At 45.6% G+C, this 144,179-nt stretch overlaps 2 long non-coding RNA genes across 3 annotated transcripts; both read right to left on the reverse strand.

Moving 5' to 3' along the window:
• Positions 1 to 9,727: 9,727 nt before the first annotated feature.
• LOC125754392 (uncharacterized) lies at positions 9,728 to 22,228 on the reverse strand. Its single transcript, XR_007408451.1, has 3 exons — positions 20,606 to 22,228; positions 13,002 to 13,324; positions 9,728 to 12,536 (listed from the first exon to the last, which is right to left on the reverse strand). It is a non-coding gene; the product is annotated as an uncharacterized LOC125754392 (long non-coding RNA).
• A 27,734-nt stretch (positions 22,229 to 49,962) lies between these two features.
• LOC112658799 (uncharacterized) lies at positions 49,963 to 96,654 on the reverse strand. 2 transcript variants are annotated; one of them, XR_007408445.1, is made up of 6 exons: positions 96,549 to 96,654; positions 96,314 to 96,395; positions 95,684 to 95,738; positions 88,992 to 89,101; positions 51,006 to 51,559; positions 49,963 to 50,714 (listed from the first exon to the last, which is right to left on the reverse strand). It is a non-coding gene; the product is annotated as an uncharacterized LOC112658799 (long non-coding RNA). The 2 variants fall into 2 exon arrangements; XR_003135978.3 differs by lacking the exon at positions 49,963 to 50,714 and having other exon boundaries at positions 50,924 to 51,559.
• Positions 96,655 to 144,179: the final 47,525 nt, after the last annotated feature.

Below are 144,179 nucleotides of genomic sequence, written 5' to 3' on the forward strand. Positions count from 1 at the left end.
ATGAGGTATCTGGGCATGGCTTAGCCCGGTAACTCTGATACACGTCCCTCTCACACTGCTGTAAAGTGTCAGCGGTCATCACAAGGCTTCACTGGGGGGTATTTCACTTTCAAGCTCACTCACGTCAGAGAGGGTCGGCAGGCCTTGAGTCCCCGCTGGCTGTCAACCAGAAACATTAACTTCCTGCCACATGATTCTCTCCATAGGGCTAATCACATTTCAGCTTGCTCCCCTCAGAGCAAGAGCTCAGGAAATGGAGAAGAAGGGAGCAGAGAGACAGGGCAAGCAAGACAACTCATCGTCTTTTGTAACCAAATCTTGGAAGTGACATTCCATCACTTTGCCACTTTATATCGCTGGCTAGAAACAAGTCCCTAGGTCTGTCCTAGGCTTAAGTGGAAGGGATTACACAAGAGTGTGAATACCAGGAAGTGGGGATCATTGGGGGACAATCTTACGGGCTGCCAATCCCAGGGAGTGACCTCATATCTAAAGGGCATGCCTTCACAGGGCAACCATATCAGAATACAAGAAAAAAACTTCCACGGTCATATGGTACAGATGACTCACATCCAACAGCAGGAGGTCTATTCTCTTTTAATAGTAGTTTTCTTTCTTTTTAAGATTTTTAATTTTATTTTTTTTTAAGATTTTACTTATTTATTCATGAGAGACACACAGAGAGAGAGGCAGAGACACAGGCAGAGGGAGAAGCAGGGTCCATGCAGGGAGCCTGACGTGGGTCTCCAGGATCAAGCTGTGGGCCTAAGGCAGCGCTAAACTGCTGCACCACTGGGGCTGTCCTTAAGAGTAGTTTTCAGAGTGATTCCATGTTAGCATCGCTCAGGAAACACTACAAAATATCAATGAAGATCAGTGGGAATCAGAATCTCCAGGGATTGATTTTTTTTTTTTAATTTTAATTTCTCAGTTGGTTCCATCACAGAGCTGGGGTTGAGAATTACTGCCTCAGATGAACAATTTCAAATGCTATGATGCCAAGGCTGGGGTCAAGGTTACTGGATAAAAAGAAGTCATGGAGTCCCGTAGCTTAGAACTCTGCTGGCCTACCTGCTGGGGAATGGGATGACTGGCGAAGTGAGCCTGGATATCTAGGCCTTACGGAGGGCTGGGGCCATCTTAGAGGTAGATGTAAGACTGACAAGAGATAAATGACTTTCTACAACTGCTACCTTAACAAAACTCCCATCAAGTCATGAGGCTATCATGACACTTGCAAGAGTTAGGAAGAAAGGTCAGAGGGAGGGTGAGAGGGAAGTACGAAAAAGAAACCTATCTGTTTCTAGAACTTGTCCTCAACTCTACCTGATGGCTCCAAGGAATTGAACATGGACAACGAAGGAGGCCTACCCAATATAAGTGCCTCATAATCTTTTCTTCTATAGTCCACAGATGGACAAAAATTTGGAACTGGAAGGGTCCTGTAGATTACATCCCCACCTTCACTCATGAGTGAGGAAGCAGAGGCACAGAACGGTCATGTGAAAGATCATGGCATTGTTGGGATTTGAACTCACATCTTTGAACCTGAGCCCAGTGCTCAAATTGCAGGCTTCCCACAGACAGCACATCTCTCTGAATGGGATGGGTTTTATTCTTCCTCCTTCATACCAGTGTGAGAACAAATTCACTCAGGAATTGCCCAAGGGAAAAAAAACATGCATTCTCTTATGGGACTCCATGTCCTTGGACAGCATCTTTCACATAAAGGCTTCAACAAGGGTTAGCCCACAGTAGGTTAGTGGCACGTCATTGGAATGTAATCTACCCTATTTGATGAGAACGAGGCACTCTGTTGATTATAGTCTCCAAATCTCCCAAGATCTCAGCTTGAGCTACATCTGCTCATCAGAGGGAAGAAGTGTGCTTCTGAGATACAACACTGCCCTACCCAGGGGCTTTATCCACAATAATAAAATAGCTCCATTTTTCAGGCAAGTCCAACCTTTACCTCACCTCCCTATGCCTCTCCTTCCTGATCCATATCTCATCCTTATCCACTGCTCTCATTCTCAAGGACCGGGTCTCTCCTGTCCTGTTGCTATGGCCACAAGCCTCGCCCAAAGCATACCAGCACTGTGGTGTTCATACAGGTTGGCCAACATCCAGGCAGATGCAGAGCAGTTGGAGAAGAAAAACATTCTCCTCCGAAAGCTGGTCCAAGGCTGTTCCTGGGTCTCTCTCTCCACTGTGGGATGAGTCTTTCAGAGCTATCCATTGGCTGTCATGTGTGATCGAGAAGCAATTGTTCATGTCTGTGCCCTGCTCCAGCTCCTTGGGAGCCTCTAACCCAAATTTTAAGAGCTAAATAAGGCTGTTCCCAGAGCTCAGGACCCTGGCTGTTTACCAAATATTGAAAACTTTACCAGTTGCCACCAGTTCCAAATCTCTAAGCTCTTAAGACAGTCATGAGGAATGTTGCCCCAAGAGGTCCAGCTCTGCCCCTTTCTCTATGCTCTTGAGTATCCCATGCCCTGAACCGGCTGTCCCAGAATGAAAGAAATCTATGCTAGAGGAGGCAAAGAAGTATGAGGAGAATAGAGATATAATTTCTTTAAAAACAAAGGAAAACCTTGCTGTGTGTAATATGTCCTAAATGCAGAGCTACCCCTGGGTGATTTATGTTGGCCTAATGCTTGCATTCACTGTAGGGTTCTTGAGTGAACAGCAACACTACCAAGTAACATCTGTCTCTTAGAGGTGGACAACCTGCTTTATCCTGGTCAGGATTTTACCTGGAATTCTCCAGTGGGAAAAACGCATACAGGGCACTCTGAAGGTCAAAAAGCAGCACAAAAATGTAGAATGTTGTTTTCATTTTCCACTGCTCTATTCCTGCCCACAAAGCACAGAGGACAGGCTGGCCCCTGCCCCAGGATATGCGTCACTTTGTTAGAGAGCCCTGCCTGGGGGTGGGGGGTGCAGGGAGGTGCTAAACAGGTGTTCACCCAGTGAGAAGGGATGGGGTGGGGTGAGCAGAGGCCACTTCTGCCGGCCAAACCACAGTAATCACAACCACCTTCTGATGTCCAGGGCCACCAGGCCCCCTCCCAGATCTCATTTTTGGCATTAATCAGCCAACTTTGCCATCTTTGCTAAGGAGTCGCTAAAAAAAAAAATGGAATGTTCTGATAGAGCTGCCTTGGGAAGCGAGGTGCTTCATTCTTCTTTAGAAGTAATATAGAAAATTATCTCTTTCCAATGGAAGAGAATAGGGCCGTAAGTTAATAGCTAGTTGAAATTTAATAAGAAAGATGTCAAAAAATGCTACGGTTTTAATCTCATCTTCATAATTTCTGTGCTCACTTGGAATACTTTACTCAGCTTATTATCTAAGCTCAAACTTTTTCATAAAGATCTATAGTTTGATTTTTGAATTGAGGGACAGTGCATTTACCTCTACAGCTTGCGAAGCAAGCCTCAAGTACAAGCCTTAAAATTCAAGCCACATGGCCATGTCCAAGTCCCCGCCAAGTCATTGCCACCAACTTTTTACAGCATCCCGTAAGAACAGAGAAAAAGGACCCTTGGTATAGACTGAAAAGGCCAGTGTTTGGAGGGATGACAGCCGCCACGTTTCCTAGTAGAAATGACAACTCCATCCTCTCTGCAACAGCCCCTCCCCTCCCAGTAGCCAGTCATTTCAATGTATTCGAAATGACTCCTCGTCTCTGCAAAGAGTATCTGGACGAGCAGAGGCCCAGCAGAGTAGGGCAGGAGGAGACCTCAAACAGAACCAAACAAAGAGGGCCTGATGTATCTTCAGAAGTTGCTGGCACTCTATGGAGACACACTGTCTTTTGAAAGACAAGGACAGTTGGAAACTTCTTACACCACAAAGGTTGGCCCCCATCGTGAATGCAAGCACTTTCTCCCTCCTCAGCTCATGACTGTTCTCACCCCATCACTCACAGGCACAGTGCTCAGCCTCACCCGTGCCCAGATCCCCGAGGGACAGCTGCTCCGAGACCCACCCTGAAGCTGAGCAGCAGGATGAGCAATGTTTTCCACTGTGAGCAGGAGACGGGCTGAGCTGCATGTGAGTGAATCATGAAAGCCTGAGCAAGGAGACAGCTTAGGACTGGAAGGGAACTCCACTTAGTAAAGGCTGTGCCCACCCCCTCACCCCCCGCCCAGGAATAGGTCTGGAAAGAGGACCTCCCATTTACCAAATAGGTAAGGAAAAATTCAAGTTGTCATTGTTCTTTCTCTCTCTCTCTCTCTTTCTTTTTTTTTTTTTTTCTTTTTGCTGAGTTTCGAGTATCTGGAAGGCTCACATGCAACTGGCAGCTGTTGACTTCCTGAGCCTGTAAAAAAAAAAAAAAAAAAAAAAAAAAAAGCATCACACAAAGTATAAGGACATGATGGGGCCCAGCACCACAGATTTGGAGTTCAGTAGATGTCAGGTCACATGTGGCTCTCCCACTTCCTAGTCCTGCTGCCCCGGTCAGTCACCTAACCTGTCAGCTGCTTCGGCTGCCTTGTTGTGAGGCTTCAAGGAGAGAGTCCATGTGGCAGGCAGGGGTGGCACCAATGCCAAGTGGCTGGCACAGAAGAGGTGCCCAATAAATCTGCTCTGAGAGGGTGAATGTCTGTATTTTCAGTGTCTGGCGCACAGTAGTCACTTGGTAAATGTCCATTTTGTCCCTTTCCTCGTCCAGATGAGCTGCTACTGGTTCCAATAGCTCCGTCTCTCTATCAAGCCAAAAATACAGCTTGTGGGAGGGGCTGGCTCATCCCTGCGAGGTGCCAGGGGAGGGTCTGCCGTCCAGATTCTGGACCACAGGGTCCGTAGCCCTGCTTGCTGCTTTGCAGGGGACTCTTACAGTTTCCTCTTCCTTCCTTCTGAGCCTCCATGTTCTCCACATTTAAAAGGAGAGGGTTGGACCAGATTCATAGCTGAAAGCCATTTTGTACATCTCTTCATAAGAAACCTTACACAGAACCTCAGCTGAATGAAATAACTCAGGGGAGGGGGCAAAGGCCTAAGGCTGGAGTCTGCTCGGCTCCCCAGCTCATCTGCTAGGAGAAGTTGAATGGAAGGCACCCCCTTCAAAGCCCCTGGGGTTCCCGGGAGCACAGTTAGAGAAACATATTTACGTTCTAAATAAATCACATTTATATTCTAAATCTGACATTTTGTGATTGTTTACAGAGTAACTGAGGCACATTTCTGAGCCTGACAAAGTTAGATTAAGGCTGATATGCAGCACATATCAGAAAAAAATATAACCAAGACTCCCCTATCCCCCACTGCTCAGACCTGAGCTCTGGGAATAAGTCTCTTGGCAGGAAGTCCCTCTTAACTGGTTTCAGCTGGAGACTCCACAGCAGCAACTCTACAGCCCTGGGGGAGAGGAGAGAGGATAGGGAAGTAATGTGGAAAAAAGTATAATCTTATCCTGAAGAGAGCATCTCCTGTGAACATAAACCATTCGGAGGAAAGGGTAGAAATAGAGCCCGCAATAAATTAGCAAGCAATAAGAGAGGGGTGGGGTGCAGGGGAAAGAGCACTAAGCAGGAAATCAAAACACCCAATCCCAGGTAGGCATCAACCGCTGACCTTGAGCAAGTCACACCTGGGTCTCAATTGCCCCGACGACGGTAGGGCTAGACCAGGTAACCTCTATGGGACTTGTCCAGCCATAAACTCCTGCGAAGAATTGCAGGCACTTAAGTAAGTTGATAACAATGTTGTCATTGTTATAGCATTTTCCAGCTACTTGTGTTCATTATCTCTAGTCTTCAACTGTGACATTAGTAACCCATCTGAGGCCACCGTCATGACTCAGGATCTGCATGCAAAGAAAAGAAAAGGGGATGCCTTTGAGTCTGTGAGACCAAGCTGCACAACATCTCCTGGAGGCCTTTGTGCTATGAGTCAAGCAATTGTGGCATATGTGGGCACTTGCCACGTCTGGGAAGGGCAGATAAACCTACACAGGTTGGTAAAATTGTCTAATGATCCGCAAGGATTTAGTATGGCTCAGTTGCTTAGCTAAGGTCACACTCTGAGGGTCTCAGATTTACTATGTTTATAGTATTTATTACTTTTTTTTTTTTTTTAACCTCCTAAACCAAATGACCCTGAAGTTGGAAGCAGGAGGAAACACCACACAGAGGCAGGGAAACTCGATGCGTTGACTTCACCCTGGGTGTGACTGGACTAGGTTTCTTCAGGTCACAGGTGACTCTTACAAGATGATCATTTACCGAAAGGGGGCAGTGAATGAACATGCAGTGTCTTTAGGGACAGCACGCGTCTTGGGTAGGTAACTGTTTGGAATGGAATTCCATCTGGAATCAGATTGCCAGCTTGGTCCCTTTCGTTTTCTTCAGCTTTTCAGTTCCAAGTCTTATCAGGACTAGCCAGGTGGTCCCTGGTTTTATGTATCCAGCTTTGTCAACAGCGGGGAGTGGAGACACGCAGCCAGGTAAGAGGGGAGGTAGGGCAGGGCCGCACTCACCCCTTACGGACAGAATGCACCCCTGTGTACGTTAGAATATTTTCAACTGCAAGTAACAGAACACTCAGCTCAAACCAGCTTTAAAAACAAGGATATTTTTACCTTGATAAAAATATGATAAGAAGCCCAACAAGCTCCAAGGGGATTAAAATTGTGGCTTGGCCATGTCATCAGGAACCCAGTTCCTTCCAGCTTGTGTCTCTACTGTCCTCAAGGTGTTGGTGTTGGCCTCGGGAAGCTCGCCTCATGGTTCGAAGACACTTGAGCAGTCCTGGTTTCACATCCCAGGGCAGGGCCATCAATCTGTGCCACTGCCCAGGACCCTGTGCTCAGAGGGGCCCCACACTTGTGTTATGCTTTGCTGTCGCCATCTTGAAAATCTTACTAATTTGATCCCTGAACTCGGATTTTGTGGGTGAAGCTCTGTAGGGCAGTGGAGCATGCCGAAGAACAGAGGAGATAGACACAGTATGCATGTCCACCCTTGCCTGCTGCCCAATTCACGTGCAGTGTCTGTGATGCCCGTGAGCAGAAAATCCCAGTGGACTCACATGCATGGGTGTCCAGCGAGACCCAAAACCAGTGCCAGGTGAACATGATAAGCCTATGCTGAGTAAGTGAGGACACTAATGATCCCTGGAGGCCAGGCTTTCTGTGCAAACCAGAACTTGCTTTGAACACAGAAGGAAGACAGCAGAGTTCAAAGACAACATGAAAGACCAAGGAACTGTATGCAATCCCTTCTGATTTGTGTTACTTCCCTGGCCAACCACTTTTCAAAATGATGTCCTAGAAAAGAAGACAGAGTGATTGGCTAATATACCTTTGCAGGCTATCCTAGAAGAAAACCCAGTAAAACTCCAGCCTGTAACTCCAAAAGCCTCAATTTCTTGCCTTGTTCCTATCCTTCGACTCCCCCCTCCTCCCTTTCTTTTATCAACAAGGAGCAGGGCAACTACCTGAGTTGTGTGCAATAGTTTATTGCCCTATAAATGTCCGGAATAGAATATCCTCCTCCTAGAAGCAGTTCCATCCGGCCGCTGGCTAGCTGGCTGGTGCCTCTATTCTTTCCTAAAGCAACAGCTAGAGCAACTGCTCTCCAACATCATTAGTCCTCCAAAGATCAGAAAACAGGAGTCTCTACCCCAAAGCTGGGAGGAAGACTTATTTTTCACTGCATGTCCTTTGTGATATTTAAATGTCTTACCATGTGCCAGATTACCTATAAAAAGAATTCGATATGTATATTTTTTTAAAACCACCTCCTCTTACTTGCTTCTGAAAACAGGGCAAAAACACAAAGGCAAACCTTTCATAAAAATGAAAGGGAAATATTAGCTTCTGGAATTACCCTAATAAGAAATATCACAAGTGATCTTGAATTCATCCTGGGAAAAAATACACTCTTTTCTTTTTTCTTTTTTTCTGAGATTTATTTATGTATTTTTTAGAGAGAAAGATAGAGAGACCAAGCGTGAGTAGGAGGGGCAGAGAGAGAGAAAGAATCTCAAGCAGACTCCTGCACTGAGAGTGGAGCCTGACACAGGGCTCTTATCTCACAACCCTGAGATCATGACCTAAGCTGAAACCAAGAGTCAGACACTTAACGGACTGTGCCACCCTGGGGCCCTACAGCTCTTTTCAAAGAGTGACATTAAAATGTCCAAGTCTGGTCACCACTTGTCTGAGAGTTTCTTTGAGAATACTGGCAAGCAACCTGCCCCGCCTGGACTGCTGTGAACATAAGCACTGCAGAGTTCACTCTGTCCAGACCATTGTCACACGACCAGTCCCCAGGCCGGACCTCATGGCTGACTGGCCTTCCTGACTGCCTGACCCCCTCCTTTCTCAGCACAAGAGAGGAAGTGGGTCACACGGGGAGCACATGCTGGCAGTGGGGGGCAGTGCTGGAACAGTTTCTCCTTCCTTCTTCCATTGTACGTTGTTGTGCTTCAGCAACACTCCAAACCAGCTCGTGCATGAACTTGCTGGAGACCTAAGACTGGAACCAGAGGAGAGCTGAAGATGCGTTAGTTCCCCCCAGGACCGCGGCACACCCAGAGGCACAGAACAGGTGCACATAGGAGCCAAAGCTAGAGCCCGGGGAGCCATAACCATTGCCAAGTTCTCTTCCAACACGTTTCCTAACTTCTCAGAGTCGCCCTTCATGTACTTGCCCGAGACCAATTTTTGTCCAGAAACAAGAAGACAACTCTTCTGTTTCTATTTCCACACGGTGGTTCACATAACATTCAAGGACAGAACACAACTTTAAGAATCAACGTCCCTCATTAAAGCAAACTTTTTATTTCTTAGGTAAGATTGAAGATTGTCACAGAAGCAGTGTTGTCTCATCAGGGCTTCTCAACCTCAGCTCTGCTGACATTTTCAGCAGGATAATCCTTGGGTATGGGGACTGCCCTGTGCTCTGTAGGATGTGTAGCGGCTTCTCTGGTCACCACTCACTACATGCCAATAGCACTTTATCCCCTTAGCTTGTGACAACTAAAAAAGGGTCTCCCGTCATTGCCAGATGTCCCCTATGAGGCAGAGTTGCCTCTTATTAAGAACCACAGATCTCGGGACCTGGGTGGCTCAGCAGTTGAGCATCTGCCTTTGGCCCAGGGCCTGATCCTGGAATCCCAGGATCGAGCCCCACATCGGGCTCCCTGCATGGAGCCTGCTTCCCCCTCTGCCTGTGTCTCTGCCTCTCTCTCTGTGTGTCTCTCATGAATAAATAAATAAAATATTAAAAAAAAAGAACCACAGATCTAGAGGAAACTACATTATTGGTTATTATTGGAAAACACCAATAAAAAAGAATATTCACACTTACTCTGGCTTTGTAACCAAATATTATAAGAGACTGAGAGAGCCTGAAGCATTGTCCACTCTGGCTTAATGGTTTCACATGATCTGCCACATACGATCTGCTCACCACAGTGGCCAGAGCCCAGAAAAGCATGCAGGGTGACAGCTGGAACATGTGTTCCTTCAGCCTGGTGTCCTGTGCCTGGAGTTGATGGAGAAGCCACCATGAGCCTCCTTCACAGCCCAGCCCTTTTGCCCAGTGGCTCTTAGCTTCTGTCTCTATAGTCAAAACTGGGCTGAGATTCATGTGATTTGGGACAGGTGCCTTTATGTCTGTGTCTATGTGTATTTCTGTGTTTTTCTGTTTTATCATTTTTTCTAAAGCCAGCATAAAAACAATACATACATACTATTATAAAAACCAAACATTCAGAGTGAACATACATTTATTGTGAATGAAAAGCCTCCTCCCTCTTGCTCCTTTACTCTTGGGGGACATTCACTTATCATTTGTTGTGATTCTTTTGTTGTTGTTGTTGTTGTTGTTGTTGTTGTGATTCTTTGGACCCTTTTCCTTATATTTACATAGATAAGGAAGTAATTAAAATTCTGGGCTTTTAAGATGTAATTCTAGGCTTATTTTTGTATGACTTATTTTTGAAGTATTCCTTGTCAGTACATGTGACTCATTCTTTTTTGTTTTTAAACTTAAATCAATTTTTTTAAAGATTTATTTATTTGAGACAGAGAGAGAGAGTGCACTGCGAGTTAGTGTGCCTTGGGGGAAGGGCAGAGGGAGAGGGAGAGAGAATCACAAGGAGACTCTATGCTGAGCACAGAGTCTACCACCATGACCCTAAGATCATGGCCTGAGCCAAAACCAAGAACCAGAGACTCAACCGACTGTACCACTCAGGTGCTCCTAAATTTGTATCAACTTCACTGAAAATATCAACTCCACTGAAATATAATTAACGTACAACAAAATGCTCCTATGTGACAAATGTGTACCTGTGTAATTGCCCTCACGATCAAAGTAAAGGAGTTTTCAATCCCTCCAGAAATGTTCACTTAAGACCCCTTACCAGCCAATACTCTCCATACTTGGCTCCTGACCTGATTCCTGTCACTATAAATTAGATTTGTCTTTTCAAGAGTTTGTTATAAACAAAATCATGCCGTCTGTACTCTTTTTGTGCCTGGCTTCTTTCTCTTAATATAACATGTTTGCAATTCATCCCTAGTGGTTGCCTATATCAGTAGTACATTCCTTTTTATTGCAAATTAGTGACCCATTGTATGGCTATGTCCCAACTTGTTTATCCACTCACCTATTGATGGGCAACTGGGTTGTCTCCAGTGTGGTCCTACCATGCATAGTTCTATTACAAACACTAGTGGTCAAGTCTCTGTATGGACATGCTTTCACCTCTCTTGGAGAGAACAGATTCCTCAGAGAGCAAATGCTAGGGCTTATGGTAAGTGTATGTTTAACCTTATAGAAAATGCCAAACTATTTCCAAAGGTGGTTATATCAATTGATAGTCCCACTGGCGGTGTACAAATGGGAGTTCCATTTGCTCTATGGCCCAAAAGTTCCTGTTAACTTTCTGAGTTTCAGTATCCTTGTCCATAATAGGGAGATGGTTATGGTATCCTCTTCATCAGGATGGGGGGAAGGATCAAATAATATTGTGCTGAGCCCAGTACCTGGAAAATATTAAAGCTCAATATCTACTTCTGTGGATTACAGATGTCACCATGACATGTGTGTCTTATACACTTGCTGCTAGCTCTTCGATTACTTTTATATTTTCTTCATTTTTTTCACCATCAAACTTCTTGAAAAAGTTTTCAATACCTTCTGTCTTTTCCTGCTAATTCATCAACCCCTGGCCATACGACTGCTAACCCCACTGATGCTCTGAGAATTCTCTCAGTGTCCCCCAGAACTTCTCTATGGATGATTCCTAAACCTGCAACTTGGTTTCAAAAAAGCTCTCCTGAGTCCCGGCCCTGATTCTAGTGTCAGCTGAACATGAGCCTGTTCATGGCCTGCAACATCCCTTCTCCATCTCTGTTCAACAAAGGCTTTTCCAGACTTCCACATGATCCTCAAGTGCCACTTTCTTATAAGTCTTCCTCCATCTCTTAATTCCCAGCTTTGCAGAGCACTTTAGATTTCTATTACTAGTATGGCAAAACAAGTATATAAATATTTAATGTATAAAATTTGAGCCATAGCTCAGACTGTAAAGAAAGAATACTGCAATTGAATCTCAAATATGTCGTTTTCTTTCATGGGACACAAGGCAGGTTATTTGACTTTGCTTTCCTCCTCTGAAAAGTGGGGGAAAACAGAACTCCTGCCTCATAGAATTATTGTGAGGATTAAATGAGGTACTATGTATAGTCCTCAGAACCATGCCTGACCCATCCTGAGTGCTCCATAAAAGTTAATTTCTCATTGCAGTAGGGAGAGCACCCCAGATCCACAGACCAGAGTTTCTCAGCAGTGGTTTTGTCTCCATGTGTACAGGGAGGAACAGACAAGCCACAGGTGGGTCATTTCATACTGAGAATGGTTTTGTAATCAGGAGGAGTCTGTCATCAGCTGAACAAGAAATATCTATCTCTGCATCTACCTAATTTTGGAGGAGAAAGAGTTCAGTAATCATTTATAAAACAAAATGTAATTCGGAGGGCCTGTGTCTGGACTTGTCACAGGAAAACTAAGAGGTCATTCATGATTCTTGGGTGGGGGGGGGGCGGTGTCACAAGAACAAGTGAGCAGCTGGTCTTGTCTAAGTCATGGGGGAGGGCTGTTCTTTGCAATAAGCTGTTTCCCAGAACACAAAAGGGTAGGAGATTTTGGAGAACAAAAGTTTAGGGGATTAGCCTCCACTGTTTTCTGGAATCACCCTCAGGGCTCAGGTAAAGTTCAACATTGCCAGTGTCTCTTCTTCTTCAACACAATCATGAGATTGTGCTGGAACAAATATGTTTGGAAATGAGGCAATGAAGATGTCCAGATCTGCACCACTGTTAGTCCAGATTTGATCACCACGTGTAAAGTTGTCAGCTCAGATTTGGCCACTGTGCACAAATTCAGCTGGAGGCAGAGCTGTTCTCAGGGCTGCTGGATCATGATATACGGATCGAATCATTTGTTAAGTCAATGGCTGCAGAGTAGCATTTCCAGACATATCTCCAAGACATTGTGCGTTTGCCAGGCAGCTGAAATAAAGCAAGTATCTCAATAAAGTGAATATTGCAATAGAGAGAGTCAAATGAAATTTTCTTCTCCAGCACATCTAAAGGTTATGTTTATACTATACTGTAGCTATTAAGTATGCAATAGCATTATGTCTTAAAAAAGTCATATCTTAATTTTAAAAATACTTTGTTGCCAAAAAATGTTAACCATCAACTCAGCTTTTAAAGAGTCATAATCACTGGTCACAGATCACCATAATGAATATAATAATGGAAAAGTTTGAGCTATTGTGAGAATGACCAAATGTGACACAGAGATACAAAGTAAGCAAATGTGTTGAGGAAATGGCACCAATAGGCTTGATTGATGAAAGGTTGCCACTGACCTTCAATTTGTAAAAAAAAATTGCAATATCTGCAAACACAATAAAACAACCTGTGCAACTCTGGGCAGGATGCATGACCAACACTTGAGATGCCATTTACCTGTTCTGAGAGTCTTGTGAAAGCAGTCTCCTGTGTGGTGTCATCGGTTTCTGGGGACTTTGGTGGAACCTTGGTTTAAGGTCTCCCACTAGAAGGGATGTCCATTCAGAGTAAGGCTTATAAATGTTTTAATTGTGAAATATAAACCCAGGGTTGTACTCCATGTAGTTTTGCAGCAATATGGTGATTCAGAGAGCTATGTAAGGTCCGTCCCTCCTGGTCCAAGATTGGTGTTCAGTGGTATTTTTCTAGAAAACTAGGTCTCATATCTGAAGATCGGGTAAAAGTTGCCATGGAACTTGTGGGGGAAAAGCAGATGTAGCCTGTTGGTAATAAGTATGAGAGTATTTAATAAGACCTTGGCAGTATTTAAAGACATTGGGTTTTATCAGATTAGTATCTTCTAAGGTCCAGGAGGAGGACAGGATCTTCATTGGGCTGATAATTATTTCGGAAGGAGATAATTAATGTTAACTGGAGGGGGAAGAGGAAAGAATCATCAGGGCTAAAGACAAGACTTTGGCCCAAAGGGAAGGATAACTTCCTCAGTGAGCTTCACAAATTCAAGTTTTAGAGCACCATCAACCTATTCTACTTTCCAGAGGATTGAAGATGATAATGACAGTGCAATTTTTGGAGAAAGGAAATACTCATTGAATGTTCCACATAACCTCAGCAATGAAATGAGTTCCTCTATCACTGGAGAGGACCAAAGGCATCCCCCAAGTGACAAAAATTATTTGCAGTAGAAGCTATAATGGTAGCAGTAGCCTTTTGAAAAGAAAAATACAAAAAAAGAAAAAAGAAAAAAGAAAAGAAAGAAAAGAAAAGAAAAGAAAAAAAGAAAGAAAAGAAAAAAGAAAAGAAAAGAAAAAGAAAGAAAAGAAAAGAAAAGAAAAGAAAAGAAAAGAAAAGAAAAGAAAAGAAAAGAAAAGAAAAACCCACTTCTAATTATCTTAAAAACTTAAGGCTAAGGTTACAACACATTCATACTCACAAAACTTTGGGAATTAGATACAACTCATTTGTCAATGAAGACAGGAACATAGGAAACTGGCTCTTATCCTTGTCCTACATTTACATTTTCACCAGGATTGTGTTTCTAACCTATGGGGCAATTTGACATTATCTGCTCAATATGAAGGCTACAGAAGCAACCTCACCAATATGGAGGAGGCCTTTAAGATTACCTTTGCCATGATGTGCAATGTTATGGAGGTTGTGGACTAAAGTTCAGGTAAGGGATAGAGATGAGACCAAGAGACCACCTGGGCATCTCCAAAGCTCATCTGAGTGGATCAAATATCCAACATGTTCCCAATTCGTTTTATCAGACTGAGGTATTAGCAGTCAATGCGCCCTAAGCTCCTTAAGTAGAGTTTCCAATTCTAAAGAAGGTTTGAGCAATGGGAAGTATGCAGGTAATCAAGGAAGTTTTTCTTGGGATGCAGTTGTTATAATAAATTTGTCACACAAGGAGTTTCCTTTCATTTTGAGGATGTGGCTACTATTGTGAACTTCAATTTTGAGAATATTTAGTTCTTGGGTAAAGCTTCCAATAGGCCAGTGATTTGGGTCCCAGTTTTGGTAGGTGACCCACTTTATTTCCATAACATAATACAATCATGGTGTTATGCACCAAAAGCACATTGGCTATAAGCATACAGGGTGAAGATCCCAAAGCATGTTCCTCTTTTTTGTTTATAGAAGGGGAAAAGGACAATGAGTCCAAAACAGGGAATCCAAAAGTGGAAGGAGAAGACAGAGAGGATGTGAAGCTTTGAAATGCAGTTATGGAAGGAAAGTAACTAAAGGCTTTGGGAATGGTCTCCTTAGCCATGAACATAAGGGAAAAACTACAGTGGAAAAATTAGGGGTCCAGTTTCTGCAACAGTCAACTAATTCTGGAAACCCTTGGAGTCACCCTTTGGTCTTAGGGAGAAGGAAATTGAAAGTAGTATGCCCTAAAATAATGCACTTGAGGACTGCATTATTGCATTCTGTTTTTAGAGAGCTTACAGCCTTTTTGAGCAAAAGCTTGGAATAAATAATGGGTGGTGATAAGTGAGTTGTCAAAATCAGGTGAGCAGAAAAAAAAATGTCATCTACATACTGGATAAGGAAAGAACTGCACGGGAGGGTTAAATCTCTCAGGTCTGTATTTAGGGCCTTAGCTGAATAAGTAGGGACCTCAGTAACTCCTAAAACAGGATGGACCATGTGTATTGTTGACTTTTCTGTATGAAGTCAAAAGATATTATGCGTCAGGGTTGAAAAATATACTCGAAAAAGCAGAATATAAGCTGATAACTATGAAGCAAGTGGTGTTGGGTGGAGAGAGGCTAGAATGGCTGAGCTCTTTCAGAACAACAAGAAATCTGAGAGTGATTATTTTGCTGATTGGCCTCAAGCCTTGGACTAGATGGTATCCCATTTGGCTTCTTTGAAGGGAAGATGGAGGTATTACAGGAACTGGATGTAGGAACTACATCTTTCTTGTTAAGGAAGTCTGGAATTATAGGCTGGAGACCTTAAAGGATTCTTGTTTTGGAAGGTATTATGGTAGAGGGTATTATGCTGAGAGTGGTACAGAAAGTTCTTTTCTACTCGGAGAAACTTCCTAGATTTGGTCTATGTCAGTGGAGTGAGCAGCCCAAAGAAAGTCAAGTACCTGAGTTGGTACCTGAGGGTTTAAATGGGGTTCAGGATTTTGACAGAAGAAAGAAAAATCTGATGGTCAATGAGTCATGAAAAGGAAAAGGTATGAGCAGGGAGCTGGGGACCTCAACAGTGAGGTTGTCTCAGGAGCCCCGAATATTGATACTCCAGTTGGAAACCTTTGAAGAAGGTTTACTGAGTAGTGAGGCTAAGCAGAAAGCTGTGCTGGGTAGCAAGGAATCCTAGTGAGACAGGAAGAGGTTCAGAGAAAGGAAATCATGTGGATACTTATCAAGTCCCTCCACAGTATGGCTTTTGTAAAGGGAGGGTGGTGGGAAATACGAGGTGTTAATGGTAGGATGTGTTGTACTTGGACCCCTAGGAAGGGGGGTGGGGTGCCCATTCATAGGAATGACTGTCTCCTTTTGCATGTTAGTGTAGATACAAGGGGACGGTCTCTCAGAGAAAGTCTTCAGGGAGATGAAATTTGGATTCTTGTTCCCTTTTACATTTTAAAGCCAGGCAATCCCCAGTCCAATATCCTTCTTATTGGCGTTATCTACAAATATCTATGGGGAGTTTTGGAGGAAGCAGACTGCCCTGACTTGCTTCTCCTAATTAGTTAAGTTGTAAGGGCTTCGGTTTGCACTGTGTCAATCTGACCTTCTCCGCAATGGTCTCTCCATGGTGTTGTGTGAGTGTACATTTTCAGAGAGAGGAGTATTTTGTTTATTTACAGTGCGCTTTTGGATACTATCTCTAATTTCTGGTTGTAAGCCATTTACAAAATTAGTAACAGAGAGTGGTTAGTTGTCAAGAGCAAGAATGAAGTAGTTCTTCCCAGCATTTTCAAATCTATGTCTGTAGAGGTGGGTTCATCTCTTTGTCTTCTGCAGTCTTGGATTTTTGGCAGACTTTGAGAAAAAACAGTCGGAATGGATTCTAGAGTTCCTCCCCAGTGGGTTTGACCTATAAACCTGGAGGGTGTTCTGACTCTTTCTGAAAGTCCTCATGAAGACTATTTGGCTTTTACAAATCATATAATGGCATCTTTAGGACCACCAGCAGCTGCACAAGTTGTTATAAATCAGGAATCACACGTGAATATCCGCTGGGGACCAGTCTGAATTGATTGTAAACTCTTCCCTACTCTTGTTGTCTAGAAATTCTTTACCAGTAGCATGTAAATCTGAGTAAGTCCTTATTCAGTCTCGAGCTTTCCATCACAGGTAGGAAGCAACAATAGTACAAGTTATGATGGGGAGTTGGGAAGCAGGGAAGACTAGTGGGGCAAGGAGGGATGAAGGGGAGGACTATAGGCCAAAGGAGGAAAAGGGAATCTGCAGACTAAAGGGCAATAGTGGGTGCAGGGAGGCACAAGAGTGGGGCATGTGGAGGGTGCTGGGTGAGGAAAACATTGTGAGGTTTTATGAGGAAAAAGGTGGAGCAGAGAGAGACATTGAGCTGCTCATGAGAGAGACATTGAGAGAGACATTCTTAAGAACAGTATGAGATAGACTGGAGACATTGGCTCATTTATCAGCCTCTTTGTAAAGCAAAATGAGCTGACCATGGTGGACGAGAGATCTTGAAGCCTGAGGTTTGAGGATGCCTCTTAGACAGACAAGTTTTGGGGAGAGTCTAGGGGCCCCAAAGGGACCATTGCAGTTCTAAGTTGTTCTCAGTAAAACCCTGCCACTTTTTGAGATAGGAACGGGATTGTTGCCATAGTGGTAAAGCATATAATCAGAGGGGATTTTCAGAAATGGCTGAGAAGTAGATTCAGAGTTTCCATACTACTTCTGTTGAACAGAAGCCAGCAAATGGACAAAACCAAAAGAGTAGTCCAACTGAGAATCAAACTTAAATCTTTACCATGCTACCACAGATGAATGCCTGGAGCAGAGGACCAGGAGCTGGGATCATGTGGGATCCCTGGAAGGCTAGGTGAGAGAGGAACATGACAGGCTGGAGGGACTTCAGCAACTGGGTGGAGAAGCCCAGGTCCAGATGGGCTTCCAGCCCCATCCAATCACAGTACCAAATTGTCAAAGACAAAACACAAGCAGGTAAGGGCACTGATTTTATTCAGGCTGTTTCAGTAGGGAAATCACCCCAGATCCAAAGACCAGAGTGTCTCACCAGTGGTTTTGTCTAGACATTCTAGGGAGGAGTAGATAAGCCACAGGTGGGTCATTTTACAGTGGGGTGATTTTGTAATCAGAGTCTGTCAGCTGAACGATATGTCTACCTCTGTGTCTAGCAAGTTGTGGGGGACAAACAAGTCAGCTAATCAGTTGTGAAATGAAGACAGGAATTTGGAGGGTCTGAGTCTGGCCTTGTCACAGGCAAACAAGGGAGTCATCCATGAGTCTTGTGGGGTCACAGGAAAGATTGGACAGCGGGTGTCTTAGTCTGCTAGGGCTGCCATGACAGATACCGCAGGCTAGGTGTCTCAAATGACAGAAATTAATGATCTCACAGTTCTGGAGGCTGAAAGTCTGAGATCAAGGTGTTGTCAAAGTTAGTTCCTTCTGAGGCCTCTCTCCTTGGCATGTAGATGACTACCTTCTCCCCGTTCCTCTCATGATTGCCACTCTGTTTATGTCTGTGTCCTGGCCTGTTCTTATAAGGACACCAGTCGTAGTAGATTAGGGCCCCATTCATATGACCTCATTTTAAATTAATCACCTCTTTGGGATGCCTGGGTGGCTCAGTGATTGAGCATCTGCCTTCAGTTCAAGGTGTGATCCCAGAGTCCCGGGATCGAGTCCCACATCAGTCTTCTTACAGGGAATCTGCTTCTCCTCCCTCTGCCTGTGTCTCTGCCTCTCTCTGTGTGTCTCTCATGGATAAATAAATAAAATCTTAAAAAAAAATTACTCACCTTTTTAAAACCCTATCTCCAAATGCAGTCACTCTCTAAGGGACTGAAGATTAGGAACTCAAGACTTCAACATATGAATTTCAAGGGGATACATTCAATTCACAACAGTGGGTCTTAACTAGATCGTTTCCCAGAACACAGAAGGGTGGGAGATTTCAGTCACAAAGTTTGGGGAGGTTAAGCTTCTCTGTTCTTCAAGGAGTGCAAGACTCAGGTGACATTCAACTCTATCAGGAAGGAGCCCCTTCCTTTGCTCTGCCCCCCTAAAGCATCCACGGGCTGGCAGAGGAAGTGGGTGTAGAAATGGGGAGAGGCAGCCAACAGAATTCAGAGAAGGGAAACTGCATCAGTGGGGCTGGTAGTGGGGGACAATGTGATACAAGGTTGACAAAGGCGGGAAATGAGACAGCCGAGCAGAGCAGCGGGAGGGTTGACTCTAAGAGAGAAGATTTTCAGTCATCATCATGAGATGTGGAACCTGGGAGAGCAAGGGGATTTTTTTCCCCCATAAGTCTTCACTGTGATGTTCTATGTAATACCCAATCCTTCACTGCTTCAGAGCCCCCTCAAGAATTTTTTAGTAAATGTATTTATTACTCTTCAACAGCAATAGAGCCCGATCTGTGTTCCTTTGTGTTTATCCCCTGCTGAGAAAGGTCTAGAAGGGGAAGGTAGCAGGAAGGCTCTTCTCATTGTGTGTGTGGGTGGGGATCTCTCACCTACTGGCTATGTGGGCAGGTGTCTCATCTCCTTTCTAGACTGCGAACATTTTAATTATTTATTTTTTTAAATTTTTTAATTTTTATTTATTTATGATAGTCACAGAGAGAGAGAGAGAGAGAGGCAGAGGGAGAAGCAGGCTCCATGCACCGGGAGCCCGACGTGGGATTCGATCCCGGGTCTCCAGGATTGCGCCCTGGGCCAAAGGCAGGCGCTAAACCGCTGCGCCACCCAGGGATCCCGACTGCGAACATTTTAAACGCAAGGACATTTGCTTCATCCTTTTGTAAAAGCAGAGGTGATCGTTAGTTCCCTTTGAAAATTCTAGAAATTGGTCGCTTATGAGTCAATTTAAACCTTTTTCTGCAATTAATTATGATTTCAATCTGTACCACCCTTTGGGGGCATGGACGTTCTAATTTGTCCATTCTCCACAGTGTCCTATGCCTGACGATCTGAACTCTTCTGGATTTCTGACCAGTGGCACTGGGAAGGAGAAAGGCAAAGGCTTGCTTTCCCCTCTTCTGGAGATGGGGAAGTAATGGAGAGGGGAGAGGCGAGAAGGGGAGGCACTCTCTGGTGCATCTCAGGCCCTGGCCGGAGCAGGGAAGGGCGTCACCCTAGGAGATCAGCAGGATGAGGCTCCAGATCCTGGGCCCAACCTCCTTAGCATAGGCCTTCCCAAAGCAATGCTCTTGGATGATCTGAATGTAGCCCCATGTTTGGAAATATGTTCAGAAATAAGACGAGTACCAAGAAGAGAGACCTGGGGGGTGACAAAGCCATCTTCCCACACTGGCTTCCTCCTTCAGACGCCCACTGGTGATTAGCCCTCTGGGTACCCCACTTCCTGCTGCCTCCCCACACTCTAGGGGCCAATGGACATGACAGCAAAGCAGAGGCCTGGAAACCACAAGAGAGAAAGGCCAGACCCAGCATCTGAGTGTGTTTTCTTTTCGGGAGATGCTGCGAAAGTGAGCGGTAATGACTTGCAGTAACCTCTGCCAGCCCCAGGATTCAACAAACGCCCTTCCAAAGGGGGGCCGCTGGCGGCTGCGGCGTGAGGCAGAGCTGCTGGACTGCACAGAGCAGTTTTTATAGCTCTGTTTGGCCTGACAGTTCTCCAACATAGACAAGCTAGGGGACGGATGGTTTTAAGATCCATTTGTGTACCATTAAATCAAACTGCCTGTCTTTCTAAGGGTTTCTGAATTTCCAAACTTTTTAAGCCATAATAGAAAAAAAATCCCAGAAAAATAAATGCAGTTAGAACATAAGGTTTTTCTTGTGCCAATGTCCTCATATCCTCCCCCTGAAAATGACTCCCCTGGGTACTCACCCTCCACCAAAACATCGTGTTGTCTTATAAAATAAAAATGCAGCCAGCAGAGCAAGCAGATGGAGCAGAAAAAGTGAAATGCGGCATTTCTTTGACACTGGCCACTCCACGGCCACCGGAGGAAATATCGTGTCCCACTGAGAACCTAGGTCAACGGGTGCTCCGAAATCACTCCAACGAAAGCACCTATGGCACTCGCTCCTGTCCAAAACTGTTTTCATTCAGAGTCAGCTAACGTGATGTGCTGGGTCAGCAAAGATGACCGTGAAACCAGGACCTGGTTGCAAAACACACTTTCTCCTGTTCGTTTCAGTGTTTGCAGCGTGGCGTTTACACCGGCCCTGGCATCGCTCTGCAGCGCAGAACCATGCTCCGTAAAGCGTGCAACGCAGTCCAGCTGCAGAAGTCGCCTGCATGGGGAGGTGGTTTGCAGGCAGCTACCCAGCATCAGGGAAGCATCCTGTCTGCCACTTCCTGCCCTAGCCCAGCTGCCCCAGAGATGCCGAGGCATCTCTGAATAGCCACCCCCGCCACAAGCAGGGCCCGCGCTCCCGCTGATGAGAGCCGGGGACACGGTCAAGACGGTCAAGACGTGGCCCAGTTCCTGAGAGTGGTGGGGTGAAATCCACCGTGCTTGCAACAGATCCCTGGATTCTGGGCTTCATCTCATTTAAGAAAGACATTGTGTATATTGTTCAAAGTAAATAAAATAATGAGATGAGAAAGAGGAAGAGTCATGGTTTAATTCTCTGAAGAGAGCGGCTCCCTGTGTCTGGAAAGGGCTTAGTTTGTACTTGCTCAGCAGACAGAAGAGTCCCTTCTCTGCCGATGGCCCAGCCACGTGAACCCGCTGGCAGCTGCACAGAACCAGAAGCCGGGCGGCGGCGGCGCCCTTGAAACCAGCCCACTCTGTGTGACCGGGGATTTGTCCCCGCAGACTGATCCATATCCAAGAAAAACCTCTCCCCCTGGTCAGAGACAAGCTTCTCGTTCTCAGCACGAGGCGTCACATTTTCCACGTCCCAGAGCTGGACCTGTTGTCCTAAGGACCCCACACCCAGCACACCCAGTGGAGTTAGGGACCTCTCCATCTCCTGCTGATGGCACGAGGGAAAAACGGACCATGGAGGGAGAAGGGCCGGGACACAACCTTGGGTCAGAAGGCCGGGGATTCCCCTGTGCTATTCTGCCCCTTGACGTCTACGCATCTGGGGGTCAGCCTGTGATGAAACAGCCCGGGCTGGGAGGGAGCCACATGTGACCGCCACACGTGTCTCTGGCGATCTCATTTTCAAACCACTGCGTGCTCCTTTCTAACCACGAAATGGCTGGAGCCAGTCTGGATGCTGTTTATTCATCCTCTACTAAGGTGATGAGCAGCAAAAGGCAGAAAGGTGGGCAAAACCCAACAAGAGTCTTGGAAGAAGATGTGAACCACTGGAACAGACGGCTGCCTAGGGCCTGTCAAGCAGCAGTCTATCCGCAGGCCCCAAGATGCTGTGCTGTAGGCTCAGGGGCTCCTGGGGGTTAGAATCCGGCAGTAAGAGTGCCTTCTCCCCGCCGAGTGTGCACAGGCTCCAGGAGGGCCCAGAGGCCCTGGTGCAGGAAGCAAGGTCTGACTGTCTCCAGGAGCATAGGGCATTGGGAAAGGGCACTTCTTACGGGCCCCCTAACCAGGCCCAGGGGCATCTCCCGTCCCACGTCACTTCCCAATGTGGAATTGGGCCAGCCACAAACAAACGTGGGAGCGCAGGGCATGGCTGGGCACACACAGAAGGCCAGGAGCCGCAACACTGGCCAAGGGCCGGGAGAGAAGCACCATAAAAGGTTAACATTACTTAACAGGTTACTTAACATTGACAAACAGGGAGAAAGGTTCGTTTAGATCCAAAGCTGTTCTCTGCAGCTCATTCACTCCCTCACCCATTCTCCTATGGGTTTCTACAAGTTTCATACCTGTGCACCTGCACACGGCTAGGGCCCCCAAAGAGACAAAAGGAAACACGCCCAGTCGTTTCCCTTCCAGGCTGTGGCTTCCAGTCACTGAAGAGTACTTTGTGTTGCCTGATGAGACTAAACATTCACATGGACGTTCAGAACACGGTCCTCTTGCAGAGAAGTAAGAAACCCGGTCTTATTGGAAGATGCTCCCCTCTGACACCCATGCTTCCAGGGCCTCATCCAGAGCTGGCCCCATGGCAGCTGCGGAATTCTTGCCGAGCTCGGTGTTTCCTTTGTCTCTTCTAGTCTTCAGGTTCTGACAAGTGTATACATTTTCCCCAAATTTTCATGGAAAACTTTGTGCTGTGGAACTTGGTGGGGGGTTTGGTTTCTTGCCTGTAGCTTGTGACCTGCCACTTTGTATTCATCTCCTGAGCTGCGCTGAGAAAAGGGTTCGAGACACCTACTGCCATCCCATGTCTAGAGGAGGCCACAGGGGATGTAGGGGAATGCCCCAGGGGTTGAACTCGAGAGACCTGAGTGTCAGCACCTGTCCCGCCACCCCCTGGCTCTTCGCGCCTCATTTTCACTGCTGTGGGAAAAAAGCCGGGAGTGGGGTTGGTTCAGACTAGGGTTTCTTGGCCTTGGCAGTATTGATTGATGTCTTGGGACAGATCATTCTTGGCTGTGGGGACTGTCCTGCGCATTGTAGGGTGTCTGGCAACATCCTTGGTCTCTACCCAGTAGGTACCAGTAGCACTCGCTCCAGCCACAACAATCAAATGTATCCGCAGTCATCGATAAGTGGCCCCTGAGAAGGAGGATTATCCCCAGTTGAGAACCACTGGTATAGACCAACTCTGTCTAGGTCAGAAGCCGGACGTGATCACTGAGCGTGTGAAATGTGGTTAGTTCAACCTGAGATGCATTCTAAGTATAAAACGCATAGAATGGGATACAAACATTCTAATGAAGAACAACAACAACAACAAAAAAGTAAAATATTCCATAAACATTTTTATATTAATATATTTTTATATTTTTTATTCAGTCCATGTTGCAATGGGAATACTTTTAATACACTGAGTTACGTAAGATAAAAATCATAAGTGTGAATTTTACTTTTTTTTTTTTTTTTTTTTTTTTTACTTTTTATACAGTGGCTACTAAAAAAAAACTGAAAATAATGGCTTGATCTGTGGGTCCTTGGATTTCCGTTGTTGAACACAAGCCTAGATGCTGCTGGCTAATCAGTAGCCCAAGTTCCCTGCAGATGACTTACTACCGCAGGAGCAAAGCAATCCTTTTCCAGCACTGTCTGCTGTCATGATGGACCAGATAGTTGAGGCATGACAGAGGATGGACACAAAAGCCCGTCAGCAAATCTCTGATGCTTGGCCTGAGATGCATTTGGGTCTCTCTCTCTCTTCCTTGATAAACTAAGCAAAATCTGCAACGTCAGCATTTAGAGGCAACGCCCTGCTTCATCCCACAAAGGAAGCAGCCCCAACTGTCAACATCCTGCTCTGGTCTGCTGATGGATGCAACAGACCCTGAACACCCACGCAGAAGCCCAGGGAAGCCTGCCTCCCCATGGTGATTTTCCACTTCCACCAACCCATAGAGCAGCCTGGGACCAGGAGAGCTGGATCCTAAAGGACCTGGTAGAGAGCTTAATTATTCTATAAGTCACCTCTTTTAGTTCCCACAATACTTAAGTTAGCTAGACTTTAGGATGTTTCCATTTTATGCATACCTGGCCAATAGGAATTTCTCTCCAGAAACGAAAAGTTGTAAGAAAAGTTAATCTCTTCGTTTCTATTATATCAAACAAATCCAACTTTAGCTTTTTCTTACTATCCCTTCTCATCCCCGTTCCTGCAGTGGTTCAAAAGGCAGAGAAGGGACATGCAGGGTGGCTCAGTGGTTGAGCGTCTGCCTTTGGCTCAGGTCTTGATCCCGGGATCCCGGGATCGAATCCTATATCAGGCTCCCTGTGGGAAGCCTGCTTCTCCCCCTGCCTGTGTCTCTGCCTCTCTCTGTGTCTCTCAAGGATAAATAAATAAAATCTTTTTTTTAAAGGAGGGGGCAGAGAAGTTTCCAGGGTCACAAGCAAAGGAGAACATTCAAGGTGGGGCCCCTCTAGTTTTCTGTCCCTGTCGTGACCCCACTGGCTGCCTTGGAGAGGTCTGCATGCTGCCTGTAGGGAGCCAAGCAGCCATTCCCTTCCCAGTTCTGGCCACCTTCCTGGGAGCAAGACTGGGACAGCTCAGGACTCAAATTCTTGGGGCTCCTTCTAGAATCCCCAACCCATCAACTCTTTCCTAGCTACTGGAAACCACTCTCTCTGCTCTGCAGTATTCTCCTCTCCCTGAAAAACAAACCAAAGAATGCCAGCCTCCATTCCCTCCACTGCCTGCCCCATGCCCTGCGCACACACCCCATCTTCTGGGCTCGAGCTAGCATTATCTGCTACGTGACTCCAAGCTTTCAAAATAAAACCTCAGAGGGGTGGGTTTGGATTCAGAAATACCCTACTTTCAGTACTATACCACAAAACTCCCAGCAGGATCAGGACCTCAAAGATCTGACCCTATGGGAATGGAGGCCTTAAGAAAAAGACAACAGACACAGTGCAATTAAAATCTATAAATTATGTCATTCCACAAGTGGAGAAAGCAAGGTTCGGCGAGGTCAAGGGACTTGCTCCATATCACGTTTCTGGTAGGTGTCAGAGGAGGGACTCAAACCCAGGACCCCTGACTCCACCTAAATATATCATATACCCTCCTCCCTCCTCCATGCTTTATCCCCAACATCCCAGGGAGCATGGAAGGAGATCTGCTAGCTCTTTGTAATCATATGTTGATGACCCTCTAGAAGAGCAGCTGGACCTCCAGGTCCCCATCTCTATTCCTAGAAGCACTGTCCTCTAAGGACATTCTTACAATTATGTGGTTACCACACTCCAGCTGACCAAATTAGCACACACACTTCCCTTACTCCCCTTATCATAGCTGGAATTCTCTGGAACACTTAAACCAGACTTTGTTAAGAGCTGATGGGGCGCCCAGCTGGCTCAGTCAGTGGAGCATGCAGCTCTTGATCTCGGGGTCGTGAGTTCAAGCCCCATGTTGGGTGTAGAGTTTATTTAAAATAAATAAATAAATAAAGGCAGATTTAACAAAAAAAGGTTGAGGTTAACACATAACTAATTAGATCATCTGATGTACAAGATTCTTCTCCCAGCTCTCTACAGAAATGATTTAAAAAAAAAAAAAAGGAAAGTATTCCATGAAACCCTTAGGATCTTCACGAGTTCTACAAATATGTGATTCCAACTGCAGTTTGTTTGTTTGTTTGTTTTAATTGGGTCATTGTGGATGGAAAGGTTCATTAGAAAAGCCAGTTTAGAGGAAGTGTGGAAGTGCAGAGCTGTATTATCTCATGCAGTGGTTATCAGCCACAGTAATTGAATGGCCGATCAAAGTTCTCCACCATAAAATTACAGAATCAATCTTAAAATTGGAAAGGATGTTTGCCATGTGTGTACGCCCAACTCGCGGCTTGTGTAGGAATATTCACTTGGACATCTGCCTCTCCAGGCTGTGAAGTCTATTAAGGCAGCAAAAATAGAGAGTGGTGGTTCATGTCCCCACAAGGGACCAGACTCACAGAACCTAACACAACTTCTATAAGAGGGCTCAGCAAAGGTTTCTATTGAATTTTAAGGAAGAAATGTACTACTTCACTCAATTCTCTTACAAAATGCTGCATAAATAAAACAACTGAGAATCTACTATTAAAAAAAAACATAGCTTAAAATATGAGAGAATCTGCGACACAAACAAATAAAAATCAAGTACACTGTCACTCCTTGCAACGCTGGGTGCCTGTTAAAAATTTTACCAGTAAAAAATTGACTTTCACAAACACAAGGTTGAATGAATAAAAAGCCAGACAAAAGAGTGCATATTGAATGATCCCATGTGTATAAAGTTAAAAACAGGCAAAACTAGCTGTGGAAAACAGTTGGGAGGTTCCCAACAAATTAGAAATGGAATCATCACATGACCCAGCAATCCCACTTTGGGATATGTATTCAAAAAATTGAAAGCAGGGTCCCGAGGAGGTACTTGTACACTCTGCTTGGTGCAGCACTATTCACAATACTCAAAAGGTGGCAGCCACCTAAGTGTTCACCCATGTGGTCAATGCATACAGTTCAATATCGTTCAGCCTTAAAAAAGGAAGGAAGCGGGATGCCTGAGTGGCTCAGCGGTTGAGCATCTGCCTTTGGCTCAAGACATGATCCCAGGGTCCTGGGATCGAGTCCCACGTTGGGCTCCCTGCATGGATCCTGCTTCTCCCTCTGCCTGTGTCTCTGCCTCTCTCTCTCTCTGTGTGTCTCTCATGAATAAATAAATAAAACCTTTAAAAAAAAAAAAAAAAAGGAAGGAAGCTCTGACCCAGGCCACAACATGGGTGCCCTTTGAGGAGATTATGCTGAGTGAAATAAGCCAGTCACAAAAGAACAAATACTGTATGATTCCACTCATATGAAGTTCCTAGAGTGGTCAAAATTATAGAGACCAAAAGTGGAAGGGCACTACCAGGGGCCAGGGGCAGGGAGGAGGGAAGGGGAATCAGAGTCTCATGGGTGCAGAGTTTCAATGTCACAAGATGAAGACAGTTCTGGAGATGGATGGTGGTAATGGTTGCACAACATGAATGGTCTTAATGCCACTGACCTGTACCCTTAGACAAGGTTAAGATGATAAATTTTATGTCTTGTGCCTTTTACCACAATTAACAATATTTTTTTAAGGGGAAAAAAAAAAAAAACACAGGCAAAACTAAACCGTGGTGTGGAGATGAGGGCTTGTGCTGGAAAAAGGACGCAGGGCAGGCCCCTGGATGCTGGTCCTGCTCTGTTTCCTTTTTTTTTTTTTTTTTTTTTTTTATAAATTTATTTTTTATTGGAGTTCAATTTGCCAACATATAGAATAACACCCAGTGCTCATCCTGTCAAGTGCCCACCTCAGTACCCATCACCCGGTCACCCCCACCCCCCGCCCACCTCCCCTCCTGCTCTGTTTCTTGATCTAAGTGCTGGTCATATGAGCATTTTCAGTTTGTAAACTTTTAGCAAATGATACATTTAGGCTTTTTGGAATTTCTCTTAACCTTTCTTTGAACTTGTTACACGTAAGTTAAAAATTAAAAAAAATTATATTAACAAAATTATATTAATAAAAACCCAACTAGACAGGAAAGGCCACAAAATGCAAGGTAGTCCAACGTCTGTAATAATGTATGATGGGCTGACTATTAGCTTTTGCTCATGTTTTGTTCCATAGTAGCTTCTGGAGCTCCCAAGTTTATGAAGCAGCTTCTCTTTTTGTTCTCATTGCCACTTCTGTTAATGGCCAAGACCGTCCAATGAAAGTCAGATCTTTTTTTTTTTTTTTTTTTTTTTTTAACTTTCTTTCAGGAGTCCCTACCCTCAAAGGCTGCTGGGCAAAACCCAGGCTTAGTCAAGCAGTCAGAGTGAAAAATGACGAGGGTGTGTGGAGAGCTCGTGGTGTGAGCTTTGTAGGGATTAGGTAAATCACAGGTGCACCCTTACCTGAACCAGCCAGCAGCTTACTCATTAATCAGCTGCTTACCAGGCGGGCGCTCCAAGTTCCCCTCTCAGCCTGGCAGGCTGGTGGCTTTGGATGGGTTCCCAGTTTGGGGCTCCCTTGCCACATCCCCTTTGCTACTTCAGCCAGAACTTCTTCCTGCAGGTAACCAGACCATAAACCCAGAGTACTGTCAGATTCTATTCACCACTAGATTCCCCAGACAGAGTTGACTTCTCAGGTTTCTCCTCCCTGGTTTGGTGGTGTTGTTTTTTTTTTTTTTTTTTTTTTTTTGACACTTTCTCTACTCCACCCTCCCTTTCCCCCCACACTGTTCTCACGGCTCAGGTTGTGATCCGAACTGGTTTCTCCATAAGAAGGCCCAGATCTCCTCTCTCTACTTCCTCGTCTTTCTCTCAAAGCTTTTATTCCTACTCTTATCCCAAATTCCTTCACTTAAACTAAACAGAAGTCCAGATAAGGCATAGAGGGCTCACAGAGAACCAGTTCTACATTTCATTTCCTTTTGGTCCTTTTAATCCTGTCTTTTAAAAAATAATAATGATGATGATGTTTTTCAATATGCTAAGCACCAAACTTGAAATAATGCTTGCGACATCTTCATTCATCCAGGAGGATGCTGGGGCTTGAAAAAGTCATTTGCCTCTGATCCTACAGAGCGACAAAGCCAAGAGGCAAGCTCTGCCTGGAGTTGGCTCTGCGACGCAATTACGTCGTGTGTCCTTGGAGCCTGGCCTACACTCTGATGAGTCGAGGCCCTCCTGTTGAGTGCTTGAGCCACCTTTCCCCAGGTGCCAAGACGTTTGGAGCGTGCCAGCTCTCCCCAAACACTGTTAGAGCATCAGCAGGGCACGGTGGGATGTCAGGGAGAGCTCTTAGAGGTCTTCCGGTCACACCCTTTTGTTTTAAACATCATCTATAAGCCTGGGGCCCTCTGTTGACCTTTGATTTTTACCCAAATAAAATCAGAAAGCAGATGTGTGCAGCTCAGCGGGAACCCAGCTTGGGGGAAACGCTTCTCCGGAGTTGGAACTGGCCTTGTAGAAGATGTTCTGAAAGCGGAAAGTGAGGAGCTGCTGAACAAGGCAGAGAAACATCTCCCCAGCCACACCAGGCCATCTTTGCAGGGGTGACGGTGGCAATTAAAAAAAATCAAATTTTGAGGTAGAAAAGCTTGAAGTTATCTCAGATGCAGCTCATTCCCCCAAGGAAGCCAGCAGCGAGAGCTAGCTTTACCCTTCACATTGCAGGCCCTACAGCTCTGGAGCAGGACCTGCTGTCTCTGTCCGGCTGGCATCGGATCACACGGGGGCTCTTCTACCTTTAGAAAGCTCCTGTCAATGTCCGGGGCCGAGTCAGCACCATCGGGCACCCGAAGACAGAAAAGGCCAGAATGTCAGGTCACTGCTTTCAAACGAGCGGAAACTTTATTTTCACGTTTCAGAATTTGCTCCAGATTTTCAGAAAGGAGAAGATATTCCATTCTTTAAAGTCGGGTGGGAGAAAGATTGGTTTCCGAATGACAGACATATCTTATTCTATTGTATTTTTTGCAATCAGAGTGCCAGATAAAATTAAAAAGGTTTTAAGTGCTTCTGTTCCATTTCTTCAAGAGGTGACCATGTTATACCTGCCTAATGCTTCCCATGAAAACCGTGTCCGGGAACTACCAACTCAATCCCGCATCCTCCACTCTCTGGTCTCCTGGCCCCAAGACCGGGCAGGAGAGAGCCAGGGCTGGCCGCCCACTAGACAGCTGCGGTTGCCCAGGACCTGGTGCTTGATCTTTGTGACAACCGCCCCAGATTAAGAAAAGCCAAAGACAGTGTTGCACTGTCTTTCACACTAAGTCTTTTTCCCCAAGAAGCTCCACGGAAGAAACCATTCTGAACTTGTGAACACCAGCTTTTGCACTGCTTCCTGCCCAGCAGCGGAGCTCATAGCATGATGCTTCACTCTGGCCAGATTTGGGCCTGTTGGAAGGAAATAACGAGTTCCTCTTTTAGCTGCTTTCCATCACTTCTGGAGACTAGCTTCCCAGCTACCAAAACAAAATGTTTCCCAGCTCTTTCCTCCCACATCTATGAACTTTGTTCCTTGATTAAGTCCCAGATTCCCCTTAAAACAGAACTGGATGAGGTCCAACCAAGTTCTTTAGGTTCTTCAAACATTAACTCCACAGATGTTATTTCAAGAGGCTTGTGTGTTCTCCCTCCCTCTATTTCTGGTTTTGAGTTGGTTCTTGAGGCTCCAGTTGGGAAGTCTGAGGAGCATATCAGCAGCATTTAGCCCGAACTCACCAGAAAAGCAGGAGAAGGAAGCTCCTTGGTGTATAAAGGCACTGGGCTCTCCTCTCTGGACACACTGGGGAGCGAGCTGCAAGGAAGCAGGTGGAAAGGACGGGCAATCCTCTCCAAAGCGAGTAGGTTAGGTCTGTCGGGGGAACACTCCTGGACTAGAAGAGTCCAGTTATTCCACATCTGACAGCGAAACGTTGGACCATTCACTCCCAGCCAGACACACTGAAGCTGCCTGACTTTTGACATTCCCACCATTCCCAACTCCAGCCAAGAGCAAAGGCTGGTTCTCTGAGTTGTCTGTGGGGAAGGAGCCAGCTTCCCTGGAGGGAGATTTGCTGGGGACCCTCCACGAAGGCCTGGGGCATCTGTTCCCCCATCCAGCCTGAAGACTTAAGAGGCTGGAGCCGTTAGGGGGCGGCATGAGCTAACTCATAACTCAGCGCAGCTCCTCTGCAATTACAGGGTGCCTCAAAGAGCACAAGCACTAGGGTTCTGGTGTCAGCAGAAAAACAAGTTAGAAAGACACGAGGGGAGGGGCAGGGTGGGGGACAGAGAAACATCCCTCTAAAGCCCAAAGCTGTGCCAGTGAAACATTGCTCTTGAAAGAGCCAGGCTGCATGTCCTGGCACATGCTGGGAATATAAAACCACAGAGATACAGGCTTCTGAGAGAAGCCGACGACTCCTGCCCCATTAGACCGCACTGGATGGGCTCCTAGGGCCTGGGGCAGAGAAGCCAGGGGCAGTGCCCAGAGCTGAGGACAGAGCAGGGTGTGGGGGGACTCGGCGACATGCCCCCTGTGCCACTTCGCTCTTCAGCCTTCTGGAATGAGAGGACAAAGGAGCGCCTTGATGCTGGCAGGCACTGGGGGTGCGGCTGGGTTTTACAAGGAAGGATGAAATCCGATCTCCCCAATCGGGATATATCATCTCTGCCTGTCTATGAGGTGACCCAGTTCTGCGACCAGCGCTTGGCTCTCAGCGACGTGTATCACGCTCCCAGCTCACAAGCCGCCGGCCTTGCCAGAGAGGTGAAAACGTGGCATCCTTCCACGAGGCAAACTCGAGCTGGCACCTGGGCCGACGCCTCCTGTAAGAGCAGCTCTACATCTCAAAGGGCTCCGGGCAACAAGGATTGGCCTTTGTCCCTCCTCCCACTGCACACCTTTCTGATTCACCAACGGTCCCCACCCAAGGGGAGAGCTCAGGCATGCCGGAAAGGAAAAATCTAGAGCCGTGGAGTGGACCTTGCCTCAGTCTAGGTCGCCAGGGGCAGAGGAGCCAAGGAGGGGTCTGGGGAGGTCTCCCCCATTTCTTCCCACTAGCTCCTCAGGACAGTCTTGATTCGTGATGGCTCTGAATGACTGTGCCCCCAAAGGAGGGCAGATTGGACTGTCAAGCTGAAGGGGACAGATGACCAACCCCCCAGCACTGAGCTCTCACTACATGCACAGGCCCCAGCGTCCTCACGCCCTTCTCCTCGCTACATCCCTCCACCCCACCCCCAGCATACTCCCTTTCATTTCCTCTCCCCACTGAGATCCATCCACCTTGGCCACAGAACACAACAGGTGTGTCCCCCATTAGTCTCTGCTCTGCCTGGCTCTGTAGTACCATCTGATGCTATGCTTGACATTTCCCTATAGAGTGATTACTGTTTACTGAGCATCACTCACAAATATTTTGTTCTCAAATCCTGCCCACCAAAAGCCAGGCTCAGGACCAGAGCAGGTAGGCTAGCAAGACTGACAGCACCAGGACCTCCGAGCTCCCCCAATTCTGCATGTTTGGCCACTGGGGTCTACCTCTGGGCCTCCTTCCTCCCTCCTCATTCCATCCAGTGGTTTCAAGTGAAAAGGACTAGGGCGCCTCTAAACTGGGGACATGCTAATTATAGAAGTAACACTCAGAATCTAGAATAGAATGCACTTGGAACTGAATGGGGAACTTCACGTTGCTGGGAGGGCTTCCAATTTCCAACAGTGTCAGGCTAGGCATTCAGACTAACTTCCCCACTAAAAACAACGTTAATAGCTGGACAAAGGAGAAAAGAACTCCAAGTCTCTCTGTTTTGTTTCTTCAATATTGAGAAGTAGAATATTGGCTGTTGGTGCAGGCAATGGTGACTGTCAACCATTCCTCTCTTATCATCTCAGAATCAGAAACAAACTTACCGGTGGTCTAATTCCAAAATTAAACAGGCACTTGTAGTTTCATGAAATTGCTTCTACAGTCTGTCAAAAAAAAAAAAAAAAAAAAAAAAACCAGTAAGCCAGACAAAAATTATGTTGTTTGAATACTGGTGTTATTTGTTTGTTTGAGACTAATTGCACCTACCTAAAGAAGACAGCGCTGTCCTGTTCCTCCAGGGCTCCTCTTGTCCACCTCACCACTTACCGTTCCTGTACAGGGACTACTACAGAAACCACCTGCCCTTATTTGCAACCAATGGAGAAAACCATTCAACTCCACCCAATCCCCATCCCATGTCTGTATTAAACTAGTGTTAGATATTCTCTTGACCTTAAGTATTAGATTTTTAGTCCCACTTGCCAATGAAGCCTTATTCTAAACTGTCTAGATTTGGGACACATTCTTCACCTCCCTGAGCCTGTTTCCTTCTCTAAAATGGTAGTAATAATAGTACATCCCTCATACTGCTGTAAGGATTAAATAAGATAATGCAGATAGCTAATTGGGCACCATATACCCAGTCAATTAGAGTTAGTTATTACTATTGTTGTTAGTATTCGTATCAACCATAAAAGGTTATCACTGGCATGTTGTTCAACCAAACATCCAGTGTCTGAATCTCTCCTGAAACAGTCCACCAAGCACTCAAACTATTCCAAGGAGAGGGACTTACCTCCCCATGAAGAGATCCAGTCCATCTTTGGACCTGATCCAAAGTTCCTTCCTCATATGTTGAAAATGAAGTCTGACTCCAGGGACTTAGTCCTCCTCCTTGGAACCAAAGTCTAATCTCTCTTCCTCAATATTTGAAAACAATTATCACATCTTTTATTTACCTCCCTATCCTTCTCTAGCTCTTTCAACTTTTCTGGCATAGTGTAGTCTCATGTCCCTCACCATCCCAGTTGCGCTTAGCAAATGTAGATGGTGGCTATTTCCCTCTGAAGTGTGATGCTTGACCAGCACGGTTCACTCCAGACCCTGATCTTCCCTGATGCAACCTGACACCCAATAAGCATTGGTGAGGGAGGGATCACACCTACCAGCAGCTCCTTCTTGGCTAAAACCCTTCTAATTCTTCTTCACTGCTCCAGCCACATCTTCCCATCCTGGTCTAAGACCATTCATCTTCTCACCCAAGTGAAAAAAGTGACATATCTTCTTCTTAGATTCAGCCCATCGCCTTCCAAGACATGTCTAGATCTTGTTGAGCAGCCAATGAATTTGGTAAAGTGATCTTCATGACATATGATGAAAGTGTTGGACAAGATGCAGCTGGGGAGCCCTCTCTTCTGGGCAGCTCTGATTTTGCAAACCTTCTCCCATTAGTTATCTTCCCCAGGCCATTGTCCCCTACCTTCTGTCTCTGAACCATCTTCTGCCCTTTCTAGGCCTTCTAAGTGAGTGGTAAGGAGGACATCAAAAGCCTTTGGGAGAAGGAGGAGGGAACCATTCACAAGAGGAAGGAAGGAAAAGGATAAAAACGAAGCATGAAAGTGTAGTAGAACAACAACAAAAGAGTGAGCAAAACAGGGACAATAAAGGAAGAAAAAGCAAAGTAAGACAAATAATTGGCTCAGTTAAAAAGAGAAGAGGGAGAAAATGTTGGGGGAAGTAGATTTAGACTAATAAAGAATTTTAAGTGCAGCCACTATGGAAAACAATATGAAGCTTCCTTAAAAAATTAAAAATAGAACTAACATATGACCCAGCAATCCCACTTCTGGGTATATACCCAAAGGAAATAAATCGGGTTCACGAAGAGTTATCTGCATTCTCATGGTTTATTCACAATAGACAAGACATGGAAACAACCTAAGTGTCCTTTGACAAATGAATGGATGAAAAAAGGGTGATATAGACAGGTGATGAAATATGACACGGCCTTTAAAAAGAAGGCGATCCTGCCATTTGTGACAACACAGATGGACCTGGAGGACCCTGTGCTATATGAAGTAAGCCAGACATAGAGACCATGTGATCTCACTTATATGTGAAATCTAAAATTGTCAAATTCATAGAAGCAGAGAGTAGAATAGTGGTTGTCAGGAGCAGAGGGAAAGCGGAAATGGGATGATGTTGGTCAAAGGGTTTCAGTGATGCAAGATGAGTAAGTTCTAGAGATCTAATGCACAGAATAGTGACTACAGTTAACAACACTGTATCATATACTAGAAACCTGTGAAGAAGATAGGTCTAAGATGAAATCTTCGCACTACATGCTTGCTCACACACATACACACACACAACGGTGATGATGAGAGGTGGTAAATATGCTAATTAGCTTGATTGTGGTGATCTTTTCACAATATATACATATATCAAAACATCAAGTTGTATACCTTAAATACACACAATTTTTATATGTCAAAGATACCTCCGTAACGCTGTTTAAAAAAAAATAATTTTAGAAGTGAAAAGCAGAAACCGTAGTGAAAGAAGAACAGCAAGATGGAGAGAAGGAAGGACAGCAGAAAAGACAGAACAATGATGCTAGTCATAGGGCCACTGAAGAGGGCTAGGCTGCCAGACTGAGAAGTCCTCTAGGCTGGCCCACCGGCCCATGGTGGAACCTGAACGTCAGATTTCCATACATGCTGCCAGCGTGGCTGATGGTGACCCTAGTCAGACAGAGGCAAGAGCTTCCCAACCACGACACACTTTGACCTAAACACACTGGTTTTGCAGAAGGAGGTTTGCACTTCCTGAAGGTCTTTAGGCATAGGAAGTATACACATCAGTCTTTGCTGAAAATAGGCTCCTGGAGAGGAGGGCCTGGACCGAAAACAAGCCCCGAAAACAAACTTCAATCATACTATATTGTGTAACTCAGCCCAAGCCCTGCACCTCGTCTTGTCTGAGGCCCTCCAAACATTTTCGGAATGCAGCTTTCTGCCAGTTGCTTACTGAATGGACAGGTTAGCTCTAGAAGCAGAGCTCCACACATTCTGTGAACCAGGCCTAACCATCTTAGCCACACTCCACATACAGTGTCCAAGAATTAGCTCAGGCCTATCTGCCTGCCGCCTTATGCGAGCATTACGTGTATTTCTGGATCAGTTTCTTCCTCTGGAAAACAGAAATGAATAGGATGATAATGGTAACACATTTATCCTCATGAGAGTTTGGTTGCTCTGTGGGAGAGCGAGGAGGTTTCCTTAGACATATACTTCATACGTATGCATACACCACTTGTTATGTCCTATCTATACATACTACTCGTTAGGCTACACCATACCTACACCACTCATTATGTCATACCCACCGAAGTTTGATACACTTGCTACATCTGCCTCATAGATCTATAAAACCAACCCAAATAAGATAGTATTATAGAACACCAAATGTTCAGGAGGCATTTCTTTAAAGCAATACCTCTGAAATATTTTTGTGTGCAACATAGAGCAAAAAACACATTTTACATCTTTATCCAGTTCAGAGGCACACACATGCATGTGTAGCTGAAACAAACATTTTGAGGAACAATATTCAATATGACTATATGTGGGACACAAGCTCTGGCATTTTCCATTCGGTTTCTTTTTTTAAGTACTAGACATAACTTACAGGTTACAATTCACAGCTTGAAAAAACATTGGCCAGGGGGGTTCCAAATAGAGAAGACAGGTTGAACATACACATGGATCACCCCTCCCTTCAGAGATCCTGTTAAAATGGTAAAAAAGGGACAAAGGGGCATGAACCCACAAGAACAAAGAGCAGAGACAAGAATATTAGCAGGTAGGAGACTTAAGTAAGTTTTTAGAAGGTAGATCATTAGGTTTCCACCCCAGTGAATGTCAGAAAAACCCACACTGCTACAATGGACGTTTTGGTTGCCTACCAACAGTGCTTGCCTTAGTGTTTCTTATAATCGGATTCAGATTTTATTTAAAATCCCCACGTTCTACTGCAAAGCCTTATTGTCAGAGAAGACCAACCTCATCCTCAGTTCCAGGGAGCACATCTCAGTTAGTGTAGGGAAATTATATTAACTTTATTCTCTTTGTCTAGTGATTTGTTTCGGAAGGGACATAATACAGAATATGGGACATAGGGCCGTGAAGGCAAGTCTGCCAAGGAAGGGGCTAGTTCTGGGAAACATTCCACAATTTAAAACAGAGTCAGAGAAAGAAACAGTCCGAATTTCTGCCTCTATAAACACTTTTGCCATGTTTTTCCTACAAAGGGAGTTACCCAATGTTCTCTGGCAGAATATTGCGGGGGAGTGGGCTTAAATCCTGGGTCCCAATGAAGTAATTCATCCATTAAGTTAATCAACCCCAGAACCACCTTACTTCAGGACTTCTTATAATGCAAGATAATAAATTCACTTGTAGCGTGAGCCACTTTTAGTTGGGCTTTCTTTAGTATCAGCAAAGCATCCTAACTAACACTCCAAGGCACGTCATTGTAAAATGCCACAACACTAGGGACAAACTGAAGAGCTTCGAATTTCCAAGGAGGGGGAAGCCAGGTAATACACAAAGAAATTAGAATGACAATGGTTTTGAACAGCGAGTACAACATTGGATGCTAAAAGAATAATCAATGACTTCAAGATTATAAGAGAAAACAATTTTCTACCTTGAATTCTGTAACCGACCAAACTACTAGTCAAGAATGAAAGCAGGTAGGAGCAATTTTAGACATTCAAGGATTAAGAAAATTATCCCCCTTGCACCTTCCCTTAAGACTAAATAGTTGATAAGTTTCAAGGAAAGAAAAAGAAAAAGAGGAAGAGGAAGATAGGGTAGGGATCTAGGAAGCAGTGACCACAATCAATAGGGTGGGAAAGATGCCAAGTATGCTGTAGGTCTCAGAATAACCAGTCCAGTGGGAACAGAAAGACGGAGAGATCCAGGAGAAAAACAATTAGGATTGATAGAGTAGATAATGCGGCAGATCTAGTGACAAAGCAATAATCAGAAAGAAGTTAAAGATATAATATTAATGATTTATTGCTGCATGACAAATTACCCCAAGACTTACAGATAATAAACATTTATTATCTCACAGATTCTGAGGGTCAGGAATCTGGGAGCAGCTTAGCTAGAGATTCTGGCTCAGATTCTCTGCTGAGGTTGCAGGCAAGATGTCAACTGAGACTCCAGTCCCCCGCAAGCATGACTGGGACGATGGGCTTAGCTTTCAGCATGGCTCACCACACAGCTGTTGGAGGACGCCTCTGTTCTTGCTGGCTGTGGGCGATAGGCCATAGTCTCTTTCCACACAGACCTGTCAATAAGGTTGATCGTGTGGCCTCACAACAAGGCGGCTAGTTTTCCCCTAGAGAAGCAATCCATGAGAAAGACCAAGGGAGAGGTTGGAATGCCTTTTATGGCCAGAAGTCACAGGCTATCACTTCCACCATATTCTGTTGGTTAGAAGCAGTTCACTAAGTACAGCCCACACACAATCCATACTGAAGGGAAGAGGGTCAAAGGTATATGGACATATTTTTATACTGCCATAGATGTGTAAAAGACCATGTAAGTAATGAATGAGACAAATGGATAACTAAAAGGAAGACAAAAGGCCACAGAAAAATATAATCATAACACACTACTCAGATTTGCTATAAACAATATCAACAGCTTTGGTTGCATAAACAGTGATTACCCATTTAATTAAAAACAGTGATGTGTGAGAAGAATGGGGAGCGATAAATCAGAGAGAGTAAGAGAGCTGACTTCTCATTAAGCCCAACAGAAGTCAATAGACCTTACCTATAATTGATAAATCAAAAATAGCACTGAAGTCAAGACAGTGTGGTATCAGAGAAAGAATGAACAAATACGTCAGTGGAACTGATGCCTTAGGATCTTGATCCCTCTTTGAATCCCCATACACCCTTCTTTCCTACACCCGAATGGCACTGATGGAGGCAACCCTGGACCATTGGTGCCAGAGACACCTCAGTCTGCCATTCACCCGGGCCCAGCAAGCAGTGCCAAGGAGGTGCCCTCCTGGACCCGGCTCATCTCCCTCTGTCCCAATAGCTGACTTCAGATGTTGTCATCAAGCCCACCCTTGTCATCCCCTACAACAGGTGGCCTTGCTGCCTATTCAACAGTGAAAGTAAGGCTCACCAGGCATGAATTCCCAGGATATTGGCTCACCCCTACTCTTATCTCCTCCCCAGGCTCAACAGTCGAGTCCTACCCCACCTGCCCTCCAGGTGGCTCACCTGCAGGCAGACCTCATCTGCCCTCCCTCCTAGAGAACCCCTCCCTGTTTTCTCATCCTCCACCTCCCTTTATCCCTCTTCATCCAGATTCTTCCCAATTAAAACTGAAATGGTAATCAACACAAACACCAAACCATTCCCCTGGCCATAGCAGGAATCACACAAACAGTCCCCCAAGTGGGGCCATGACGCCCAGCTGACTTTCACTGTGGGGCAGGGGTGAGTTGTGAAGCCAAAGGGGTGAGGCTAAATTTGAAGAGTCCGCCCTCTCTTGGTGTGTTATTGCCTGGTCTTTTCCCGACACTCCTAACCTCCCTCCAGACACACCTCTAGAGAAACAAGTCATCTTCTTGAAGTGAATCCTGTGTCAATCCCTCACCCCAACCTCCGGTAAACCAAGCAAACTGAGGCAAGCTGAGCAAACTCCTCCTCCACCCCATGTCTGCCCTCTGTCTCTGTCTTTGCCAAACTCTCTCAGAGTAGCTTCACTTAGTGTCTTTGTTGTCTTCACTTCCTAGCCCCTGTAGGCTGGCTTCTCCCACTCCTACCCACCACCAACCCCACCTCAGCTCTTATTAAAGTCACCAGTTAGGGCTGGGTTTCCAAATCCAAAAGACACTTTTCTTCTCAACGTAATAACTGTCTGCACCGTGTTGACCCATCACTCTTCTTTCGTGGAATTTGCTTCTCCCTAACTTCCATAACCCCCTCACCCCTCATTCTTGCCCCCTACCCCTCAACAATGACCTTGCCCTCTCAGTGAGCTTCAAGAGCTTGTTTACTGCTCCCACCTGTTGCATTGCCCCCAGGGCTCCCTGCTGGTTGTCACCATGTCTCACTGAACACGCTCCTATGAACACTCTGACCTTCTACACGTTTTCATATTCCCCACACACCCTCATGGCCCCCCAGTTTGTATTTTGTCCCAGTTATCTGCAACAAGGCTCCCAAAAGGGGATGAAATCTGAGGCTCCCATCCAAGGAGTGATCTGGGTGCCAGCAAAGGCCAAATACTCAGGGGGGAACAAGAGGGTTTTGGATAGCACTGCTGAACACAGGGCCTGGAGCTGTGGGCTCCCTTTGTTTCCTTCAGGAGACTTCTGTGAGCTTCACAGATTCAGATTGGGCCTCACAGGTATAGACAGAGGAGAGTTCCATTCTGGGCTCAGTGGAGTTCTAGTTTCGGGCTCTCCTAGATGATATCAAATTGCCCGGGACCTTCCTTCCTTGGCCCATGGGCTCCACATTAGACCACAATAAACACCCTCAGCTGTTCCAAACATATGTTCTGGCTTCAGTCACCCAAGTGCAGTTTAAAAGTCTACAGTACAAGTGTGTGTCTGTTTTCAGCCTTATTTGCGAATGGGGAAGGGGGGCTATTTGAGGCATTTTATGAAGAATCCACTGAACTGCACATTGTTACTCTTTAATTAGAACAAATAAAAACCACAGTTGCTGTGTGGAACAGAAACTGCGTGAAACACAATAAGCATGAACAAAATGGTCGACTGTAACCTGCATCCTTGTAAAAGGGCATCACTGAGTGACACCCTGAACGTCTGCTGGTTAGACACATACCTAGAAGCATCATTTAAAGTCAGCTCTCAGAACTTAGTCATTTAGAATGTACCAGAAACTAATGTAACACTTGAGGCAACATGGATCAAATAAAAAAACAAATCATTCCAGTTTAGTGACTAATAATAAGATAATAAGGTTATACCTACTGTAAAAATGTCAACAAGCTAGGAAAACGTTTGCTGAGAGCAGAAAATTTGAGCCAGATGAAAAAATACAGTAGAGAACTTGGGAAGAATGCTGCTGGTCTAGGGTCAAGATGGTGGGTTTTTGTACCACGTGTGAACTCCCATCAATCGCAGGCAACAACCAGGGGAGCCCTGCATGGAAACTGTGGAGCGGCTCTGGGCTCAGATGGAAAGATGACAGGCAGATGTCAACCACAAGGAGCAGACAAAAGAACAATGCATCCACGACCTGAGGCCTCCTGGCACTCGTGGGCATCTACTCGGAGGTTGGAGAGTGACAGCATGTTAGTTAGTGTCAATAGCACGGGGTAGCCGTGGTCTGAGTACCAATTCCACTTCTATTTTTTCAATTATTGTCTATAATATGACTCCCAGGCTGATAGCCCAGCCCTGGCATCCCTTCATTATCTCCAGATCCATTTATCCAACTCTTTAAAACATCGCTATAGATGCCTGTGTTTCCAGTGCAATGCATCAAAAACTGAGGTCTGAATCTCCTCACCAAACTTGACCCTCCTCCACCCTCCCTGATCCAGTGGTACCACCAGGGCCACTCAGCTGCTCACACCAAACTCTGGGAGGCATCCTTGATTCTTCCCTCTATGTCACCACCAGACCTCCAAGCCCATTTGCTGTCCTCCATGTTCACAGCTTCCACCACGTCCAAGCCACCATCGTCTCTTGCCTGGATTTCTATAAAAGCTTCCTAAGTTGTCTCCTCGCTTCCATTCTTGCCCCAAACTCATAATTTATTCTTCATACAGCAGATGGAATCACCATTTTAAAGCCAAAGTGGGATCGTCTCCTATGACACTCAGTAAATTCTGACTTCCAGAGGATGGCCTTCTCAGACAGGTGGGGTCAGGCCCCGCCTTCCTCTCCTCTCTCCCTCCAGCACTTCACCTAGCAATGAAAACTCTCTATTTCTGTGTGTTTCATTCCCACTGAGTTCTCTTGCGTGTGCAAATACGTTTCAAAGAGAAATCAAGCTCCCTTTCAGACTAAAATGCAAAATAGAGTTTGGCTTATCTCCTAAGAAGGCCAAACTCCAAGCCAATCTTGTAAAAATCTTTTGACTTCTTTAAAATTCTTGAAAAGCAATCCCTGGTCCCCAGCCAGGCTCCCTGGCCTGGTGCTCCCCACCCGTGTCCCTCCCACACCATTGGCTGCCTCTGGTCAACGCCACAGCTGGGCTCTGCCCCTTCGGAAGCTGATGCTCCGGCGAGGGCAGTGGATTTATGGTGCAAGGTTACACGGTGCGTAAATCTGGGCCTCAGGAATCAAGGACTGTGACATTTTTACAACCTCCTCCTCCTCCAAGGCCTTGCATGGATATGAAGCAACTGGAGGGAAAGAACATCTGGTTTCACTTTTTTTATTCACTACCACAGTTTCAATCTGACAAAACCCTGAATCTTGCCAGGGTTCTGGTCAGTGGCTGAATGAATGAGCAGTGAGGTGGCATTCTGCTAGACATCTTGCTTCTCCTATCTCAACATGGTATAAAGAATGAAAAGATCATCACCACTGCATTGAAAGACAGCATTTGCTGGAATCAAGGCCGGGTGGCAACCTGCCAACTTGCAGGAAGATGAAGAGGGACATTTCTGGGAGAGGCGAGAGAGCCTCCAGGGCCTCTCTATGAAAGGGAACCACATGTGGCCAGGACTCGTGTGCAATGAATGCTGGGACTTGTAGTCTCTGAGGGCAAGACAGCCGTCAGTGAGGGTGATGACAGGCCATGGTGCAAGTTCCAGGGCTACTTTTCACCACCTATCACTATAATCAGGGACAGGGCCTACCCAAGTAATGATTACCATGGTGGCTCAAAGGTCACATTGGGAGAATGCAAACCAAAGACAAGAAGCCACTCTGATTGGGTGCATCTTTCTGGGCATGATTTATCTCATATTCAACATGGCTTGAGCAGCCCCCCACCTCATGACAATGGACTTTCTTTTCATCTGATGGAGAATGCCATACTGGATCCAGTTAAAAAAAAAATGTGCCCCTCTTTGCCTATGCAGTCAGTAGCAGTCAAGGTAATATGCCAGCAGAGATGATCAGAGCAACCAAAAATAAGCCCCCTTGAAGAAAAGCCTCCTGGTGACCAGAGCCTTGGGTCTCCTAGTCTCTAATCAGTACATATGGCTCAGCTTGATCAGACCCAGTGATGGCAGCAGTAATCATCATCCACTCCCCAAAATACACTGGCCCAAGTGGGCCAGGGCAGACGTCTTAGCGGGACACCACACTGTGTGGAGCACCAAAGCAGCAACATCCGCCCACAGGGCTCCAAGCCACTCTCTCCAGGATTCCTGAGACAGATGACAGGTCATCCCAGCTCAAAACCCTTGTGAAGTCCGCATGGCCTATTAAACAAACAAGCTCTTCTCTATAAATTTGCTTTTTTAATAGCTCTTACTACTCTCCCACTCACATGCAAAATTCTAACCAAGAGTATTCTCGGCTAATGCTGATAGTGACCTTTTATGGAGCACTTACTAGGTGCTATGAGTTCTCATTATCTCCATTAATCCTACATCAATCCCAGAAAGTAGGTAAGTACTCTCATGCCCATTTCTCAGATGATGTAGCAGAGGTACAAAAGTTAAGGTCTCGCCTACGGTCAGCAAACCTGAAATCAAGAAAGTAGCTGTGCTGGAGGTAACCACATAGCTGGGTGGACAGTCACCGTGGGGGATGCATGGTCTCCTACCTCAAAGGGGCCTCACTCACATTGCCTGGCAGGACTGATGAGTTGCCTTCTAAACCAGTTACACAGGTGAATCTCATGACTGCTCACCACCACCCCCCACCCCCAAGTTCACCTTCAGCAGTGACCTTCCTCCCCGAAGGCTGAACTCTGTTCTCACATGGGCTTTAAAAACTACTAAAGCTGGTCTCCAACCCTGAGGTTCTCATATCATGGGTCTGAGAGGTGAGCCTGGGCACGAAGGAGACTTAGCAACTCCCCCAGGTTATGTTAATATATGACCAAAGTTGAGTACCCCTAACCTAGACTTCTATGTCATCAGAAAAAAAGCAAAACAAAACAAAACAAAAAAACAGCATTAATTGGATGTCTTACTCAAGGGAAACCCCAACCTTCTAAGTCCTGGTCGTGGAAACCCAATCCCATCTTCCTGTGAGGAAGAAGAAAGTGTCCCCTCAAAGTTCAAAGGCAGTTAACTTCTCAAGGACTTAACTCTCCCTCTTCTTCATCCCCTCTGGGTCCGGTGTAGCCCTCCCAGAGGTATTCATAAGCAGTTTGTGTAACCACCACATACCACCCTCTTATACTAAGCCAACCTTCTCGAAAGGTGTCAACATGATTGGTCTACTTTTTCTTCTTCCAAACATTCATTCCTCAACCCAATCCAGTCTGACTCCTCTTACTTCACTAAGGTATGTAGGCCAAGGTCACTGACCAACAGCTCCCATATCATGATTTCAGCAATCCACCTGACCTGTTAGCTGTATTCAATGCAGGAACGCACTATCTCCTCTTGGCTCCCTGAGGCCACAGTTTCTAGGTTTTTCTCCCCACTCTCTGGTCACACCATTCTCCATCCCCTTTGCCAGACTGTCCTCTATACAAACCCCACATGCAGGAATTTCCTAGAGCTTTGCCTGGGCCCCTTGGTCCTCTGATTTTATGCCCTTTGCCAAAGTGATCTCATCGATAGCCACGGTTTTTATGCTTACAACCACCAGATTAATGCCACAGACCCACATGTGCAACTGCCTGTTTGAAATGCCCATCTCACCATCCCAAAGGCATCTCACATTTAGCATATCCTGAGTCTGCTCTTCCTCCTCCACATCACACATGTCTTCATTGTACCAGCTCAGCCTAATTGCAATACATTTCCAAATCTGTTAGTTCTCCTAACTTATTGTCTCTCAATCTGTGCCCTACTCTCTCTGCTTTAGAGCTTGATTACGACCCACTTTTCTTTCTCATCTGGGTCACAAAATAACCTCTTATGTTAAAACCTTCATAAAGGGATATCAAGAGTACATCCACATGTTCTTTGACATGCCTTCCTTTAAAAGGTGGTGTCTAACTCCTTTACTCTTGAATGTAGGCTATACTTAGTGACTTTCTCCTAGAAAATGGAATGTGGCTGAAGTGATGGTTGAAGTCAGGTCATGGAAGGCATTGCACCATCTTCGCTGGCTCAGGATGCTATAACAAAATACCATACACTGGTGGCTTAAGTAATAAACCTTTATTTCTCACGGTTCCAGAGGCTACGAAGTCCAAGATCAAGGTACCAGTAGATTTGGCGTTTAGTGAGAGCTCTCTTCCTGGCTTATATAATGGCTGCCTTCTCCCCGTGTCCTCACATGGACTCTGGTCTCTTCTTATTAAAGAACCAGCCCTATCAGGTTAGGGCCTCACATTCATGATTTCACTTAACTTTAATGACCTTCCAATCCCATCTCCAAGTACCGTAACACCGGGAGTTGGGGTTTCATCACATAAACTTGAGGGGAACACAAATATGTAGTTCATAACCACCACTTTGGCCCCACTCCCCTGGATCACCCATTCTGGGGTAAGACCACAACCATGTCCCAAGGACACTCACACGGTCTGTGGCAAACTTGACATGAGGAGGAAATGACAATTTGCCAATGACAAGCACCCACTTGGCAGCCATGAAAGTTAGCCACCTCGACCTCCGGTACCTATACCCTCAGCCAGCACCACAACAGCTACCTCATGGAAGACCCTGAGCCAGAACGTCTCTGCTACGCGCTTCCAGAAATCCTGACCCAAAGGAAACGGGCTGTTGTCTTAAGCCACTGAAGTAATTCATAGTACAGCAATGATAACTAAACCCCTCATCCCATTTCCTCTTGATCACAACTAGAGCCATATTTTCAAAATGTGTGTTATGTCATTCTTTTACTTAAAATTCGTTTCTGGGTCTCAGAAACCTCCAGACTAACAGTGAAACTCCTGAAAACAGTGTCCAAGATTCTTCAGGACCTGGGCCTCTTGGCCTCAGTTCTCAAGAGCTCACATAAGGCCTCATTGCTCTGGCACACCAGAATGATTTCATATCGGATGCCCCGCTGTGAGAAACACTCCTTGAAGTGTTAGATAACACTGCTGAGAGTTGTACAAGCCTTAATCAACATGCAAATAAACGTTTACCAGTCCATTGCCCGTTCTGGCCCAGGAAAGATTCTTTTGCATCTGTCTCCCCAGCACAGAACGGTACTGCGTCAGAGAGGCATTTGATAAGTAATTTTGATGGAAGAGAGGATAAAACGAATAGAAAAAATTATCTAAAATTGCCGGACTTTAATAGCAACCACTGAGTGAATCAGAGAGTACAATTCCATCAGTTATTCTTAATCAACTCATCTAGATAAAACCAACGTCTCGGAGGACACTCCCATTTCTGGGAGCTGGGACCCTTGGAAACAAACTCTGTTTTGCATCTCCCCTTTGGCCAGCTGGGGAGAACAGCCCAGCTTGACAGGGTGATGCTCCTTGCTCCTTGCCATGTCCCTTCAGGTAGACCTGACATCTGGACACCATATGAAACTGATGGTGAACTTGGAACACTAAGATTTCAGGTTCGGGGTCAGTTTCAGGGATGTGCCTTTGAGAGGCAAGGATGGGTGGGTCTGAGAGAGGCAGCCCTGCCACATTCACTTCAACCACAATGATTTGCTGGAATGTTACAATGTGCATGACTCTGAGATCATTTAGATGCGTGAGCAGGTTGTAGGGGAGGGAAAAAAGCAGGTGGCATTTTGAACTGTTCATCCGAGAGATCCATTTTTCATACATGTTAGGAAATACCAGTTTTGGTTGCTCACATGAAGAAAAATACTTGTGAGTCAGGATGCCTAGAGGTCCTTAGATTGGTGGTTGCCCATCAAGAGGAAGGACCTGAGGGTTTTTATACTCAGAAAAAGCCTAAACTGCTCACCCTGGCAGGCAAGGGTCCTCCAGGAGGGGAGGGGGGCCTAGATGTCTCTGGCCTCCTCTGACAGTCACCCATTGGCCCCCATCCCATCACCTGGGGCTGTCACCAGGGCTTCCTTCCATGCCTCCTGTGAACTGGGGAAACTTCTTCCCAGCCGTCAGTCCAAAGTCAATAACTTCCCCAAGAACTTACTCCCTGCATCACCTTTCCCGGGGAGCCCCTCATTTGATGCAAGTTGGGCAGAAGCACGGAATTCGAGTTGGGTAAAGGATTGCTGATAATAATAGCTAAGAAAGCCTGAAGAACTCTCACTTCCTCATACCAAGACTTGTCCTCTGGGCATTAGCAGCAGAGATGGGGAGATGCCTCTTCTTTGCTTTCAGCTCCTTTTCTGCAATGAGTGCTCTCTGGGTTCGCCCCAGTAAGAAACAGAAGGATAAACATCCAAAATGTCTGGTTTCACTATTAATGGTTTCTTTTATCCTCAAGTATTTTCCTGATTGTCTTTAATTGAGGAAAATCAAAAGAGGCTAATGTCTTCAGCACTGGCAGCTAATAGCTCTTATGCAGCTCCCTCACCTGGGGGTGAGGGGTGACTCTTGTGCCCTACATGGGAACCGGAGGAGAGGTGGCCAGGCAGGCCCACTTCAGTCAAGGGAAAATATCTGAAGAAGATCATAGGAGAAAGTTTTTAGCTCATAGCTCATAACAGCAGGGGATGGGTGCACTTGGAGGGAGAATTTCAGCTGGGTGCCCCAAGACCATCTCCTGTAGTGCCTGGTAGCGATCTCCCATCATGAGGCTGATGCAGCTTTCACAGCTTATACCTTACTATGTACCTTACTATTCCTACATTCATTGTACGCCTCTCCTCTCCTTGTACTACAATTACTTGTGCCTTGATAAAATTCATAGCTAAAGAACAAAGAACTAAAAAAAGTGAGATGAAGCCATAACACTTGCCAGGATGCTCCATCCAGAGTCAGCTGGAGTGGGGTGCTAGTTAACTAGTTCTACAAGGGAAGGGAGAGAAAGCCCTGGTGTAGCATTTGCCCAATTCCTCTGGTAAAAATACTTCTGCCCCAGATGACCATCTAAAAACATTTCTGAATAATTAAAACTCCGCTCACAGGAATCCATGCGGCACACCACTGCCAAATGCCTCCCCATGGTGCCCATCTCAGGGATGTTACAATCTGAGCTCCTGCTACAGCCCCTGAGTAAAGAAAATAAACACTGGCAGACCCGTTTTCTAGAAGAAACCTGAAATAGTATACCAAAATCTGGATAAGGTGAATATTTGTGAAAAAGAGAGCCATGAAGAAACCAGTTCGTTATAGGAGAAGTACATTACATGGCCTGGCCTGCTTCTCAGCATGTTGCTGAGCTGGGGGGTTGGGGAAAGTTTCTCTCCTTTTTAATATTCTTTGTCCTCCCAGTGTTGTCAGAAGGAGCTCAATTCACAGGGAAGGTCAATCACTCTAATAGATGGATAGCTGCCTTTGGTAAGCAAATTAATCAGGTGAAGAACCACATCTTTACCAAAGAGTTAGGTCAAAGCCAGAGGTGACCCCCATAAGGCACCAGGACTGCATCCCATGCATCTTCCAGATGCAAACAGCCCTCATCTAGACTGAGCTGGAAGGCAGAGGCCTGGGTAGCCTTATCTGGCACTGGCTCCGGCCTCAACTTGGACCTGCCCCAGATAAACTGGAAATTTCAAGGCTACGCCAGGCATGAGGTTATGCAGAAAGATAAGATACGTATTCCCTTCCTCACCCCACCACGACAAAGCTAACCATACCCCATCCCAGCCAAAGGGGCAGAAAAAAAGACAAAACCACCCCATCTAAGTGAGAATGTCAGTAAATGGTCCTTAAAACTAGATGCCCCACACATGCTGGGAGCGGCTCTCTGTAACATTCCTCCTTATCATGGGAAAAAGGGAAACGTGTGCAAGAAGTAGATGCTCTGTACCTATAGGTCATGTGTAGATAAAAACATTGAATCTTGTTGAAGTGGGTAAATATTTATTGAGCACTTACTATGCACCAGTACCTGTGCGGAGGTCTGAGATAGAAAAGTAAAAAGCACAGTCGGAGCACTCCTTCAGAACTCCTCCCCAGCTAGCAGCAGCCTCCATCCCTGCTCAACCAGGGTCTGGGAGACCCATCTGGGTGCCCATGGGCATGAGTGTCTGCTGGGTGCAGAGCGTGGAGCCCAGAGCCAGCAGAGGACAGAGGATGAACATTCAGTTGGACAGACAGACCTCGCAGAGTTAAGTGGAAACCCAGGCAGGGAGCAGGCATCAGGAAGAGGAGAAGGACACAGGCCACAGCTGCCAAGACAGTCAAGTAAGTTCGGTGTAAAGTAGAAGCCAGCACTTGGAAGATTCCTAAAGTGAGAGCAGAGAAGCCTTTATTTTATTTTATTTTTTATAGGATGCCTGCAACCTCCACCTTTCTGAGATGAGAGTTATTAAAACTATTATAACTGATTCAGGATCTCTCAAGGCTCCCACATGCAATATTCCAACAAATCTAAAATACTGTCAGTAGTTCCATTAATTGGTATGCCAGGAAGGAAGGAAGAAGAGAAGGAAGGAAGGAAGGAAGGAAGGAAGGAAGGAAGGAAGGAAGGAAGGAAGGAAGGAAGGAAGGAAGGAAGGAAGGAAGGAAGGAAGGAAGGAAGGAAGGAAGGAAGGAAGGAAGGAAGGAAGGAGGGAGGGGAGGGGAGGGGAGAGGGGGAGGGAGAGGGAAAAAAAGAAGGAATCGTAACAAGTTATGATACACCCCTGATTTTAAATGTATTCCAGTCTCAGAAATGTTAAAATAAGAAGCAAAACATATCATAGAATCAGTGGAATATAGTAGTTGGACATAGATATTTAAATAAAATAGATGAGGAGGGAAAGGACACTGACAGTGGATACAGTGAGAATCTCGAAAAGGAGTGTAGACAGGCAGAGTCCAGAAAAAAGGAAGGAATAATGGAGTGGCCCCTGGCTTAGCTATCTCTAAGATAATAACATCTATGGGGAGTCTTATTCAGCTGTTTAGTGACCTTTATAAACATGGTCTGTATTGTTCCATTCCTCTAAGCAGTATCTTTTCTCTTTTTTTTTTTTTTTTTTTCCAGCAGTATCTTTTCTCTCGTATCATATCCATCCATAGGGGAAGAAATTGCCATGAGCAACTGGAAACAACTGAGCAGTGTGTTATGTGAAGATAGATGAGAGACAGAGAGTTCTCCTGGAAATGTCCAGAGGGAATCACAGAGAGCAGAGGAGAGAGTATTTGTCAGGAGCATGAGCAACTGGAAACAACTGAGCAGTGTGTTATGTGAAGATAGATGAGAGACAGAGAGTTCTCCTGGAAATGTCCAGAGGGAATCACAGAGAGCAGAGGAGAGAGTATTTGTCAGGAGAAGTGGTGGTGGCGTGGAGGCTGGGGGTGGGCAGTGAGTACTGTGACCTAGCAGCTTTCCCATCCCCATCAGTCCTCCCCCGGAGACTCCCCTCTGCAGTTCTGCACAGTGTTGCCAGCAGATGAGGATGATGTGTCTGCATCCGTTTCTCCTCGCAGCTCTCTTCGGGGGGTCACTAGGCACCCGAAACGGAAACATAAATAACAGTTGGTGTAATGAAAGCAGGTGGCTGGCTCTGACCTGGAGGGGGAAGTGGCTTGAACAATTACTTATGTGGCCCAAGAAACGCGGAGTCCAAATCAGCGTGTAAGTGGAATGTGCGTGTGTGCCTGTGTGTCACCTCGTGAGCAGCAAAAGCTCTGAGGGTCTTTCTTTCTCACACACGCACACGCACACCGCGTTGGCAGTGTTCACAGGGCCCTCCCAAGAGTGGGCCACCAATAATTTTTTGTTGAATGACAATTTAATTCATTTAACGAAGGATTGAGTGACTGGATCAGTCAGTGGAGCAGACACGTCGGCTTTTGAGAACGAGGTGTAAGACTCGACCAGTGGCACGGAGGAAATTTCACCAGCGGTGTTTAGGGAGATGATGGTTGAAAACACTGGGAGGTCAATGCAGATGGTGAAAGCACTTCAAGGAAGGAATTAGAATGCCCAGGAACAACGTTCCAGCTCTCTTTATCTGTGAATGACTGATCCCAACAGGAATTAAAGAGTTATTAGAAAATAGAGTTAGAGTTAATAGAATTAACTCTGTTAACTCTAAAATAGAAAATAGGCTTAATTTAGAAAATAAAAGGAAGCCACCCTGTGCACTTATTATTAAACACTCTTGGTTACCTAGAGAGAGAGAGAAATCCAGCTCACCCCACATAGATACACCCCATGTACTATATATATATATATACTGCATATATTCTTATGCACACACACCCCGTAAACCTTATACAGACCATGTATCCGTACAGTGTATGTCAACTTACACAATGAGAACGCAAACACTACTTCCAGGGTCCTGACTTAAAGTGATTTCAAACCCTGATGCCGCATTCAGTATCCCAATTTATAATCACTTAGATTCTGGAAAAAGTTCCCAGGAATGTGAAGAAAAACACTGAAAATCCCAGTGTCTGATAGTCCCTTCATGTCAGTTTAACCTTAATTGCCTACAGTAAGTCCAATTAGTGGCAAATCAGATTTCCCCTTCATTTCATCCGATGAAGTAAGCTTTGGCAGGAGCATCTGCCAGCACAGAGCAGGGTGAAGAGGGAGAGAAGGATGAGGCTCGGCGGCACAGTGGGCAGAGGGCGAGGGACCCAGCCAACCCCATGCTGCGGGCAGCTGGGGTCCCCAGCACTCCCCCTCCACGCTGTGCTTCCTTCCCATGCTTCCTGCGCTCTGGGGTCCCAGCCTTCCTCCCGCGGCCCAGTGTTCTTCTTAGAGCTTCCATGTCTTCACTGAAGAATAAACTGTCTCACATAGAGTGTAGGGTTTTTATAACTGATTCTTATAAGCATCGAATCCAACAGGGAAAATCCTAGAAGAAAAAAAAAAATAAACCTTGAAATCAACTTTTAAAGTAATTTTTTTAAAGATTCTATTTATTTATTTGAGAAAGAGAGAGAGAGAGAGAGTACAAGAAGGGGGAGGATCAGAGGGAGAAGCAGAGTCCCTGCTTGAGCGGGGAACCCAACGCAGGACTTGATCCCAGGACTGGATCCCCGGGCTCTGGGATCATGAATTGAGCCCAAGGCAGACACTTAACCAACTGAGCCACTCAGGGACTCCTGAAAGTAGATTTTTTTTTTTTTTTAATCCCTGTCTTAGTCCTGTCTCTGTCTTGTCTCTGTGTCTCTCTGTGCCTTCCTCTAAAACACATACTCACACGCCCTTCTCCCATGCTCTTTGCTGACCCAGCCCCACAAGAACACAGTTCTTCTCAGGGAAACTGACAGGAGTCCTTTCAGGCTCCAGGGTCCTGCAGCCCCTGACTTGGGTGCCAGGATGCAGGAGGACAGGCACAGCCATGTCCTCTGGGGAGCATGGGGCAGCCACAGCCACAGGCATGTGGGACCAGGGCACGGATGCCAACAGTGCTGCCTCCACGTGAAGCGCACCCTGCCAAAGCCTCCTCGCTGCATCTCAAGGTCACAATAATAGATTATGAAAGAGTGGAAAAGCACTGCACAGAAAATGGGCCATGGGGACTTTCCTCTGGGTAAGGAAGCAGAGAACAACGCAATGAGGCAGAGGATCATTTGAGCTCTGCAAGGCAAGAGAAGTGGACTGTGGGGTCGGTCCCTCCAAGCCTGCAACATCTCCCCTCTGTGGGCTTTGGAAAGACCCGATACAGAGACAACACGGAAGACGGGACGATTGGAAAAAGATTTCTAAGGTGTTTTTAGGTAGGAGAAATTCTATCACAAACATTAATGGGTTTCACAAGAACCAAATAGTTTCCTATTATGTTTCATGGCAGTGACTTTTTTTTTTAATCCCTTGCAAATTAAGGTGAGACAAATGTTCTCATAAAATAAACATTTCCCTGTCTTTGAAAACCACTGATAAATAGTCCAGGCTAATAAAGCTTTGCCTCTCCTAAAAAATATGGGAGGGCTGTTATTCTGGACTAGCAAACAGAACTAACTCCTCAAATGCCCTGATAGAACGGAAGACCCAACTGTTCAAGTTGTGACGCCCTAAATGATGACAATGGTTTCCAAGGGGCTGAAACAACTATGCTCGAAGAAGACGTCTTATGTAAGATGCTATAGTAACTATAATGCAAGTGTGGACTTAAAAAATAAATAACTCGACAGCAAAAGTCAAATTCCTCTATAAAAGGAACCTTTTTTGTTTGTTTGTTTTGTTTTGTTTTTGGAACCTTTTTTTTTTTAAGTGAGCTCCATGCCCGATGTGGGGCTTGAACTCATGACCCCGAGATCAAGAGTCGCAAGCTCCACCGACTGAGCCAGCCCCGGCACTATAAAAGGAACACTTTTAATTCAAACCACACTCACCGTTTAAAAATACTTCGCGGTCTTAACTTTTTCGGAGACGAAAGCAAGTGGTTTGGAGTAAAATCAGACCCCTGGTAATTCTCTAAGGGGATGTCGGATAAATTCCTACACAGTTTATTCCCAGATGGTTTAACAAAGAGGTCACCGTCTTACAGGATCATATCCTAGGGGTTGAATGTCCAGGGGAGGTGGCCAGTAGACTGCGTTGTAGATTCCAGAAGCTTTTCTAGTCTCCTTTAAATTGGTAGCAGCAGCTCTGCCTTCTGCCCACCCGGAGCCAGCACTGGAAACCAGTCTTACCAGTTCCTGAGCTGCCAGCCACCTGGGCAAAGTGTCTGGGCTGTGGGCCCCTCTCCTAGGAGCTGGCCTGCAAGGGAACTACTGGCAGGGATTTGTGCCTAAGGGCAAGTCTGCAGGCCTGGCCAGAGGGAGACCACAGGGCCTGGAGAAGCTCCTGGATGCTCAGGGCTCCACTGAGTACCATGGTCACGTCACACAGGCCCTTCGCTGGGAGAGCCGAGCCCTTCCCAGAACAGCTCACGAGCCTCAGGCCTTCAACCTCAGTTTTTTCCTCCCAGTTATTCCTCTTCCTTCTGTGGCTTCAGGCAGGTCACCCTGCGGTGTTGCCAGTCCCCCCTCTTTGCGAAACAGAGGAGATGACTACTGACTTCCCGGTGAATCATCATCAGAGATGTTCCCAGCCAGCCCCAGAGGCCAACAAAGCCTCATGGTGCCTCCCTCCGCTGCATGCCTTGGGATCCGCTGAACTGTAAGGATGTGGTGATGCCAGGCCCAGGATCTCCCGGTGTGCCACCCGCAGGATGGAGCTGCTGCCCTGCTGGGGTGCTGTTGCGGGGGCGGGAGGTCTGGGGGAGGAGGGTGCCAAAGAGTCCAGCATTCCCGGCCCTGCCTAGAATCCTTAACAAAAGAGGTAAGAAAGGAGAGGCCATCACATCCCAGAACACTTTCTTCTCTATAAAATAAAGAATGCTCAGTTCTTTCATTTAAAATATATTTTTTCTTGGTTACAAAATAATTAAAATATATAGAAAGATATGAAGATAATACAGCTTGGGCCCCAGGTATCTACCAAGTAATTAGCTTTCACATTTTGCCATATTTGCTTCAGACTTTTTCTTTAAAAAAAAAGAAAAAAAAAAAAAAAAACTGGAGTCATTCAACCTAGCACAAGGCAGCTCCCCGAAGGGATTTTAAGGGCTGCAAGTGCTAGAGCAAATGCAACCCGAAATGAGCCCAGCGCGTTCCCGCAGGACAGCTCAGTTAATGAGCACTGTTTATCTGTCCTGGTCCCTGTGCTGTGAGCTGCTAGTAACCTAGTCCGGGCTCAGCTCTTGTGACGGACGGACGTGGGGGCATGAGTTCCCTGCTTGGTCTCACGTCCTGCCTGCCTGCCTGGCCAGGCTGACTTGCCACTTTGCAAATGCAGCCACTTCCAAATCCTTGAGCCCGCAGGCAGGCCCCTGGTGTCCGCCCCTTCTGAGCCCCTCGCAGTCCCCCACGTCCCCCCATCCCAGGCTGTCCAGAGGCACCGTTTGGCTCCAGTTCTACGTTCTAAGTGTTTCTATGAATATAGGCTTTGTGGACTGTGTATTCATGTGACATTAATCCCAAGGGGAATCAAAGCAGCGTAGATGCCATTATCCTTATTTGCCTTGGATTGTCTGCTGTCAACACTCACTGCAGCCTGGGTGTTGAAAACCTGCCTGAATGAGGCCTGGGACTGGAGGGCAGAGCAGAGTCATCCCCGGCCGTCAGAGGGGGAGGAAGGCCTGGAAGCACGTTACCTCTGATTCCAAACCTCCGCCCAGCGTCAGGACGCCGCACAAAGCCTGGTCCCCAGAGCTGGGCCTGGGAGGGCGCACTGTGATCTGCACAGAGCTGGAGCCACCGCGCTCCTTCAGCTATTTTTCCGAATCACCAGGTCACTGATTTTCCTGAATTCTGGCGTCAAAACATCCCAGGGTTCCCTTTGGAGCCCGTGCAGCCGAACAAACCTGTGTTGTGGAAAATGAGAATAACACCGGCCAGCATCTCTCCTCCTGCCAGGGGGTGAGTGCAGACGGACCAAGGAGCCCAAGGCCTTACCAACAATGATGCCTTTTGCAATTCCAGGGAGGAGGGTAGAGGGGTGGCCCTCGTGCACCCCGCCACACCCCTTCCCCTCCTAGCAATTGGTTCCTTCTCAAGCTTGAGAAATCCAAGCCTTGCATCTGTGCTTACTGAGTGGCCTTCACCAGCCACCACTCAGGGGCGGCAGGGCGTGCATGGCTGGTGACAGCTGTTCCCTTGACTTTCCGGAGGAGGAAATTAACTCTGAGGTTATAAAACCATGATAGGAACTGAAACTGGCCCATCTCTGCCTGTGCCTCACACCCTGCTCGTTTACAAGCGTGCACAGATACACACTCCGCGGGGTCACTGGCCCAGGAGAGGATGGTCGGACAAAGGCCCGCTCATCCTCTTCGTTCGGCACGCATGGTGCTCCTCTGCAGTCTGGCTGGCTGGTGGGCAAGGGTATGTTTGAGAAAACCCACTTTTAATCCAAAGTGGTGCTTAACATCCCAAGAATTGGCAGGCACGCCTAACAGGAGCCTCCCTTCCTGGGCCACGTGGCAATGCTCCATTTTGTCCTCCCTGGGCAGCTGGCAAGTTGGAGTCTCTCGCAGGTGAGGGAGTGGTTTCTGGAAGCACAGGAATTACAGTAATGGATTAGGCCGCTGTGCAGACCGTCTGCATCCCCAGCAGAGAAGCCAGAAGGTCTGGGAGGAGGCTTAGCATTCTCAATGAGCACTCTTCCAGAAACCCGCCAGCTTCCGCACAGCCACCCTGCTGCTGTGGGGAGGACCGGGGCCCTCTGCTTTGGTTTGCTGCAGTGACGTGCCATGTTCTCTGCCTACCCAGCCTGAGAAACAAAAGGGAAGGGGCTGGGGGAAGGCAAGGGGGGCAGCTCTTCTCAGACTTCCAGAGAAACAGACACCTGTCAGGCCCAGACAAGAACACTCAGAAGCAAAGGAGGGAAGGAAGGACGGAGAGAGGGAAAGAGGGATGGAAGGGGGAAAAAAAAAGAAAGAAACTGACTCATTAAACTATCCAAGAAGTATCCTATTAGAACTTCTTTTAACAGTGATAAGGATACCAGATTGCACGAGACTTTTCCCATCAAGCCTTAATTATCCCCAAATCAAAACTTTTGCTTTCTATATTGCCAATTCTTAAGGAATTTATTTATATGTTTGTTTGTTTCTGCTCAGCTGTCCGTAACCTCCAGTCACTAAACCATATCTGAGGGCGACTGCTCAGGAGCCAGCTCAGTCCAAGCTGAGCACCTGGCTATCGCCAACTCGGGGTTACGATGTTTCTCTCAGCCTCCTTCTTTTTTGGAGGAGAAAGACACCTAGTATGTGACTGTCATCAAGGTCCCAGCCCATTAGTTTCAGGGACCCTGGGGGTCTGGGAGCAATGAGGAGGGGTCCTTCCGGCCATATTCCCATCAAATACTGTCTAAGGCAATACATCCAGAGTGATAGCCGTTAGTCACACGTGGCTATTGAGCATTTGACATGTGGCCATTGTGATATGCTACAAGTGTCAAATATAAAATCATTTTCAAAGACTTCATAAAAAAAGATAGGGGTGCCTGGGTGGCTCAGCAGTTGAACATCTGCCTTCGGCTCAGGTCTTGATCCCAGGGTCCTGGGATCGAGTCCCACATCGGGCTCCCTGCAGGAAGCCTGCCTCTCCCTCTGCCTGTGTCTCTGCCTCTCTCTCTGTGCCTCTCATGAATAAATAAATAAAAATCTTTTTTTTAAAAAAAAGAATAAAAACTACCTTAATAATTGTTTAATATTGACTACATGTGAACTCATAATATTCTGGTTCTGTTGGGTAAAATATATTATTAGAATTAGTCTCAGCTGTTCTTATTGTTATAAGACACACATAACAGAAAATTTACCATCTCAACCCTTTTTAAGTGCAGGTCAGTGGCATTAAGTTCAGTCACACTGTTGTGCAACCACCACCATCGTCCATCTCCAGAATTTTTCAACATCCCAAGCTGAAACTCTATCCCCATTCAACACGAACTCTCCATTCCTCCCTCCCTCCCGGCCACTCCGGCAGCCATCCTCCTACTTTCTATCTCTATGAACTTGCCTACTCTAGGGACCTCATAGAAGCGGAATCATCCAGTAGTTGTCCTTTTGTGACCAGCTTATGTCACAGAGCACAATGTCCTCAACGTTCATCCACGCTGTAGCCTGTGTCAGAAGCTCCTTCCTTTCTAAGGCTGAGTCATATTCCATTGTATGTATAGACTATGTTTTGTTTGCTCATTCATCTGTCGTTGGGCACTTGGGTTTCTTCCAATTTTTGACTATTGTGAATAATGGCACTATGAACATGGGTGAACAAATATCTCTTCAAGATCCTGCTTTCGATTCCCACAAGTTTTCTTCTAGACAGCTTTAGTCCAGAATGAATAGAGGCACAACTACTATCACACAGGAATGTTTCGACAATGAAAGGAACCCTGACATTTAAAATGCGGAAAACCTAGTTCCAATTAAAGATCTCATAAGTTTTTCCCAGCCATAGCACTTTATGCTTTTTCACTCTGCTTTAAGAACTTAAACTAGAGCTTTGTTGTCAAGGGAGGTACCAGGATTACACCCCTCACCCCAGGGTGAGGAAGGCCCCTACATGTGACCTGGAAGACCCAAAATTTCAGGGAATCCTTTTTGTCTGTAGAATGAGCTGGTTCCTGTGACTGGGGGGGCCTTGGCTCCAGAGCTTACTGATGTTTTGAACGTAGGGGAGGAGACATCCATGTCTGAAAATTCTGCTGGTAATACTTTGCACCATCAGAGGGAATAATGCCTAGAGCTGGGGATAGCAAATGTGGTCTCCTTGGAAACCTCGAAGCTACTGATACCTTCCAATGACAAAGGCACTAATCTTGTTCCAAGGGAGGGACAGGATGCCATCAGAATCTAGTCCCCGGGTCTTAAAGGAATGAATGTACTCTTTGATTCTCTAGCCATCCCACCCACAGAGGCTGCCCCTGACTTGTCTCTGGGAATCATAGATTATATCTAGTAGAAGACAGTCATTTCTTTCCACCATCGAACAGTAATAAGGAAAGGGTGGTCTCCACATACCACTACTTTTCATAAATTCCCCTTTTTTCCCTGAGGAAACAGCATGGCCAGCCCAGAGGTCCTTCCCTTTATCTCCCCTCAGATTTCACAAAAGCATGGCCCACCCACCAGGGAAGAGTATTCCCACGAACACTGTGGCTTATGACTCAAAAGGAGAAAAAGAAGAAGAAATTCTGTGGAAAAAGCAAGAATGGTGGGGAGGCCTGTTATTTGTTTCCTTCTAACTAAGAGGAATAAGCGTAACACCTCGCAGCCTTGGACAGTAGATGTTGTTAATATGGTTTGAAAGGAAAATGATGGTGGGCACCTGGATGACTCAGTGGTTGAGCATCCGCCTTTGGCTCAGGTTTTAATCCTGGGGTTCTGGGATCGAGTCCTGCATCAGGCTCCCTGCAGCAGGGAACATGGAGCCTGCTTCTCCCTCTGCCTATGTCTCTGCCTCTCTCTGTGTCTCTCACGAATAAATAAATAAAATATTAAAAATAAATACATAAAATAAAGGAAAATGATGGCAAAACTTTAATGGCAGTTGACAAAATGAAAACCAGGAAAGAATGAAGAACCAAATTAAAACAGGAGGAGCTGGTCACCCATTATAAGAAGATAATGTAAAGAATAATGTTAGGTAGAGTTATTTGAATGTATTGGAGGAAAATGCTGTATGAATCTAAGGTCTTATAGTTTATGTACAATATGAGGCTTGCATAAATTTTCTTTAATATCTAGACTCATAAATATAGGGAGATTTGATACCTTGGTCATAATAGCAACGCATACCTTGATAACTCCTTTTATGCCTAGTTTTAAGCCCCAATATCATCTTCAATATCACATGATCTCTCTTATGCTCATGCCCTCATCTGAAGCATTCATTAGAGATATAATCACCCCTATGTGATTCTGGGGGTCGGTGTAAGGATCTAATGAAATAATAGACATGGGAATACTCTAAAACATCAAGAGCACCATAAAAAGGATTATTGTAAAAGTAAATACAGTTCCTTATACCAGACTTCTTATCAGGGGGACTGAGAAAACATGGATTTTCATAGAAAGAAGAAAACCTATACTGACCACGTTAAAGACACAAAGTACAGTATTTCTTACCCAAGTCCACCAATGTGCATCATCTTTTTAGGAAGCTTATAGGGACATCGTGGTGTCATATGCTTCATAAAATTCACATTTAATGTAGAAAACCTTTCCTTTGCAGCTAGCTGGATGAGGGTGGGAGAGAGTTAACCAAGAGAACCGAAAATAATGCCGTGACCTCTGCTATTATATGCACAAAGTTTCCTGCAAGTAGCAGCCAAGTTCCTGGAGAAGAAAGAAGTGTGTGTGTGTGTGTGTGTGTGTGTGCGCGCGGGTGTGTGTTTAGCGTCATAATCATAAAACTCTTAGGTACTGTGTGCCTTCATCCTTCCCTCCTTCCAAAAAAGGCAAAGCATCAACATAAGCAGCGCGGGGCTCAGAAATCTTCCAGCTTCTGTCTCCAGTTCTGCTCAAGTTACTAAACCGAAGGGTCGCTGCTGCATATAGAACCCACTCCTCCTGCACAGTGGCAGCTTGGCCTGAAGCAGGTGTGGCAGTGACACAGGTGGCTTGTTTTTCAGGGTCAGGTTGGCACATTTCTAGCCCAGGGCTCTGGGTAAATGTTTAGATTTCATTTTTCAGTCGCATGGTGTTGGACTCCACAGCATCAAAGGCAGGCCCCTGCATGCTACCCTCCTACATCCTTTGTCTCCTCTCCTGGCCTGGTGGGAAGTCAAGAGGTGAGAGGAGAGGAGAGGAGGGGAGGGGAGGATGGGGTGGGGCGGAGCGGGGAGGTTTTGCAGTGCCTCCAACTCTCCCCGAGAACCACTTTTCAGGCTCATCAAATTCCTTCCCCTTCTCTCTCCTGTGGGCCTGCCCTGCCCCAGCACTGGGAAGCCGGCTTGTTTACACAGCTCATTATGCGCGCTTTGCAGTTGCTATAGCAACCACCAGGGGTCAGTTTATAGAAGGAGAGGAAGTTCACTTTTGGGGAGTTAGCTTTCCAGCTCCTGTGCAAAGCACAGCTGAAAACAAAAGACCCAGACACCCATGGAGGAAACACATTGAAAAGTTTCCTATGAGCAGCAGCATCATTCAGAGCGTAAAACTTCACTAGGCAATGCTTTCCTGCTGAACGAGCTGTTCTAGAACAGCGGATAGGAGAGGGAAGGTATCACTGCATCTCCAGATTTTCCTCTCCGCCTTCCTCTCACCCCTTCGCCTTGCCTTCATAGCCCGAAGGCAGTCCTAGTGGTGGTTAGGATAGGCAAGGGCGACCGACTACCAGGGTTCATTTAAAGCAGTAAGTTTCATTACTATACTGCGTTGACTGGGAATCAGAAAGATCTTTAGAAACTGTTATTACTCCCCTCTTTCCCATGGGGAGGGAGGCAGCACACTGGAACAGAACACCTATCTCAAGGTCCAAGCCAAACAAAATGGAGCCCTTCCACCCATAGGGAGCGGGCTGGGAAAACTTTCCAGCTCACACCTGACTAGTTAAACCGATTTAGCAAATAAGAAATGCAGGATGCCCAATTAAATTTGATTTTCAAATAAAGAATGAATAGATTTTTGTATAAGTCTATTCCACACAATATTTGGGACATATATATAGTAAATCTAACTTAACCCAACCCTATCCTTACCCTCCTCCTCACTACCACTGGCCTCCAACAAAAGCACAATAGAGGAGTTCTCTCAAAAGCAAATCAAGTGCCAGGTTGCCATTTAGGTTGATCCCACCCTTGGATTATCTTGCTGATCATTGAAAGAAAAGTAAGAGGAAGAAAGAAAAGAAAAAAAAAAAAGAAAGGAAGGAAGAAAGAAATTATTTACATATATGCAAATAGTAAACCAGAGGCAAGTCCATCTACCAACAGCAAGTAGATGAATTTACTATCATCCCTCAGAGCCACACACCAGCATAAATGACCTAACGGCTAAGTAGAAAAGAATTCAGTACTGGGGATCTACTTTTACTTTTTTTACTAATAGTCAAAGTCAGCTTTCTAAAGAATAATGATTTTTGTTTCCTGGACAGGAAAGACATGCTTTTTTTTTTTTTTCCAGGAGTAAATAACATTTGTTTCTGAGTATTCTATTGGAAAGTTTGAGTGGATAAAAGCCCAATAGAGATGATATATTGTTACCCTCCGTTTGGCTATTCGTGGTCTTGATTGGTCTTGGTGCCCTATATATACGTCCACGGGGGAGAGAATGACATTTGCATTTATCAAACTCACACTCTTCCCAGCATGGCTTTTGCTGAGAAGGTTGTGTCGCTACGTCACCGAGGGAAGGCTGGCTCAATGAAAGTTGTGCTGAGTTTTATAGAACTTCTGGAAAACCTAGACCACTAGTTATAAAGCTGTAACCTGTGGTACCTTTACATCTGTTTTGACCCGAAATTCACAAACCTAAAATTTAAGGCAAATAAATCATGAAACATAAGCTTGCGTGGAAACAAAGCAAATCAAAGCAATTAATATGTTCCATAAGGCCCCAGCCAACTCAGATTACAAGGGTTCCCACAACTCTAATCCAAAACAGGTAATTAAAGGAAAACTGTCAAGATAAGCATCGTGTACAATAAAAATGTTCTCACCTGTTGCTAACTCTAAAATTCTCAATACGGTTTTCACTAAGGGAAAAAAAAGTGTTATTTTAGAAGCTGATGCTTCAAGTCTGGAGCTTGAGTTCTAATCTTGTCTCTTCTACTTCTGAACATGACCCTGTGAAAGTCTGTGGGCCGTCTATGACTCAGTTTCCCCACAGGCAAAATGCAGATACTGGATCATTATTAAGTGCTCCTTGCCTAACTGAAGGGGTATTGTGAGAATATCTATAAATCACTCTGAGCTATTCAGACAGAAGGCAGGAAGTTATGAAATGTGATTATTTGCACTATTCATTTTTAAACAAGGAACTTGATTTAGGAGTTGGAATCAATCGAGTTTAGTTTTGTTTAAAGCACTGTGAAAGGACTTAATTTTTGAAATCCTATTTTCATTTATTTAAAAAAAAACAATAGTTCTTTACTTTTTTTTTCCTTAATCATTGTTAATAAATCCTACATTTGCAGCTCAAGCTGTCAGACAGTGTCTCTTTAACACCATTCAACAGCTGTTAAATGGGATAATCACCTGTTTATCCTCAGGTCATTAATTCAAATGCTAATTGCACTCTAGACCCTGGCTTATTCTTCCAGTCAAGCCAGACCAGGCACCCAGCCCTCTGAAAGGGTGCTACATACAGTAATCAAGGACCTCCATCAATTTACCTCCAAAGGCACAGATGAAACAGAGCAGTACAGACGCAGGCATGCATGTGCATGCACGCACACACACGCACGTGCACATGAATGAGTATGTTGAAAACAGTGAAACATTAAAATCAACCAAAGTAGGGACACCTGGGTGACTCAACTGTCCCTTCAGCTCAGGTCATGATCTCAGGGTCCTGGGATGGAGAACCCCCCCCCCTTAGGGCTCCCTGCTCAGCAGAGAGTCTGTTCTCCCTCTCCCTCTGCCCCTCCCCCTGCTCCTGCTCTGACTCTCTCTTTCTCCCTCAAATAATTTTAAAAATCTCTTAAAAATTTCAAAAATTTAAAAAATAAACCAAAGTAAACAACCATGGAATACAGTATTACACAATTATTAAAAGGATGCTTATGAACATAATCAAATAACATGTTAAAAATGCCTACTTATTTATGTCAACTGAAAAGAGGAGTAGGCAAAGCTGTTATATAATTACAAATATGGGGGGGAGGGAATTTTGCACAGAAAAAGACAAAGAATATGTGATAGTCTTGGAACTAAAATCAATCGTTCTCTAGAGGACTAAGAACAAGGACAACTCTAGGGCTTAAGATACATAAGTTCCTATTTTCACTGAACTTCCAGAAAGATAAAATATCAGTTAAAAACAAACAATACCCAAAATGTATTTATAGAGTGATGTCCTAAGAAGATCTACAAAGAGTTATGGGGTTGAGGGATCAGACGGTCTGCTTTAATTTGAGCTGTGGAGGAGAAGACACCAGAGACAGTGAGAAGTCCCAGTGAAAGTGCCAGGACTGGCGTGAGGTTGGCAGCGTCAAGGAACAGGCGGCAGGTCAGAGGGTAGTAGGCAAAGATCAAGGTGATAGAAGGTGAGTTTGTAGAGACAGGCAGGAGCAGGGGCCTGCTGCGCAGAAGGCGCATGGGTGGGAACTGAGAGAGACCAGTAAGCAGTTACTGTGGGGGCCAAGAGATAAGAAGTGAAGACGTGGATTAGGGGGTGACAACTGTGGAGCTAGATTGGGTCAGGAAATATTTTGAAGGTAGACCTGGCATGTATTGCTGATAAAACAGTTTGGGAATGGGGGTCCAGGGATACTGAATAAAAAGAAGAATCTGAGAATTTTGGCGTTCACAGCTGAATCAATAGTAGGACCATTTTCTAAGTTGAGAAAAGCTAGTGAGGAACAGGCTCGTGGTATAACATGGAGAGTTGGGTTTTGGTCATTTTACGGTTGAAATGCCTATTAGCTCTCCCAAAGTGATGTCAGGTGAGTAGTCAGCTAGCTCTCAGGGAGGAGTCAGGGCAGGGATAGCCGTGTAGGAGTTACCGGAATGTTGATGGTATTTAAAGCAATAGTCAGGATGGAGTAAGGTAGAGAGATCATGTAGAGAGGGAAGACGTGCAAAGGCTGAGAGCTAAAGATTGGGCTCAAGAGAAAGAGCCAGAAAAGGGATGACTAGTGAGTGGGGAGGAAAGCTAGGGGAGTATGGTGTACCAAAACCAAGGGAAAAGAAAACTGTTTTAGGAAACAGGGAATCAACAGCTACATCCAATGTTGCTGAAAGCTTGGAATTAGTAGAGCAAAGTCAGCTCTGTTTCGGCAACAAGGTGACCCTGCCAAGATCAAGTGCAGTGGAGTGGTGAGAATGGGGTGAGGCAGTGGGTACAGTGGGACCACACATGTGAGTTTTCTTAGGAAGGGGGCAGAGCAATGGGGCAGAGCCCAAGTCGTGCTGCCAAGTCAAGAGAAGGCCATTTGGGGAGAAAGTTTTAGAGCTTAAATTCCTTCAGGTTGCAAAGTCCATTCCAGTCCATTCCAGTCACCATATTGAAATTTCAAGATAGTTATTTTATAACTATTTGGGGTTAAGTAACATTATGGGTCTATATGTTTTCTTTAAGTGAAAATGGTGAAGCAATAATAATTTTTGAATATTCTAATTTACCCTTAAATTAAGAAATAACAACTTAAATTATTTTTAAGTCCTGTGTGAGAGAGGATATGAACTTGGATTTTTTAAAAAGCTGTAGAAAGAAAGAAAAAAAAAAAGCTGTAGAAAGTATCACTTGAAAAATAAGTAAATGAATATAGGTACACACTTGTAATAAGAGAACTAATAAAAGAGTTTCTTCTTAAAGAAAAAAAAGAAAGAAAATGGATTTAAACAAGTAGATGGAACTTAGAACTAGGAAAAAGTTCAGAAAGAGTAATCATGGAGAATGTAATTTACTTTATAAATAAAGGAGCAGGGGTGTCTGGATGGCTCAGTGGGTTAAGCATTTGCCTTTGGCTCAGGTCATGATCTCGGGGTCCTGGGATGGAGCCCACATTAGGCTCCCTGCTCAGAGGGGAGTCTGCTTCTTCCTCTCCCTCTGCCTGCCACTCCCTGCTTGTGCTCTCTCTCGCTGTGTCAAATAAGTAAGTAAAATCTTAAAAAAAGAAAAGAAAGAAAAGAAAGAAAGAAAGAAAGAAAGAAAGAAAGAAAGAAAGAAAGAAAGAAAGAAAGAAAGAAAGAAAAGAAAACAAAGAAAAGAGAAAAGGAACTGATGGGGCATCTAGGTGGCTGAGTCAGTTAAGTGGCTCACTCTTGGTTTTAGCTCAGGTGATGATCTCTAGTCCTGGGTGGAGCTGGAGGCAGGCTCCTCACTCAGCCAGGAGTCTGCTTGAGAGTCTCTCTCTCCCCCTCTCCCTGTGTCCCTCCTGCTCATGCTCTTGCTCTCTCTCTCTCTCAAATATATAAATAAAATCTTAAAAAAAAAATTAAAAGAATAAAGGAGCTAGTAATGATGATATATTTAATTATAAAACCAAAAGAAATTAACCATAATGTCCATCTATGGCCAGTTTGAAGAATTTAGAAGAATGTTTAAAATAAATGATTTGATTTTTAAAACCATTGTAAATGCTAGTTTTTTCTGGAAATAGAATATGGTTTGTGTGGTTTTTTTCCAGGTTCATTTCCATGCTGTATTTTTTTTTCTAGCCACTAATGAGTCATAAATAAAATTGGATGTTTCAAAGATGTCTTAATAATTAGAATGGTACAGTATTTTTTAATTCATTTTATTTTTTATTTTTTATTTTAAAGATTTTATTTATTTATTCATGAGAAACTCACACAGAGAGAGAGGCAGAGACATAGGCAGAGGGAGAGGAGAAGCAGGCTCCATGTAGGAAGCACAATGTGGGACTCGATCCTGCTACTCTGGGATCATGCCCTGAGCCAAAGGCAGACGCTCAACCGCTGAACCATCCAGGCATCCCTTTAATTCATTTTAAAATTACACTTCTTTCTGGGAGTTAGAGATCTACCTACAAAGAATGTGTATCTCAATCAAGTATTCCTTGCATGCCTACCTGTATTCCTGGCTTTGCCAAGAACTGTGGAGTCCTGATTGGTGTAGAAATTAAGACCAGAAGAAATTTATGCTTCTATATGAAACAGTTTAAAGTAATGCTAAAAGCACAAACTTTGAAAAAGACCATGTGAGATGTCATTCTCGGTCACTCCACTTACTACTTGGATGATTTGGCCCAATTATTTACCTTCTTGAGCCTTGGTTTCATCCCTACATCAGGGAAATTATAATCCCTAATACTTCAGGTTGCATGGGGATTAAATGAGATAATATATGAAAAGTTCCTGGACAGTGTCCAGGAGATTAGAAAATTCTTCCCAAATGTTGGGACTCTTGCCTTATCCTTAAGCTAAATGTAGCCCAGACTCTCAGACCCTCTGTATATTGAGTGAAGAGACAAAACAGAGTGCTTGGCACATAGACAGCATTCAGTAAATATCTGAAGGGTGATGAGTCAATGAACTGGCTAATTAATTAACATAACCAATGACTTTCTGTAAAAGAAGAGCAAAATCACAACGGTTGACTTCGGTAGAGATTTTACAGTCTCTCCAATGAATGAGTCATGTCTAGAGGACCACATATTGCACAATGAGGGATGGAAGGTAAACAGGGCAAGGGTGATGAGCTGTGGGGAAAGATGTCTCTCTTCATTTCCAACCTATTTGTTCTTTCATCCAATTTCCTTTCAATCAGTGCTCTAGACCTGTTCTATTGGCTGTCTACTATGGCGTCTAAAAAGAGTAGCCTTAGAAACATAATATTTCCACCACCAGCATCCCCACCTTTCCTAGCTTATCCCCCATCACCACCCAGGGTACTGGACACCATGGATTAGGCAGTGACTCAAAAGCTTGTCAAACAGAGTCTTCCTCAAAATTCTCAATTGAAAGATGCAGAAACAATGAACAGATAATGATGAACTCTATGGCTTAGAGAGGTGATGCTAGAAAGTCAAAGTTGGTGAAATTATTGCACCACATCCACAAAGAGTAAACAAAGGAAGCAGGTGGAAAGAGAAATGAGAGCAGATGTGTCAAGGAAAAGATGAGGAGCCATGTAGCTCCTAACCCGGCCCAGGGTCAGAGTTAGTTCAGGTCCTGGAATTGGTTCCTGAGCTCTCTAGAGCCCTAAGCATTCACAATCTCTAAATGTCCTCTCCTTTTTGGCCAGGGACATTCATCTTTGACACTGCTGGTTTGGTCAATGAGACAGTCTGAGCTGTGAAATGGTGTATTCTCTGACACATCATCTGGCCCATATGAAGCCTTGCCATGAACCATCTGAGATATATTATTGTGCAATAAGATGGATGTGCACGGCCAAAGTTAACCCTTCAGATACTTATCCTCAGTTAATTCATATTGTCTTATCAGGAATTAAGAGTCTCAGCCCCAATAAAAGACAATCACTTCAATAAATGCTGTTGGGAAAACTGGACAACAACATGTAAAAGAATGAATGAAATTGAACAACTTTCTTGCACTGTATTCAAAAATAAACTCAGCATGTAGTACAGGCTTAACGCTAAGGCCAGAAACCATGAAATTCCTAGAAGAAAACATAGACAATGAACTCTTAGACATTGGTCTTAGGAATATTTTTTGGGATCTGTCTCCTCAGGCAAGGACAACAAAAGAAGAAATAAACATATGGGATTATGTCAAACTAAAACATTCTGCACAGCAAAGGAAACCATCAAGGAACAAAAACAGAACCTATTGAATAGGAGATGTTTGCAAATGATATAACCGAGGGGTTAATATCCAAAATATATAAAGAAGTCACAGAATTCAGTATCAAATAAACAAATAATGCAACTAAAAAATGGGCAGAGGATCTGAACAGGAATTTCTCCAAAGAAGACAACCAAACGGCCACCAGACACATAAAAAAGGTGCCCAACCTCACTCATCATCAGGGGAATGCAAATCAAGACCACAGGGAGATACCACTTCACACTTGTCAGAATGGCTATTATCAAAAAGACAAGAAATTACAAGTGTTGGTGAGGATGTGGATAAAAGGAAACCCTCATGTACCGTTGGTAGGAATGCAAAGTGGTGCAGCTGCTATGGAAAACAGCATGGAGTCTCCTCAAAAAATTAAAAATAGAACTGCCATACAATCCAGCAATCCCACTTCTGGATATTTGTACGAAGAGAGTGAAAACACTAATTTGAAAGGATATCTGCACCTCTATGTTTACTGCAGCATTATTTACAAGAGCCAAGATACGGAAGCGACCTAAATGTCCCTCAATAGACAGTGAACTATTATTCAGCCATGAAATTTTGCCACTTGCAACAACATACCTAGAGGGTATTTTGCTAAGTGAGATAAATCAAACGGACAAAGACAAATATACAAATACCATATGATTTCGCTTATATGTAGAATCTAAAAAACAAACAAAACACAACAGAAACAGACTCCTAGATACAGAGAATAACCTAGTAGTTGCCAGAGGGGATGGATAAAATAGAGCAAGAGGATTTAAAAGTACAAACTTCCAATTATAAAATAAATAAGACACAGGATGCAACACACAGCATAGGAAATACGGTTAATGACGTTGAGCCAACTTTGTCCAGTGGCAATAATAGCTAGATTTATGGCGGATATTACTATGTAACATATATAGATGATGCATCACTATGCTGTACACTGGAAACTAACGTGATGTTGTACGCCAATTACTCTTCAATTAAAAATAAATAAAAAGTCTGAGCCCTGAGGTAGTCGAGAAAATGCAGCTGGAATTTTGGTCTTTTCTGACTTTCAGATAGTTCCTTACTTGGGTTTGCTTTTGCAATACTAGCTTATCTTTATTTGATTTCTTGTTTTCAGTACATGACAGCCCAAACATGTGTCACCATGGCCATGCCATCCTCTTCTCATGACTTATCCTCTCAGTACCTATTCATTTCTCACATCCATGAAAAGTCTCAAAGACGTAAAGCTATTTATTCGGAGAAGTAATGTAGCGTGCGCCAGAAACAAAATTGCTTTGTATGATATTTAGCCAAAGAAAAGGCCAAGTTTATTTGTTGCATATACATGTGTATATATAAACTTAAATCTATCTAGTCTAAAGAAGGAAAGTAAGCCCATGCACAAATTCTATCAATTTGCAATTTGCAATTTATCAATTTGCAATTTCCCAGGTTTGCCTGGGAAAGTAAAAGCAAAACCACACTAGGGACTCGCACACCCACGTTCATAGCATAGTGTTCACAATTACCCCAAGGTGGAAGCCACCCAACTGTCCACCGACAGATGAATGGATAAACCAAATGCGGCGTACACATACAATGGAATATCATTCGACCTTAAACAGGAGGGAAATTCTGGCACAAAAGGAGAAATGTTGTATGATTTTACTTACACGAGGTACCCAGAATAGTCAAATCCATAGAGACTGAATGTCAAATGGTGGTTGTCTGGGGCTGGGGGGAGGTGGAATGGGGAGTTAGAGCTTAATGGTTTCTGTTTGGGATGATTACAAATTTCTGTGGGGGCACCTGGCTGGCTCAGTCAGTTAAGTCTGACCCTTGATCCCAGCTCAGGTCTTGATCTCAGGGTTGTGAGTTCAAGCCCCACACCCAGAATAGAGCCTACTAAAAAATTTCTGTGGATGGATGGTGGTGAAAGTTCACACAACAATATGAAGGTAACTAATGCCCCAGTGTTGGACACTTAAAATGGTTAAGAAGGTAAATTTTATGTTGTGTATATTTTAACCCAATTTCTTTAAAAAGCTGCCCTGGTGTGGAAGCATTAGGGAGGTTGCCCTGCAAAACCTTTTCCATCTACCCATCTATATTTGTATGATATGAAATTTTCTTTTACGTTTACTTTTAAAAATAGAGCTCACATAGGAAGAGATCATTCAGGAAGGCACAGGACCTCTTGCTTTCTTCTCTGGGCATAGAATACCAGCCAAGTAAAACCATGGTTGACTTAGAATCTGAAGAGGATCAGTTCATTTCGTTCCTTAAACTCAATATTTCTCTTCCTCAAACTCCTCTCCATTTCATTACAGGCACAGGGTGATCAGATCTCCACCCCAGACCTGTGCTGATGTCTTTGGCAGGACTCAGGCTGGAGCTTCCTCCTCCCCCGTGGAGGATATTGCCCAACTGGCAGGTGTAATGAAAGGAGTTTTGTTTGAGATATATAGAGTAAAATCCGACTCACATGCCCTAAAATTGTCATTAATAAAGAGCTTTCATCAGAATGAGTTTGAATGTTGAAATGAAAAGTTGAAAGTTTTCACGGTATTTCTCCACGTACCATTTAAATTCCACTTAAAGGTCTTATTCGTTGTCATTACTTTGAAAATATTTTTCTTTTACTCTCTATAATTACTAGAAATGTATCATCTCTCTCAATATATGACACTCCTAAATTCATCTGCTTCTTTTGTAGCCCAAATATTCCCAGGCTTTCAGCCTGTGGTGTTTCTCTTTCAAATAAATACACTCAAGCCAGCATCTTGTGCAAACTGCATAGACAGCACCCTCCCAATTTAGGATCCTGGGAGGATTTGTGCTTCATGCGTGAGCACACAAGAAGAAACCTGACAGTGGATATCAGACCGCTTTGTCCTATTAATCATTGCCAATTTCCTGTTCCAAGGTCCTGGACTCCTTCAGGCTGCTGGAGTCTTCTCCGTCAGGTACCATTGTCCTATGCCTTCTCTCCCTGGGGGCCTTAAGCCTGTATCCCTAGGGCTGCCAGGGGCAAAACACAGAATTCTTATTCTACTGTTGTATTTCCATTCATCGGAAAATGCTCTTGTGACTTGAAGTTTTGCTCATCTGGCACCTTCCCAATGAGGTTTGGCTGTGCCGCTCATCACTACAGCCCATTGTTCTCCCAGTCCTGATCTTCTTACCCTACTATCTTAGACTGAGTTTCCTGGAGCAAGTCTCTGAGACTGGGTTCTTGGAGAGTGCTCATGGAACACAGAGCTATAAGGAAATGGGATGGCAGGGTCGGGCCGAGATGGATGCTGGCGTCCAACACGGACGCCACGGAGGCCTCAGCCAGCCCTCTAGGGAGCTCCCAAGTTGGGATGGCCCTCAGAGCATCCCAAAGTGAGGAAGGGGATGGGCCTTCGTAGCCTGCCCCGGGTCAGCCAGACTTTTCTCCTGAGCTGCACCTTGGGAGAAGCATAATCTTGAGTGAGGAAATCCCCAGAGGCTGAGAACAGTTCTGGGGAAGAGAATCAACTCTGACCCTTGGCAGCTGATACTCCCAGTGGCTGGGGGATGGGTGTACCTTGGCTCTGAGGAGGGATGGGGCTGAGCACCCACCATGCCTGTTCTACTTTTTCTTTTTCCCCTGGCACCCATCACCTCCTCTTATGCTCCATGATGTGCTGCAACATACTTATTACCACATCTGTTGATTACTGATTGACCTAGCTCCCTCTGCCACCACCCCTGCTAGACCCAGGCTACATGAGAGCAGGATTCTTCATCTGCTTTGCCGGGAAGGTAGCACACACCCCAGGAACAGTGTGTGGCACAGAGTAGGCACTCCATAAGTATTTGTTAGTAAATGAAAGGATTCACATGTCTCAAGTTAAATGCTCAGATAAGTCTCAGGGTCTTTCTTCTTACCAGCCATCACTCTAGGGAAGGGAATGGGAGATTTTTGTCTCTCCCCTTCCAGGGTAAACCTGAGGGCTTTTTTTCTACTTCTTATTACATACCAGTGGTTTCTGTCCATTCCCAGCATGACCTTCAACTAGTCACCTGGTTTCCCGGGGGCTCCCCCTCCTTACTTGGAAATGAAGTGAATTCCAATTCCTCTTCCTGTTTACTTATTCTAAGAATTTGTTGAGCACCTGCTGTTTGCCTGGCACTTTCCCTATTATAATTCTTAAAATTCCAATTCTAGAATTCTGTGAAGAACATATAGCACCACATATCACATTCTTCTAATCCTTTGTGAATAGAGAACTGTAGATCCTTTCTGTGGAAGAACTTTAGGAAGCAAGTTCTGACAATGTCCAGGAGCACATTCTAGAACTTATAGAAACACACTGCTGAAAAATCTTCTTCTTTTTAAAACTCTCCCTCCCACAATTTAGCTGTGTGTTTCTTTATAAAGAATCATTTTTCATTAAGCTGTGAGTTCCCTTGAAAAAAAACAAAAGTTATCTTACTGGAGCCCATCAAAGCATCTGAAATACAGCAGGTTCTCAGTAAATGTTTGTGGAAAATAACTAGAGTCCATGTACTTCTAGTTTTGAAATCTCATCCTTCATCATTTTATTTTCCCCAATAAATTAATAATTAAAACAATGAGACTACAAGGGTACCTGAATAGCTAAGTTTGTTAAGTGTCCCAGTCTTGATTTTGGCTCAGGACATGATCTCGGGGTCCAGGGATCAAATCCGCATGGGGTCCTGTCCTGGGCAAGGAGCCTGCTGAAGATTCTCTCCCTCTCCCTCTCCATCTGCCCCTCCCCCACTTCACTCTTAATCTCTCTTTAAAAAATTAAATAAATAAAACAATTAGACTATACCTAATCACAGCCTTGGGCAGCAATATGCCAAAGACAGATGATTAGAATCTTACTTTGTTTCATGCAGGTGAAAAGAAATGGAAATATCTATTATCTGCTTATAGATATTCTATTAAACATAAAACTACTTTAAGGATTATCGCTTTTAATAATGTAGCGGGCATTCAGTTTCACATGAACTATCATGTTTAACTTCTGTAAGAATCCTATAATCCATTTTGCTACCCAGGAGACTGACCTACAGAGAAGAGGCTTGCCCAAGGTCACAGAACTTGATAGAATCTGGATTTGTAGCTGGTTCTTTCTCAGTGCGCAGATTGCCACTTTGCCATATTGTCTCTAGTTGATTGTGTAACATCCATCTTAAGAAGGAATAGAACACTAATGGAGACCCTAATACCTCAAACTCTCAACCAATTAAAACTCTGCATACTTTCAGACTATCAGGTATTATATTAACCTCCTCTTGAACTCTTCTGGAGGCTTCTGATAACAGGTCAAGACTGCTGGCATTCTATGCCTAGGGCGCAGCTATCTTCTCATGACCTCTTTCACATTATCATGAAAACTCCATCTTTTTCATGCACTTGTTCCTCCTTTTCCAGCAATCTAGGTCTTCTTCATTTTTGTTTTACTTCCTTGTTCTGGAGACACAAATCCTCCAGTAGCTTCTTCAGTAGCATAAGAGGTCAATGTTTTAAGTCTTACATGTCTAGAAAATATCTTTATTATTCTCCCACACATTTAATTAAGACTTTGAGCATAGAATTTTAGACTGGAATTCGTTTTCTTTCAGATATTTAAAGACATTGCTTCATTGTCCTCTATCTTCTAACAGAACTATCGAAAAGTCTTTTCTAACTATTTTTTTTTGTTTTATTTCACCTCTTTTCTCTCTCTCTCTCTCTCTCTCTCTCTCTCTCTCTTTCTCTCTGGTTCTCATAGAACAATGTTTTATTTTCATCTAGTAAATGTGGGGAATATATTATAAATGTGTGGGTTCACTCTGCCATTTTAACCTTGAAGTTCCAGTCATGCATTCCCCCCTCCCCCCCCCACCCCCGCTCCCGGAACACAGCAAGTTGGAAGCTGCACACGTTAAGCATGACAAAGGCCTCTGGACCAAAAACAGAAGAGCAGGACACACTCAAATGAGGTGAATACCACACTATCACAACAAAGAATGGGGGCGGTGGAATGAGCCAGTCACCAAAGTCTCACGACACGATGCTTTGGACTGACTTTCCCCTTGCTCTTTCATGCTCCTTCAGAGAAGACAGAGGCAGCCCCTTGACCTGTTTCACAAGATTCCTTAGTATCTGCCCAACTGCCTGCAGGTCATCCTCACTGGTGTGGGTAGACAATCAGGTATGCTGGAGGGACTCTGTCTCTTACCTGCTGAAGTTGCCAGTTTTGTGTTTGTTACATCAGGGAACTGAAGGATAATGCTGCCTCCCTAGTTGACATACAATGGATTACTGGATCAGACTACATTACCTTGATCCCAAGATCTGAACAAACTTGATCTTAATCTTAAATTACAGTCCTGCTGTGCAATAGTACGAGGCATCCAGGCTTACACACATGGTGTATGAACCCTGACTGCAAGATGGAGCAGTCAATACCTAACACTTACCAGAGATTCATTTCCTCAACAAACATTGACTTTAGATACAAAGACCCTTTGATACAAAGTGCACAAGGTGATAAATGGATGCCCTCCATCACTGTCACCATCATCCCCAAACACATATATCCACAATTGTTCATAACCCACTTAGCACCTCTTCTCTTGAAGACAGAAAATCCCCTCAGGTAGGGTTAATCAAAAAGCACATTCCCCTGAAAGTACTTCCAGGATGAGTAAGAAGGGGTTCCTGAGAAGAAAGAGAAGCGTGCATGAAGGACTGTGGCTCACAAGTCAAATGAAGAAAATGGTTTAGGTTGGGCCAAAAATGAAAAGAATCTTGGGAGGATGTGATGTTTTAAGGTTACAAGGGACCAAGTTAACCTAGCTAAAAAAAAGAGTATGGAGGAAGTTGACTAGTCAAACGCCTCATGGCTAGTTCAGGAAGATGTTCTGAGTGAGGAGAAAGGAATGGAAAATGCCAGCAAGCATCAGATAAGGAAAACAACAACTAACTTGGGAAGCAGAAAGTAGACAGTGAGGAAAATCCCTTCCCACTCCTCCCCAAACCCTGGTTCTAAAAGTAATTGACCCAATTCTTTCTTCAGTGTTGGCTTCAATTTACACAGATTAGAAAAACATCTCCTCCCTCAGCCTCACCAAGCAGCCTATGGTTTCATTTTTATTTTTCCCCGACTTTCAAAAAAAAATTAAGGAGAGAAGTTAGAAGAATAGTTCCAAAAATATTCCCACTAGCTACCGAGACTCAACAATGGTTGCTACTCTATCACGTCCTCAGTCTCTTGAAGAACCCTTTGAATGGAAGGTAGGGGTCAGGCATTGTGATGCTTCATCCCTAAATGCTTCTGTGTCTTTCTAAAAATAGAAGTGTCCTTCCAAAGAGCCATGATGGAAACACTGCATCTAAGAAAATTCACAGTAATTACCTCCTATCATCCAATACCCAGGCCATATTCAAATTTCTCCAGTTGTTCCCAAAATGCCTCTTAGAATAGCCATGCCTTTTCTGCTCTTCATCATCAGGTTCTTTTTTTTGTTTTGTTTTGTTTTGGGTATCGTTTTGAGCTAGGATCTGATCAGGGTAAACACACCACATTTGATTGTTAAGTCTCTTTAGAGTCTTTTAATCCTTTACTTTAGGGCAGTTCTCCCACTTTTTACCCATAATATTGGTGTTTTGTTATTTTGTTTCTGTTTTTGTTTTCTTCAAGAGTCCCGGACAGTTTTGTGACATTTCCTATTTTCTGGTCTGGCTGCTTGTTTAACCTATATCAAGTCAAGCCCCTCTATTTCCTGTGAGTTGAAGCATAGGTCTAGAAGCTTGATTAGGTTTGGGTCAAACATTTTTGGCAAGAACACCTCATTGATGATTTTGTGTAGTTCATGGCCCATCCTTTCAGGAGATCGCCTCACCAGGAGGGTGAGGTCTCCTGAGTAAAGTGGTGACCATCAGATCTCTTTGTTGTAAAAGGCAGCTTTCCTCCGTGCAATTAGCAGGTGACTCTGGAAAGCTCTGTTGGTATGTGTGACTATCTTGTCTCCCAACAGCCCTCCACCCAATGCTTTAGCATCTATCAATGATCCTTGCTGATAACAATTATTTCTTTAACAACCCATCAATTATTAAATGTCTAATGGATGAATGGGAAGGAGAAAAATGAGTATTGAGGGAAGAAACAGAGAACAAGACAAATGTAGCGAACGAGTGCAAAGTCTTTGCCAAGACCCACTTCAATATACATATAACTGTTTTCAGAGTCATGGGTCCTTTAAGGAAATGCTGGCCTGAAGCAATGAGCAAGGAAAGCCAGAAGCTCGACTCTGTCACTTTAGGAAGAAGTGAATGCATTTCAGCGAGTCTAGGCATCGACATTTTGTTCTGACCTTCATCCCCAGCTGTAGCCCAGAAAGAGCTAACAAGTCAGGGGGAGGTGTGACACCATGCCACAAACCGGGTATTTGGACTGTGGATTTCCTATATGACCAGGAGGAGGTAGCGCCAGGCCAGGCAATCTGGATCTCTTCCTACAGGGCTGGTCTACAGAACACACTCAACAATAGCCATTTATCCAGAACTCTCAGTTCCAAATCTTTACTTCTTTCCAAATAGTACTAGCCACACTGTCCAAAAACAGGTTTCTTTGAAAGAAACAAGTGGTCACTTTGTTGACAATGAATACATGCATTGTCTTAGGTAAATTGCTCTCTTTCAGAGTTTAGGAAATTAAGTCTGTCCCCATAAAGGGTTTACTGAATGCCCACATCAAAGAATATTTCACATCGACTCATATCTTTAAATCACTTCACGCGATCTCAAAGCACACGTCTTTTTAAAGACACCCAATACTGAAAACTTTGTTCCCGTTCTGAGGCCCTCAGATTCTAGTTATGACAAGCAAGAACCAAACCCCCCAAAAGGAACTTAAAGTTTACTTCAATAAACATAAGGAGCAAGCGTAGACCCTCTGGCAAAGAGCGTAAAATCCCATAAGAGAGGTAAGTCCTACAGAAATTCTACAGCCCACAAGAGAGCGTGAGATGCAGTCAGAAATGGGTAAAAGGCTGTGAGGAAGACAGCCGTGCACATCACTTCTCTGAGTTGAGGAATCAGAGAAGGTGTCTCCCTGGGGGCTCCCCCAGGAATGGAAAATTATTCCCCACAGTAGGAACAGACTCCCGGGACGTCAGCCAGTGCTGACTCACCAGGTAATTATGAAAGTCTGAACGTATGCTGCTCTAGACAAGTTATGGTTTCATGACTCCCTGGAGAGCACTATAATTATTTCAAGGAGAAATTTTTTTTTAGGCCTTATAGTTTGTTTTGTTTTGTTTTTTTTTAATGTATTTGAAAAGGACAAAAATTCAGATTCACTTTAGTTTAATTTAATGTATGCATGATTTTTAAAAAGAGGGAGAGGAAGGAATTATGTTTTCAAGCAAACAGCAACAGGGTGCTCCAGCTCCTAATGGGTCGGGAATTTGGAATCACTGCTCCAGACAGCAGATGCTAGATAAATGATGAATAGACAAATTCTTCAGATGCTTTTTTTTTTTTTTTTTTTTTTAATAAAGGACTTTAGTGTCTCTTGTCAGTGATTTCACCCCACCCCTGCCTTCCAGCTTCCCGGGTCCCTAACCATCTTTTGTGTCATGTTCTGTACACTACCCATCACCAGCAAACTAATTTCACACAAGCCTTACATCTCTCTCCTTCAGAAGTAACTGCAAATTTGCCAGACTCTGACTTTACCGGGCTCAGAAAAACTCCACTAAACAAAACATTCCAACTACTCCAAAAGGAGCTGACAAGAAACTCATAATGTGAGAAATTTACTGCCAATTATACAATCTCATTATCCATATCAGCAGTGGAGACTTTAGATATTGGAAGCAAATTCTGACTTTAAAAATAAAATGCAGGGAGAAAGATGTCACCCCCATGATCCTGAAACATGGTAAAATTGTGTGTGTGATTTTTTTTTTCTAGCACATACCTAATAATACTGTTTCTGCTATTGAAAGAAGACAACATCATTCTCTTGTTTAAAAAGTTTAGGCCTAGAAAAACTTCCTTTATCTTAGGGATGGAAAATTCTGCTTGAAGGTCTATACCTGGGACGCCTGGGTGGCTCAGTGTTTGAGCGTCTGCCTTTAGCTCAGGTTGTGATCTCGGGGTCTGGGGATGGAGTCCCACTTCGGGCTCCCTGCAGGGAGCCTGCTTCTCCCTCTGCCTATGTCTCTGTGTCTCTCATGAATAAATAAGTAAAATGTTTTTAAAAAAGCAATTAGGAAGAGAATGGCCCAAGAGAGGGGCCAGATTGAAGACAACCAAACAGCAAGGCAGCGATGTTGGCCTTCATCTGATGGCTCTCTGTTAGTTCTACCCTAGTCCCATCCTTGTCATTAGAAGAAGCATGGACAGGTGTGATGTTGTGCAGGTTGGCCTTGTAAGATATTCTGACAAAAGAGAGGGCAAGTGCAACCAAACACCGTGCAACCACTATAAGAATTATAAATATTAGGGAAACTTGGGTGGCTCAGTTGTTGAGCATCTGCCTTCGGCTCAGGTCTTGATCCCGGGGTCCTGGGATCAAGTCCGACATCAAGCTCCCCACAAGGAGCCTGCTTCTCCCTCTGCCTGTGTCTCTGCCTCTCTCTCTCTCTCTCTCTCTGTGTGTGTGTGTACGTGTCTCTCATGAATAAACAAATAAATAAATAAGATCTTTTTAAAAATTATAAATATTAGCATAAATGATGTGAATGCTTAAAGTCTAATTACTAGAGGAGAGAATTTACAAGTCTTTTAAAGGAAGATAGAAAGAAATACAAAAACATACAATCTAATATCTTTCTAAACTTGAGTTATTGAATAATTACTGCTTGATCTAAATCTTTTTTTTTTTTTTACTTCTGCTTCTGCCTCTAACTTGCCTACTTTTTTTTGAAGGTTAAGAGAAAAAGGACTATCTGCATGTTCTTTTGTTTATACCTTTGCCACAAAGAAACCCCAAAGCTGCTTACAACTGATCAGTAAGAACTTTCAGGAGGAGGCAACATCACAAAGTTGGAGAGAACCAAGACCGCAGCTGGAGCCGCCAGGATTCGATGCTGGTGTTGACCCTGACAAGTGGTGTAATGTCACTCTACCTCAGTTTGCTCATCTATAAAACGGAGACAACTAAAACATCTATCTCAAGGTTGTTGTGTAGATGAAGTGAAACAATCCGGGTCAAGTGTTTGGCACAGTGCCTGAGAGCAAATCAACAGTGTGTCATTACTGCTGCTATTATGATCATCACCACATCCCTCCCCAGCGATCCCAGCTAATCTGTGAGCACTGAGATCTTTCTCTGCTTCTCCTGGAGAGCTCTGTAGGAAAGGCATTTCCTCTTCCAGGGAACTTTGGCTGCAAAACAAATACTGGATAATAAATAATTAAATAACAATTAAAAAAGGAATGTAGACATTTACACAATGGGCAACCACAGAGCAAGACTGGCTTCTTCTAATGGATGAATGTTTCCCCTGGCAGCTAGATTTTTAAGAGTTTTTCCCACCATTTTAACCAAACAGAAGAATGCAAAAATAAAGTTATCACATGGTTTCCTTAGTATCCAAATTTAACTCAGTTGAAGGAAGGGAACGAAGGGACTTGATGGCTACTCAGAAAGCAGGGAGCATTCATATATTAAAAATAAATGCACTGAGCCAATTCTTACTTCAATTTGCCTGTTCCATGTACTAGATTGTTTGTATTTATTTGTTTTTTCAGGTGTTTGTTTTCTTAGGTAGTGTTCCAAGTTATAGTGGTGGGCTTGATATGCTTTTTCTCCATAGATGAAGCAAGTCGACTTCAAGATTTGATCCTTTTTCAAAGATTATTTATTTATTTATTCTGAGAGAGAGAGAGAGAGAGAATGTGTGTGAGCAGGGGGAGGGGCAAAGGGAGAGGGAGAGACAACCCTCAGGCAGTCTCCCGTCTGAGCATGGAGGAGGATGCTGTCCTCCCAGCACAAGGCTCCATCCCAGGACCATGAGATCATGACCTGAACCTTAATCAAGAGTCAGACGCTCAATCAACGCAGCCACCCAGGCAGCCCTGAATCTTTTTATCTGTATAAGTTCACCAAAAGACTAGTTGGCATCAAACAAAAGGATGAGGTTAATACAAATCCCCCCAAATAACTCCTATTCAGTAGCAAAATCGACTACTTTTAACTCTTGGTAGAGAGCCAAGCTAATTGTGAATCCTCATTTCTTCACCAGTCATAAAGCTTTGTCTCAGGGTTCCCAAAATTTCCCTAAGAGCTGCTAACTTTCCAGATAGGGCTCACCTGAACTTTGGGTGACCTACTTGTCATGTTTATGTCCTCCCACAGCTCTAGGTATCCTGTAGTTGCAGTCTCTCCCTACACAACAAAACTAAAGGGTCTGGGGTGTGGACGAGTTCAAGTCCCAACTACCAAAGGCACAGCAGAAATGAGCAGAAATGCTAGCCACAGAGCCTCCAGTGGTCTATCACTCTCCTGTAGGATCACCTGTAGAATTGGTTTTACTTATATTGTGATTCTAAGCATTAAATCTTGCCACTAATCCCTTACTGCACAATTCCTACCACCCACCAAGAGGTAACAGAAAGTTGAATCAGATACTCCTTCCTTAGGTTCCCAAGAGCTGATAATTGAAAATACAGATTATTCACAAAGGCTTAGTTTTACTCCAAACAGAAATGTGAGGGTCAGTTTGGGTGTTGCTTTTAATCTGTTTGATACTGATTCGGTGTGCTTTTCTGGCCATCTACTCATCACTTTCAGAGGGAAGTTCTTCTTATGTATCCTGGCTTCCTTAAGCAAAACAAAGTTAAGACAATGCTTTCACCAAAAGAGAATGCTAAAAAAAAGTTACAGTAAAAGACCAAGAAGTCAATACAGTAGCACTCGGTGGCTGAGAATTTACCTTACCAACTCCATCCCTACTAAGATAGAGGTGATAGTTAGTGTAGGTCTGACTGGCAGTGCTGTTCTTAGAAAAACAAAGCAAACAGCTCAAATCCAGTTCCTAGAACCAATGGCTTGCAGAGTTTACCAGTTTCTACAGTAAGAAATATATTTCCACCTTGACCCAGTACCCAGGCACGCGAACTGAAACAAAGGTTTCATGAGTCAACACCTCCCCCAACTGCAGGCAGCACTCAGTGGTGTTGGCCAACTCTGCTTGATTTCATTTTTGAAATGTTGGTGGTGACTTAGTAACTGATTTCACTATGCTAATGGGTTGCAGTTCACAGTTTGAAAAACCAAGCCCTAGAAAATCACCTCCTGTGCCACACAGGTCAAGAAAAGTGCTCATGAGACAAAGACCAATGTTTCAGTTCCCATTTCAGTCCCTGATTGAACACTGCTTCTCCATCGCCAGGGTTCGAGAAAAAACTTCTTATGGCATTTGTCAAAATGGTAAGGAAGACTTTATTGAAGACTGTTGAGTAGAGCAGAGAGATGGAACTCAACCCCAAGTACAAAAGAATGAGTGGGGATTTATAGCCAAGGAACGGAGTGAGGGGATCAGTGGATGGAAAACCAGCATGAGGAGCATGAAGAGGAGGGGATTCCTGTAACCTGACCTAACAGAATTCTTGCTCAGAGCTGGCCACGGAAGCTAAGGACAGCATGGGATCCAAGGTCAAAGCCCTGAAGAGAGCTCAGAGGAACCTGACTAAGGAGAGAGTCCTTTTCATCTGTTGACTATCGGTAGTCAACAGAAAGATGGACATTTTTTTTTATTACTAATGGAAAAGAAACCCTCAAAACAGACACTGAGATGATCTCCCAGCAGGCAGAACTACCAACAGCTCAAAGCATGGCCCGTGGGACTTTTACCCAAACCTCCGACATCCAGAGGCTTCCCTAAAATGACAGGAAAGGAATTAAGGATCAGAAGAGGAGACTTCAGCAAATAAAAGACTTTCTGGGAAACAGAAAAATGGTAAAGATTTAGTAATTAGCTGCAAGCCAGGGTACAAGGGCACGAGAGGTGGCCAGTCCTCTTGCAGAACCCGCAGTGCGGGGATCCCTGGGTGGCCCAGGGGTTTAGCGCCTGCCTTCAGCCCAGGGCATGTTCCTGGAGTCCCGGGATCGAGTCCCACGTTGGGCTCCCTGCAGGGAGCCTGCTTCTCCCTCTGCCTCCCTCTCTCTCTCTCGAATAAATAAATAAAATCTTGAAAAAAAAAAAAAAAAGAACCCACAGTGCTGTAAGCCTTTGAGGCACTGGACACCCAGAAAGACAGGTGTGAGTCCCAGGTCTGGACAGGAGAGCAGGTCAAAACCCTGAAGACGGGCTCCTTGTGGGCTCCATGTGCCCTTTCCTGCCCCTTTCTGCCAACAACTGCCCCTACCCCATACACACTACTGCATTCTCACCCACGCTTCAGTCAAGAATGGGAGATGGTGCTCTGGAGAAAATTAACCTGGGATTCTCCAGAATTTGGGGACATGAGGTATGGATAAATGAAAATGAGAGATTGGGGTCTTACCCAAATCTTTAATCCATTTGGAGTTAATTTGTGTGTATGGTGTAAGAAAGTGGTCCAGTGTCATTCGTTTCCATGTGTCTGTGGCTTTCCAGTCTTCCCAACACCATTTGCTGAAGACTGCCTCCTTTACCCATTGTATATTCCTGCCTCCTTTGCCATGAATTGACCATACATATGTAGGTTTATTTCTGGGCTCTCTATTCCACTGACCTTTGTGTCTGTTTTTATGCCAATACCATATTGTTTTGATTACTATAGCTTTGTAAAATAGTTTGAAATCGGCAGCGTGATACTTCCAGCTTTGTTCTTCTTTCTCAAGATTGCTTTCACTGTTGTAGATCTTTCGTGGTTCCAAAAAAATTTTAGAATTTCTTTTCTTTTTTTTAGAATTTCTTTTCTATTTTTGTGAAGAAAAGATCATTGAAATTATGCCTGGGATTGCATTGAATCTGTAAGTGCTTTGGGGAGTATGGATATTTTTCCTATTAAGGCTTCCAGTCCATGACCATGGAATATCTTTCTACTTTTTGTGTCATCTTCAATTTCTTTCATCTTATAGTTTTCAGTGTACAAGTCTTTCACTTCTTTGATTAAATTTATTCCTAGGTGGGGTGCCTGGGTGGCTCAGCCATTCAAGCATCTGCCTCTGGCTCAGGTCATGATCTCAGGGTCCTGGGATTGAGACCCTCATAGGGCTTTCTGTTCAGCAGGGAGCCTGCCTCTCCCTCTCCCTCTGCCTGCTTGTGGGCTCTATCTCTGTCTCTCTGCCAAACAAATAAGTAAGATCTTTATTTTTATTTTTTATGTATCTATTTTTTAAAAGATTTTATTTATTCATGAGAGACACAGAGAGAGAGGCAGACAGAGACACAGGCAGAGGGAGAAGCAGGCTCCCTGAAGGGAGCCTGATATAGGACTCAACGCCAGGAACCCAGGATCACTATCTGAGCCAAAGGCAGGTGCTCAACCACTGAGCCACCCAGGAATCCCAATAAATAAAATATTCTTTAAAAAAATTTTTATTCCTAGATATTTTATTCTTTTTAATGTAATTTTAAATGGGATTGTTTTCTTAATTTCTCTTCTGATAATTCATTATTAGTGCATAAAAATGCAACAGATTTTTGTATACTGATTTTGCACCCCACAGCTTTACCAAATTTGTTTACTGGTTCTAACACTTTCTGGTGGGGCCTTCAGGATTTTTTATATATAAAATCACGTTGCCTGCAAATAGTGATGGTTTTGCCTTTTACTTTCCAATTCGGATACCTTTTATTTCTTTTTGCTGTCTAATTGCTCTGAGTAGGACTTCCAATGCTATGTTGAATAAACATGGTGAGAGTAGGCACTCCCTTGTTTTGTTCTTGATCTTAGAAGAAAAGCTCTTCACCATTGAGCTTGATGTTAACTATAGGCTTGTCATAAAGGGACCTTACTATCCTGAGGTATGTTCTGTTTATACCCACTTTTTTGAGAGTTATCATAGGTGGATGTTAAATATTGTCAAATGCTTTTTCTGCATCTATTGAGGTGATCATATGATTTTTTTTTCCTTTCTTTTGTTAATATGATCTATCACATCTCTGGAATAAATCCTTAACATCTAAAGTGAGTGCCTTGCGGGCAGTGTATACATTCACTGAGACCATCTCCATAAGCCCTAGATGTGTGACAAATCTGAAGCCTGCTGCTCAGGCTGGAGTCTAGGACAAGAAAATAGGCCTTTTCCACATGAAGCCTCGGGGTGTGTCTCATTCTACTATGTGTGGTGCTCTGGGTGTGGTAGTCTGCCAAGAACTGTCTCTCTGATTATTTCACACACATGGGGCCCAGAAACACAATCCCGCCTGGCCACCATAGGACACCATGGCATCCCCTGTGTGGGCTGCACATGCTCACTAGCTTCGACAGTATTACGGGAGTGGTGCAGAGGCAAGATGCTTGCCTGGTGGCTTTGGCAGGGCTGTGGGAGTAGCACAGGAGGGGGCACTCACCCAGTGGCTTTGGTGGGATCAAAGAAGCAGTACAGGGGGTGTGCATGTCCACCAGCACAAGCATATTAGAGGGAGAGTACAAAAATGGCACCCATCAATACCAGCACTAGGAAGGTAGAGGGATAGTGCATAAATGGTGCTTGTCAACACCTCTGTCCTCAGAAAAAGTCCCAACAGGCTCCTGCCCCTCTATATACTTTAAGACTAGCAAATAAATCTCCTTCACATATGGTGTAGGCATTTTTCAAACTGTTGTTATGAGCTGTGTCCTAGAGCAAGTGAGTTTGTGCATAAGCCCTTTATGAATGGAACCCATGTTTTCTATGAATCTCCTGAACATAAGCTTTGTTGGTTTTCAAAGCCAGACATTTTAGGGCCTTGTGGGATCTCCAGTGCAGATTCCAAAGGTTGAGGTGGCCGACATGGAGTGCAAACTGATAACTAATGAAGGAGAAGCTTCTTATTTGTGAGATCCATTTCAGTCGTGGGTTGTGGCACTAGAAGTAGGGTTTTTGCAGGATCACGTCTCTGCCTCTCCCACCCATAGTCATTTTATCTATTGTTGTGGAAGAGCTCTTCAGCTGGTTTTAATGTCTTTTCTGGAGGGAATTTTTCCATATGTAGCTGCAGATTTGTCATGTCCATGGAAGGAAGTAGATCCAGGATCTTCCCATGACACCATCTTAAGCCTGAGGGAAAATCATTTTTAGCCTAAAATCTTATGCTTGTCTAACTAGAAATCAAGTAAAGAGTAGGACTCATTTTTAGACATGTAAGAACACAAGAAAATTTACCTTCCATGTATTCTTTCTTATGAAGCTACTAAAGGATGTGTTCCAGCAAAACAAGGGAGTAGGTCAAGAAATAGGAAAGTAGACACTCCAGGAAACAGGAAATCCAGCACAGGAGGGCAAAAGGGAAATACCAGATGATGTTAAATTCCCAGCATGTTGGCCAGCTAACAGAGGGCTCCAGGGAAGGGTCTCTATGAAAAGGTTGTGACAAATAAAATCATGGTTTCAGAATTTTAAATAGAGATCTTAAGTTTAAAAGAATTATAAGAAGATTTTCATCAGCCAGCAGCTGGAGCCTGTTGCACAACAATTCTTGAACAGATAAAATCTCCTAACTTTCGTTTATGGAAAAGTACATTTGAAAATCGCTTTGTGCTCAGCTAGGTCTTGAGATGATTGGGCAGCAGAGATGAAACCCAATGGTCCTCAGCAGATGAGGAGAGGACACATCTTATAACTAAAGGTTAGCAAACTTGAAATGCACTATTCAAAAAGGGTGATGATAAGACACACCTGAAAGAGGTCTCAGTTATTTGTTCAGTAAAATATTTACTACCTGTAAGTGATCACAATACTTGACAAGGAGAGTAAAACTTTTAAGATCAATGAAACAATCCTGAATTGCATTCATCACTTTGTCAGTAGGTTAGTAGCAATCTTGATTTCAGAATGCATGGATCAAGTTCTGTTTATTATGAAGGCCGGTTTACTCGATATACCCTTCCCCCCAAGAAAAACATTAAAAACTGATCATGTTTGAGCCTTTGGAAAACAACACTTAAGGACATTTAACAGACCCAATGAAGATGTGGAAAGAATTAAAGCCAGATATACAAAAGCTAAGGCATTTTTTAAGAGTATGCTTAAGTACAGTAAAAACAAAAATTTGTTCAGTAAAGAAATGTAATCCTAATTTATAACTCACTACTTGGCTGTAGTGGTGTAGTTATAACTCACTACTTGGCTTTTTTTCTCCAAAAAAGAAAGCAATATTTACATAGTTTAAAAATGTAAACATTGTACTAATGAAGTAAACAACATACCATGGGAGGGTGGGGTAGGGGTACATGGCATCAACCTGTAATACAGAAACTATTTTCAAAGTGTGGACAGGTCTTAGGAAAACAAAGATAGGGAAGTACCCTGAGCTAACAATAGCAGGAGGTCATTGCCATTTCTAGGCCTGAATGTTCAAGCGCAAGGGGAGGGACAGTTATCAGAACCTCAGAGAGCAACTGTATAGATAAGGCTGGCTGCCAGAAGAGGAGAAGGAGTCTTATCCTTCATGCCCCCTCCAATCCAATCTCCTGCTGATGCCTCCATTAACCAGATGCAACCCAAAGCCTAAGGATTCGGGAGCCTGTGCACTTTATCCACAAAGGGCAGCCTCCCTGGGGATAGGCTGGATAAACGAATACACCTGGAAGAGGTAGACAATGACCAGCAGAGAGCTAAAACTTCACGACCACAAAAGAATAATGTCAAAAATTAACACATCAAAAAATAATACCACTAACCTGTTATTTAGAATTGAACTGGCCAACCCTCAAAAGTAGTTGCCTCTGGAAAGTAGAAAGAGTTGAGAGAAGGTATGCAAGAAAACACTGTTTTTCATGGTAAAGCTTAGAACTATTAGAGTTTTTAAATATTTGCTTAAATCACTTGATTCGAAATAAAAATTAATAAAATGTTTAATTTTTTTTAAATGTTTAATTTTTAAAATTTTAAAATGTTTAATTTTTTTCACCATTTGGTGAAAAATGGTGAAAAAAAAAACAGAGAGAGAGAGAGAGAGAAGAGAAGAGGGGAGAGGAGAGGAGAGGAGAAAGTAGACATAAGGGGAAGAAAATTGTACCAATTTTGTCTTTTGAATCTAGCTCTGGTAATCCTGTCACCTCCCTGGGCCTCAATTTTCTCACTTATAATGCAAAAATAATAGCCCCTATCTCAGAGAGTGGTGGAGAAATTTGAATGACATCATATATATAAAACATTTGACACAGGATAAGCCCTTAGCTAATGAGAAAGGGCTTCACAGAGCTCTAAAGAAAGGGAGCAAAAATCTTAAAGTCACTAAAAGACAATGCCTTTATAATTGATTGACTTCTTTTACAGCTTCTCTTGAAACCTCAGTATCTAAAAGAGTCTGGCTAATGTCAAATGCTCAGTAAAAATTTGTTGGTTGAAAGAGTGGAAGTGTTCCATCACAGCACTGCCAGTGCACTTTCTGCCTCTCTCCTTGATTTGATGTAATGGGACAAATTCAAGGGCCTTGTGATCTGATTCTGTAGGTTTCGCCTTGACTTTGACCTTGCAGTCAGTCTCATTTCTCTGATCTTTCCAGACTACTTCTCTGCAGCCCCCAGCCACCCCCTGTAGGCCCCCAGCCTAGCCCCCTGCAGCCCGCACCTACACTCCTGCAGCCCCCACCCATCTCCCTACAACCGCTACCTACCCTTCTATAGCCACAAGCCTACCTTTCTGCAACCCCCACATCTCCTTACAGCCCTTATCTAACCCTCTACAGCTAGGCTCCTCTGCCATCTTAATCCTATTTTGTATGTGAAGCTTCTCAAACACATACTCCATCCCTGAAGCCTCTCTCCAGCCTAAACACCAAGTTCTCTGCACTCTGTACTCTGGAGTCTCTTCTGTGAAGATTGTGAAGCAACTAACCCTTGAGTGCAGGAAGGTCCATTAGACTGACATCGCGGAGGATGCTCTATCAGTGGCTTCACAGCAGGGAACTGAGGCCCAGGGGTGCTCTCTAACACAGTTATGGAAGGATTGAAGCTCCACAAATGATGTGGAAAAGAGGCTCTTGTAGCTCTCTCAGTGTCAGGCAGTCCTGGCTTCATCTGTTCACACTTGGGGAAATGCTCCAAAGAAAGGTTCTAATTCCACCTTCGTCCTGTTCTCTGGCTTCTCCGTAAGATGCAACGTTCTGGTTAGAGAAAACTAAATCCTTTGAAATTAGTATGTGTTAATATTTGTTTAGGGAAACCTGGGTCAGTCAGTTAAGTGTCCGGTTCTTGATTTCAGCTTAGGTCATACTTCTGGGGTCATGCCAGTTCAGGCTAAGTGGGCAGTCTGCTTGAGATTCCCTCTCTCTGCCTCTGCCCCTCCACCCTCCTCTTTCACTCTCTCTCTCTCCAATAAATAAATAAATCTTAAAAAATTTTTGTTCACCATGTAGGACACATTTTTTTATGGCCTTTCAGTGAGCAGCCCTTTTTCACTGCTAACAAAGCCCTTAATATGGAAGCGACTGCTCCTTGTCAATAGCCGTCTCCTCTTTATAGTCATGGGCCCAGGGACGTACATGTGTCCAGGGCCTGCCTCCAAAAAAGATCTCTTTCCCTCATGAGAGGTGCAGGAGGAGGCCCTTTGTCAAGGCCCTCCTTGCTTCCTGCCTGGATTCCAAGGTGTGTGGGACAATCGATCCTCCAGCTGATACAGTCATCTCTGATTAGAAAGTGAGGTGTTGCTGACCCACTGACGATGTAAAGGAGCAAGAGCAAAAGGGTCAGACCCTCAGACATCACTGAGTCACATAACCATTCCTCGGCCCACCTTAATGGTCTAAGTAAGGTATTATTGGATTTTCTGCAGCTTGGAGTCAAAACAATCCTAAACGATGCAATGTGAATGCCATTAATAGCAATATGAGAGTCAGTTTTGTCTGTTTCATATTGTCTAAGAGGACATGGGTGTCCTTTTGTTCGAAACTCAACTCCAGGGGCACCTGGGTGGCTCAGTGGTTCAGCGTCTGCCTTCAACTCAGGTCATGATCCTGGGGTCCTGGAATCGAGTTCCCCATCAGCCTCCCTGCAGGGAGCCTGCTTCTCCCTCTGCCTGTGTCTCTGCCTCTCTCTGTGTCTCTCATGAATAAATAAAATCTTTAAAAAAAAAAAAAACAACTCTACACTGGTACTTGGGACTTTCTTGCAATGACAACTATGATGTCTATGAGTGGTATCAAAATCTTTTACCATCAAGAAAGAACTGACATGGTCATACTTCTCATTCACAGTCCAGATACTGCCAATTTTGATAGACCACAGGATCAGTGCCACTTACCTTCCTTCTAGGGCCAACGGACGCAATACTACACAAAGTTGTACAATTGTGAGTCACATTGCTTCTTATGACACTGGGAAAAGTCTTCTAGAGAGGCTTTCTGAAGCTGTCTGGAAAAAGAGAGATAGGTCTCTTACCTGCCACAATGCCAACACAGCACACACACCGCAGATCCTACTGATGGGCCTCTTTTGGAGAAAAGCAGAAACCCTCCCAGATGCCATCTTGGCCCGTGTTTATAGAGAGATACTGTCTGGATTCCATCTTTGTAAGGAAGCATGAGTGGTGCCCTGGGAGGCTCTAGAAGATTTGCAGCATGCTTTGGAATTGTTGCTTTTCTTCATAATAGGTGGGTAATAGAACACACCTATGTCTTCCAGAAGAGGAGATAATGTGAAACAACACAGCCTATCCTCTAACGATAATGGAGACAAGTTCTCAAATGTCAATGGGCACAAAAGTGACTCAGAGAGTGTGTTCAAAATGCTGATTCTGAACCCCCACACACCACTTTTCTCCCTCACAATGAAGAAAATAAGGTTGATCACATTATTAACATTCAAAATGTAAATGTGCTAAAAAGAAAAAGAAAGACAATTAAAAACCTGAAATGCCCCTACTCTGAGAGAATTCACCATTATAATGTTGGTGCTTGTCCCTCCATCTGTTTTCCATGCATTTATACGCACCCAATGTTAGTTTACAAAAAGTTGGCAGAAGTGGCTATTATCCAAGATGCCTTTTTAAAAAATTTTTTCTGTGTTCATTTTGCCTTTCCTTCCCCAGAAAATCAATGTTAATATTCTGGTATATGACCTTCCATTCTTTTCACTTATTGATAGAATCCCACATGAAAACACTGGAAGATATACAAAATTATTTTTGCCATTATTTTTACATAAAAATGTGACCATGGGCACCTGGATGGCCTCCTTGGTTAAGTGGTGGACTCTTAGTTTCAGTTCAGGTTGTGATCTCAGGGTCATGAGATCGAGCCCTGTGTCAAGCTCCACGCTCAGTGGGGAGTCTGCTTCTCTCCCTCACTGTTTCCTTGTGCCCTTCCCACCACTCATATGCTCAAATAAATAAATCTTTTTAAGAAATTAAAAATAAAAAGATGTGACCATGTTATTTATATATATATATACATATATATATATATATATATCTTGCTTATTGAACTTAACTTTTTTCACAACAATTAGTACAGCATTAATTCACCCTTTTCAATAGCTGTATATTTCACAGCATGAATGCTGAATGAATATTTATTTATTTATTTATTTATTCATTGCTCTAGTATAAAGCATTCTATCATACACACACACACAAAAAAAAAACTCAAATAAATTAAAGATCTAAATGTGAGACATGAAACCATAAAAATCCTAGAAGAGAGAGCACTGGCAGTAATTTCTCTGGCATCAGCTGCAGCAACATCTTTCTAGATATGTCTCTCAAGGAAAGGGAAACAAAAGCAAAAATAAACTACTGGGACTACATCAAAATAAAAAACTTCTGTGCAGCAAAGGAAACAACCAACAAAATTAAAAGTCTGTGGAATGGGAGAAAATATTTGCAAATGACATATCTGAAAAAAAATTAGTGTCCAAAATATAAAAAGAACTTATACAAATTGACACCCCAAAAACAAATAAACCAAGTTAAAAATGGACAGAAGACGTGAACAGACATTTCTCCAAAAAAGACATCCAGATGGCCAACAGATACATGAAAAGATGCTCAACATCGTCACTCATCATCAGGGAAATGCAAATCAAAACCACAAAGAGATATCACCTCACACCTGTCAGAATGACTAAATCAGCAACACAAGAAACAAGTGTCAGTGAGGATGTGGAACAAATGGAACCCACAAGCACTATAGGTGCAAATGCAAATTGGTGCAGCCACCATGGCAAACAGTATGGAAATTCCTCAAAAAGTTAAAAATAGAACTACCCTACAATCCAGTAATCACACTACTAGATATTTGCCCAAAGAATACAAAAACACTAATTCAAAGGGACACACTCACCCCTGTGTTTATAGCAACATTGCCTACAATAGCCAGGACATGGAAGCAGCCTCAGTGTCCACTGACAGATGAATGGATAAAGAAGATGCGGTGTGTATATACCAAAAGAACAAAATCTTGCCTTTTGCAATGACATGGATGGAGTTAGAGAGTATTATGCCAAATGAAATAAGTCAGTCAGAGAAAGACAAATGCATATGATTTTACTCATATATGGAATTTAAGAAACGAAACGTACAAACAAAGGGGGGAAAAGAGAGAGAGAGAAACCAAGAAACAGAGTCTTAATGATAGAGAACAAACTGATGGTTCCCAGCAAGGTGGGGTAGGGGGAGTGGGTGAAACAGGTGATGGGGATTAAGGTGTGCACATGTTGTGATAAGCGCTGGGTGATGTTCAGAAGTGTTGAACCACTGGGGTGCCTGAGTGGCTCAGTCAGTTAAGCATCCAATTCTTGGTTTCCACTCAGGTCATGATCTTGGAGTCCTGGAATCCAGTGCTGCATCTCACCCCTTGTTTAGAGCAGAGTCTGCTTGAGGTTATCTCCCCCTCCCTCCTCTCCTCCCTCCCCCTCTGTTCCTCCTCTCATTTGCTCACATGCACTCTCTCTCTCTCTCTCCCCCAAATAAATAAATAAATAAATAAATAAATAAATAAAATCTCTACATTGTACACCTGAAACTAATATAACACTGTATGTTAACTATACTGGAATTAAAATTAAAAACTTAATAAAAGTATAAAATAAAATTTTTTTAATTTAATTTAATTTAAAAATTAAAAAATTTTAAAAATAAAATACTGATTCTAGTAGCCCTCCACTCTAGAGTTTTGATTCTGGAAGTCTGGGCCTGGGCCCTAGAATCTCCTTTCAAAATATACCCACGTGGCACTCAGTAGGAGATCATCAGACCCTTTGAAAAATTAATTACAAATAATTGAAATCCACAGATTATCCAAAAAGTTCCATTTTTGGCAATGATCTTTGCCTCATCCCTTCTCCTTCCTTCATTTTGTTTTTCATTTTTTTAAAAGATTGCATTTATTTATTCATGAGAGACATAGAGAGAGAGAGGGGCAGAGACACAGGCAGAGGGCGCAGCAGGCTCCATGCAGGGAGCCCGACATGACCCCAGAATCACGCCCTGGGCCGAAGGCAGGTGCCAAACCACTGAACCACCCAGAGGTCCACCTTCTCCTTCCTTCATGTCCTAATTTCGTCCATCAACCCTCGCCTTCCTCCCTCTCTCATATTCCTGCACCACTTCCATCTCCAAATGTGACCTCGCTCTGAGAGTCACTTTAGCATACCAGAATGTAGGCCTCCAAAAGTCTCTACGAAGTACACGTGCTCTTCCTCAGATAAGCTCGCAACATCTACTGAGCATTTTTCAGGGGCAAGGAAACCAGTGGTGGCTCAATCCTTTCTGTTCTCCCAGCCCCTCATCTGCTTCTCTTGACTCCATTCACCTTCACCATCTCATGCCCCACCTCAGGAGCATCCTACACCCTCATAGGCTTCTCATCAGGTATCCAACCCAAACCCAAGCCCCATGCTCATCTTTCTCCACTCCCTCTCCCTTCTTGTCCACATGCTTTACCTCTGTGGCCAATCTGATCCCACAGTTCCAGATATCTCCTTGCTGTGGCAGACTCCTAAGTCTCTCTGCTAGTCTGCTAGTCTGCCTCTACACCAACCATCTGCTCACCGGTACTTCCAAACCCCACACACGAAAACTCAAGTCACCCCTCACCTATGTTCCTGTTTCCTGTTTCTAATACACTGACCTTCCCTGGTTCAAGACCTTGCATGATCTTTGACATTCCCTCTTGGCCCCATATTCAATCCTTTACCATTTTTTTACTCACTTCTCCTTTCCTGTTTCTCTCTGTATGTCCCTTTCATTTACAATACAGGCTTTGTTTATGTCTTGACCTCAAACCTAGTCAAGGTTCCTTGGTTTCCAGAAAGAAATGACTGGTCAACCCAAGGAGATTATTAAAAGGCACAAGGGCATCTCAGGACACAGAATTGGAAATGTAGCTGGACCTCATGGGAAACAGGTTGGATCTGGAAGGCTTTGGGGATAAGGTTGCTGCTGCTTCCAGCTCCTTTTCCCCACTTGGCCCATCTGGTTCTTCTGCCTGGATCCCTTTCTGTAGATTTGTCTCATTGTCCTGCTTTTCTCCACCTAGACTGTTTATGTCCCCAAGTGATTGTCCCAATCTCTCATGTGCTCTTAGACTAAACTGTCTCTTTCATTTAGTCCAAATTTTGGAAAGAGAGGTTTGATGGACCACTGGCCAGCCTGCAGACAGCCAGATTTGCCATGAAGCCAGTTTTGATTCCAGCATCTGGATTAGTCCAGGTAGAATTATGGGTGTTAAGACAGATCAGCAGCATCTACTGATGAGGATTATTTCCTAGACAAAGAGGATGTTTAAAATGTACCCCACAAGGGCAGCCCAGGTGGCTCAGTGGTTTAGCGCCACCTTCAGCCCAGGGCATGATTCTGGAGTCCCGGGATCGAGTCCCATGTCAGGCTTCCTGCATGGATCCTGTTTCTCTCTCTCTCTCTCTCTCTCTCTCTCTATCAGATAGATAAATTAAAAAATCTTAAAAAAAAAATAAAATGTACCCCACAAAATTCTACTATAGTGGCTCCGGGAAGCTGAGTTACAAACTAGTGGCATGTCCAGAACCAAGATTTTACCTTTCTGTTATGAAATGAGAAAAATAACAATTGTGTATGTGTGCATGTGCATGTGTTTATGTACGTGTGTGTGTGCGCGTGTGTGTTAGAAGGAGGGACCATATGTTATATAAGATTTCAGATGTCCTTTTTGAGAAAGACTGTCCTTTATTCAGAGATAATGTCCTTTCTGCTTATGGAGGTCGACATGTCTTTGCACTTATGAAATGGTAGTGGCTTACATGGCTGTTTGTGCCTTTATTTAGCAAAATAAAATGTTGGGATGCCTCGGTCATTTACTTAAATTTGGGGGGAAACTTGGCTGGTCCATGAATGTCTTGGAGTGTCTTAGAAACATTATACTGGGATCCCTGGGTGGCGCAGCGGTTTAGCGCCTGCCTTTGGCCCAGGGCCCGATCCTGGAGACCCAGGATCGAATCCCACATCGGGGTCCCGGTGCATGGAGCCGGCTTCTCCCTCTGCCTGTGTGTGTGTATCTCTCTCTCTCTCTGTGACTATCATAAATAAATAAAAATTTTAAAAAAAAGAAAGAAACATTATACTATGCCTTGATTATTTGAATAGCTTTCTACACGGTCGCTCTGCTTTCAAGATCTCTTTCCCATCTACCTGAGACATCACTAGCAAGTTAATCTCTCTAAAAATTTTGTAAGTCTATTTCCTTGTTGAAGTCTTCAAGGGCTTTGCAATTATTATGAAATAAAATAGAAAGTCCTTGACCTCTAGAAACTAACTGCAACCCAAATCCCCAGCCCTTTCCCACTGCTCCCATCCACACCTGCCATGTGTTCCAGACAAGGCTCCTTCTTATCCTTCCTACCCCTGCCCTTTCCCACCACCCTGCTTTCCAAACTACCTCCAAGAAATCCTCTGATCCTCTCAGCTAAACTGAATCTTTCCTGACTCTGCATTCCTTTATTAAAATACTTCTACATTCTTAGAACACTTATTACAGTCTGTGTCATCGTGTGGTATTTGTGCATTTCCTATACATCCTCACTAATTGTAAACCCTTGGGGGCAGCTACCATGCCTATGGACCAAGTGTGGTGAAGGTGGTGAAGGTGGAGGCATAGAACACAGGATTCAGAGTATGGCTCTGTTCTGTGTGATTTTAAAAATGTCACTCAACTAGTATGAACCTCCACTCACTCATCTTAAACTGGAGAGGATAACTGCTCAGAGTCATCGTGTGGTGAGTGAGGTCACCCATAAAAAGGTGGTGGGTTGTAATCACAGATTTTTTTTAAAAAAGTGATTTTTTTTCTTGCTTGCATACAGTGGACAGTCATAAAATATTTGTCCAACTTAAGAACCTCATGAATGAATGAATACTGCAAAAAAGGAGGCTTACCTGGGGTCCAATAGGCGATCTCACTATAAAATTAATATTAATCTTCGTAGGTGATTACTGGGGAAGATTCCAGTAAAAGAGTTCAAAAACATTTGAGCAACACAACACATTGGAAGAAGTACCTCACTTCCCAAAGGGACCACCTCAAAGGATGATGCTCAGGTGCAAACACACATGTTGGCCTGTTTCTTTCTTCCTTCCTTCCTTCCTTCCTTCCTTCCTTCCTTCCTTCCTTCCTTCCTTCCTTCCTTCCTTCTTCTTTCTTTCTTTCTTCTTTCTTTCTTTCTTTCTTTCTTTCTTTTTCTTAAATGTGACTGCTCTCCTTGGTGACTGGCCATACCCCATAAATGGACCTATTTGCTTTTGATCATCTCTCTGTTCTCTGCTCAACCTTGGTAAACTGGCTAATGACCACCTAAATGACTCAAAATCAGACAAAAGATTGGGACATATGGAAACATCTGGATGGACCATCTACTGCTGAACTTCCTGTTAAGTAAAAATAAACATCTTTGTGAGAGAAGTCACTTTTTGTTCCTTGCTGCTAAAGACATCCTAGCAAACACAAAGTCGAGAAACCATCTTACCCTGTTCTTTCATATCCAGAAATCAGGCTGAGAGCCCAGAGGTGTTTCGGGATGTCTGTGGGCAGAAAGATTAGGGAGAGGAACCTCAGCGGACCTCACTGTTGTGTGTTGAGCCCTACGGTGCTGCATTAGGCATGACTCTAAATTCTGTAAGTGCCTACCTTCCCATGCACCTCACAGCATCCCTAGGAGAGAGGTGGCCTTACTTAGCCATTTATAAGCAAGAAAAGTGCTGAGAGGTTAAATCATTTGCTAATGTTACACAGCCATCAAATGGACTGGTGAGATTTTCTCCCAGGCAGGCAGACTCTAGAGTCCACCTACTTTACCACCGGTAACAGAAGGAAGGTCCCTCCAGGTGCCATTATTTGGGGACCAATCTGGCCTGGAAAGGTCCACACAATCTTCCCTTTTGGGCTCACTTTTGGGAGGAGGTGGGTGATGAAGGCTAGCCTGAAACTCAAGGGTGTCTGGTCCATGACTCAAGTCCTCCCCACAGTATCCAGGCCACACCCCTCTGTGAACCCTGGCTTCCTCCTTGCTCAGGCCCCAGCTCCACCAGGCCCACGGCCTCCCCACTTCTGCTCCTTTGGAACCCAAGGCTTCACGCGTTCCTTCTCACCACCGTACATGGGCCTGAAGCCTCCTCCTCCCTCAAGCACACTCTTGTAGATGCTTGCTTCACTTGATGCATTCCACCCCTGGACATCCTCTGGAGATGACACAGAGAGGTAGAGAAGAAAGATCAAAATAACTGACAAGAGTTCGGGGGAAAAGTGCAAAACCCCATATCCCTCCTCAATAAACAGCCACTAAAATTGCAGTGACTGTGCCCAATTTCAAAAGATGTGTTCATGGTCCATACATTTAAGCCTCATAAACATTCTGGTGAAGAGGTCTCGAACACATCTTCATTTATTAGGGAAATAAAATCTCACAAACACAGTAGCAATAGATTTAGAGTATTCCATTCTAATTATTGTCAAGGTAACAGAATGTGTACTGTCCTACCTGATAAAATATAGCTGTGGGACCTGCGCCCCAGGATTCCATCTCTCTGCTTCCATGACAATAAACAGTGATTAGATTTCTAATGTGCTCTGGGTGCTGGGCTGAGGCTCCAGGGAAATGAGCTGACATGATGTTTGGTTGGATGCTGAGAGATTTCTCATGCAGAACTCTTTCTCCCCCAAAATGCTCACACAGCACTTCAAAAACAATCATCACTGCTGACTGGAGGCACCAGCAGTTGGGGTGACCCTTCGTGTTAGCAACACCCTGAGACTTGGGGCTTCTACTACTTGGCTATTTCGGACATCCTTCTCATCTGTGTCTAGGGGTAAACCACTTGTCCTCCACACCAAGCACAAAGAGAGCTTGTTCCACTCCCCAAGACACAGCCACTTCTCAAGGCATCTTGTAGTCACCTCGTTCGTAGTCTAATTGTTCATTAGCAACTTTATAGGGAAGAGAATTTGCTTTATTCATCCTTGGAATCCTCACCCTTTCCCCATCCACTCCTTCAAAACTCAACCCTGCAGGTGGCTGGAGAACTTCCATCATTCCTGGAAGTTGAATGAACCCATGAGGGATGGAGGGATGGAGGGAGGGTGGAGGGTTCACCATTGGTGAAACGGTTTGTCCTCTCCAGGCTGAGGCTTCCCTCACAGACATCCTGTGTTCTTGTCTTCACCTCTTTCTCCCCATTTTGACTGTACAGGGACGGAGAGATGGAAGGAGTGTTGTCAATGATACACCAGCCTTCCTTGGGCAATCCTTTTCTGCTGTGTAAACCCTTTCAAAAACTGGCTTCTTGGTCTTTATGTGACCGGAAAATTTTGCAAGAATCAACTGTGGTTCTAAGAAAAGATTTTGCTAAGCGAAGTGAAAGCCCTCCCATGGCTGCCTGCAGACTGCTGGCAACTTCCCCTGTGCCACCTCGGGACAGACGAGGAAGCCCAGCTGAGCACCAGGATGCTGACTTGCCATGCCTCCTGCCCTTCGCAGGGGAGAAATGGGTGTGAAGATGGTCCGGGCCAGGAGCCCCAAGGCTTAGCGAGAGAGAGCTGCTAGCGGGCCTACCTCCACAGCTCTGGTTCCTCTGTTCAGATGCCCCCCAATAGTTTCTTCACCCCCCAGACATTCAGTTCACCCTTTTAAAAAAGGAAAATTCTGTGCAGATACCACTTCCTCCAGAAAGTCTTCCATGGGTCCTTCCAGCCAGAGCCAACCACCCTTTCCATCGCTTTGCCTAGGACCCTTTGTGTATAGCCCCATATGCTGTGTATGTTGTTGTATTTGCTGCTGTGTTAGGTCCTCCTGTTGACAGCAAACCCTTCAGGTCATTGACTGTAGCTTAATCATTTCATTCCCTCCACATACCTTCTTCCCCAATCTCTCTCTCTGTGCCCCTCTCTCTGCCTCTCCATCTCTGTTACTCTGTCTCCCTGTCTCTGTCTCTCTCACTCTCTCTCTCTCTCTCACACACACACACACACACACACACACACAGAGCAGTGCTCAAGACTTTTTGAAAGAGCCTTTTGAGCAGCGCAGAGAATCGCTCCTCCACTTCCACCGGGAAATCTGACTAATTCCCTCCACTGCTTAAATGGGAGAAGCGGGTTTCCAATTCTATCTGAAATACAAATACTGAGTTTCAGCCACACCAGTTCTGACCCCTTTTATGGCACAGGAAAATATTCCTCCTCTTTGGGACAGCTGCATTTTCCAAGTTACCTTTGAAAACAACACACATTAAAAAAATCCGAGTTGTTGGGCACCTGGGTGCCTCAGCGGTTGAGCATCTGCCTTCTGCTCAGGGCATGATCCTGGGGTCCTGGGATTGAGCCCTGCATCGGGGGCTCCCTGCATGGAGCCTGCTTCTCCCTCTGCCTATGTCTCTGCCTCTCTCTCACTGTGTCTCTCATGAATAAATAAATAAAATATTTAAAATATGCATCAATAAATTTTTTAAAATAATAAAGTAATAAAAAATCAGAGCTATACTTTTTCTTTTTGTAACTTTCTTTATGACCATATATTATTTGCTCACAGTAACGATCTGAGGACTCAGCTCCATAATATATTATATACCAAAAAAAAAAAAAAAATATATATATATATATTATATACCAGAGAAGCCTTGGAGAACTATCAACCACCCTTGCCAATTTACCAGTGTGGAAACCGAGTCCATAAGGGATGACATGACCTGCCTGTGATCACTCAGCAAGCTGGTGGCCCGGCCAGACCTTGGGCCAGGCCCCTGGCTCCACGGAGTGCTCTGCTCTCTGATTGGTAGTTCATTGCATGGTTCTTGTTTGGGTTTCCATTTTCTTTTTCTTTTTTTTTTTTTAATTTAAATTCAATTTGCCAACATATAGCGTAACACCCAGTGCTCGTCACATCAGGTGGCCTCCCCAAAAGCAGAATTGAAGATGTCAAATTTGAGGGCATTGTCAGGCCTCAAGATGCAACTAATGAAATAGAGAAAAGAGGTTGGAAGGGAGGCACTGCTCTCCTTGCTAAGCCTGAGAGCCAGGGCCTGCTGCAGCCTGCTTGGGCGGCCTCTCCCCCACCCCGGGGCCTGCGGGGCGCCCGCTGCCAGCAGTCCTATCCTGCCGGGTGGGTGCTCGGCTGGACGTGAGAGTGAAAGCAGCAAGCCTGACGCACATCCGGCTGCATTGTGGGCGCCACGCTCACCTTCTGTGCAAGGTGCTCCCTGTGCTTCAGCTCCCACGGGGAGCCCGGTGCTGGGGATGCCATGGGAGGCAGGCCACTGTGCCCAGGCCGGCCTGCTGGCTGTCTCTAAGCAGGCCCTCCCGCACCGCCCTCTCCGAATGACACCTTAGTTAAAAGCTGCCCCCACGGCCTCATTCATTTCCACCTCCCTTCCCTCCCCACTCCGCCAGCATCCCTGGGCATCCCTCACACCTTTTCCCTTTAAACATTATATTGAAGGATGCTATCTTTTGATTTTTCTTCCACCCAACAGAGAACAGGTCATAGCTAAGTATTAAAAGGGCATCTTGAGCACCCAGGCTGTGACAAGCTCCAGGTGACCCCGAGGAACCCGAGGAGAAGTCCCTCCCCACCCCCAACCGTGCAGGTTCTGCATTGATCGCAGGAGCTGCCAGGAGGGTGGCATGTTCTGCAGGACAGGTGGCCTCCTGAGGGGCCCAGCACCCACACGGATGAAGGGATGACTCCTGGTGGAGAAGAAGGTGAAAAGTGGTGGGTTCCTGGGTTTTCCCCTGCGCGCACAGGCGGAGCTGAGCCACAGCAGGCCCACGCCGGGGGCTGGTCTGAGCACAGACGTGGTTACAGAAGGCAGTGATTTTGGTGAAGAGAGGTAGTGAGGTCATCGCCCTCCCAGGTATGTCTTGGGAGAAGCATGTCAGGTGGGAGTTGGAGGATTAGGCTGCAGTGAGTCAGTCTGCACGAGAAGAGCCGGCCGGCTGGGAGAAGGAGGGGCAGAGGGCTGACGTGGCCAGGAGGCCTTTGCCAGGCGGGCCTGGGCTCCGCAGCAGCAGCTCTGTCGGTGCAAGTGAGGCTGCCCACCTGAGAGGGTCCCCTCCCTCAGCTTCCTCAGCCTTCCCACCCTCTGGGCTGCAGCCTTGGCAGTTTTCACATGGAGAAACTGAGGCTGGAGCCCCTCCAAGTGGAAAGGAGAGGAAGGAAGCCAGGGCGCTGTAAGCACCTGCTTGGTCCTTCGTTCACACCCAGATCCAACTCTCCCTTGCCCTGTGGGTCCCTGATTCCTGGTGGCGCTTCTTTCTAGTTCTTTCTCGAGCCCTCTTCTCTTTCCTCCCTGGAGCTGGGGCCTTTGGTGCCCCCCTCCCCAGCACATCTTCTCCACACTGCCGGATGTTACCACTGGCAAACACTGGCAGGAAGAAAGGAAACTGCAGGCTGCCCCTCCCGCTGCCACCACCTCGGGCCTGCCGGGATGCACAAGCACGGCGCTGGACTGGAGCTCACGGAGGAAGCAAGCACTGGGCCTTGCAGGTGTTAAATAACGATGCAGGTGCCCACAGGTGCCAGTCTTCATACAGGAGGCGAGGTGAGCTGCTCTCTGTGCCCCCCAGGAGCTGGGGCCGAGGGGGGTGGGAAGAACCAAACACTGACTCAGGACATGCCAAGGCCTTTCACTGGTCCCCAGGCAGGTCTGTGTCATACCCTCATTTTACAGATGAGAAAGCTGAGGCTCTGAGCAGCTGTCACAGGCCAACTTTGCACAGTAGCCCGGGGGAGCTGGGATTTGAACCTCGTCTCTTGGCATTGCCCGTGCCGCCCTCCAGGGAGCTCAGCAGGCAGCCCTGCCATAATTATGGGAAGAAGGTGGGAAGGAAGGCCGAAGCCACCTTCCACGTAGAGCCCCTGCTGTGGTCTCACCCTGCCTTGGGCGAGGGAAACCCAGAGAGCACAGAATCCTGCCCTGGTGCTGCACACACCCAGGACACACCCAGGACACATCCCGGGGCCGAGTGGATGCTTCTGTTGTGACAGCACCGAGGCTAAGGCGAGACCCGAGTGTCTCACGGTGCCAAGACACACGGTGGAACCAGGCTCCTCCTTCGGGGCAGAAGGCAGATGCAGCAAGATGACGCACATGGCTGGGCTGTCTGAGGAAACCTGGTGGTTTCAGTTCACACAGGTTTGGGGAGGCACCGACTAGTTTCAGTTCAGGACTAGTGAGGTGGGGAGGGAGCCTCTCTCCATGGTTTGGCTCAGCTATGAGGCACGTGGAGGAGGCCAGACCAGCCCATCCTGACCACATGTCTCTAAAGGGTCTGCCCCTGTGGGAGAGACCAAAATGCCCCAGGGGGAGGGCAGATTCTTGGTTTGTTTGGCCTTTAATATCCTGCAGACTGGATCCTATTTTTATTTCCCCAGAAGCATCTCAGACACAAGAGGGGCCATTTCAGGCTGGAGGGGAGCCACAGAAGGTCCCGAGTTCGATGTCAGAGTGATGGGGTGAATCTGGAGCGGGCAATCCTAGAAGGAATTCTTAATCTAACAATTGACTTATCTAAGAATGTGTGAGAGGAAGGAAGCAGAATGGGGTGGGGGTATCTAGCTGGCCAGGTTTTTAGGGCAAAGAGCAAGGGATGATGAGCTACAGGTCAAGGTCAGCATGAGGTCTGCGTGGCCCTGGCTGGATAGAAGGGCTGATGCCAACAAGAACCCCTCCCCCTTCTTGCTCATCTTCATCTGCTGCCATTGAAGAGCCTGTGGCATCCATAGAAACTAAAAGAGCCCGGTCTGAAGGTTGGGGATCCTCTTGCCCCTCTTTCTCTTTCTGCATTCGTCCCCTCATCTCTCTCATCTCCCTGCTCCCTCCTTCCTTTCCTCCACATCTCTGTCTTCCGCTGGAACACCCACCTTTGCCTGCCCTCCCTGCTCATGCCTACTTAAAATGAGGACACGTGTCGGGGACACTCTGCTATGCTAACTCAGGGCCCTGCAACTTTGCCTGCTGTTGCACAAACTGCCAGTATTCTGTTCTTTCAGCCAATTTTTAACTGGGCATAAGACCACCAAGAATAAAGACCACATTTTATATCTAAGTGTGACGCTAGGACTAACTTCTGGCCAAAGTGAGGTCAGCAGCAAGTCTGCCATGTGCTAACTTTCCTTTCCATCTTCCTTGTTGGGAGGTATATGGACAGGATGGCTGGAGCTCATGCAGCCATTTGCCCTATGGAATATACCACAGGCAGTTTATACACCTCCCAGGATTTGTTCAAACAGCTTTCTCTGTCAAGGCCACTAATAATCTCCTCTCTGAGAGGACCACCTGACACCAACCTTAGTCTCGTCAGCCAGCGGAGGGTTTGGATTTTCTAAAGGGAGGCTGACTGAGTTCCATGCCATCTTGTTAGGGTGCCATGACATTTCACCTGGTTGGCCAGGCTGGGCCCATTGTGGTAGGTGTTCCTGATTGCTCACGTTGCTTGCAGGTCCAACCCAATAGCACATTGCTTCATGCCTCCCATCACATCCCTTTCACCTCCTGCCCTAGGGCTTCCCCAGGGATGCCGAGGAGCAAGACACTGGGGGACCTGCTCACCCGAACAGGTACACTGTCCTCCAGGCCAGGCCCGTGGGGCTGTGGATGAGCTGGGAGGTGGAGAGCCGCGCTGACTCACACACTCACCAGGCGGCTCCGTGTGCCCTGGTTCTGCTGCTCTTTGAGACCTGACTCTCCTTGCAGGAGAGGCCGGACAGCGCCGCCTGGAAGCGCAGGGATCCTGATGTCCTGTGAAGTCAACTTTGACCAATGGGAGATGTAACTGACTGACGGGCAAATCCCTCCCACAAGGCCCACAGGCCTTTCTGGAAACATCCCACGAGACTGAACACTGGCTGCATTTGCTAAAAGCTGTGAGCAGCTTCATGACACAACCCTTTGCATTACACCCTCTCTCCTTTGCCTGGCTTGCTTTCCTCCCGCCCCCCCCCCCCTTGTTTTCTGGGGTTGTGCTCTCCAATAAAGATGCATTTGCTTTTGCATCACGCTCTGGTTTCTGGGGCTCCTGGGCTGAAATAGGGAGACACTTGGGGGAGGGCACAGAAGCCGTGCAGAGGGAGCCCAAGCCCAGGGGACTTCCTCACCCCCTTCCTGGCTGCATGCTCTTTGTTTGTTTGTTTTTTTTTTTTTTTTTTTTAATTTTTATTTATTTATGATAGTCTCACAGAGAGAGAGAGAGAGGCAGAGACACAGGCAGAGGGAGAAGCAGGCTCCATGCACCGGGAGCCCGATGTGGGATTCGATCCCGGGTCTCCAGGATCGCGCCCTGGGCCAAAGGCAGGCGCCAAACCGCTGCGCCACCCAGGGATCCCTGTTTGTTTTTTTTTTAATCTGCGAAACAAATGTCTATCACATTTAAGCTACAACTATTTTGGCTTTTTTTTTTTTTTTTTTTTGTCACTTGCAACCTTGCCCTAATACATGCAGCTGCTCAGGAGAACCACTTCTGCACTGCCCAGCCCATCATTAAAATATTTGTATCCCTTTCTCTTCATATTTCAGTGTCACTGGCATTGACTTATTCTGAGCCATACAACACTCCTATAAGGCAGGCCGAACAGGTGTAATTATTCCTCTCTATTCACCACGGTTCCCACCCAACTCCCTCCTAAAATGAAAAGGAAGTGAGATCTCTTGGAAATATATGGTTTGCCTGAGGGCAAGAACCAGTAAGAGAAAATCCCTGGCCTCTGGCTTCCAGGCCATTAAACCAGACTGCACCATCATTTCATCCCCACCCTTCAGAGGTCACACAGTTAGGGAGTCAGCAGATTTCCGGTTCTCCTTGCAGGCACACCATGGACCACCTTTCCTGCCTCCCTTGAAGTTAGAAGTGGCCTCGTGTCTGCCTGAGGCCAAAGCAATTCATACAGAGGTGGCGCGCTGCAGACAGAAGCTCTAGGAAGCAGTGGGGACCACTGGGCATTTTCTTACAACTGGCCTGGGGACCAGTAGAGCCGGGGATGGCCCTTGCCCTGACCACCCCCAGGTACGGAGAAGGGCCCCAGCCTCCTCCTAATGGCCATGTAATGAGAAAGAGAAGCAAACCTTTTGAGTTTTAAGCCACTGAGATTTGAGGGTGCTTGTTTACTGCACCGTAACCCAGCCCGACCTAATACATGCACGAAAGGGGCAGGTCCCGTCCAGAGATTCGAGCTTATTTTGATTTGTTTTTAGAGGGGACAAATCAAAGCCAGTACTATTAAAATATCAAAGATCTTCTCAAATTCCAACAACCCTGAGATCCTCAGGAAGGGTGTGTCTGTTAGTTGAAGCATTCACAGCAAGAGTTCTGGAAAACCCTGGAGATGAAAGCCAAGGATGTGCTTCCATTTCAGCACAGGCCCGGGCCAAACAGAGTGGTTTCCAGGCTCCTGCCATCAAACGCAACTGCTCCCCTGACATAACTGACAGTCAGATGAAACCTTCTGACCCACCCAAATTGGTTTTTTAACAAATATTTTTGTATCATGCAAGGACTTTATAGTTTTATTCTTGAGAAGAGACAAGAACAGCAAGGGCAATAAGCACGGCTCCATAATTCTCCTCCAACTCTGTAAAGAAACCCCTCTCCACTGAACCCCATCAGCTCCCTGGCCATTCTGCCCCTTGGTGGAGAGAGATGGTAAAGAGGGAAATAACTCTGTTCCTCCTGTCTGGAACCAGCACAGCTCCCAGGAAAAAGATCCACTGATTCCCTTTCCAGTGCCCATGGACGTATCTCAGGATGAGAAGAAGGAATTTGCCTCCATGGGGGGAGAGGGGCAAGACAACCCCAACAAAGCCTGCCCCTTCTTGGTGAAGCCTTGACAAGACCATGATTGCATTTTCTGTCCAAACCTTTGGCCCAGGAGAATTAAAACACAGTGAAAGGACATGGACTCATCATCATCCAAACAAGAAGATGGTTGCTTCTTTTGAGTTTGTGATCTTTGTGAAAGCTTTGTGACCACAGCTCTATTTGGAGCTAACCCCAGACCAGCCTAGAGTCCCCAGGTGGACGTCCTCATGTCCAGCCTCTGTGTGCCACCTTCTCATGGTCTGCACACCCCCTCCTATCTATCTCTGCAGCCCCTCAGGACTGCACAAGCCCACCTCTTGCATGCAGCTCCCAGTCACTTAGCTCTCTCCTGGCCACAAAATCTCTTAACACTCAATTATATAACTAATAGTCCCACATGTGTCATGCCATTGTCCAACCTCATTGTTAATCATGCAGGGCAGGAATCAAGCCTCGTTTTCTCTTATTTCCATGCTCTCTTCCCCACAAAGATTTTGCTGGAGGCATAATAGTCATTCAACAGGTACTCGTTCTGCTTCGTTTCCCATGGAGGCTGAACCCAAGGCTGCTTTCTATTCATAACCTTTTAGAATAAATGTTAAAGGGTCAAAGCACTGACAACCTACTCTTTGCAGAATTTTTTTTTTCGGGGTATTTTTCTCTGCCAAACACCAGTTCTCAAAAAAAAAAAAAAATTTTTTTTTTTAAATCCTAAACCCATTTCTTTTGGGGAAATGACCCATATGCATCTGAGCCTTTGACAATGAGGCTGTTTTTTGCAAGCTCATCTGAATGTCTGATTAAAAATGGAAAGATCTTTCCAAGGCTAAAAGCATCAAAGCTGACCAAAATTTAGAAAATCTCTGAAAGAAAATCCCACACAGAGTTCCACTGCTTCTGTCCTGAGCCACTATTGTCTGTCATCTCTCAACTGGGTTATTGTGAGAGATCCTTGGTTTGTGACCTGCCTGACAGGGCTACCCCTGTTTCCTACTGAGGAGAGCTAGCTGCTGCAGTATCTGTTCTATAATACAAATCTCAGTGACTAAGGCCCTTCCTTAAAATCTTTCAATGCTATCAAACTCCTTAGTGTGGTCTATGAGACCCTCATCACCTGCTCCAACCCCATCTCCCACCTTCCCCTCTCCGTAGGCCAAGACTTATTACAGCACTTTGGAAGATGCCCTGGGCTCTCTGACCTGGAGTCCTTATACTTCCTACTTTCCTCAGCCTGGAATGCAATTCTCAGGCTCTCTTCTCTTCCACTCTGTCTCCATTTAGAAATCAGCTGCCTCCCTTGAGCCTCCAAGACAGACCCCTCCTCACAGGTTAGCACGCTGCACCAGGGCGGCCTGCTTCCTCACCTACATTCCTCCCTACACAGCTCATAGCCCACATTCACCCGGCGTACACATCCAGTTGCCTGCGCCCTGCCCCACTTTCATCCTTGCCTCCTTCTTTGAGGAAAAGGAATATTGGAGGGATGAAGAGCAGAAGGCTCACAAGTAAAGTTAATTTTCAGCAAGTTAAAAACATGTGTCATGAGACACCACAATACAAAAAACAGGAAAAAGGGAAAAAGAATTATCATCAAACATATTCCGTGGATTTATGTCAATGCACAGTTGAGTTGTCTAACTGGGTTTGGCCATAAAAAGAGATGGACGTGACTTACACAGTGCCAGGAATTCTGGGCACTAGAGGAAAACGGGACATGCAAACTTCCTGTCCCCTCAGTTTGGGGGCAGGAGGGTGGGCACCCTGGTCTACAGACCATCATGGCTGCTGAAAGGCCGCCAAGAGCTCTTCCACTCTTGGGTTGCCTGTTAGTCTCAGACCTTCATACCCTGTTTGGAAAACTACTGCATCCAGATTTTATTTATTTTTATTTTAACTATATTAATCTTTTTTTTTTAATTATGTTCTGTGTCAAGCCAAATCGGTGGTTCTTTGTGGGTGAGGTACAGTGGATCATGGAAACTCACGTGCATTTAGTGGGGGAATATCAAGCACATGCCTTTCAAGGAAAAGATAGATGAAGACTTAGTGTGCCCCCTCTGAAGGACCCCTCACACCACCTACTAATTGCCTGTCTACTGGCCAGTGAAACACATCCAAAAGTAGGCTCATGAGGATGGCAAGTGTGTCCAGACAGCTCCCTGTGTTTCCGGATTCATACTGGGTATAGTAGATGCTCATGGTAGCGTCTGTTTATAGTAATAACTTTTTTTTTTAATGAGATGGTTAAATATGTAAGGATCAGTACAGTGGATGAACAAAGTTAAAATGAAATAAAGGATTGAAACTCAAATTATAAACCAAAAGGAGCCTTTTTTTTTTTTTTTTTGAGAGAGAGCTCATGTGTGCCAACGGTTGCAGAGAGGCAGAGGGAAAGAATCTTAAGCAGGCCCCACGATCAGCATGGAGACCAATTCCGGGCTCGATCTCACAACCCTGAGCCAAAATCAAGAGTCAGATGTGCAACTGACTGGGCCACTCAGGTGCCACCGAAAGGAGGCTTTGAAGTGTGATGGAGGCTCTGCTCACATATAAGAAGGTAGAAAATGCTGCTGTGAGACCGGCTGGAAATAGGTACTTGGGTAACAATGGAAATAAAAAGCGCTTAATTGCATCAGCTGTCACAATGACAAGCAAAAACCAGAGATAAATACTGCAGACCTTCTCTCCAACCCCATTAAATCCTAACTGTCAGAAATAAGCACAAAAACAGGACAGTCCTCAATCAAGCCATCTTGCTCCATAGCTACAAACCATTTGGTGGCAAGACAAGAATTTTCCATCTATTCCTCAAAACCGGCAGGATCAGAAATGACCCCAGAAGTTTCAAACAGAAGGAATTTAGTATAGGGAATAGATTACAAAATACTGGAAGGGCTGGGACCATGCGGGGGAAAGATAAAGTTATCCAGAGATAAATAACATGAGGAATCTGCTACGAAGTCTAAGGCTGAAGTCAAAGAACAAAAAATAGAATCACCTTGAGCCCACAAGGGCATCCTCTAGGGCTGCTGGAGCACCTGCCCCTCACTGCCGCCACCCTGCAGCAGGCCAGGACCCCACATTCAGCTGATGCAGGGGGAGCCGGGACCCCATGCTCTCTTCCTGAGGCTGCACATTATTGAAAGAGCACTGTCAGTACAAGGACCACCCCCCCCCTCCAAATTTGCAGCCACTGCCACCTTCAAAGGAAATATGACAAAAAGACATGCCTCCCTCCAATCGCCAGACAATGCCTGCCATTGGAAGACACCAACAGACACTGAAAAGAAAAGGGAGTCTGGACCATGTAGTTGGCACACTTCTAGTTCCTTCCACTACAGAAGAGAGCACGAAAGTGTGGGGACAGAGAGAGGTGGGATAGGTCCAGGGCACACCTGCAGTGTGGGGATATCCAGGTTCTATACAACCGATGTAAATGTGTGTGTGAAATGTGTATGCAGGTATAGGTAAAGGTGAGCACACACACCTGTGTCTGAGAAGCAAGGGATTATTATTAAATTAACACGCTCCCTGTTCAGTCTAGACATGTCTCAAAACAACTGCTTCAGTTATGTCGTTGGGCTAAATAATAGCATCCTAACCACCCAGGGAGAGATGTGTTGCCTCAGTCTAGTGATCACCACTCATTAGCACAACTCCCATGGGCAGGCTGGTCCCTCCGAGGCCTTTCGACAGCTCATGGTGGAGCAAGCATGAGGCCTCCCTACGCTCACATGGAGTAAATACGCAATTCATCACTCCCAGTTCTCAGAGGATTTTCAATATTAAAAACAAACTGAATTATGGTGTGCTCAAGGGAATAAAATTCCCAAAACACTTTTGATCCTGGCATTATTCAAGAGAAATTTCTTCTCCGGAGACTTTACATTAAGATACATTTTTTAAAAGATTTTATTTATTTATTTGAGAGAGAGAGAAGGCACGAGCAGGGGGAGGGGCAGAGGGAGAGGGAGAAGCAGGCTCCCCACTGAGCAGGGAGCCCAATGCGGGACTCGATCCCAGGACCCCGAGACCACGACCAGAGCTGAAGACAGACAACTCAATCAACTGAGCCACCTAGGTGCCCCATGATACATTTTTAAATACTGAGAACTTTTAAGTAATATGAATAAGAAATATACTTTGAAAATAAGAAATAATAAGAACTTTGCACCTGAGAGGCTCAGCTGGTTCAGCATTTCGACTCCTGATTTCAGCTCAGGTCATGATCTCAGGGCTGTGACCCTGATCCCCACGACCACCGATGGGCTCTGAGCTCTGCAGGGAGTCTGCTTGCGATTCTCTCCCCCCTCCTCCTCACCCCTACCCCTACTTGCACGCATGCTCTCTCTCAAATAAATAAATAAATCTTTAAAAACAAAAAAGGAAATAAAAAGAACTTTTAAAAAAATCTCTCTGGAAAATTTTCTAAATGACTTCCTGAGAATTTCTTTTTCTTTTCTTTTCTTTTCTTTTTTTTTTTTCTTTTCTTTTCTTGGCTTGGTTTGGATTAGGGTATTGGGAGGGGACTCTGGTTTTTTTTTTTTTTTAATTTTGAAATAATTCCACATTTACAGAAAAGTTGCGAGAATAGTACAAAGAACTACTCTATGCCCTTCACCCAGATTTCTCCATTTGCTCCCTCTTTCTCTATCTTCCTCCCTCTCTCCTCCCCCATCTCCATTAGTTCCCCTTCTGAACTATTTGGAAGCAAGCTGTAAACCCGATGCCCCATCACACTCCTACATACTGCTGTGTATTTCCCAAAAACAAAGACAGTCTCCTATATAACCACAGTACGATCATCTCCAGCCAGAAATGGACTCTGGTACAGCACCACCACCCAGACGAGAAACCCCATCCCAATTTCACCATGGGCTCCAACCATGTCACCTTTTCCTTTCTGGTTCAAAGCCCAATCTAGGATCATGCCTTATATTTAGTCGTCATCAGTACGGAAGCCCCACAGCCTTTCCTTGCCTCCTCTGTCCTCAACAATCTTAAGAGCATGACCTTTCCTTCTGTGGTTGACTCCCAGTGGAGCCAGACCAATCTTTCTTCTTGGCCAACCTCAGGAGTGATGCCGGCTGTCCTGGAGCAGCACCTCTGGGGCACCCTGGGCCTCTACATCCTACTTGGGGTATTGTCCCTCTTGGTCCTCTGGTAGGGTGAGCCACCAGGTTTCTCCCACCCAAAATCTGCCCCCACTTTCAGTCTGTAGCTGATAGAGCTTTGTACAGAGATCCTCCCAGAGAATGCTTTGCTGTCCAATCACAAGATACTCGTACCTTTTCACCATGCTCAGTCCACACCTCCTGCAGATTCCCTTTGAATATTTCCAGCCCCATTTGACCTGCTGTGCACTTTAATTGATGCTGCAAGAACGTGAAGCCCAGGATTTCCAGGGACTTGCATGCCAGTCCTGCCTTAAGGACTGAGCCTCAGTTCCCAGATCCATAAACTGGCCCTAAATGGGCACTAAGGAGTTCTAAGTTTCCTTCCAGCTTTCACATTGCACAATTTAAGTTCTAATTCTGCCTGGAGGCCCCTGTGTCTGCACTATAATCAGCTTTCTGGCACCAGCCCTTCACATTATTAATGGAGTGGGGGTGGGTTGTTTGGGGAAAAGGTAGCTCCCAGATCCTTCAGTACAATGGGCAGAGGAAGGGAGCAGGAGATTTAGCCGTGGGTGGAGAATGGCCACATGAGCTCTGACCTCCTGTCTTGTCGAGTCCAATCTTTGGGGAGCGATTCTGACTCTTATACTATTGGCAGTTCACGATCGCATGAAAATGATCATACTTTTAACTGCAAGAGAGGAGGCCTTCAATTAGCTCCTCTCCTTGTCTGCTTGGTAAATTAAAACAGAATGAAAAAGAGAAAGTAGATTAGCAGTTGCCCATTGATGCCCAGGGACAGGAAGGGGACAGCTAAAGAGAATAATAATTGAATGATTTTCTTCTTAAATCATAAAAATGTTCTAAAATGGATTGTAATAATGGTTGAACAACTCCAAATATACTAAAAACTATTGATTTGTAGACTTTAAATAGGTGAATTCTGTGGCATGTTAATCATCTCAGTAAAGCTATTTCACACACATACACACACATACACTCTACACTCTGACAAACTCTCAGACACACACACGCGCGCGCGCGCGCGTGCATGTTGACAAGGAGGTACCATCAGAGAACTCTGCTCTCTGTGCTGATGGAAGACCTTGGGAGAGATCATCCAGATGTGGCCCCAGGTGAGGTCAGGTGAGACCAGAGAAGGGTTGGGGACAGGGAGAGCACTCAGGTGGTGGTGGTGGGATGCAGGGAGAGCTGGTGTAAAGACTAGAGGATGGGGGGAGGCCCATGAGCAAAGTATGTCAGGTGCCCCGCTGGGTAGATATGACTGTATTGGTAGGACTTAGGGTCCTTAAGACTTAGGGTCTTAACTGGTAGATCAGGAAAGAGATAACCTCACCCCAGATTAAGTTATGTAGGGATTTCTGGCAAGAAGAGGACCCAGGCTGCCCACAACCCCTCTGCCCTACTGGCTCTGGAAGTAACCCCTGTATCTTCAGTCCCAGGTGACCTCAAGGCTTCAAAGAAGTAGAAAGTGGATCCTTCTCTAAAAAAAAAGATAGATAGATGATAGATAGATAGATAGATAGATAGATAGACAGACAGACAGACCTTAGGTCAATTCTAAGGATAGAATAGTGAGGTTATTACAGAGAATCCAAAAACAATTTTATGTTTTGGGTGCAGCTGGATAGCTGAGTCAGTTGGTTGTCTACCATCGGCTCAGTTCATGATCTTGAGATCCTGGGATTGAGCCCCTCATCCGGCTCCTTGCTCAACGGGGAGTCTGCTTTTCCTTCTGCCTCTGACCCTCTACCTACTTGTGTTTCTCTCTCTCTCTCTCTCTCTCTCTCTCTTTCAAATAAATAATTTTTTAAATGATGTTTTGGGTCTTAATCTGATAAATTCTCAGTTGTGTGAGGGTGACAAAGAACTTATGGCTATGCCTGACTTCTTCATCCATAATGGGCATAGAAGCTGTGCTTTCTTAGTGGGATTGTCATGGAGTTGAAAGAAGAAAATGAACATAAAACATTCAATCGAATGCCTGATGCATAGCAAGTGCTCGGTAAATGTTCACTGTTGTCAGTCTTCATCTGTCTATTAGGATTATGAACTCCCCATGCACATAAGGAAACCAAGAGCCTAAAAGTGGGGGCTGTGATCCGGGTCCGGACCCCGTTAGGTTGTGTTGTACAGGCTGTGCACTGGGAAAGCAAAATATTCACCCTGAGGCTAAGTCAGAATAAGCTCTTCCAAACTCAATGACCGAGATGCGGATGGGGGTTTGCTGGAATCCCGACACAACCTGGCGTGAGGGGAGTAAATCAGAGATATGAGGTCTCAAAGATTTTTCCAGGATTCTGCAAAAGAGGCACTTGGATGGTGGCTGAACGGGACCCTGGGGGCGGGGGTCCTTAATTAGGAACACGTGGGTGCCAGGCACAGAAGCCTTTCTTTGGATTTCCATCCTCTACCCAGAAGCTGCTGCTGACTGATGGGGAATCAATGAGAACCATGTCATTGCAATCTGGAGCCCTCGCCGGATACAGAAAGGCAGCGAATAGAAGAAACCAAGATGCTTTGGCTTAGAAACAGCAAGCGAAAGCACTCCCTACAGAAATTACCTGGGGCCAGGCAGGGGGACGAGGAAGGAGCTTGAGGGTGACTCAGGGGCTGGGCCGAGGAGCAGGGTGCGTTGATTTCAGTGGGCCCTTCGCAGGTAGAGGGACAGGTGAGGCCAGACTCTGACTCTGAAATCTTTTCTGGAAATGAGGCACCTCCCTCCCTCTGAACTCATTTCCTTTCAGGCCATATTCCAGCTAGTATTCCTGTTGGAATAGGAGCCACCCCAGCACCCAAGGTGCCTCTGGGGACTAAGTAGGACCAGTCCCTGGCTGGCAAGCTGCCAGGACCACTGAGGAGGTGGGCTCCCAGCCTCCAGGGAAACCTCTGTGCTGCCCTATCTCTAGGTGAGCCCAGGAATCCTGCGGAGGAGGAAAGAGGGGTGCGGGGGTTGGGGACAGGAAAGTAGCTCAGCTCTGGTTGCACCGGGCACGCCCTCATCACCCATCACCGGCGTCATATCTTCTCCGGAGCCAGAAATCCGCCCTCAGAGGTGCACACAAAGCTGGCATTTAGAGGAGCTGCGCACACACACCTCAGAAAGCAAAATCCAACCCTGTGGTCTCAAAAGAACCAGCCTTTCCTTTCAAAACAGCACAGCTCTGAACAGCTGTCTGGTACGTCTGTCTCTTTCAGCTCCGCCTTTCGCTGCTGCAAATGATGAGGCCTTTATGGGCAGCCCTGGGACCCCAGCAGAATGGTTCACAGGTGAGGGTTTAGAAAATCAACATCTCTGTCTTTCTGCAATCCCAGCCATTCTGATGCTCAGAAGTCAAAGGAAAAACACCCCAGACAGAAGACAAAAAGCTGCCTTTTCACACCAATATATATTTGGGGACTTTTGTAGCTTACTGACAAAGACCAGGCAAGGGACAGGCACCTCCCATCATGACGCCTGGGGCAGCTCTGCTGAATCAAGTAAACGCAGAAAACAACAGGGGAGGTTACCTGAGACCTGTGTTCATCGTTTCCACATCCTAAAAGCTGGGCTTGGGGGAGAGCAGCGGTTTGGAGTCCTTAGCCTGGGGGCAAATCCGCCCCAGAAGTCACTTACTGAAGGGAGACCCTGCAGTCAGTACTCCAAGCAGCACAGAGCCTGGCTGTGAATGGGTCAGAGCCTCAGTTTCTTATTTCATAAAATGGGCATTGCAAATTGTAGCTGCGTACAGTTATCACACAGGAAGTATTAAAGACAGTGCTTAGGTGGGGAAGGCCTCTGCGTCAAAGAGGACTACGTGGTCCATCTTTTGGAGTTTACAGATGGGGAAAGTGAAATGCAGAGAACTGGAGCTGACATCGTTCAGAGTCTAGCCCAGAACTTAGAACAGCAGGCTTAGAGTTATTACTATTATTAATTATGATTACTAATCAATCAAAAGAATCCTAGGTAGTGATTTTTTTTTCTCAATTAATGCAGGGGTTGTGGCCAACTATGTGGGTCCTCGCCAGCTTGGGGACACATCCTCAGCCCCAGCAGGTGGGGAGCTGCTGGAGGAGACTGGAGGACTCTGTGGCCACACTATAGATCTAGCCCTGCTTGTCCCTGTCCTGGGCTTCCCAGGGCATTCTATCAGGGAAAAGCAAAGCAAGCCACACCGAGCTCACTGCATTCCAGGACAGCCCTGTGGGTAACGGAAGCCTAGAAAAGCAGAGAGATTTTCCCAAGACTCCATGATGTTTGAATGAGTAGCTGGGTTGGGACCCAACCTCTTGTTTCCTGGCTCCAGGCCCAGAGTTCTTTCTCTTGGACCACGAATCCTTGACTTACATGCCACTGCCCCTAAAAGAGAAGGAAATGTGGGGGCAGGGTGAGCAGAAAGGTCCAGGAACAAAGTGGACTTGCCTGTCCTACAATTCAAGGAGAAAAATGTGTATTGGGCTGAGGGTCACTTAGGTGTACAAAGACTATTCTGAAAGGATTAAGTGATTTAAATATTAGAAGCATCCAGATTTAGCTAGCCGACACACAGTTGTGGGCTTACCCCACTACTAAGAGGCACAGGTTTGCTGGGACATAAAGAATAAAAATGGGAAATGTATATTCTTCTAGAATGTAGTGAACCATGCTTGTTCATCAGAAGTCCTGATCAATGAAATGATTCGCTCACCCACATAAGAGAAGGAATAGAAAACATTTAAGGAAATTTGGAATACTGAAAAATATTTATGTATTTGGAGAGAACTTTTTGAAGAAAAAGTTCTACACATCCCCTGAATTCCATGACAAGAACAAAAGTGACACTCTGTCACCTTTTAGCTCAGTAGATGGTTTCTGCTTTTGCTCCTTCCTTCCTCCCCTTTTTCCCTCCTTCCCTCCTTCCTCCCTTCCAAGGGTCATTAGTTAATCACTTATGGGCTCAACAAGTATTACAAATCTCCACTGACCACTGGGGGATTCAGTCGATGAGAAAGCAGAAGAGGTTGGCCCTCCTGGATCAGCCTTCTTACATTCTTGCCCCATTTTTGTTGAGTGCGCACAACACAGCAATCACTGGGAAGAAAAAAAAAAAAGTCATTTCATAATACCTACAATTTTCCCCTCCAGGAGTATTCCCAGTTTCACAGACCTTTCTTCATCAATACTCACAAATTCTGATTTCCCTCTGGGGGAAACTAAGGCACAACAAAATCAAATAGAAATTAAGTGATCGAAGTCCCATCAGAGAGCAAGTCGGTGGCAGAAGTAATTACAACAGCTACAACCGCAAACATGGTAAAAAGAACCCAAGTTCAATTCAGAAACGGAACTCAAATCACTATTTAAGAAAGGAAACACTAAAGAATCCAGTCTATTCCCATCCTACGAGACTAACCCTTATCTCCAGCAAAATGTTGTCTCACATATTAGTCATAAACTTTTGTGGAAACCCCATCAGTAAAACGAACATTCTAACTCCGGGGAAATGTTTTAAGACACTACAAGGATGTGTGTTTGTTGGTTTTCCTAGGTTAGATTCTAACTTAACTTGAAGACCAGTCGTGAAAATGGGACTCCTCCCATCCTCCATGTAGTCTTGGATCATGAGAAACCTTGGTTCTTAAAACACTAACGGGTCAGAGGGCAATCATGTTTTTTGCACCATGTAGTATAGTACTGTGGAAGGCAAGCTGTCTAGGGAATAAGAAAAGTTCAAAGGGATTCAGTTGGAAGTTGCTCCCCAGGGACTATTACTTTCAAGATCATACCACCCTAGAAGGGCATTCGTTTGTGACACTAGCCCAGATCCCCACCTGCATTTTTGCTTCAGAGTAGTTGAGAGAGCCACAGCGGCCTACCTCCCCTGCAAACACAGAGACCGAGCGTAGTGGAAATTTTTCTCATTGCTTTATGGAGTCATTCGGCTGTCACCTACAGCCCTAATGGAATGCAAAAATAATGTGAGCGTGGAAAGACATAGAGGCCCATGGGCAAGCATTCCCCGGTCAGTACTAACATCCCTTTTGAGTTGTTTACCGTGCACGTTGCTTTATGGAAACCTGTTTAACTCTGCTTGATTCATCGCTTTCTAGACTTATTTGGTCATGGAAATCTTTTTCCTCTAAAATCACATTAACGTCTCTTGGACTCAGTGAAGCACTGTCTAGGAAAATCCTGACTGAGTCCAAGCTTCACACTCTCGCTCTCCCTCCCTCACTCTGTGCCAGGATCTCAAGAAAATATGCCTAGCTCCCCACACGTGCACGATGTTAACTGAGTGAACGAATGCATTGACAAATCATGAGCAAGTGGCTCCGTGGGTTTAACCGTATGGTCTCACACACTCCAGGGAACACCTTGGCAGCAGCCCACCTATTCTCTCTGCGTCCCTGCAGAGAAGCTGTATGAGGGGTCAGGAAAGGGCCCCCGGAAACAGGCCCACAGTGCCGCAGCCACCTCTGCACTAAGCCAGCCTAAAGGCAGAGCTGCCTGTACCTGAACTCTGGGCAGGGCGGAGGAAGTGCTGGGGCCCGGGCTTTAGACTTTGACAGCGACAGGGAGCTAAAGCCCTGACAAGCTTGACCGTCTGGTTGGGTCCCATCACCTATCCAAAAAATGGATCTGATGTTTGTTTAGCATGAAAAAAAAAAAAATGGTTGTGCTCCATATCCACAATCCGTATTCAAAACCTCTGGGGCAGCTGTGTTACAGAATTAAGAATTTTTCAGATTTTTAGAAAAATAATAGGATACAGATACCATATTTCATATTAACACCACTCACGAGGACATAGAGCACTGTCCCATAGGCAATGTTACTATGTCTCCAATGAAACATGGAGATTCATAATAGGCAAGATAAATATAACTTATTAATAGTTTCAAGTCCGTTCAAGGTCAGATTTTGCTGGCAGATGGTATCAGGGATAACAAAATGCTTTGGGTTCTCATAGCCTTCTGGATTTTAGGATAGTAGATAAGAGATGGGAGCCTTTAACATGCTTCTTACCAGAAGGACACTTGCCACAAAGTGCAAAGGGTGGACAGTGAGTCTGTGCAATGAATCCAAGGACTTCCCTTTGTGGAAAAATCAGACCTCTAGTGCATCACAAAATACTCCCCAGCATTCCATTTCTGATCAACATGCTTTGGACTTTGCTTTAATGTTGCTTGCTTTGATTTGGAATCTACTCTAGAGGGAATCTATCTATGTTTGCCCTTAAAGGATTCACAAGGACTTTAGGCTATGTCAACTATAATAAGCAGGGGCCTGAGAAAGAGGGAGTTTCCAAGGCAAAGGATTGAAGACCAATAGTTTAATGAATCATCAGTAAATGTCTAAAGTCACCACAGCACCCACCATTTGGCGTGAAAGTAATCACGTGGCTTTTAATGTGCCTGGTGGCAGTAACTCAGTGATGGGTTTTTCTCCTCCTGTGAGTGGCGAATTCAGAGATCAGTCTTTGTGACTTCTGGCTTTATGGCCCCAGATTCTGACCTAGAACTAATGGTTAAATGCAGACTATCTCTTGTTGTGATTTTTAAAGGGCTTCCAATTTTCCTAAGGGTTCCAACAAAATCATCACAACACAATCGATTATTATTTGCCTTAATAAATAAAAGATGCATGCTAGCCAACATGAGGTCCTTATCCATGTTCCTAATCAGTGACAAGTGTCCCAGCTTCAAAATGGTTGTAAATATCCAATATAGTGTTCCAATCTCCTTTGGAATATAATACCAGAGGAGCCTGCCTATAGGGTGGCTATAATATATTCACTGCTGTTCAGGCAACGCACAAGGAGGCTATAATATAGTTCAGGCAAAGTTGAAACACCAAGATTGTATTTTCTCTGCCTCAGGCTATAGGTCCACGTACAAAGAGAAGAGATTTTGCAAAGTCGAAGTGCAATAAAGGCTCTCAAATAATATTTACTTTATGCCTTGACTTCAGACAAGATGACACCCAACCGCTCAGACCTATCACGTTTAGTTCTGTTTTGTTTTCAGAGATCTCCTAACAGAAGAACTCACCCTGGCCAATAATCCATCCTGGGTTTAAAGTTTGTGCCAATTCAGCCCAAAGTTCCCAGACAATAGGCTAATTATGGTATGTCACCCGAGGCCTAGCCTCACTGAGCCTCTGAGCCTTAATAACCTCAAGAAGGGACTTTCCTAAATCTCATATCCAGTGGGGGATTTAGGACATTGAGTTCCTCTTGATTAATCTAATTCCTGGAAACGCTGAGGGTGTCAATAATGGTTGTGCGTGTTTCTCTACAGGTCTTCAGAGGTGAGAACCTTTGAGGCAGCCAAGTGGCTACAGGACTTGATGCCAATAGTGAAGGCCACCTGCCTCCAGCTGTCCTAGCAGCAGAGAGGTGGCAGCAAGGGCTATCCAAGGACCATAAGCAGACAAATGACATGCCGCCCCCTGGGCAGCCAGAGCTTGCTCAGAACCCAAGGAGAAGGGAAATTAAAGCGGAACAACTTAATGGCCAGAGACCCTATGGTTGATGCCTAGCTCTCTGAGTAGGGAGAGACATCCCTACTCTGGTGGGGGGGGGGGCGGGGGGGGGGCGGTGACACAATGGGAAGTGCATAGCAAAGGACATAGGAATGTATGTTGCATGAGCCTGGGGCAAGAGCCCCAAAGAGAAGGCAACCCTTCCGGTCATTCTATAGGCAGCCTACAAAAAACCTTAGAATACTGCCTGGCACACAGTTACGTGCCCAATAATAAAAGTGCTCTCTTGGTTTCCAGGCCTGTACCTTCCCTGTCTTGACTTCTCTCTCAGTTCATCCCCTTAGTTCATCTACTTTTCCTTAGGAATCCTTAAGTCAGGATTTTGTTGCAAAAGAATTAGTTTTAAAATAATTGACAATTAAAAAAAATATCAAATCCCTATTTATTTATTTATTATTTATTTATTTATTTTTAAAGATTTTATTTATTTATTCATGAGAGACACAGAGAGAGGGGCAGAGACACGGCAGAGGGAGAAGCAGGCTCCATCCAGGGAGCCCGATGTGGGACTCGATCGTGGGACTCCAGGACCAACACCCTGGGCCAAAGGCAGATGCTCAACCACTGAGCCACCCAGGGATCCCCGAATCCCCATTTAAATACCATTCTCAAAATAACAAAATTAGAGAGCCAGAGAACAGATTAGTGGTTGCCAGGGGCTAGGGATGATGGGAACATCCTTGTGGATGGGTCAGTTCTGTATCTTAATTGTGGTGGTGGTTATGGAATCTGCCACTGGTTTAAAGTGATAAGACTACATTCAGGTACACACACACATACACACACACATACCCATGACTGTATGTAAAACTGGGGAGATCTGAGGAGCTGGGTGGGTTGCACCAATGTCAGTGTCCTGGTTTTGTACCATATCTAGTTCTGCAAGATATTACCATTGGGCAAAACTGGAGGTACATGGGACCTCCTTGTACGTTGTTTTTGCAACTTTCTGTAAATCCACAATTATTTCATAATCAAGAAATTTTTAGGGGATCCCTGGGTGGCGCAGCGGTTTGGCACCTGCCTTTGGCCCAGGGCGCAATCCTGGAGTCCCGGGATGGAGTTCCACATCCGGCTCCCTGCATGGAGCCTGCCTCTCCCTCTGCCTGTGTCTCTGCCTCTCTCTCTCTCTCTCTCTATGTCTATCATGAATAAATAAATAAATAATCAATTCTTAATAAAAAAAGAAATTTTTATAAATAACTGAATCCACATGAATGAATTATATGCAATCTGCTAAAGTGTTAGGGCAAGCATAAGTAGATAGTTGATGTATAGACAAACTCCAAATAACGTGCGCTGTCTTGTTCTGATATTAGCTTTCTAAATATCTCTCGCTAAGAGATTGGGAAAACCCTTATCCAGAGCCATCCCTTTGCTAAACACTCTGCATATTGCAGTCCCCGTGAACTGCATTGAACCACATTCTGAAGTTGCGCAGCGTACAACCTGCGCGGTAATACGCAGCACCTGCTTTTAGCCAACTACTGCCATGGGATGTCTCTCAGTGGCTGATTCTTTTCTTTCATCATCCTGGTTCCACAATCTCTTTTTTTTTTTTTTAATTTTTTTTTATTTATTTATGATAGTCACAGAGAGAGAGAGAGGCAGAGACCCAGGCAGAGGGAGAAGCAGGCTCCATGCACCGGGAGCCCGATGTGGGATTCGATCCCGGGTCTCCAGGATCGTGCCCTGGGCCAAAGGCAGGCGCCAAACCGCTGCGTCACCCAGGGATCCCCACAATCTCTTTCTGTATCTTAAACTGCTCCACCTTCCAAGCCTGTCTAGATCGGGAAAATCACATTTCTGTATCAGCATTGATATTCCGATTACTCAGGCCTCTCAGTTTCTCAGTCTGCTTGCTCAAACTTCAGGCGTGAAAGCAGAGTTTTTACTCATTTGTTCAGAGCTCTCTGTTGGGTACTTGCTATGAACCATAAAGATTAATTTCTGTGTCGTTATTCCAACCGTGGCGGAGCATAAGCACTAGATACCCATGCGATGCTCTAGTTTTAGGCACTTCATGCTCTTTTACTGGTCGCTCTGCAAAGTGCTTTCTACCTAGAAATGGCTCCTCTCTGTAGCGCTGCCATAGATCTAATTACCTAACTTGTTGGCAGAAAGCGAGCTTCCAGTGTGAAAGCTCCTTGAAACAAGACTCCCCATTATGTAGAAGGGGATTTTGTATTTCTTTACGAGGTGGCCGATCAACTGTGGCTGGTCCTGGGCTTTTATTGTTCATCCATTTCAACCTATCGATGTGTGATTCATTCATGATTACGCTGTTCACAGCCAGGCCGGTTCCAGGACCAGCCCGGTGCTCAGGGAGGGGGAACAGGTGGAGACAGGGAGTAATGCGCCAGGGTGAAGGGGCGGTTGCAGGGGTGAGGTGGGGCTCCCCTTTGTCCAGAGGGGTGGGGCAGAGAGAGAGCTCCCCCTCCCAGGGCATGGAACCCACACCCAGCACAGGCCCTTTCCTGATGTGCTCCTCCCACCCCGCTTCCCATCAGGCACAGGTGCAAGGGATCCACAAAGGCTGCTGCTTCCTGAGCAGCGAGTTGGGACAAAGCCAACAGGTGATCTCAGGGGTTGGCACCTTCCCTGTGGCTCCTGAAAGGAGACTAGCCACGAAGGCTTGATAAAGGCTCAGAGATGAGCTAAGAAGGAGCCAGGTGGGGCTGACCGTCCAGCTCCAGGATCCCAAACATTTGCCTGGAGCAACTTTCATCTAAATGCACACCCATTCACTCATGCACGCACGCAGCACACTCACAGCCACACACTTGGGATTACCGATCACCACCTCCCGCCCCCACACACCAGCCCTAATCCATGGGGGGCCTGAGCCAGGAAAGAGGCAGCATCGCAGAGGAGCTAAAATAATCACCTTTTCTAGGCCTTTAGGGAAGAACCTAAAAGGGGAAGGGAGAACTGAAAAATATTTTGCCTAGGGGCGCTTGGGTGGCTCAGTCGGTTAAGGCTCAGCCTTCAGCTCCGGTCAGGATCCCGGGGTCCTGGGGTGGAGCTCCCCAGCGGGCTCCCTGCTCAGGGGGAAGCCTGCTTCTCCCTCTCCCTCTGCTGCTCCCCTGGCTTGTGCTCTTTCTGTCAAATAAATAAATAAATACATTCTTAAAAAAAAAAAAAAAAGATTTTGCCTAAACTCCACTGACCTTGCCAGTAAGTAAAAAGTTGCATCATCTTTAAAGAAGAAGGCGAGGAGGAGGAGGAGAACTCTGATCCTTCACCATCAGACAAGTTTGAATCCCAGCTACGTCACTTCCTAGCTGTGTGACCGTGGGCAAGTGTCTTCACTCTTCTGCGCCTCACCCTACTGGTTTGTAACTGGAGGTGATGATGATGATGATGATGATGATGATGATGATACAACCTCATAGGAACTGGGGAGGCTTGAACGGAGTCACATGTGGGAAATCACAGAGCAATGCCTGGGCTCCCACAGAGATTCCGTTTTCTCTGCTTGTGCCTGCCCCCCGCCCTTGTGTTTCTTCAAGGTTCCTCTCCGGGCACCTTCCTCTGCATCCTTTTCTTTCCCTTAAGAGGCAGCCCCATCCCATGACCTAGAGCACGGCTCTGGATTTAACTCCTCGCTCCCGAGATCCTTGCTTGGCCAATCGCTGGTCTTCCCAAACCTGGGTTTCCTGTGACCATGAGTCCTACCGCCTGCCTCCCAGACCTCCAGGACTCTGGGATGGAGGGACTGCCCCGCATTTCCTGAGGACGGACCCGCCAACGGAGGCGGCCCACTCAGCGCCCTCTTGCCCTGCAGCAGAGTCCCCAGTTTTGCTGCCACTCTTCTGCTGTCCACCCCACATTAGGCTAATGACAGAAGAGGCCACGCGAGGGGCACTCGCTGCCTGCCTGGCAGTGTCACCTTCAAGACCCCGCAGCCTTGCCCCTGCCCTCCCCCTCCAGAGTCCCCTCTGCCTTTCCCAAGAAAACAGGTGTCGCCGCGAAGAGCAAAAACAAGAGATGCACCGTGGGGAAGAACGAGGAAGAGACAAGAGCTCTCAGTGGGGCGACCACCTGGTCTAGCTGCCCGACGCTATGGGGTTTCCCAGGACAGAGCACTTTCCCCCGCTGAGACTGGGGAGTGTTCTGGGCACACCGACAGCCGAGCCATCCACAGTGCCCAGGATTCCCAGAAAATGATCCTCACACCTGTCACAGTGGCTCAGAAGCTGAAGTGACAATGTGAGGAAGGTACTTAACTTCTCCGAGCCTCAGTTTACCCATCTGTGAAATGGGAGCTAGCGATGGCCACCTCTTCTGATGCTGTTATTGGGAAGGAAAGGGAGTGAGCGAGTCCAGCTCCTTGGGCACTGCGTGTGGCAGGATGAGCCCCCACACAGCCTTGTCCCCCTGCCAGCTGCTGCCCCAGGCTGCTGACTTACTCTCCCCAAATCTCAACGGCCTCGCCCGTCAAGTGGATGGAGTTCAGTGGTATCAGTTCACATAAACTACGTAAACCAGCCTTCCAGTTCCAGGCCTTCGGGAGACTCAGATCCCTCCCTCTGTGACAGTCACCTTTTCCCAGTCTTTAGGGAAGAAGAAAAAGAGGAAGGGAGAGAGGCTGGCTGAAAAAGAAGACCTTGCCTGGACTCCGCTGCCCAGGCCTTGCGGGTAAAGAAAAGGCTGCCTAATTCTTTTAAAAAAGGAAGAAATTAAAACTTGACTCAGACTAGCTGGAAAACCCCAGTCCCTCCTGTCCTTTACCACCAGACGAGGAAGTCTCGGCCAAACAATGGGGGAAAGGATTTTTGGAGGGAGGGGCAGGCGAAGGAGAGCGGGCAACAGAGGTGCCCCAGCTCCCCGGCACTTGTGACACCCCCTGGCCTGGAGGAACAGAAGGGTCTGGGGCAGTAGGACGACCAGGAGGCAGCCAGGCCCTGCCTGGATCTGCAAAGGGCACGCGGCCCAGGCACTCTGTTAGAGCGTCTGGCCCCGGTCCACATGTTGCAACCTCTGAGCGCCAGCTGCGAACTCCACGGCAGGCCTGGATCCGGGGGTTCGGGGGTTCGGGGCCCGCGGCCGAGGGCGGCGCTCTCTTTGCCCCTTCAGGCCTGCGATGTCTGGCCCCGCGAAGGAGGGACCGCTCTGGCAATGGTCTCTAAGGTGAAGGTCAGCAGCTCCAATGTTGCTATTTTTTAACATTTATTAAATGCCAATGGCATGCGGAGCTCAGGAGAAAGCAGAGGTAGCCGGGCTGGGCGGGCACACACCCGGGGCGAGATAAACCCACGCACTGCATTCCAGAGCCCTGAGGAAAGATGCCCCTCGAGGCCCAAAGCCGGGGGCGGCTTGGCCGCACTGTCACCGTCCGGGGCCTCAGAGCCCAGGGACTTACCGGCTGCCACTGTAAGGCTCTGCGGCCACTTCCCAGTGCCCCCACCCCCCACTCCAGGCGCTGAATCAGGGAAACACAGCTGGAGGCCAGGAGTTACCCTAACCTGGAGCTCGCCCTGGGCCAGGGCCGAGGGGGTGAGGATGCAGTTCGACCCAGAAGGAAGAACCCATCACTTCTGGAAGGGGTCAGCAGAGCTGGGGGTGCAGCAGAGCTGGGGGTGCAGGGACCGGGCCTGAGGCATGAAATCCATGGCCTCCATTGCCTTTAACCCTCCAGCTCACCCCTGCCCCCCACCCCCCGTTCCAGCGGCACTGGCCCTCCGGGGGCGGTAGGGAAGCACACAGGTGGGGGGCTGCGGCGGGCTGAGCCGGGCCCCTGAGCTCCCTGGTGTGCGCAGTAACAGCTCCCGGAGGCGGCTGGTTCAAACCCCAGCTCAACCCTGACTTGGGACAAGTCATTTCTCCCCTGGGCTTTAGTTCTTCTTCTGAAAAAGGAAGGGCGGGTGTGTGCTGGGTTTAGAGGGTCGGCGAGCTCTAGAATTCACTGGGTGGTGGTGGGGGGGGTCTTGGCACGCGTGGACACTCAAGGAGCGGTCACCCCCTTTCTGGCAGGAGAGGCAGGTAGAAGATAAGGGTGTTGGGAGGACTGCCTAGAAGATTCCACAGTGAGAAATGCTCTTCCAGGTCTCCCCGTCGCATCATTCCCTTGGGTGGCCTTGACGGATTCCCTGGGTCTGGCCCCCAAGATACCCAAGGAAGGTCCTTGCTCACCTTCCAGGGCATCGGGGCGGCCAGGGGCCGCGGTGCCCCCCGGTGCCTTCAAGGCAGCGCCCGGCGCCCCTTCCCCGGGTGGCACGGCCGCCAGCAGGCCGGCTCGCAGCTGCTCCTAAGCCCGGGAGCTCCTTGAGTTACAGCACGGAGGGGACATGGAAATTGAAACTGGAGAAGCCGCAAGCAGGGGCCAGAGGGCTCCCGGGGCAGCTATGGAAAGACAACCCCGCCGGAGCGACCACATTATTTATTGGTTCTCTGGGGGAGACATATATGGTTAGGAAAAGAACGTCTTCACATCACAAGACACGGTCCCGCTGCTCCGAGGCCGCCAGGGCGCCCCCAACCTCCCTCCAGGACAACCCAGGACAAGCCCAGGCGCGGGAAGCGGAGACCCGGGGCGCGTGGGCATCGAAGTGATCCCCACCCAGCCACCCCCCAACTGGTGCCTCCCAGGGTGTGGGCTTCGGAGAAACCGCCTTCCGTCTCCCGGCCACGGAGGGAGGTGCCCCATCACTGACGGGGAGGGTCTTCTGGGGGCCACCCAGCCCGCCTCCCCCACCCCAGTCACCCCCCAGCTGAGCCGGAGCCCAGGGGCAGCTAGGCCGCAGCGAGCATCCCCAGCATCCCGGGGGAGCCCCGAGCCGCTCCACGTCTGCCCAGGGAAGGGATTAGGGATATTTTGAGAAACAAAGGGAATCAGCCCCCCAAAAAAGCCCAAAGCATTCCCACTAGTCGGCAAAATAGCACCCTGGGCTGTGGGGAGGAGAAGGGCTGGGCGGGGTGGGGGGAGCCGTACCAGGCGGGGAGGAGGAGGCCGGCCAGTTGGAAATGATGTCATGTGGCCGCAGCTAAAAAAACCCCGGCTGTTGAGTGCTGGGGCGAGCGTGCCATGCCAGTAGCTGGGCTGGGGAGTGGGTTTCACCAGGTTGGATCAAGTGGCTGCTTTCCTGGAAACCGGGCTTCTGGTTGCTAGGGCTGATAAGGCGGGCGAAATGCTACCCCCGGCGTTCATGGGAAAACATTTTGACATTGAAGAAGAGCTGGGACATGTTCACCGTTGAGAAAAAACAGCAGCCCTGGCTTAGCGGCTGCAGCTTCCAGGCCCGCAGGGACTCGGATTACCGACTGGGGGGGGCAGCGGGCCGGGGAATCAGATGGTGGCCGGGGAATCAGATGGGGAACATCCCCAAAGGACAGGCTGCCTATCGCGGCTCTGCTGCACCCTGTCTCCTCCCAGCGTCCCCAGGGGGATCCGGCCTCCCCCCTGGGTGGCCATGGGCCCTTGCATCACACATGTGCAGCCAGCTACCCCGGGACGTGGCCAGGCCCTAGGCCGGGCATTTGCTGACGCAGCAGCACCTCAAGGCTGCTGCTGACGGGGGGAAGGACAGCGCAGGGCCATCGGGGGCGATCCACAGTGGGGGTACGGGAAGCCCCTAACCCGGGCACAGTCTGCTCCCGCAGGTATGGCCAGAAGGCCAGGGGCCCTGGGGCCTTGCTGTTGGCAGTGCCGTGCTGAGGGTAGGGGCCGTGCCCGCAAAGGAAAACAGCTTTGGTGATTCTGGAAATAAAATCCTTTGGCGAAGAGCCAGGGCCAGCCTGACTTACCCTGATTTCTGCCCTGTAACAGTGTTGTAACTAGGTGCCTTGAGGTTTCCATTTTAATCCACGTGGAGTACAACCCCTCTCACATGCAAAGCTCGGGCCCCTTGCTGGAAGATCCGGATGCCCACCATGTCTCTGCCTGCCCCCAAAACAGCTCTGAATCCCCCCGCACACAACTGATGATTTTAGTTTTTCTCTGATGCCACCTGTTGTGATCCGTGAGCTCCCAGCAGAGGATGAGAGAGAGCACGAACCAAGGTAGAACACCCAGAGGCCCCAGGTGTGAAGTGCCCACCCTTTCCTTCTACCTGGCACCCCAGGTCCCCACCATCCGGCCTTTCCTTATCCCAGGAAGCCCTGACGCCCAGCTCCTTCGCCCTCCGCACATACTTCTAACGTTGGAAGTGGAAGCTGGTGGGCCCCTACCACTTACTTCTCTGTGATTCTCTATCGCTGCCATACCGCCTTGTGTACTGAGTGGGTTCCAGAGAGGCATGGAATGATGGAGGGAGAAGAAAGGTGGCAAAAGGTGAGAGAGTCTGAAACCAGAAACCCAGGGTGAGACCAGACAGGAAAATGGGGACATGGAGGTGAGGCCAGAAGGAGCACACTATGCAAAATGCAAAGTCAGATCAATCCAGATCATAAAAAAGGATTTAAAAGAAAGCAAAAAAGGATTGGAAAAATGGAGGGGGGATCCCTGGGTGGCTCAGTGGTTTAGCGCCTGCCTTCGTCCCAGGGCCCGATCCTGAAGTCCTGGGATCGAGTCCTGCATCAGGCTTCCTGCGAGGAGCCTGCTTCTCCCTCTGCCTGTGTCTCTGCCTCTCTCTCTCTCTCTCTCTCTCTCCCTCTCTCATGAATAAATAAATAAAATCTTTTAAAAAAGGGAGAGAAAAAAATTTGACCAGTTAGAAACAGGGCTATAGATTTATAATACACACAGATGACATACATACACATAGACACTGTATATATATAAGTACTGATGTATATAAAAATGAGCAAAGGAAGTAAAAAACAAGAACGAAACTTTTAGTTATAGCAGTAATTTTTATTACAGAAAACTGATATGAATAGACAACTTTATAAATTTAAAGTATTCTAAATGGCAGACAACAATCATAAACATGGTTGTGTTAACAGTATTGAGCAATAATCACACTTTTTGTCAAAATATTTTCTATAGCACTAAAATATTGATATTATTGTATTTATGAGTTTTGTACACTTGGCTCCGTATTAATTTGTTAGAAACATTACAATACTTAAAAACAGAACATTTTAAAGAAATTATTTTAATATTTCTCCTCTTTAATATTCATCTACCATAAAAAGTTTTGTAATTGATATAGCCCTTATGAGAGCAATGTGATTGAATAATCTTAATTATTTTTGAAACCGTGGTTTAACATTTTATGATATAATGATTTGAAGGTCTTTTTTTTAAGATTTATTTATTTATTTTAGCAAAGGGAGGGGCAGAGGGAGAGAGACACTCTAAAGCAGACTCCCCACTGAGCAAGAGCCTGACTGGGCTGGATCTCACAACACTGAGATCATGACCTGAGCCGAAATCAAGAGTCGGATGCTTAACCTACTGAGCCACCCACATGCCCCAAAGGTCTTATTTTGATACTTGATTTTAATGATTTTATGATTTCAATGTCATATACACACAAAAAAATATGCCTTACAAGGTATGTACATCCAAACGGGGTCCTGGTATTCATTTTTAAATCCTATCTATCACCTAGCAAAGCTTCTATTGAAATCTGGCTGGCCAGGATCAGTCTTCCCTAATGTTGATCGGCTGTTATTAGAAATTAGTCGGAAGTTGTTATACTTTTGTACTCTCATGAAATGGCTTCAAAGGCTATTGAAATTTCTCATTTGAAACAGGGACAGAATAGAAAGTCTTTCTCTGTATTTTTAAAAAATGCAGGTATGAGGCTTTTTATCTTAACACCTGCCATTTTCAGCTGATAGGAGGGAGGGCAGGAGGGAGAAAAAAAGAAAGAAAGAGAAAGAAAGAAGAAAGAAGGAAAGAAAGAAAGAAGAAAGAAAGAAAGAAAGAAAGAAGGAAAGAAAGAAAGAAAGAAAGAAAGGAAAAGAAAGAAGAAGAAGAAGAAGAAGAAGAAGAAGAAGAAGAAGAAGAAGAAGAAGAAGAAGAAGAAGAAGAAAAGAAGAAAAAGGAAAGAAGGAAGGAAGGAAGGAAGGAAGGAAGGAAGGGAGGAAGGAAAGAAGAGAAGATAAAATTACAAGCACTGGAAATATTCCCAAAGATCTGTTTTTAACATGTTTTCTCCACAACATGGTTTTCTTGTGAAAATCAATGATTCTTTCACTCATTGTTAAAATATCCATTTTACTTCCAAGGCACCTATTAGGATGTTCTTAATGTCTCAAGATTATTTTCTAAGATTTATTTATTTATTGGAGGGGAAGGGGCAGAAAGAGAGAGAGAAGCAGACTCCCCGCTGAGCATGGAGCCCAACTGGGGGCTCGATCTCATGACCTTGATATCAAGACATTACCCCAGACCAAGAGTCAGATGTTTCACTGACTGCACCATCCAGCAATCCCTCTCCTAATTATTTTCTAATAGCTTATAACTAATAACCACTTACCAGATGAGAAATGTCAGAAGTTTTGGAACACTCATGATTAGGTTTGACAATTCTTTGCCCTGAGTAAGCCTCTATTTGGGATGAATATTTCAGGCGCTCTTCTCATTTCATTGAAACTACCATAATAATGTACTTTTTAGGAGTCGGTTTTGTAAGCATGCGCCTGCATCAATGACACCCTAATAGCATGTGAGCTACACGTAACAAGTCAATGGCAGCAAATCTGCTTGAAAATGTCACTGTCAACCTCTCAAATCATCAACTCCCCTCTTCCCTTAGAGGTTCTTTGGGTACTACGTGCAGCAAGGACCATCAGACAGGCGACGTGAGATTACCAATGTTAATCCATATATTTTATATTAATCAATCTTAAAGGATTTCATAATTTTAGTTTAAAATAAATCTAAGTAGAAGTTCTAACGTTTTTCACCCATGACTCTCCAGGGACTCCGTGCCTCTTTTGGAGACCACCTGCATAGGGGAGAATATTTGGTGAAATGCATGGCCAGAGTGCCTTTGTTCAAATCCTGCCTGGGCCATTAGGGCTGTATAACTCTGGGCAAGTCCCCTAAGTACTCAGTGCTTCATTTTCCTATTTACAAAAGTACCTCTTCATGTGGTAGATGTGATAATTAAATGAACTAACTAATTCATGTAAAGCTCTTTAAACACTTCCCAGCTAATAGTAGTATCTCAAAAATGTTAGGTATTCCTACTATCATCCTAGAGCATTATATGTCTTCATTTAACCTAAAAGCACCTGGAGGCTAAGAAACTAGTTAGAGAACTCCTTCAATCATCCAAGCAAGGGTTGACGGTGGCCCAAACCGAGACAGTGGTAGCAAGATTGCGGATAAGAAGGGTTTAAGAGCCATTTGAGAAGGTGACTCAATAGACTTTGGACTGGTATAATAAGGACATTCAAGAGAAAGGGGGAAAAAAAAGGAAGAGAAAGGGAAAAGCAGTCATGTGTGATCTAGAAGTTTCTAGCCTGTATCATTAAGGAGTATTAATTGAAAAAAGAAAATAAGGGGACGTCTAGTGTACTGGACAATAATAACTAGTTGAGGGATTTACTATGTATGCGGCAATATTCTAAAGTGTTTTTCATGTATTGAGTCATTTAATCATCTTTGAAATCCTATGAGATAGGTGTTATCCCCATTTTACAGATGACAAGACCAAGCCACAAAGAGGTCTGTAATTTTCCCAAGGTTACATAACTAAGCTGTGGCCGAACTGGGATTTTAGCCCAGGCTTCCAGCTCCAGGGCCCACAACCTTAGCCAGCCCAAATACAGCCTTTCTAAAAGATGGTGTTAGGTTGAGTTTGAGGGACACTTAAGAGACTATGTGGAGTAGTCAATGGAAAGTAATAGTCAAACTCAGAAGAGAAATAGCCACAAAGCTAGAAGTTTCAGGGGGCATAGAGATAGAACTGCAGTCACAGGAGTGGACAGCTTAAGGAAGAAGAGAGGGACGTGGAGGTGGCCACCCCATTCATAAGGACCCAAGCAATGGGTGCTTTTCGTTGTGGAAATGTACATATCACGGTGACTTTATGGGGGAGGGTTCCACTGCCATATTTGGAGAAGCTGTCATTATCTTGATAGGATTCACACCTTCCCCTAGATCCAGAAAGCCAGATCCTTGCTGTCCCTGAGCCCCAGGGGCCGGACCTGGGCAAACAACATGTGCCTGGCCAACCTGAGGCTCCCCCAGGACCCTGAGCCTGTAGCAAGTGATGCAAAAGCACGAGACAGCATAGGATGGACTCCACCCGTGGCAAAGCCGTCAGTGCCCTGTGGTGGCCAGTGTCTGGCAGCAGTGTCACTCTACCCTGAGGTGTGATCTTGGCTAGGTTCTGGTTCTCCGTATTCCCTTGATTCCCTCCCATTTTCTTAGACTCATTCTCTGGTCTTTCTGTCTGTTCAGTGACTTCCTGATATATACTCTCCCAAATCTCCTTTTCTAGAGTCAGTTTCTCTCATTTAACCTGGCTCTCTGAGAGGTCCAGCATCAATCTACCACTCCTCAGATAATTCTATTTTCCTTAGACTCCTTTCTAGGCTTTATGGTAGATTAAGCCATCCTCTAAAAGCATCAGCAAGAAACAGTCACCTCTGAAATTTTCTTGTGAGGCAAAATACACTTAAAAAGAATGGTTATCTTTTATCATATAACTTAGCCAAATGTACAAATGTAGCAGCTATGAAATCTTCCACCACACCTGGGGTATTATAAAAAATGTCTTATTCAAATTAAATCCAGTGCCAGCCTCCAGGCTGTGGACTGCATGTGCCCCTCCTCAAAAGCTCATGTTGAACCCCAAAACCCCCAGTGTGATGGTATTTGGAGGTGGGATCTTTATGAGGTAATTAGGTCATGGAGGTGGAGCCCTCACGATGGAATTAGTGTCCCTAAGAGAAGAAACAGGAGAGGTCTCTCGGGTGTGTGGGCTCTCTCTCTCTCTCTCTTTCTCCCTCCCTCTTCCTACCCTCCTCACCCATGTGAAGATACATCAAAAAGGTGGCGGTCTACAAGCCAGGAAGAGGATGGTCACCAGACATTGGATCTGCTGGGGCCTCCGGAACTGTGAGGAATCGATGTTCCTTGTTTGAGCACCAGTCCATGGTCATTTTTGTTATGGCAGTCTGAACCGACCAAGACACCCCACTTGCCAAGACTGGTTAGAATGGCCAATATTAGGCAATATTCATGCGCACCGTCCTGTAGTGCATCATAATCCCAGGGCTCAAATGCTTCAGAGAAATGGGAAGAACCTTTTCTTCAGTCCTGAAAGGTCACTATTTCTTCTTTGCTCCTCGGTGCCACTGCTAGGGGCTGGTCCTCCCACCCAGCATGCCCTGCCACCCTGGCAGGCTGCAAAGACGTCCCCTCACAGCTTCCCTCTCCTTTACCAACAGCCCCAAGGCCACAAGACCTGGTGGCTAACTTCACTGTACCTGACACTGAAGGTCCTCCGAAATGCTGTCAAGGCCTGCAAGGGTCCAGCAGCCTGGGAGTCCTGCAGTCCTCTTCTCAGGCTTGTTTCTACCCAACCCTTGGTGCCCACACAGCCCCCATACACACAGCCTACACCTTTTCAGAAAATCCACCTTCTGGCAAGATCTCAGGACGTAAGAAGAGATTGTCTTCAGGTACACAGAACTCCACAAAAAGAGGCCCCTGGGTTTTCCTTGAAGGGGGAAAGGAAATTACCTCTTTCTTTTGCTAACATTTCTCCAGAGGGAAGGGGATAAGCAAATATAAAATAAAATATCTTAATTCCAGGGCTGAGATGGCAACAGTCATAAAAACACTATTTTTCATAGGAATGACTTATAATATAAAATGTGCACTCGATGGCCTGGCCTCAAGCAAAAGAAGCCAACTCATCCTAGCTGAAACAAAAAGGGAGCATTTTTTCTTAAAAAAAATAAAAATAAAAAAAAATAGGTACCTTGTCATAGCAGAAATGGAGCCATGCGTCTGAAAAGATTGAAACCAGAAATGGGAAGGTTGCCAAAACCACAGCAGTACTTTTTTGTGTCCCTCACCTATGCTTTTCCTTGCACACCTGCTTCATTTTGCTCTCCGCAGGTCAGTTGAGCTGTCACAGATCCCCAGAACAGATATATGCAGGATGTGTTCATAGCTCTCAAGTGTCCCTGCTTCAGTCCCCACCTGGGAAAGATTCGCTCAATCAATCTCTCTGTCTCCTTCTCTGTGTGTCTCCCCCGACTCCACCCCCTGCCACCCCCTCTCCACTCCCCCTCCACTCCCACCATCCCTACCAATCTCCAAAACTCTTAGGGCAGGGACTCTGATCGGCTCAGCAGCTCTCCCTCCCTGGTCCAATCAGCCGGAGGCTGGAAGACAGGCTCATATTGTACACGCAGGGCTACCACAAGCCCAAACTTAAGAGTTTGAAAGAGTGATGAGCGGAAGAAGTTATATAAAGAGGGAAGTGAAGCTAAACATGACGTCTTATTTGAATTCCTGCTCCCCACCCCCCTGTCGCCCGCTCCAGAAGCTGCCCCTGAGACAAGGATTACAAGAGCAAGCCAGTTGCTTGGAGAGTGAAAGCTACACCAACTGGGGAACAGGCAAGTGATGCAGGGACAGGAGAGGCGCCATGAATATGCCTCACGAGGCAGCTACCACCATGGATGATTCTAGAAGGGGACGCTGGAAACAGCGTGAACTACAGACCACAGAATCATCCCACCAGAGGGTCCAGGGAGCTAGGGTTCATGTCAACTCTCGGGAGTCCTTGGTTGAAGGCCGTTCCTAAGTGGTATTAATTCCATGGCACTTCCAACTTGCCTTGGGTATGAGGGCCGAGTGACCTTCTCCCGTGCCAGAAAAAGCCACAGGCAGGGGATGTGGACACTGAAAGCTGGAAGTCACTGGAGCATAATGAAACGGTCCAGACACTGGGCCCTCGCAGCTCTGGCTAAGGCTTTTATGGAGCAAGGCAGAAACGTCATGAGGACCCAACTCCACCTTCCCCAACAACCACCCCTTGGCTTTTGCCTAACACATTTGTCTTTGTAATCCAGAATGATGAAAATGAAGGATATCCCAGGGCTACATCACATGGGAACACGAGGTGCTTTCAAAACAGGAAAGGGATTGAAAAGACCTTCAAACAACTGCTGGACAGTATTAAACAAAGGGGAAAAAAGTCTTCCCTTGGCTAACTCTATCAAACGCCAGCAATTCAATAGGACAAAACATTAGCACTGCACCATCATGCTTTGTCAGGCTCATGTGTGTCTGTGTAAGTGTACGCATGCACATGTGCATATCTTACAGTGACTACAGCTTTTTTGTTTTTAATTGACTGCCTTATGCTATAATGGTTTTCAGTTGCGTTCCAAAATTCTGATTATCCGGGGCACCTAGCTGGCTCAGAAGAGCGTGCGACTCTTGATCTTGGGGTAGTGAGTTCAAGCCCCATGCTGGGTGTAGAGATTGCTTAAATAAAAACCTAAACACACACACACACACACACACACACACACACACACAATTCTGGTTATCCATGGATGTATATAAATAACTCCACAAAAATAAATAGTTTTCTGACAATCAATGCTGATTTAACCTGCCTGAGTGTGTTCACTGCATTGCTTTCATCCATTTTACATGTTTGCATTCTGTGTAGACTTTCCACTGGAACAAGAGTGGTTCAGTTACAGCTGCCATGTTTTAAGGGGAGCAAAGGGAGAAATCACGTGGTCCCAGGAAAGCTCAAGGCTCAAAGCTCTTTTTATTTTCCTGGGAAAGTTATATCAAAAAAATATTACATGTAACATTTTTGGGGCAGTAAGAAAACCAATATTATTGGTTTTCTTCAAAACCAATAGTATTGATATTTTGAAGATGACAGCAGAAAAAAAAAGCACTTCTTTTTATTTTTAAGTATTTTTTTATTTTATGTTTGCATAACAGATACATGAAATGTAACCAATATAGTAATGATTAAATATTCTATATTGTGTCATGACTAAGGACTCTAAATATGTGGTCTAATATAAAAATCGTTTAGCACAGTGAGACTAAGTAACTTGCCCAGGGTGACACAGATAATATACTGAGGGAGCCTTGACTTAAATGCTCAGAATGTCTGACTCCAAAGCCTGTGGCCTTTAACCGCTGCTTTGTGTATGCTAGCAATCGCCGCACTTCCTGAGTTTTCTTCAGCTTCATCTTTGGTAGATATCATGCTTAGAACACTTGATAGTTCGAAATCAGAAACCTTAAAAGCAAAGTTTTCCCGAATCGTTGTAAAATGTCAGAGTCCAAGGGAATTCTAGACTGAGCTCACTTAGTTTAACTGCCACTGTGAGAAACTGGTGTTTGGGCATCTGGACCAGCTTCTCCTAAACTGGAGCAAGGTCAGAGCAAAGATCACCCACTAAACAAGGCTTCTAGGGGGTGGGTTGGGCTACTGGCACTGGATTAATGCTAAGCATCAACTATACAGAGCGCTTGTACTGTCTCAAAACAAGATTTGCCCTCAGTGGGATGGCAGTATAAGCACAGTGGGTGGTCACGTGAGCAAAATCATTGGTTTGAGGCTCTCCTAATTAGCTGGACCAACTTTCTGCAACTTTTCCCCCATAAGAGGGAAAGGTCTAGATTGTGGGAACATCATGGCATTACCTACTTTCCCCTCCTCCAGCAATTTCACTGGCTTTCTCTACCTGTCAACCAATCAAGATGGCCTGCCCTGGCTGAGGGGTGGCACATGGCCTAGGCCAGGCCAGTAAGGCGTCTCCCTGTGAATCCTGAACAGAGCAGCACAAGCCCAGAAAATGGACAGAAGCTGGAAACAGGGCTCAGTAATAAGGCTGCCGCCTTCCAGGAGCTCGGCCCTGGAGATACTCCAGGGAACTTGAAAGACCTGAGAAACTGATCTACTCCCCAGGCCTGAGTGAGAGGAGAGAGAGATGGGTACACAGCATGACAACGAAGCAAACGAGGGCTGGGTACACGGGTTGCGGAAAGGCAAAATGTTGCCTTTATGCTGCCCTCCATCCCTCACAGGCCCCAGGTCTGTCACTGCCCACACTGCCTCTGCTCCTGGGGACAAAAAAATCAGCTAACCCAGGCCTGGCTGCAGACAACAGACACATCAGGACACTGTTGGAACCTCTGATGGTTCCAAAATTGTATCACAAATGCCTTCCCTTGCCACCCCCGTAACACATCTCAAGCATTAGGTGGTTATCTCTGAAAAAGACCTCCTAAGTGGAGGTAAAAAGGATAAACTTAAATTAACTAGGGCTCTCTCTCGCTCTCTCTCTGAGGCTTTCTCCCTGGCTCCCCCCTACCCACCACCACTCCCTCAAGTCACACACACACACACACATACACACACACACACACACACTCTCTCTCTCGCTTTCTCTAAGATCCAGAAGTGGCACAAGACTTTCCCCGGAGGCTCACATCACCATCCAAAGCACCTGATATTCTGCAGGAGCATGAATTCAAAGGGAGGGACAACCAGAGAGCATGTCTGAGATCAAAGAAAACAACGGTCCGTGCTCGATGGCTTCACAGTAATGACCAGGGGAAACAGAACTTAGAAATAAGAATAATACTTTCAATCAAATAGATAAAGGAGAATTTAGTCACGTAAAGAGCAAGTAGTCATAAATGAGAACCCATCAGAGATGAAACCAAGAGTCAGTAGATGGTGAAGACCAAATGGGCCAGTCTTTCAAGAGAAGAGCGAAATTGAGAACATGTGTGCCCTTGGCCCAGGGACCCCATTCAGGGCCTATAGTGTAGATCAGCTTCCCCCAAATGTACCTGAGAGTAAGAACCACCTGGAACACTTGTTAAACCTGAGGATTCCAGGGCCCTTTCAGGCCTCCTGAATGAGAACCTCCAGAGGGAAAGCCCAAGAATGTGCATCTGAATAAGTGACACCTCCCGCCTCCATCTCCACACAACCAGGTAAGACTTGTGTCCAGGTCAATCAACAGGGGACATCCATGAGACTGCTCCTCACCCTGAGCTCGTGTCATGGGGGAACTGGAGGCAGAAAAAGGTGACCATGTCCAGGAAAGTGGATTTTGAACCCCAGTGGAAAATTCTATGAAGCACAACGTGCAGCTTAGAACCACTATGGACACCAGCTCGGAGGGGCCGTTTGTTGAGCAGAAGGGTAAACTTCATGACAGCACCTACAGTACTAACCCAATTCTGCAAAGTTTACACATGAACACACATATGCAACACACACACTATGCATTTTATACGCCTGTATAGGCACACACAACCATGGCATACATTGGGCACACTTGCCATAACTGTGTGTGGGGAAGAGAGTGAGCCCCAGAGACCAAATAAAGACAATATATAAAATGAAACAAGATGGGGCCCTGCCCCTGAGGCCAGGGGCTACACACTGAGAGGAGGCTTGACTCTCATCTCGCATCCATCCCAGTTTGCCAAAATAAATAAATAATTTTTTTTTTTAAGCTGACGTTGGTTCATTCCTAGAGCACAATTGGGACGGGATCACGACTTTGGTCCCAAAGTCCCATGACTTTGCCAAAATGAATAAATAAAGCTGATGTTGGTTCATGCTTAGAGCAACATTGGGATAGGACCACGACCTTCTTCTCCCGAGGCTGCCTAAACCTGCTTGGGTGTCTGTTCCTCACAAGGCCTGCTTATCCCGTATTTCCCTTAGTTCTGTTCCCCATCCTTTCCAATAAATCCTGTTTCTCATTAAGGTAGTACAGTCACCCTCTGTTGCCTGCCCCCAGAGAGGCCAGGAAGCCCTCAGTGTGTGGATCTCCGGGCCAAGATGAAGAGCCTCCTCAGGGAACAAACTCTGGTCAAGAGACTCCGTGGCCATTTATTTGCCACGTGTAGTATCTAAGCAGCTCTGGGTCTCCCGGGCCATCGCTACTGTTTGGGAGAGGCAAATATACACCGGTCATGCTTCAAGTGAAGCCTTCACATCCCCAGCACCTAGCATGCTGCCTGGCACACCACGAGGACTCAATAGATGCCTTTCAAATGAATAAAAGAACAAGTGAGTTTATGATAGCTGCTGTGGTTGACTTGCTTTTTCATAGAATCTCCCTTCCAACCCCACCAGATGTGTGCGTGTTAGTAACCTCGGCATAACACATGAAGGAGGCAGGCTTTCGGTGACTATCTTCTTGAATCCCATTCCGTGGGTGAATTGCAGAGTCAGCTTCACGGGCGGACGTCTTGTGCAACCACACACTCAGAACTCTCTGCACGCACGGCATACTCTACCTTCACCATCTTGAAATCTTTAATAAATGTTTCACAAGGGGCCTTGCCTTCTCATTTTACCCTGGGCCCTGCAAATCATATGGTCGGCCCTGATGAGTCCCAGCCCGAATCATACAGTGTACACTCAAAAGAAACTAAGACACCACCACTGGGCCACAGGACTGCCTGGCATTTGCAAGGATAACTCCCAGTGGCCAAGGAGTTTCTATTCCAAGGATGGTGACCTTCAGATCACACCCGCTCCTCCTAGCTTCTGTAGGGCCGCAACCCCACAAAATCCTCTCCTCAGAACATACGGCCCGCCACGGAGAGAGCACGCTTCATGGAAATTTTGGGCACAGACCGCATACACGAAGATAACATAAGAACAGTCTCACTGTGTAATATAGCTTGGAACAGTGATCGGGTTTCCACAGACATTTTCCATTCCATTTTCTGGAAGAGAGGGACTGTAGCAATGTTTTGGAAAGAATGTGGGTTTGGGAGTTAGGGGAAGCTCAATTCGAATCTTCCTTTTTCATTTAGTTGTATAAACTTGGGCAAGCTACTTAATTTCTTGGAACCTCACAATTTCATCTTTAAAGTGGGAACAGCCATAAGACTGTTGGGAGAGATGATTTTTTAAGAAAGGAAGGAGGGGAGGGGCTACCTGGGTGGCTCAGTCCGTTAAAGTAGCAGACTCTTGGTTTCGGCTCAGGTGGTGATCTCAGGGTCCTGGGATCAGGTCCCATGCAGGTGTCGGGCTCCATGCTCAGTGGGGAGTCTGCTTGAGACACTCTCTCCCTCTCCCTCTGCTCCTACCCCAATTCAGGTGCTCTCTCTCTCTCTCAAATAAATAAATACATCTTTAAAAAAAAAAAAAAAAGGAAGGAGGGGAGGGGAGGCAGAGAGAAGGGGGAAATGGAGAAGGAAAGGCTAAGCATCTAGCACAGACTCTGAAATTTTATCAGCAAAAAGGAACTTTACTCCTTGATCCCATTTACTCTCATTTCAAAAGACGGCTCTTTGTGTCACTCGGAATTTAACATCATTTTTCTCTAAGTCTCCCAAAGCCCTAAATCCACTCTCAGACGACCCCTACAACTACTCAGGGCACAGGATATTCTGATCAAACCTATCTGATCAGAATCTCTCTCTCCTGGCTTATATTCTAATCCTGCACAAATATTCAGGAGAAGTTTTGGGGGCTTCTTTACTTACTCTTCATGCTTCCTGAATGCATTTTTTCATTTCACCTGTAAACTGTATCACTTTTACTGATATTGTAATTTTCAAATGTATAATATGTTTACAGATGTGCCCTGCATTTAGTCTGCCTTGTTCCTATTTTGATTTTTGTTGAGTCTCCTGCCTGCTTGCCAAAAGCTAGGATGCTTCAGGCCCATGTACAATTGAAAGCAGAGGCATCCTTGAGCTTTAAAGCATTGAACAAACTGGAAAATGCAACATACCACATACTGAAGTGAAAGAAGTCTGTGTTTTTGTGTTTTTTTTTAATAAAAATTTTCAAAAAGTTTAAAAAAAATGTTCCCCATTATTCTTACACAGTCTCAGGCCCTCCCCTGAATAATCCCCATCCCACCACCCACGGTCCCCCAGTCCTGCATCCCCTGTCCTGATTCTCCAGCCCTCCTGGGTGGCAAAGAGAGCTCCAGCTCATTTCCTGGCCTCCCTGCCGCCCGGGGACAAACACAGCCCAGAAACACACAGGTACACTTAGATAAGCATAGCCCTGGGCTGATAGCAGCTCTCTGTTCACCTGAGCTTGGGGGGGCGGGGGGAGGCAGAAAATACTGTTCTCTATGGAGCAAATACGTCTGGGTTTTGAGTTCCTACTTGGCACTGACCTGGATCCTATCACCTTGTCATACATCCTTTGCTATAAAGAGAAGAGGAACAACATTCACCCACCTCCCAGGGGGCTCAGAGAACAACCAGTAAATTGTTAGGAGTAAAATGGTGCTCTTTTTATTATGTATTTGCTATTCCAGGAAAAACCAGTTACCCTATCGTGGGCTGCCTCTTACAAGCAATTAAAAAAGGAGGGAGTTTCAGGGAAGGAGAGATAAAGAGGGATTTCTAAACCAGAAAAAAAATTAAATGATTCAGTTTGTACCCAGTTTAAAATTTCATTTACCCTTGAGCAAAACGAAATTCGACCCATTCCCAAAGATATGAGACTCCTTGAAATAATGTGGGCTATGAGGAAAGAGCCGACAATGGTTTTTCAGTTAATAAAATTTCAAAGCCTGCTTTTGCTGAGGTATGAACCTGACTGACTCTGGAGTATTATTATTTTCATTTCCAGATGTTGGTAATGGGGGTATCCAAGGAGGCTGCTGTCTGAATGCGGATAGCATTCAGTCTGCAGAAAGGCTCTGTGATGATGAGTACGGTGTTCAGGGTACATTTTAAAAGCTATTTCAGATGCTCAGCGGTTGAGCATCTGCCTTTGGCTCAGGGCGTGATCCAGGGGTCCTGGGATCGAGTCCTACATCGAGCTTCCCGCAGGGAGCCCGCTTCTCCCTCTGTCTGTGTCTCTGCCTCTCTCTCTGTGTCTCTCATGAATAAATAGGTAAAATCTTTAAAAAAAAAAAAAGGCACAAAAATCATTTCGTGTCACTGATTCTTTATTCTGTGGCTTTCAGACCTCTTTGACCCTTACACATCATGACCCAGTGTGTCAGGCACACACACACTTGCACACACACTGGTGCGCATGCTCGCATATTACCCTGTGCAATGCACAATGTTATTTTCTATTTAATCCATTTGAGTTTGTTTTTTTTTTAAAGGGCTGGTCACAACCCTCTAACCTGGTTTTACAACCCACAAATGGGCTGTAACGTAAGCTCTCAATTATCCTTTGAGTCAGTAGGCTGGGGACTTTCTGCTGGCAATAGGTCTCCTCCCGACCCCGATTCTGAGCTCTTCCCTGCATTCTGGGCACGAGAAGCCTGAGGCCTGCACTTGCTCAATGACCTCGCCAACTGGATTCCAGTGTAGTTTCTGCCAATATGATGCCCTTGTGCAAGATTTGGAAGGCAGAAGAGAGATGGAAAGCATTCTTCCCCTAGCAGCAGCCAACTCCCAGGCGTTGCTGTAAGCGCGAGCTTTGGCTGGGGTCAGGGGTCTCTGCGTGGCCTGGCCAGTGGGCAGCACCAGCCCGTCCCTGGCCTCCGCGTGGAAACAGCAGCTCCCTGACTCAGCTGTGAGCCACTGGCTGTCCTTCTCGAAGCTTCGATTCTTCCAGTCTGTCCTACGGTTTTGAAGCACCAAATTCCCAGCTTGAATGCCCTTTGGCTTCAAATATTTGCTTGTTTTCCTAGCTGAGGCTCAGCTGGTACAGATAGATACTAGAAATTTCCGTTTTTTTAGTTTTGCAGAAACCAAGACTTAAAGAGGTCAAATGACAGCTGGAGGGTCACACAATGGTAAGTGGCAAATCTGTTAACTCAGCCTGAGTTTTCCAAAGATAAAGTCAGCTCCCTTCCCTACAGTACCACAGCCATCCGTGTGTCCAGGGAAGTCATTGGGTGCTTTGTTTATATAAAGTTATGCTAACTTTTAGATCCAAAACTCTTGAAAATTGTCTCAGTTTCCCATTTGTCTTTATCTCTTTAATTTTGTCAATTTGAATTTCATTCTTTTGTGCCCGCATCAACCTATACTGACCTTCCCTTTCCATGAATTTCTAAATTTAGAATTGTTGACCTCTGTTAAAGGACACACTTCATCTCCTGCTGTGTAGATGTACATCTTTTTCTCCAAGCTAGGTTGTAAATGCCTTAAAGATAGGAATCCTATTTCAGCTTTCTTGTGGGCCTCCCTATTATAGTTCTTAGCTTTCTTTTCTGTGGAAACTAAGTAATAGGTATCCAAAAAATACAGTCGCTCAACTATTCCACATTGCACACTTGCCATTTTGCCAAATATCAGGTTATAAAAAAAAAAAAAGATAAACATCAGTTCGTAACTGCTAAATTGTGTGAGTGAGAAGATGACCTTCTCCACAAGGCAGTTTGCGAAAAGGAGAATTTTATTCAAAGGGCAAAATATTCAAATGGCTCTTCCCACCACGAAAACAGGATGCCACCAACCAGGAAAATGAGGAAAGTGCATACAGCTCTGCCAACAAAGAGGGAAAGTTATCCTTATTGGATTCCAGCCACCTATATTAGACTCCTGCCTCCATTTGTCCTTGGTTTAATTTCTTCAACTCTTATCAGTTTTATACTGTGAATGTTTTGTTTTGTTTTTTTTTTTTCTGTGAATGTTTTTATAAGGCATATCAAGCCCTTTGGGAAATAAGACAGTGTTAAACTAACTAAATACTTCCATCTGCACCCACCTTGCACTCACATCAGGATCTCGAAAATATTTCCTGACACCTGGAATTGAGCTCTGACCCACCACCCGACTGTAAAGCCAAAGCCTTTCAGACCGGTGGCTCTCCAGGTGTGGTCACCAGGCCAGGAGCTTCAGCATCACCTGGGAACTCATTAGAAAGGCACATTCTCAGGCTCCATCCCTGGATCCGAATTGGAAACTCAGGTGGGGCCCAGCAGGTGACTCTGGTATGCCAACACTGGGGCTGGTTGCTTCAGACATTTGAACGGGAGCCACCCACACATCCCTCCCCCAGCATTCATGGCCACATCAGCCACTACCTTCACGGCTGTGTAAAGCAAGGGGAACTTCAGAATTAGGCCAGAATTGGGTTCAACGCCACACTCTGACATGACCTTGTGCAAGCCTAGGTCTCCCGATCAGTAAGACAGAGGCCATCATGCTGCTCATCCAGGCAGTCAGAACACGTAAAAGCAGTACTCAATCAATCAATGGTAGCAGACGTGCCTTCTATATTATAAAACGCCACAGCCTCTCCCTAGCATCCTGCAGGCAGGCACCAGTTTTCCATGACACGGCTCACGTTTTCTCTCCATGAGATTCGCACTCCGTTTTGGCCAAGGGAGGGGTCAAACACAAAGTTGTGATAAACACCAAGAAGCATGAAGCTCATGGTGAAGAAAGTAGAAAATACGAAGGAGAAAAAGAAGAGATAAGAGAAGAACAAAAGAGCAAAGGGAAGCAGACGGGGCTGGGGGGGTGGGTGGATGAGAAGAAGAAAGGAGGCAGAGGAAGGGCAGGAGAGTAAGCGCTGGGGTTGAGCTGGGACTCTATCTCATTACCCCGTGTCCTCCAAGCTGCTTCCCACGCTGGAAAGTGGCCTTGTGTCTGGAAAAAGCCAGAAGCATCTTACATGCACACACTCCTCCTAACTCCTAGCAGCCTGGTGACAGACACCCCAAGAGCCAGAGGGGTGGGACCCCGGCCACTGCAGGAGAGCAGCTTCCTCCTCTGCGGGTTCAGGGCTGGGAGGCCAAGCGTGTCCGGATCCTTGCTATTTCCAGTCTCCTCACATTGCTTCCTCCCTGAGCTTTTCCTCCCTAAGCCAGCTTTGTCTGGACGGGCAAACATCCAATTCTTGTAATGAAAAGAGGAGAGAGGGAGAGACGGAGGGAGGGAGGCAAGGAGAAGGAGGAAAACCCTGTCCTCGTCTGCTCTCTAAGTCTCTGGCTTCAAACATCACAGCGCACGTGGAAACAGCATTTCCGCAGATAAGCATCATCCCCACGCACAGATGTCTTTCCACCGGTTTCTTTTTTCCTCTTTTTCTCTTTTGCTTCTTATTCCCTGCTTAAAGGGAATTGACTCCCAAGACTCATGGGGTGGAGGGAAGAGAACTCAGCCTGCCAGGAGAAGGACAGGTCATGTCTGGAAATCTTACAGGGAATTAGGAGAAACTACAACGTCGCCTCCCTCACAGTGTAGCGTAAAACACGTTCGCACTTGGGAAGAGACAGGTGGGAGAGAAAGAAAAGCCTCTGGAACTCACTCCTCCATTCCTTGTCACCCCCCCCCCAGGGGCTGCCTCCCTCCCCTAGCCTGCCGTTCAGTCCCCGTGGGCCCAAGGTCTCTAACGCGCCTCCTGTCCAGACCCCAGCCCACACCCTGCCCACCTCTGCTCCCCCACACAGCTCCACGAAATGATAGGTCTGACTCACTCACCACCTACTGGAGCTTAGAAATTTGTTAGAGAACCAGGAAGAGAAAGAAAAACACACCTCGAATAGCACACGTCCAGTGTAGACAAAGCAGATTAACAGGGCAAACCTTTAATGAGAGGTAAGAAAGCAAAAGAAGGCTGCGGAACGTCATGCGAGGCGTTTATGGTGATGGCTTTGGAACATTTTCTCACGTTTCCTTCTGGCAGTGAGAAAAGGCTCTAGAGGCGCTGAGGTTTAAAAGTGGCCCACGAGTTACGGGATGGGATGACGGGGAATGTGTCGAGGTTAAGGGAGGGGGC

This window comes from Canis lupus, chromosome 35 (genome assembly GCF_003254725.2).
Source record: "Canis lupus dingo isolate Sandy chromosome 35, ASM325472v2, whole genome shotgun sequence".
In the NCBI taxonomy this organism is placed as follows: Eukaryota; Metazoa; Chordata; class Mammalia; order Carnivora; family Canidae; genus Canis; species Canis lupus.